Source organism: Parasteatoda tepidariorum, chromosome 2 (genome assembly GCF_982258835.1).
Source record: "Parasteatoda tepidariorum strain Cologne lab strain chromosome 2, Ptep-v5.0, whole genome shotgun sequence".
Lineage (NCBI taxonomy): Eukaryota > Metazoa > Arthropoda > Arachnida > Araneae > Theridiidae > Parasteatoda > Parasteatoda tepidariorum.
This window is the reverse complement of record NC_141756.1, coordinates 14,856,435-14,968,560: the sequence shown is the minus strand read 5'-3', so window position 1 is coordinate 14,968,560 and position 112,126 is coordinate 14,856,435. Positions and strand designations below refer to the sequence as shown.

The 112,126-nt window shown below is 29.2% G+C and overlaps 5 protein-coding genes across 8 annotated transcripts; 4 read left to right on the top strand and 1 right to left on the bottom strand.

Annotated features, from left to right (window-relative positions):
* Positions 1 to 5,793: 5,793 nt before the first annotated feature.
* LOC107456183 (hydroxyproline dehydrogenase) lies at positions 5,794 to 24,050 on the top strand. Its single transcript, XM_016073970.5, has 10 exons — positions 5,794 to 6,158; positions 11,653 to 11,840; positions 13,810 to 13,936; positions 15,348 to 15,437; positions 15,529 to 15,612; positions 16,472 to 16,618; positions 17,126 to 17,301; positions 20,077 to 20,178; positions 20,423 to 20,511; positions 23,816 to 24,050. The coding sequence occupies exons 1-10, from the start codon at positions 5,892 to 5,894 to the stop codon at positions 23,989 to 23,991; spliced, it is 1,446 nt and encodes a 481-aa protein (XP_015929456.2). The 5' UTR covers positions 5,794 to 5,891; the 3' UTR covers positions 23,992 to 24,050.
* Positions 24,051 to 27,467: 3,417 nt separating this feature from the next.
* On the top strand, positions 27,468 to 30,388 carry LOC139424944 (speckle-type POZ protein B). Its single transcript, XM_071177185.2, has one exon. It carries the CDS (start codon positions 27,547 to 27,549, stop codon positions 29,044 to 29,046), a length of 1,500 nt encoding a protein of 499 aa, XP_071033286.2. The 5' UTR covers positions 27,468 to 27,546; the 3' UTR covers positions 29,047 to 30,388.
* A 2,288-nt stretch (positions 30,389 to 32,676) lies between these two features.
* Positions 32,677 to 65,061, bottom strand: LOC107456178 (proline dehydrogenase 1, mitochondrial). 2 transcript variants are annotated; one of them, XM_087156898.1, is made up of 13 exons: positions 64,626 to 65,061; positions 62,356 to 62,564; positions 61,438 to 61,472; positions 59,437 to 59,580; positions 49,937 to 50,001; positions 47,004 to 47,191; positions 46,368 to 46,449; positions 43,964 to 44,056; positions 42,510 to 42,656; positions 41,303 to 41,398; positions 39,657 to 39,853; positions 38,642 to 38,730; positions 32,677 to 34,712 (listed from the first exon to the last, which is right to left on the bottom strand). In XM_087156898.1, exons 1-13 carry the CDS (start codon positions 64,905 to 64,907, stop codon positions 34,507 to 34,509), a joined length of 1,833 nt encoding a protein of 610 aa, XP_087013024.1. In that variant the 5' UTR covers positions 64,908 to 65,061; the 3' UTR covers positions 32,677 to 34,506. The 2 variants fall into 2 exon arrangements, with proteins under 2 accessions (XP_087013024.1, XP_087013025.1); XM_087156899.1 differs by lacking the exon at positions 64,626 to 65,061 and adding an exon at positions 63,749 to 63,876.
* Positions 65,062 to 65,157: 96 nt separating this feature from the next.
* LOC107456177 (golgin-45) lies at positions 65,158 to 79,027 on the top strand. 2 transcript variants are annotated; one of them, XR_011636090.2, is made up of 7 exons: positions 65,158 to 65,342; positions 67,915 to 68,369; positions 70,138 to 70,337; positions 72,396 to 72,524; positions 73,856 to 74,069; positions 76,828 to 77,140; positions 77,393 to 78,760. XR_011636090.2 is itself a non-coding variant. In XM_043049365.3 (6 exons), exons 1-6 carry the CDS (start codon positions 65,336 to 65,338, stop codon positions 76,990 to 76,992), a joined length of 1,170 nt encoding a protein of 389 aa, XP_042905299.2. In that variant the 5' UTR covers positions 65,164 to 65,335; the 3' UTR covers positions 76,993 to 79,027. The 2 variants fall into 2 exon arrangements, 1 of the variants encoding a protein (XP_042905299.2); XM_043049365.3 differs by having other exon boundaries at positions 65,164 to 65,342; positions 76,828 to 79,027.
* Positions 79,028 to 85,708: 6,681 nt separating this feature from the next.
* On the top strand, positions 85,709 to 109,304 carry LOC107456184 (chymotrypsinogen B). Of its 2 annotated transcripts, none has more exons than XM_016073971.4 (6): positions 85,709 to 85,976; positions 99,986 to 100,192; positions 101,155 to 101,443; positions 102,140 to 102,279; positions 105,399 to 105,729; positions 107,107 to 109,304. In XM_016073971.4, the coding sequence occupies exons 1-6, from the start codon at positions 85,890 to 85,892 to the stop codon at positions 107,430 to 107,432; spliced, it is 1,380 nt and encodes a 459-aa protein (XP_015929457.2). In that variant the 5' UTR covers positions 85,709 to 85,889; the 3' UTR covers positions 107,433 to 109,304. The 2 variants fall into 2 exon arrangements, with proteins under 2 accessions (XP_015929457.2, XP_042905300.2); XM_043049366.3 differs by lacking the exon at positions 85,709 to 85,976 and adding an exon at positions 98,729 to 98,868.
* The last annotated feature ends 2,822 nt before the right edge of the window (positions 109,305 to 112,126 follow it).

Sequence of the window (112,126 nt, the reverse complement as noted above, 5' to 3'; positions counted from 1 at the left end):
GATATTCATAAAAAAAACATGTAAAATAATAATTTCTAATTATTTTTTTTGCTCAGACTAATAATTTTTATTTTCGTCCCCCACGAAATTTGTTTTTCTCTTTTGTGTTATTTCTTTTGATACTTGGACAAGCAAAGATCACCGGCTATTGGCCTTGCGAATTAAGTCAGAAAGGAGTGCTTTTCGTATGAAAAGAGAGGACCACTCTGATAGTGTGACTTCGCTCATAACCTCCTGGGTAGATGGCAGTGTCTCTCATCTGTAAGGCCACTTGCTCAATTTTAAAAATCTAGGCATTTATTTGAAACGGAAAGGTTTTTTCTCTTTACCCATGGTCCTGCTCGGCAACTGACCACAGGATGACCGATTTCATAGATTTTACGGGCATCTATTTTGTAAGTACTCGGTTGGTCTTTAGTCATAGCAGCTTTTGAGGATCGAGCGCAGTTTCTCCAGACCGGAGTCCTATGCTCTAACCTCTGGGCAACTCTGACAATTTTTCTCTTCTTTCATATTTTTATCCATTAAAATACATACATCATTATAAAATTTCAGTTTTAAAAATTTCAAAGAAAAATAATTTATAACTGTGTAGAATGTGTGCCTTGAAGGAGAAAAACAAAATTAAAAAAACGCTATCAGCTGCTCTCTACTAAAATAGAGCAATTGTTTTGATTCAACATGTATTGTTCTGTAATTTAGTTTATCATCTTTATTTTATTTAAAACAATTCTCCATCAGACTATATCACAAAATATTTCTGTTTTTCTATAAAATGAGTACACAAGAGCTTTTTACCGGTAATTGAAGAAGCAGCCTATGACCATAAAAATAGTCTTAATGGATGCCATATAATATTTCACTAACGATGCGATGTTTTTAAACAATATTCCATTAATGAAAGAAATCGAAAGTACACACATGCAGGGCTGATTGTGCTCCGGAAAAAATCTGGATTTCCGGAATTTTCGCTAACAGTGATCCGGAAGTTTCCGGAAATCAAATTTTCAAATGTGGAACTTAAAAACAATGTTTATTTTATTTGTTTGTAAGGGAGAGTCAGAGATATACTTTATAAGCTTATATTCATGATTAATATTCATTTTTTATCAGTAAATAGTTGTTATAATCATAAACTCAAGAAAGACATATTTGTAAATTTTAATTACTTCTCCAGGTCATCATAGGTACGTGTAAATGGTGTAGGTATGTTTAAATTTTAAATATATTTTAAGTGAACTAAGAAATATTGAGAAAAAGGGAAAAAAAACTTTAAAAAATTTATTTTTAACTTAAGAAATTTTCCGGAATTTTGACTTTGGCTCACAATCACCCCTGCACATGTTCTTATCCGGAATCTGAGGGAAATTCGAAATGAACACGTATTTCAGAACTAGGATTATCTAAAGCAGAGGTCGCCAAAGTGGTCTATATAGACCCCCAGGGGTCTATTTAACAAAAGCGGGGGTCGATCTGAGACAGGGGGGCGAATGGGGGTCGATCCGAATCAGAAGGGTCGATTGTGGGTCGAAAAAAAAAGCAGTTCTCAATACGCAAATCACACATACCTAATTATGTACAATTTGTGATTTTTTTTTTATAATTGGCTCAATATCAGTTTCTTTATAAAACATAAATTAATAAACATATATTTATTGGGGTGTAACAAATATTTACGTACCACCGCGCGGTGGCACGAACTCAGCGCAGTTTATAAGTCATGCATATGTGCGCTTGTACAAATGTCACGTGTGACGAGCATTAACGTTACAAATGCAAATATCATACGCAGTTTCAGCTATCTTTGCAAACTGTGTTGAATATTTGCAGTGTCATTATTAAAACTTGTATAGTTTTGGATAATTATTGCTTCGATAAAACCATTCGTTTGGTTCAGATATCAATTTTAATTATCAATGCACAAAAAAGAAGGCAAGCATTAATAATATGGATTAGTACAGCCCGCGACAAAACTATAGCACACTTTGTATTTTTTTACGAAAATTACAAAATTGATCAATTTTGACGAAAGTTAAAATTGACCAATTTTGAATCCAATATAGCGAACTTTGCAAAAAAACACCAGGCACACCCATCTCATTGATCAAGAAGCAGTAAATCTTTAGTTACTTTACTTATTATATCTACTTATGCATAATTACTTATTATTTAATAATAAGGTATTTAAATTTCAATATTAATATATTTTTCATAAAACTATTGTTACACAATGTACTATTACTTTAATAAATGTTTAAAATTATAAAATAAATGTACAAATACAGTATCTAATAGAGTTTTATTTTAATTAGCAGAAAATTACTTTTGTTGGGGTCGATGGAGATTTCGAAAAATTATATAGGGGTCGATGATCAAAAAAGTTTGGCGACCCCTGATCTAAAGCATTGAATTCCTATGTGATAAATATTCTTTATACGAAAGTATAGGGCTTTTTTCAGATATGAGAATGAAAATATGGAATTTTATGAACTGAGGGTTCTCTTTTATGTACTCAGAAACGTGAATGCTTAGCGCGCGTCGGGAAAAAAAGCAGAATCTTCCTGAAGAACTTTTGATCTAATGATCTGGTTTTCATGTACTGAAACAATCATAATAATTCAAGGGGGTAACCTCATATATGCTAATGAGCTAAAGCAACACCTCCTAGAAAAGAGTAGGCCTCTGCACGGGTTACCATAAATATCCTTTAGTAGTCCAAATGTAATGACATATTTCGTATTTTCAAACACTGCGCAGCTTAGTACCCCGAACGTAATGACATCTTTCTTATTTTTCATCAACTGCGCAGTTAACTTCGTCACATCGGACTACTAAATTGATCCGTGCTGAGGCCTTCCTTATTCTAGGAGGTGTTGGCTAAAGCCGATGATAGTTTAGGTTATGAAATCAGAATAAAAAACGTAATCTCTGTAAGTAAACATACCCTTTTTTCGACGAATTATGATTTCTGATCCCCAAAATATAGTGGATAATCTCAATTTGGGAAGTAGGATCCTGACTGTTTGATCATTAGAGCGGCCTAAAGTTTGGGCCCCTTAATGCTGGTTTTGCCAGATCTCGAGAAATTCTTTACGAACTGAAACTTTTTTTACACTCAGTTACGAAATTCGTTTATCCAGAGATAAATCCATGTAAAATATAACTTAGTTAATATTTATTATTTTATTTAATAATAATCGAAAAAAAATGAAGTATAAAATATACAATTTCTGGAATTATTTTAAATTTGAGCGAAATCAGTCGAATAATGGCTGATAAATCGAATTTTGAATGAGTCGTATTTTTATTTACTTATCAAAATAATATAATATACATATATAATAATATTACAATAATAATTATTATTATTAATATCACTTCAAAGAAGCGAGTGACCTCAACCAATCAAAAAAAAACAAATTTATAATATTATTTAATAATAGAAGAAAAAGTTTTGAATTGTTAGGTGTGCAAATTTTTTCATTACTTTTAAGAATTTTATGTAGCAAAGTAGACATTTTGGACTAAATCGGTAGAATAGTTTCTGAGAAATCGTATTTTAAATAAGTTCCATATTTAAAATTCGATTTCTCAGTAACTATTCCATCAATTTCGCCATATAAAATTACATTCTTTGAAATGTAACAAATTATACTTTCCTAACAATTTCATTGTTTTTCGATTTTTATTAAATAAAATAATAAATATTTATTAAAAAATATTTATGCATGAAATTATTTTTGGATAAACGAATTTTATGATTGTGTGCAAAACTTTTTGAATTCGCTTTAAAAATTTATAAATTGTGGCGAAATATGCAAAAAGTTAAATTAACTTTAAAGGAAACAAACTTTGCCTCGCTCTCTTGACCAAACTATCGGGACCATATTGCGGCTTCTCCCTATATTTTGTGCTTCAAAAATCATAATTCGTCGGAAAAAGAGTATGTTTACTCAGAGAAAGTACGTTTTTGTGTCTGATTTTGTAACTTAAGTTAGTTCTAAATATAGTCTTTCAACTTGCTTCTAATTCCAGTGGCAATTAAACAGATTTTGACCCGCCTTTCTCAGTAGTGATTCTATAGAGTTTTTGTTTTTCCCCTCTCTGTATTAATTTGCTATCTCTACTATTATAGGAAAAATAAGGAAATTTCGCTACTTTTTCAAAAATTGAAAATATTAATAATTTTTTTTTTTTAAACTTGATATTAATAATTTAAAGCATTTCGTATGAAGCAATTCTCAAAATATGGTAAGCATGACAAGATTCACTTCTAAAATGAAGATAAATTTTTAGAAGAAAGCGTGAAGTAAAGTTATTATCAGAATATTGTAAAAGATTCATAATTCCATATTTATTAAAAAAAATGGGCCGGGATAGCCAGATTGATAGGGCGCTAGACTCATGATCATGAGAACGGGAGTTCGAAGACTCCTCGTATAGTAAATGGTGACTGGTGCCCGTTAAATCTGTAGCGTCACGAAGTCCTCCATGTTCCCGTAACAAATTATGCCTCTAGAGGTAGTGGAGATTGATGGTTCTCTGGTTCAGGTCAAAATTACGATCTGTGGATGTACGAATGGGTCTGCCATATAAACGGATGTGGTAGAAGTCGAAATCTCGACTATAGATGGCGTCACTGGAAAACAAGAACAATGGCACCCCTAGTACCTTAATGGCCTACGACGACAACATTAAAAAGAATAATAATTATAAATTGCACGTGGAGAGCATTTTCGTCGAAAAGGTAGAAACTGGTAAACAATTTTCTAATCACCATTTGTTATATTGAGTCGTCCTGTTGCCGGTGGCTACTGTTAATTTTACCCTGTACGTACAGTTTTGACAGATTCTAAATCTATACATTAAGGGTGATGATTACGAAACACCTTGTAAGTTTCCAAGAAACATATGAATAGATTTATAAAAGTCAAGAAAGTTATCCCACTTGAAACACTACGGATTCAAAATAAAAAAGTTACCTCATTCTCAAAAATTTAAGAATTCCATGTACGAAAAACTAGCAATACATTGTCCCCGCCGATTCTTACAGTATAGTAGAACCTCGATTCACCGACATTTCTGTTAACTCTACTGCCCCCGAAAGTACTCAACTTTGAAGAAATATTGCACCCTGAGAAATCAACAACGCGGAAGAATGCTTTGTTTCCAGTGGCCGTATTACCCTATTAAACTCGAGATGCAATATCTTGTACTTTTTTTATAATGTACTTTTGCAACAAAGGTAGCAGAATATTTTAAGAAATAGTAATAAAATAAGAAATAGTGTAAACTTAACAATTGAATGTATATTAAATTTTAAAAATACTATAAGTTTTTGAGATTTGTGTTATTTTTTTTAATTTAATTTTAAAAATAATTTAAAAAATTTTTTTTTTTTAAATTTAGTTCTCGTTGTTGCCTTTTTAAATTTATTGAGCTGTGAAACATAACTTTATACATGTTTATTTTTATCATTTAAAAAGCGTTCTGTTGTTGTATATTTCAAAAGATGTTGAATTTGCGAGCAAGGCAAGGTTTTTATACACAGTTTCTATTAACCGAGATTTCTAATATCCGAGGTACTAACGGTCCTAACAAGCTCGAATAATCGAGGTTCTACTGTATGTTCAAACGAGAAAACAAAAATATCTCTGATAACGTCATCCCTGTTCTTATGGAATTCTATTAATGCGTTCTTTTCTTTTCTTTTTTTTTTTAATAATTAAAAAACATATGAAAGTATACATATCAGTGATATAATCACAAATAAATACAAACGCATATCAGATCGATGGTGTAAAAAGATGATCTCTTCAATGTCGCAACTCGCATGCCAAAAATCGAACGCGCAATATCAAATCTGGATATAATCTAGTGAAAAAGCAGAAATGAGTGTTTTAGTGGCGAGGTCTCTACAATACTGTAGTACCAGTGTTCGAATACCTTGTACTAGATTGAAGAGCACGGCGAACTGTCAAAGAGCCCATTTACAATCTTCAATCGTAGCAGACGAAGTTACTCCGAGGGCCTTGAAAGGTATTACTTTTGATGATTATAAGGAATGCTTTGGTTACAAATCAACGTGGGAATTACTGCGAGCGATTTCTGTATTGCAATTATGCTCTGTCGAAAAGATTGCAGACAACAGTTTAGAGGTAAGATTATCTGACTGGAAAGATGTCTTTTAAACATATTATTATTGTATAGTGCTCAAAATAAAAAAATGCACCAACCTGAATAACTTTTGATGTAATGATCGGATCTTCAAGTTCGAGGACTCCTTAACGGTTTGAGGCAGAGTTGGCAAGGTTTAGGACAGAATGAATTAATCCGTGTTTTAAACCGTCCTGTCTAAAACTCCTTTGTCTAAAATTATCCAAAACCCTTTTGTTCGAAGTATATCACAATTTTAAAAAAAATAATGTGAAAAATTAAAGGGTTAATTTTTGAACAAGAAATAAATTATATTTTTATTTATTAAAAAATTTTATTATTATTTTTAATATTGCATTATTTATCCTTATGCAAAAACATAACTTATCAGTATTAAAAGCATATTTATTCATATTTAAAGGATAAGGTATTCACTTTTGTTGTTCAATGAATTATAAATCTTTTCCTATTATATATTATTTTCCTGTAATAAGTTAAAGCAAATTGTATAAAAAGTATCAAATATTTATTAATATATGAAATTATTATGTGTATAATGGTTACATATAAAAAATTTTTACCTTTTGTCAATGTTCAAGGTTTTGGACACTTTACGACAGTTTCAGTCAGTTTAAGACAGTAAAATCCACGTGTCCCGTCCAAAACTAGTTTAGGACGTCCAAAATCTCAACCCTGGTTTGAGGGAGTGGCCTTAAATATGCTGCTGGTTTCAGAAATATTGAAATACAGCCAAAATATTGGGGACAGTCCAATTCAGCACCCCCAGAGGAATAATTTGTTATGGAAACGTGGAGGAATTTGTGACCCGGCAGATTTAACGTGCACCAATCACCATTTACTACACGGGGTGTCATCGGCTGGCATGATTCGAACTCACGTTCTCACGAACGTGAGTCCAATGCCCTACCAACCAGGCTATTTCGTGAATTCAAATTATTAGAGATAGTTGAGTCTGCGTACATTCTACAATTTTTATGCTTCAGATAAACCAAAAAATCGGATGCAAGCAAAAGATTTAACGAATAACATGGATTGTTTTCTTCCCATCAGAGATATTTTAATTCGCAGGGTGTATTGTAAATAATAATAAAATTTATATAAAGTAAATTCTTAAATTTCCTAAATTTTTGTTTTATTTCAGCAAGTTTTTACTGTAATTTTAAATTTAAGATCAAATTAAGATCTGGTTTCATAACTATACAGGGTGTTCCGTAAATGCTGCGACAAACTTGAAGGGGAAGTAGGGCACATCATAAGGATTAAGAATTACCTTGCAAACCAAGACCGGAAATGTCATCGTACGCTGCTAGGGACGCTTTCTTTTCATGAACTGTTACATCGCATCCCTTTGAACATCAGGTACTTTAATTTATATAAATTATCTTAATTTCTTGTTTTCCATTAATTACTGTCAAAAACTGCCGTCAAATAGGTATAGTATTAGCTGTTTTATCGTAATGATAAGGTGACTAACTGAACAAGCTCATCTAATCATTAAATTAAAATAACATAAAATTAACATAATTATAATAGTAACATGAAATTAAATATTTTAGAAAAATAAAAGTACAAGTTCAAAGTACAAAGTACAAGTAAAAGTACAAAGGCAACAAACAGTACAAGTCAAGAGTACACGAACAAGTCAAAAAGTACACGAACAGCATGTCTTCAATAGGAAAGCGCCCCTAGCAGCGTAAGATGACATTTCCGGTCATGGTTTCCTGTGTAATTCATAATCCTTATTATGTGCTTTACTTCCCCTACAAGTTCGCCCGCAATATTACGGGAAACCCTGTAGAGTGATCTTCATGTATCATTCAATTTTTGCAATAATTTAAAAGAAATTTTTCTAATAATTTTTTTAACATAAAAAGTACCGATCGGTCTGTGTGGGAGGCTGGAACTGTCCTTGCCTCAGAAAGGTCCTGGGTTCGAAACCCGGGCAAGGTCTGGATGTTTCTTTCTCTCTCTCTCTGTGTTCTATGTCCTTTCTCCTGTGTGTGTGTGAATTTGACCCGCCCTATAAACGGGTTGTGGTTGTGTGAATGGCACAGCAGAAGTTGAATTCCTGGCCATAGATGGCGCCACTGAAAAACAGAAACAATCGCATCCCCACTGCCTAAACAGGCATATGACGACAAAAAAAAACATAAAAAGTTTTTTTTTTTGTTATATGCTCAATAGATTTTGAAGACCTTTTTTTTGTTAAACATGGCTATTTTTTAAAACTTTTGAGCCCTGATTTCTTTAAATTTAACTTAAAATCCCTTTTTTATGGAAAAAATGCTTTTAAATTAAATTAAAATCCGCTCTTTAAGTAGAGTTTAAAATTAAACGTATAAGATTAAACAAATAAATAAATAAAAGGATTCAGTAGAAGTTAGCCATAAACTGTACTAACAACAGGTTCTCCTTAGAGAGCATTAAAATCGAAAAAAATTTTTGTAAACAGTTTTAGAGTGCGATTCGTAACTGCATTTCTATTATTATTATTATACAACTTGACATGACTGATAAATATATTATTCCATAAAAAATGAAAACTGAATGACGTCAATTCAACTTGATACATAAATATTTGGACTCAAGAGTGATATGATAAGACATTTTCTTTTTTAACTCTGTTACAAACATGATTAGACAGTTCTTCTTTCGAAATGTTTTAATAAAATGATTGAACCATTCTAAATTACAGACTCGGAGAAGAAAGAGAGAAAAAAAGTAAATTTCGAATTGTTTATCTATTTTGCTGAAGAAAAATGTAACTTTCGTTTTTGTCCCACCAATGTTATCCGACAATTACTTGGATCATTATTACATATTCAGTAACAATAAAAACTTTATGTTATTCCTTTTTTTAAAAAAAAAAAATTATGTGAATTTTCCGCCTTGATCAGGAATGGAATAAATTAACATTAACACCAGGGCTCAAAAAGCCGCCCGGCCTCCCGTTCTCGGCGGTCAAAAATTCCCCGCGGAACACGAATTTCTCAAACCCGACGTCCGCGCGGACGGCCATTTTCCCGTTAATGTTCGTGATACATTTTAAATTTTTGGTATTAGAATTAATGTTCTTTCTGTCTGGGAGTACTGCAGCGATTGAAAGGGGCTTTTCAGCAATGGATTTACAAAAAAAAAAAGACATTGCTTACTGGTCTTAAACAAGAAGCGTTAAACGCAATTATGAACATCTACCTAAATGAAAATCCCCTTTCAGATTTCTGCGCAGAAACCTCTATAAATCATTGGCTTGATTGTGGAACTGGCAAACGTCATATTTGATTCATTTAAAAAAACGCAGTACCCTCGGATAAATTGACATTCCGAATAACTTGATCTTTGGCATTTAAATTATTTCATAAAAGAAAGAAATTATGTATTTAATAAAAGAAACACTAGGTTACTATTAGTGACCTACTATTTCTTTTACAACTGTATAATGCAATCCTAGTAACTACTAATTCATTGTGCAATTTATATAAATGTTTTTAATAAATAAGAGAAAATTATACTTCTATTTATTTAGAAGCTACGGGTTAGTTTCAAAGGAGGACGGGTACATTGTTGGACAAGCCGTTCTTGGGGACGGGTAAAATTCCTGAGTTTTTTTCGAGCCCTGATTATCACTACGTATTTTATTAACTATATTATTTTAATAACTAATTATATGTTCGCGTTTCAGTGAGGTTTAAAGGTGAAATCTTGTAATCGAAACTTCCATAACTTTCCGACTAGCTAGAGCTCTCAAATCTCTGCTAGAGCACTGTGCTAGATGACAGTATAAGTTTAAATCGTTTTCTGACCAATACATAAAATAATTTATATCCAAATAGTATATTGTTATTGTAATGTTATTATTGTATTGCATTGTAATGTAAATATTGTTAATCTAAATTTTACTCAGTTACCGATTGGTTATAGTTCTAGAATTTCAATTGGAGCTCTGTGCCTGAATGCAAGTTACATTTGTTTCCTAAATGGTGTGAGCATATTTTATAGCCATTTTATTGTCAATCGAAATATAACTACTTTATGACGTAAACAAATTAACAAACACTTAACTAGAAAGAAAAAAAATTAAAATCTTAACAGAAAATAATTTTATTTAATTTCTGAAATTTTTATTTTATTATTCCTTTGAATCCCATTACTGTTAGTAACTTTGGAAACAAAATGTTTGTATTGCTCTAATATTTGGGATGGATATCAATTTCGACATACAGCTATTAAAATTTTAACGTATACAAAAGGTGCTGTTGAAATCTTTTAAATTACTAACTATTATAATTCAAATCGCGTCAAGAATTTCTTTTTCTGACCACATTATCTACGTTATTGTTGCTTATCTTTTTAATCTGGAATAAGAATAATAAGCTCCAGACGCCGCTGACCGCAAGAAAATCCGCAACAAAAAGGGGTAAGATTCGCCTTGGAAAGTCCAAGGCAAATTATAATATGTTCCGACGAAGCTAGTTGAACCAACACCTTCTAGAAAAGAGAAGAGCAATGCACGAGTTACCATAAATGAGAAATTCGATCCTTTAGTTGTCCGAACGCAGTGATATCTTTCGTACTACTCCCCACTGCGCAGTTTATGCTCTTTACATCGGAATGCTAAGTTAATCCATGCATACGCCTTTGTTCTTTTAAAAGGTGTCGGTTGAACACAGTATTTTTTGTAAGTAGGGAAGATTTTCTGCCTTCCTCAAAAGTAAGGAACTTAAGATGGCCACTTGCAAATCTAGCCAAACCAGTCTGGGCTCTTCGGTCACATTTAATGTTCAACAGGGTACCAGGGGATGTCCTATGATACCAGTGGTGTGTAGGGGGCATACGGCTTTTGTTTCGCCAATCTGTCCGCTACCTCATTTCCGGGAATATCCACGTCTGATGGGATCCATTGGAGGTAAACATCGTTATTCTCAGAGATTGTCCTTAGTTTGTACAGAATCGAAACGCTGCCGACCGGCCAGTGTAGGGGGCAGGGAACTGTCCTTGCATCAGAAAGGTCCTGGGTTCGAATCCCGGGCAAAGCATGGATGTTTCTTTCTCTCTCTGTGTGTTCTATGTCCTTTCTCCTTTGTGTGTGAATGTGACCCGCCCTATAAACAGGTAGTGGTTGTGTGAATGACGTGGCAGAAGTCGAATTCCTGGCCATAGATGGCGCCACTGAAAAACAGGAACAATCACACCCCCACTGCCTAAAACAGGCATACGACAAAAAAAAAAAAAAAAAAAAAAAAAAAAAAAACGAAACCCTGGTTGCGTCGCTTGCAGCAGAGAAACCAGCCACTTGGATGTTGTAGTGAGCTGAGGCTGTCCGATAAAATCCATAATTCACTAAAATCACCTTCGTAGGACAAGATAGCATCATATTGGTCGCAATGAACTCACTCCTAAAGACAGAACAATAAGCAGGGTTGCGTTGTTTAAGTCTCAAGGAGAGGGATTCTAATGTAAGTGCATTATTTATAGCTGATGAAAGCAGCAGAGAAATTAGTGGGTGTTCGTGGTCTCCGTCTTCTCTTCAAACCAACTGTCTACAATCAGTTTGTGGGTGGAGAAACAACTGAAGAACTCAGAGCATGTACTCGGAGTTTGGCCCGGACGGGAATGAGAGCGATGTTAGCAGCAACTTTAGAAGAAGATGTGGGAGAAGGAAAGTAAGAATTGTCAAATAATTCCCTACAACACTCCTATTGGGTGTTCCTCAATATCTGCCCTTACTATGTATTTTTAAAACTTTGTTAAAATGAAGTAAAAATCAATGAACATTAGCAGTGTCAAATCAATGTTGAAGCGATTCAGCACCATGCCCTCCTTCTGATAAAGAACTAATAGTGTTTGTTTTTTCTTTTTGCTTTCCGAAGACGATACCAAGCACCGGCTTAATTCGTTTTTTTTTTTTTTTTAAATTTAGACTATGGCAGGGCATAACTCGTTCGTAGCGCTTCCTATCTAGTTTGCGTTGCCTTTGCACTAGATTCTGTAACCGAATATATACCACTGTATTGGTTAAGTTAGAAAAAATTCTTTCATCACTTAATTATTGAGAATAATAAAATCAATGGCGGAATTAAAACTATCAAATATCAATTTATTTGAGGATGAAGCTTAAAGGTGATTCTTTGAGCAAGGCGAATGCATTTAAACTCAAAAGACAATAAAGAGAAAAAAAAACTTATTATTTTTATATCTCTTGTTTTCTTTCCCTAATTTGTAAAATGATTTAGAAACATGTAATCGTTTTTCTTGCGTAACGAATTTTTTCGTTCTATTATTAGCATTTCTGTTTGACTTTATTCTTTACAAGGATTTAAAAAATTAATATTAAGGGCAGTCATTACGTGACATCTTGTATACTGTTTTGCACATACAAAAAAAAGTGCCGAAATGGTGGAAATTCTTAAGAAATAAAATCTAAATCGAATATTTGTTTAATATTTTCCAAATATAATAATAGTAATAAATTATGTTTACTCAGAATCTTCCATAATCACCACCTATATACATTTTAAAATGCTTATTAAAAAGTAGTACTATTTTAAACTAGTTAACTATTAAACTAGCTACTAAACTCTAATATAGTCCACCACGAAAGTTTGTAAAAATCTGTAGACAGTATTTTTACTTATTTTAGTTTCACAATGAAAATTTCATATTTTAAAACTGTGAAAATGTTTTGAATCGAAGATCGAATAAAAACCTGAACATTTTTTTAACCGATAAAAATATTCTATTACACTGTAAATATTTCTGAATAGAATTGACTGACATAATCGGCATTCTAGTCCGACATTGGTGTACTTCAAACGTGATCTGTACACGCCTATCTTGACAGACACGTCCACTTCGATTGAAACGTGCCCACTTCGATAGATGGTCCACACTGAACTGTTGACTTGCAATTTGTGACTGCGACACTGTCATCATCCCACTGTTGCTACTCAGTCTCGATCACATACAACGGCTTCTGTACACACTCGATTGCTAATTGCAACACAGGAGCGATGCTCTCACAACCATGATCTTAATACAGCTTTCCAGGCGACGCACAAAAACCACAATGAATGAACTAGTGATATCCATTTATCGAATTCTATCACAAATAAAACTCTGGAGGGGGAGTAATGTAGTATAACTAACACTACAATAATACAAATCACTAGTTCATAAGAGAACGTTTTGATTCTATCTGGGGATTGATGGAGACATCGTCGACACTCGCCCCACAAAGTATTTATAGTAGGTTTTTTTTCTATTTTTGCATATTTTATTCTAATTCTCGTAAGGCAGGTCGGTTTTGTTTAACTTTGAATTTAAATGTGTTTCTGAATTTGTATTTTACCCATAGCTCACGAGATAAATCTTCCTAAACTTATCAAAACTATCTTAGGCGAGTGTGGTTAATGCAATTTCCCTTGATAACCATTTGATTTTATTTCAACGAGTATTTTGTTGTATTTATACATTTGCATTTATTTTGTTTCTCGTTACTATTTAAGAAAGACTGAGCAGCTATTAACTGTAAGTTTTTACAGTCACAGCGTCTTAAACTGCCAGTAGTATAGTATTGTATATCTATGGTATGTTAAAACAACGAAAAGGCTATAATTGGTTCATTATTTATAGGGATGAGATTGTTTACAACAACAACTGTCAGAGGATATTGAATGCGATTGGTATCGTCACCACTGAAGACATCAAGTCCCCAATGATTCAGTTGAAGCTGTCAGGCCTTCTATCAGCCGATATGCTCGTGAGTTTGTTTTAAAACCATTAAACTCAGCTATAAAAAAATTTATTTTGTCAGAGAGTGCCCACGATCTTTCTTTCTGAACCATTGGGCATATTCAATAATATCAATGCGAATTTTTTTACAGGTCAAATTCCGGCCTCCAAAAGAAGAATCACGTGCATGTACAACAAATGTCCTTTTTTCATTATTTTATTTGCCATTTTGCAACCGTCCCAATTTTGAGTTTACGACTATCAAAGTTCAACTCCGTAGCCTTGTAATTTTGAACTTAATGCAGAAGACAAGGGAACTCCTGGATCAAGTATTGGTAGAAATTTGCTTTCGTGGAAGACTTTTTGATGGAACTCATCCTCATTTGCCTTACATGGAGAGGAAAACCACGAAAACTTCCCTCGGTTAGCGTAGCGGCAAAAGGAGTTTAACCCACGATCCGTCTACCTCTGAGGATAGTTTTCGTCAGCACTGCGGTCGGTGCGAGCCGGGTGCGGAATTCGTTTCAACCAGCCATCGCTCGGATCGAACCCGGGTCACCTCATTGGGAGGCGAGCGCTCTATCCCTTGAGCCACCACGTCTCTATTTTATTTACCTGTAATTTTTTTAATGTTAGAAATTGACATTGTAAAAATTTGAATGTGCTGCATATGTTGCCTACTTTAGCCCCACCCTTTGACCCCCCAAAAAATGCTGGATTGTCAAACACGTTAATTTAGATATAAATTTATTAAAAATAAATGTAAAGAAAAAAAATCAGAATGTTTTTTTTAACCACGTTTATTTAATTTTCGCACCACATTTCTTAAAGCTTCCGCATTGCAATAAAAACAAGACAAAGAATTGTTTTTCAAAGAACTGTTGTAGATAATTTTTATTTTCTGTAGTAAATATTTGAAGTGCTTAGTTTTCTTATCGATTTAACTATTAATAGTCACAAACAGCGTATTTGAATGTCCTTTCCATTAAAATTAGACTCCACCAACGGTAACATTAAAACCTAAATTGATTTTTTTAATTCCTTGAGAATTTCGATTTCTTATGAGTTTGAGTTACGATTACTTTCAGTTTTAAATCAATAATTGTAAAAAAAAAAATAGTCGATACTACCAAGTTTGAGGTTCATCTTCTCTCGTTTCTACAGATGAAACATGCCTCGTTAGTTATGCCTATATCACATCAACTGGTTATAAGACAATGAATGCTTTCATTCAATGAATCTTCTACATAAAATGTAAAAATTAGGTTTGATTGCTTAAGCCCTTGTGCTAGCCACCAAGGACAGATAATGAATGACTCTAGTCAAGCGGAGGACCTTTGCTATATCTAATTATTGTTTATACTCAGTTTTAAAGTTAATTCTTAATTAAAGAACTAATTTAGTTCATTAGAGATATTAAAGAATAGTTTTCATTTCAGCTTACTGTTGGCAATATTTATGCTGGACATAATAATAAACTGTCATTGATAAAAGCGTTGGCGGAAGGAATGTCAGAAGGAAAATTACAAGTATGTAAAAAATGGGATACGATATAGAATTGCTTTCCTTTTTTTAAGAGAATCTATTTAATTACTCAACATGGCTTTATTTTTTTAACAGGATTCTTTGTTAGACGAAGCCCTAGATGAAGCACAGAAAAGATGTTTAGAGCGCGCTCTTGAAAGGTTTAAAAAAATTGGCACCGTAAGTATTATTTCTAATTGGGTTCGAACCCTTCGAGAAGAAGAGGACTATGTATACCCACACGTGTGACGTATGATGTCAGCAACGGCTGATCGTTTATAAGTAAAAGGGCATGTTAAGAGCTAGCTAAGTTCACATAAGTGAGAATGAATACAAAAGGCATATCACACATCGAATTTATTGAAATATAATTCTTTCTCTTCACTGTCCTTTACTTAACTTAGATTTATTATTTGTTTATCTATTTTATTGTAACAGTGATATATTTTGGTTCTGTCTACCTGGCAACTTCGATGCTTAATTAGTTTGTTTATCTTCAACATGGCTTCATATCTGTCTTTGTGTTAACTAAGAAATATATGGTGAAAAAATTGAAATCTTGGTGAAATAATCTTTGTATAAGAATATAGCATGGATCATTTAAGAGAACTGATGGTCGATGCGCTTGGTTACACGAAATAGAATGGAATGAACAGTTGTTAACGTAAACAAATGTCACGTTTCAATAACCAATCAGAATCGAGATAACCACACTACGTTACCTGCAGTTATCTCATTGGTAGCAGAGGGCATTTGTTTTTTAAACTTGATGTTTTTATGGTGGCATTGGTAAATAATAGCGCAGTGATCAGTTAGCAAAAAGTTGAACTAACTGAAGTTTTGTAAAAACAACTGTACGAAATCTCTATTTGGATATGCTAAGGAGAACTACGTTAAATTCGTTCAGTTTTTTTTCCGGTAGAAATTTTAGAATATAAGTTTTTGTTTTTTCAACCTTATAACTTTTAAAATAATTTTTTTGTACTAAAAATCTTTATAATAAGTTCCATTCTATTAAAACTGAATGATGCTTTTTCAGGAAGCAAAAAGAAAAGGCGTCAAAGTTTTGGTGGATGCAGAGATTACTTACCTCAATCCTGGCCTGAGTTGCCTTGCTCTAGCAGCTGTTGCAGTTTTCAACCTAGATGCTTCTGTGATATGGAATACTTACCAGTGTTACTTGAGGGTAAATTGAAAACATCTCTGCTTTCATCTTTATTTACAAAGTGTGTGTGTTTCTTATTTGTTTCATGATACCGTGAACAATTTTTTATGATTAAGTTTTTTTCCATAGAAAACTATTTTACAGTAGTTTGTTTCAGGCTTATATTATTTGGACCCAATTCTAATTGGTTTTGCGGCGCATCTACCGAAAATTACTGTAATCGACTAAAAAATACTGATTTCTTTAGGAAAATTAATTTTGACGTAATTTTGAGGATCAAGTAAAATATATTTCTTTCTTTCCAGTGGAAAAAAATCCTTCACCAAAACACAATTTTATTCTCCAAATTTATGATTTTATCGTATTAGGCGAGGTGGCGAATCCTTAGCGAGGGCCCTGCATATTTAGTTTTGGTACCCATCATAAATTAATTATTTTTCTGACATTTGTAAAATTTCAAGTTAACATCTGTACATTGCACAATGTAACCTAAAATTTAATTTCCTAATCGACCATGTACTTTTATAGGACGCTGAGATACTTCTAAAAGAAGAATTATCGTTAGTAACTGAGCTAGGGTGTCATTTTGGAGCAAAATTGGTCCGAGGTGCATACATGAGCCAAGAAAGAAGTCGTGCACAGAAATTGAAGATTTCTGACCCTGTTTGTGAAAACTATACTGCAACTTGCAACAATTATAATAAGTTAGAAACATTTTTTTTTTCAAAAGAAAATTTTGGTACCTAATTTGGTTTATCGTATTGATGGGCAGCACTATAAGCCCCGCTATTCTTTTTCTATTTATTTACCAAATCCGCAATTTTATATTATTGATTTGTTATATACTAAAACTTTAATTTTGTATTACCGTATAATACTTAATATGAATGGACCCGTTATTTAAAGCTTCATGCGAAAGGTGTTATGAATCTTCATAACACCTTTCAGTTTGCTCTGGATAAGGGGTAGTTAACATTTTCATCATATCGCACACTTTTGTGTTTTTAATGGTAGAAAAAATACTCTTACCACCCCCATCGTTAAACATTAACTTAATCTGGAGCATCTGTAATTTATTTGTAAACTCTTAGTGATGAGAGTTAGTAAAATTACGTAATTAAACTTTTTTTTTAAAACTTATCAATAACTTATGTTTAATTTTTAAGTCTTATTATTGTCTTATCAATTTAACTTAATATACATAATGTGTATTTTTAGAATCTTTGAGGAAATTAAAATCAAAAAAGTGTACACATTAAGAGTAAAGTTAATATTTTAACTAGAGGACTGTTGAAATGTAACCTATCATCACCGAGGAAGATGGGACTTAAATCATATAAAACCTAAATGATTGCCAAAAGAAACAGAGAAGAGTGAAAAGGCAAATATTAGAAAAAGCTTCAATGTTTATCAGGCAATAAAACTGATTTTGCCTAATTTTCATCCCACTTTTCTCACTTGTGATTCAACAGATTTTGTTTTCCCCTTCGTTTCTTCCTGGCATAAATTTTAATTTACGGCACCAATTGTGTATACTTTATTTTATTTCATTTTCGACAAGGATTCTTAAAGCACGTGTACTAAGAATAATGATTGCAAAACCCCTGTATAAGCTTAGAGTGATAGACGAGAAAAAAAAGTCAATGGGACAGTATCATCTGGTTTATTTAATTGAATCATAATTAATATCCGGTTTGAAATGTTTTTTTTTTAAATAATTACATCAGAACACTTAAATTAAGTTGAATTCGAATTTTAAAATGTACAGTGTGCATAAAAAAACAATTAAAAAAAACTAACCTCTCTGAATAATTTTTGATTCAATGATCAAATTTTCACGTTTTAGGACTCAATCTTAATGTTTCAAGGGGATGACCTCAAATATGCTAATTAATATTTGCAGACGATATTTTAAGTTACGAAATCAGACACAAAAACGTACTTTCTCTGAATATGTATTTTTTTCCACCGAAATCGGATTTCTGACCCCCAAAATATAGAGTACCCGCAATCTGGAAAATATGGTCCCAATTGTTTGGTCAGGAGTGCTGTCCAAAGTTTGGATTCCTTAATTTTAATTTTACTTTTTGCGTACTTCGCTATATCTCGAAACCTTTTTAAGCTAATTGAAAAAAATTTTGCTCACATTATAAAATTCAGCTGTCCAAAAGTAATTCCACGCAAAAAAATAATTTTTAGAAAATATTTATTATTATTTAAATTAATAATGGTCAAAAAAATTTTGAATAGTAAGGTATACAATTTTGTGCGCAATTTTAAAGAATATAATTTTAGATTGCAGAATACAAATTTTGAGCAAAATCGGTCGAATAATTCCTGAAAAATCGAATTTTAAATATATGACTTTTTTGAAATTTAATTTCTCATTAACTATTTATTCGATTTTGCTCAAATTTTGCATTTTGCTATGTAAAATTATATTCTTTAAAATTATGCAAAAAATTGTATACCTTAGAATTCAAAATTTTTTCCATTATTGAATAAAATAATAGCAAATATTTACTAAAAATTATTTTTTCCAAACTTTGGACCGCTATCCTGACCAAACTATTGGGACCATATTCAGATTTCGGCTACCCCCTATAGTTTGGGGGTCAGAAACCCGAAACCGTTTAAAAAAAAGATATGTGTCTTCATAGAAAGTACGTTTTTGTGTCTGATTTCTGAACTTAAAATATCGTCTGCACTTATTTTTCAGCATATTTGAGGTCCCCCTTTCGAGCCATTAAGAATGAGTACTAGAACGTGAAGGTCTGATCATTAGATCAAAAGTTATTCAGAGTAGTCCGTTTCTTCTTTTTTTTGGTACACTGTACAGTATTTCATAAAAAGCACTTGATTTAATTTTGTCACGTGCAAATTTTGTCACATGTAAAGGGAAACACAAAACAGAATATTACATAGCTGTGTCTCCTTCAAGTAAAGAAAGTTTAGAACTAAAATAATGTTTTAATAATGTAATGCTCGATACAAAAAAAAGTAAATAAATAAATATTTAATGTGAATTTAATTGAATGAGCTTTCAAATGTTCGGAAAAATGACTTAATTTATTTGTTTTATCTTTTGTAATTGATTTTTTATAAAAATGAAATATGCTTTGAGCATGAGGATGTAGAGCTCAGTCTATAAAGTTTTTTTTTAAAAAAAAAATCTCTTCTAATGTGTTTCTTATTTGTAGGTCAACATAATGAATGACAACTACAGCACTTTTTTAGGCATCGTATTTAATTTATGATTGGTAATTTATTAAAAAAGAGTCGTCAACTTAATTTTTTACCTTTCATAAAAATACACATTTTTTTAAGCAGCAAATACATAGAAATATGAAATTCAGGCTTTAGAAAAATTGTATTATTCTGCCAATGATTCTATTTATGTTTTCTAACATTCTGTTTTATTTAAATTAGCTAGATAAATGATAGATTTAATGCTTTGTACTATTTTTTTTCTCCTTCAGAATTCTATCGTTTCTACTAGACAAACATTACACAATGGGTCCACAGTGTCAATTTATAATTGCTAGTCATAATGTAGAAAGTATAAAATTTGCTGTGAAAAAGTAAGTATAGATTGTATTTTTTCTTTCTTTATATCTTAGCAACAAAACTACTAGAGTTTCAATAAACATAAGATTAGTTTTTTAATTTATTTACCATCTCCTATTTAACTTATTCTTAAAAAATGTAAATTTGTTACCAAATAAAAAATAAATAAAAGACAAGAGCGAAAAGAAAGAATGAAACTCTAAAAACATTCATATATTACTCAGTTACTTCAGGAATTAGATTTTTCTTTTTTTGCAGAATAGAAGACATGAACATGGATAAGGATCTACAAAGTGTCTGTTTTGGTCAATTGTATGGAATGTGTGATCAAGTGTCCAATCCCTTAAGTAATATTATATCACCATTTCCTCCCACCTTTCATTTCTGTTATTAACATATTACATATTCATATCCTGTTATAAGACTAAAGGGTTTTTGATTACAAACTCAGCTGGATCAGAAATTCAGCAATTTTACTTGACTGGTTTCTCATTCAGGCAGTTGAATCTGAGAGCAATTGAATCACATTTTCTGGAAATTGAATCGAATTAAGGTTTATGATTAGCCTTCTTTTATCGAACGTCAAAACCTTTTGAGATTTTGTGCGATCTAAAAAGAAACACGTTTGGATAAAAATTTAAATTTCATGGAAAAAATTAAGCTGTAGGTATTACAACAACATACATAACAACGGCCTTATTTCGTCATTTAATTAAAAGCAAATTAAAAGTAATTTAACAGAATTCAAAGTAAACTAGCGTAACACATTAAATATTTTTCAAATTAATAAATTTGAAATTTCTACGCTTGAATAAGAGGATTTAATTCCTATTTGAACTTAGTTCCTTTATTTTTTTTTATTATTTTAAATATTTCATACGTTATAGTAAATTTCCAGATAGAAAAAAAAATAATTAAAAGAAAAAATCGTAAACATTTAAGTTATTTTTAAGAATATGAAATTATTAATCAATGAAAAGTCGCAGTCACGTTTAAGAATAGAAACTCAGTATTTCTACATTGAAAGTTTCAGGTCAGTTGTTGTTCATTCACGTCGCACTAGAGCTGCACAATGGGCTATTGGCGACGGTCTGGGAAACATCCCTGAGGATGATCCGAAGACATGCCGTGACAATTTTGATCCTCTGCGGAGGGGATGGCACCCCCGCTTCGGTAGCCCAACGACCTGCACGCGAACTCGAGCACTTTACGGTAGAACAGTTTAACGAGGACCAATACCGCACACCCTCGGTCCCTATGCAGACTAATCCAAGTGATCACCCACCCGCACACTGACCGCAGCCAGTGATGCTTGACTTCGGTGATCTGCTGGGAACCGTGTCTTAACGATCAGTCCACTGTGGGACACATTGAAAGTTTCAGTCACAAGAGAGTTGCAGTTACCAAGATGCCGGTTTGTAGCTACTTTATCTAAGCATCCGTCCCGCAGTGGACTGATCGTTAAGACACGGTTCCCAGCAGATCACCGAAGTCAAGCATCACTGACTGCGGTCAGTGCGCGGGTGGGAGACACTTGGATCAGTCTGCGTAGGGACCGAGGGTGTGCGGTATTGTTCCTCGCTAAACTATGCTACCGTAAAGTGCTCGACTTCGCGTGCAGGTCGTTCGGCTACCAAAGCGGGGGTGCCATCCCCTCTGCAGAGGATCAAAATTGTGATGGCATGTCTTCGGATCATCCTCAGGGATGTTTCCCAGACCGTCGCCAATAGCCTATTGTGCAGCTCTAGTGCGACGTAAATGAACAACAACAACAAAATTATCTAAGCATCCAGGGCTTTAACTATACATGCTTCTTGCCATCACACTCGTGTATTAGTGCTCATTATTTAAAAAACTCTTCCATAATTGAAGGGATTTTATTTTTAGAGAAGCCTTAGCAACCTATAAAGAGCTGCCAAAGTTAGGGTAACGATCACAGACAAACTCGCCTAGGAAAAATAAAAATAAATAAAGAGCTAGAGTTTAAGTGCTTTACAGTTTCGGATCAAAACTATAATTTTAAATTATAAATACCATCTTGCAGTAAAAAATTATCTAGGCTTAAGAACGAACTTTAAACTTAAATATTTTATCATTTATTAAACTTTTCGAAAGATTTATTTTCCAATGCCCACATGGATTGACATTCGTCAATTCAGGCGTATTAGGACAGATGTGTTGGTCACTCTTTTAGTCCACCATATTAGGTGGATCAACGTTGCTCCCACATTAGAACGGAGAATGAAAGAACATCCATGACTTTGTCCGGGATTCGAACACAGAACCTTTCTGATGCAAGGCCAGCTCCCTGACCCCTACACAGTCCTGTCCAGGGCCGGATTAACCTATAGGCAAACTAGGCACGTGCCTAGGGCTTACGAAATTCAGGGACCTACGAAAAACTTGGGAGAAAAAAATTTGTTGACAAAAATAATTTAACTTTAAAAACAAGTGTATTTTGCACAAAATTATGAAGATACAAATAAAAATGTAATATTTTTCGGTAATAAATTATTTTGCAGAATCTTCTGATCTAATATATTACTTTTTTGGATTCAACGAAATCTTGTATTATGCTGTCGAATTCCAAACTACGCAAAATGTCGCAAATTTTACCATATATTTTGAAAAGAGGGGAGGAGTGGGGAAAGGAGGGGAGGGCCCAAAAACGGCTATGCCTAGGGCCTACGAAAGGTATAATCCGGCTCTGGTCCTGTTGGAACTCCTTGAAAGAAAACCTTAACAATTTGCCAAGATTTTTTTTCATCTAGATAAAAATTAACAAAACTTATGTAAATTTTTTCATTTTCTGCAAATTTTATGTACCTAGTAAATGCAGCGATGGAGAAACTTTTCAAATATTAAAAAATTACATTACGAACGCTTCATTTCTACAAGACTGTAATGGATTTTCTTCATATCGACATTTTGCGCCATTTTCAGAATTAGCATAGCGAACGTTGACTAAAAAGAAAATAGGCTAAACTTGACCTACCAGTCATAAATAAATGTTGCCAACTCATGACAATTATAGGATTCAAAATCTGATACGGGTTTGGGGAATGAGCTTTCGTCAAGCATCTATTTTTTTATGAGCATCTATCAAGAGGTATCTCAAGAATGAATCGAGTTAGCATGTCTTATATATTGGTGGATTGATGTTTAAGAATCATAGTAGTAGTTACGACATAATACTCCTTCACCAGAATTTTATTAGGGATAGAATTCAATCGAAGGGATACCACTAGTTGCTGTATTTGCGAATAACCGGGAGAGCTGTGTTAAGTTGATAAGATTTTGAACACTTGTTGTGAGAGCTGTATTAAGTTCACGGTTGCTCCTGTATTGCTATTAAAAGTCAAGTGTGTGCAGGATCCCGTTGTGTGTAAATGAGACTGAGAAGCAACAATGAGAGGAGGTGGGCAATGTGGCAAGTCAATTGTTAAATGTCAACTATCTATCGAAATAGGTGTTCGGTCTGGAGGGTCACCTATGTGGTAAGAGTAGTTATCGACCATGCTAACCTTCATCTAACAGAAGGTACCCTAAGATTAAAACGGGTTAGCATGTTTTATATACTATAAAAAAATATACACAGAATAAAAAAGAAATGTTTCAAATATTTCATGATAAATTATTTATTTTATGCAGTGAGAGTTGGTCTACCAGTCTACAAATCCATTCCGTATGGTAAGATAGACGAAGTGCTACCTTACTTGGCAAGAAGAGCGGTGGAAAATAAGAGTGTCTTAGAAGGAGCGAGAAATGAACTGATTTTACTCAAGAAAGAACTCAGAAGAAGAGTACAAAGCACACTTCACATGTAAATCTTAATGTAATTTAATAAAAAGAAAATATTAATGATAAAATGATTTTTTATAGATAACCGTGAGATTTTATTATTTGCTTCTGTTTATTTTCCTGTTTGTGAGAAAAAAAATGAACATAGAAATAATTAACTTTTAAAGTAAAGCTATTTATTTTAAAATAACATCTTAAAATTAATTACAGTAAATGTCACTCATAACTGCAATTTGTATTAACAAATGAAATTATCCATATAGTGACATTTTATTTTATTTTTTAATTGTCGCTGAGCAGCCGACAGAATTTTCAGTTTGCGACTGCCAATGTTCAAACACGTATTCTTGTAATTTTGAATCCAATCCAGAAGACAAGAGAACTCCTGGATCACGTATTGCGAGAAATTTGCCTTCGTGGGAGCATTTTTGATGGAACTAACCCGCACTTGCGTTGTATAGAGAGGAAAACCACGAAAATCTCCCATGGTTAGCTTGACAGCTAGGGGTCTCTAACCAATGATTCGCTTACCACTGAGGATATTTTACGTCAGCACTGTGGTCGGTGTGAGCCGGGAGCGGAATTTGAATCAACCAGCCATTGCTGGGATTCAAACCCGGTTCACCTCATTGAGAGGCAAGCGTTCTATCCTCTGAGCCACCATTGCTCGATATAGTGACATTTTTTTAATATTTTATTTATATCACCGTCGTTGAACAGTCAAATTAATTTAGGGTTTACGACTATTAATGTTCAATTAATTAGCCTTGTAATTTTGAATCCAATCCAGAAGGTAAGGCTCTTGGATCAAGTATTGGGAGAAATTAGCCTTCGTGAAGGACTTTTTAAGGGAACTAACCGCATTTGCGTTGCATGGAGAGGAAAATCATGAAACGAATTTTAAAAAAATATTTTCCCCACTTTACATGTGATTTTTCATTAAAGATTAATTTCGACTGCAAGAAATTATTAAATGAAAAGAAAAATTAAATTTAAGTATTTTATACGGAACTATGCATCGTACCATTACATATTTTGTATTACAATATTAACTATTTATATGATATAATTGTACATTAGTTGTTTCATTATAACTTTAGTTATTTTTCAACCTTAGTTATTAGTACTAAACCTTTATTAACTGCTATATTTGTAAATAATTGTTACTTTGGTTTTTAAAATGATAATAATTTATGTTTCACATTAATTAAAATATGGTCCATAAAACTATTACAATTTTTGACGACTCTGCAAAAATCAGATACAAAATATTTCACTTTTTAAAAAAAATGACTATTTGTAGAAAGCTGATTTAGTCTCTCTCGAGATCTTTATTTTGTAAGCTCGCGTTCGATTTGTTATATACAGGGTGATTCTAAAAAGATGGGCAAAATTTTAGGAAGTGATAGTACACACCCAAGCAAGCAATTTTTATCAAAGAATGCATGATCGAAAACAAAACGCAAAACCGCTAGAGGGTGTCAAAGTTTATGTTCTTATATGAGGCAAACACACACAAAGAACGATGAAGTTAAGTTATAAAAGCAAATTTAATGGCATGTGATTACAATAAGTGTTCAAAACAGTGGCCGGCAGCGGCTATGCTTGCAGTACAACGGCAAAGAAAAGATAGGGCATATCACGAACTTTCCCTGCAGCGGCCGAAAGCTTGTCAAGTGACGCAGCGCAGTAACTCGCAACAGGAATGGAGCTTTCACGTTTGCATCAAACAACTTTCCAAATGCGCCAGATTTTTTGATAAAAATTGGTTGCTTGTGTGTGTACTATCACTTTCTAAAACTTTGCCCATCTTTTTAGAATCACCCTGTATATATATAAAATGGTGTTCCTTAGTGAGAAACTGCGTTAAAAAATGCAAAATAAAATATAGAGTAAAAGTATCTTTACATTAATAAGAGCGCAAATCATGAAATGAGTTTAAAAGACAAACGTTTTCAAACCCTGACGAATTAATAACAACGAAAGTGTGCATCAAAACTAGTTTGATTGCCTTTAGAAATTTAAAAGTGTGTTTCTACAGATCGTCCTTCGCCTGTGCTCCCACTTTCCTTCCAGAATTAAACGGTTTTTGATGTCTTTAATCTCGCACTTCTCAATAATGATTCATCATACTTTGATAAAGTTTTCATTTTTTTTCTTCTCCTTATTGGATAATTGATTTTTTGCTTTTAAAGTTATTTAGTTTATTTCTGAAAACGATAAGGAAGGATAAGTAAATATTTAAAAAAAATAATTCAGTTATTTTAGATTACGCACGATTTCAACTAATAATAATAAAAAGTTAATTTGGAGTTAAGTTAAATAAATGGAAGGTAAACAAAATGAACAGAAATGAAAACAGTTATGCGTAGTTAAAGTTTTTTATTAATTTGAATTCAAAAAGATATGTGATAAAAAAAACACTTTCATAATTAAAATTTCGCTAAGAAAACCGTAATTTAAATTGTCTAAATTCCGCGAATTTTTTTTAAAGAAAAAAAGCTAAATAGCTAGTTAAAGTAGCAAACGTAGACACATCAACCTATAACATCATAGTTGAATTTCAACCTATCTCAGGTCTAAATACATTAATTCGAATGTGCATTTTTGAATCTAATAGCTTTCAAAGGAAAAGGTAATTTGATCATTGTTTCATAAAATTAAAATACTACTAGCCATAATTTATTTTAAATGAAAGTCAGAATCATGTTCTCTAATGTAATCAATCTTTTTTTTTCCACTTTTACTTTTAAAGTGAAGAATTCTAGAAAAGAAAATACAGTGCCTACATTAAATAAAATAAATTGTTTGAGTGTAACATTAGTCTTAAAATATTCAATAAATAGACTAACTGGAAAAATTAACTTTAGTTTCAATTAATTTATGTAGCAGTAGGTACTATTAACATAATGAAAATATAAAAAAATCATGTTTCTAAAACAAAATTATTTTCTAGTAAAAGTTTAATTACGCATGCATAGTAAAACAATTCATTAGTACTGTAAGACAATTCTTCAGTGTTAAAAATATTTGCTCAAAGTTACTGCTTTCAAAATATCATAACACGCTCAGTTTAAGGCTACTATACAATGATGTCTAATTCAGGGGCTCTAGCTCAGTTTTCCATCCGTGTGACGTCATTGCGCCAAGTCGCCAAAGAGGTCTGATTTCGCATGATGATTTCAATTTACGCATTCCGTACGTGGAATTGCACTTTTTTTATTAACTCCTAGAAAAGAAAACACAACAAGAAATCTTTTCTTAAAAAAAAAAACTTTTATCAAGTGGTAAAATATATAAATAAAATCAGTATCCTTTGTAATTACCCTTATAAAGTATTTATAAATCAAGAATTACTAAATGATACTTTATTTCCCACTAAAGATAACTCAGTTATAAGCAAAATGAATGTAAACATTATCAGAGGAAGAATAATTCATAAGATAAACTTCCTGTTTCATTTTATCTGAGTTTCTAAGATATGATAATGTAGAATCGTTGAGTTATCAGATTCATTCAAACAATTGAGGGGAAAATAACTGACGTTGTTATTCGCTGTGGAAAAAAAAAAGAATTATAGAATGTCTGCAGAAAACAGGGATGAATATTTATATACGTGGAAAATTGAAAACTTCTCTTTATTTCACATGAAAAATGGTGAAGAGCTTAAAAGTCCGTTGTTTAACGCCGAAACTTTGAATGGAACTAAGTGGTTCGTAAGTCTGTATCCGTCAGGTTACAACAGAGAAAGCGAAGGTTATGCATCTTGTTTCGTATGCAGATTAGATGAAGATACCAGTGTTGATGAAATCACCATCGATTTCAGCATCGAAATGATCGGCGCAAATGGCAAGATTTTAAGGTGTTATGAAAGAGAAAATAGAATTTTCAAGAGAATAGGAAATCTGGGACAGTATAAGTTCATAAGTATTGATCAACTACGCACCAACATGAAGGACAAAGCAGATGACACTTTGACAATACGCTGTCGTTTGACAATGAACCAGAATAAGAAAGAGAAAATGGCCACTGGAAGCGAAGCCCTTACCAAGATTGGAATAAGTCGAAGCTCTTTCAAATGGAATGTGAAAATTCCAGATTCTTTAGAATGGTCTCAGAATCTAACATTCTCATCTCAAGATATATCCCAATTTGAAGTTTCGGTACTAGCTCCAGAAGAGCACGTCCAAATCAAAATTTGCAAAATTGTAGATGAAAATGTTCCTCTTTCTCGACTTGCGACATTTAGAATAACTTTTTTGAATGATAAGGGTATGGTTATAGATTCAAAAAGCGATACACATTTATTTGTGACTACAGACGACAAAAGCACTTGGGATTTTCCAACATTTATCACAAAAGAACAAGTGGAAATTAGAATGGGTTCTTCCATCTGGTATGTTTTTACATTAATGTGCGAAATTTCAATGTCTAATGGTAATGTTTTGTCAGCAATTGAGAATTACACTTTCGGTCAACCTCTTTCGGTGGATTTAATTCCTCGGACAAGTGTTAGTCCACTATTCGCTCTACAAGAGGATTTGCGAAATATATATGCTGACAAAAAACACTGTGACGTGAGATTGAGAGCAGAGAATGAGACAATATCAGCACACAAGTTTGTATTGGTAGCTCGATCACCCGTATTCTCGGCTATGTTTGAACAAGATATGATTGAAAACCAGACAGGTGAAGTCGATATTCTTGATATGGATGGCACGACTCTGAAGTCCTTTTTAGAATTTATGTACACCGGAATAGTGGATGAAATGGATTACGGAATAGCTACGAAACTGCTGATAGCTGCCGATAAATATCAAGTACAATCTTTGAAGAATATGTGTTCGGCGTTTTTGATGTCCGTTTTGTGCTTGAAAAATGTGTGCGAAATTACTACGATTGCTGATTTGGTCAACGATGAAAACTTGAAGTCTGTAGTTTTTAATTACATAAAAGCTAACGCGTCGTGCATATTAGCTTCACCAGAATGGGCCGAGTGGATTGGAAAGAATTTTAAACTAGCTAGTGAAATTTTTTCAAAATTATCTGTAGATTTAGGATCGACATCAAATAAAATCTAGTTTAATAATAATAAGAAAAAAGCGAGATTTTAAATTTTTATAATTAGAAATTTTATTTTATTCGCGCTGTATAAAATTTTTTTAACTACCATCGGAAATTAAAGGATAATTTGCTTGTTTTATATATAAAAAACTAGCTATTCCCAGCTAATTTTCAAATAATAATAATAAATAAATAGAAAAATAGCACAAACTTCTACCCTGAAGAGTTCGTTTCAAACATTTATTATCCCCTCTGCAGAGGATCAAAATTGCGATGGCATGTTTTCGGATAATCCTGTGGGATGTTTCCAGACCGTCGCCAATACCCAATTGTGCAGCTCTAGTGTGACGTAAAGAAAGTGCCTACCAAACATTCTAACTAGCAAAGCAACAGAATAAAGTAGGTTAAAATTGCAAACATTCGTTTTACCTCAAAATTCACAAAAGTAATTTTGTTAGAAAAAAAGCTGGTTTTCAATTTAAAATTGAGAATTTTCTGTGATTCATAAATTATATACAAAATACATATAACATCATATCGGATAAGGGAATAAAGCATTGATATCACACATGCACTGTTTTCCTAAATAGCCGTTTTGCACATATACTGCAGAATTTTATTGATGCGGTATGCAGTTTCGTCATTCAAAGCGTCGATGATCGAGGGCTTGATGGCATAAATCTTATGCTTTAAAAGTATCAAAGAAAATGAATACCACAGTTAAATCGCATGATCTGGGCGTCCAATTCTAATCATCGAATTGGGAAACTATGCGATAAAAAAGGACTCAAACGCACATATTGCTCAATAATCGAAAAACTTTGTTCTTTAGTGTTAAGCTACATTTTTTATTACCCTAAACATCAAGTTGCTATTTTATTTTTTTCTTTTGCGGATTTTATAGCACAAATAACGCAAAGTTTAAATCTTGTGTGAATTTCAGGAACTTGTAACTTATAGTAAAATAAATGTTGCAAATTAAAGCTTGAAATAGATATAACTGACAAAAAACATTTTTAATCTAAAGCACTTGGTTTTAAACACAAGTTTTGATTACCTATCTTGATCATTCAATTAAGTACTAAACTGATACCAATTACATTGAAGAATAATGTACAGGAGCTGTTATAATGATCATCGTCACAGTTTCTTACACAACTGTAAATATGAATTTTCTGGGGGCAAATTAGTCATCAAGCAGGATTTCATGTACTGTCCATTTTTCTCAAGCATTATTGCAATTAATATAGAAATAAAATAATTTAGAAAGTTGAGTTCATAGATTTGGTAGTTGGAGTGATTGTAAAAAAAAGGTAATTTTTAAACATTATAATAATTAATAAAAATGATAAATTTTCGTTTTTCCTTTCTTAAGTAAAAGCTCTATTTGTACAACTAAATATAAACGTGGGACAGTCTGAAAAGAAATTCAATCACCTCCTACAGGAGTCCTCTAGGTTTGAATCTAAACTTTATAAAAGAATGAAAGTTTATCATTGCATTCAAAATTTACTTACCACAATTACAAATAGCAGAAGTGTAAAACATAGTGTTTTCACACATTCATAAAAACATAGCTACAACATTTAATGACAAAAAATTAGAGCACGATGCAACACATGAAGTAAAAGAAATTACAATATTCCCCTATAAGACCAGATTTGCTTGATTTCAATATAGAATTTTAGGAAGCAAAGCTCCTCAAAGAAAGCAAAAAATAAACAATTTAATAACTTTAAGAGTGATTCGAAGTTTAAACTAAGCGTTGCATATCTTCAGATATAAGACTACGATGGAAGCAAAAAATTATCAATTTATTGCTAAACAGAAATAAGAGTCATTAAAAAAACAAACCCCAACAAATGTAAGATTTCTTTTTTCTTACGGCAATCACTCGTTCATCACCTCGAAAAGTGGTGGAAGTGTTGTTCATTTAACGGAACTGGGTGGGCACACATGAATTTAAGTCATGGAGGTGAGCAACATCACCCTCGCCACAGATTACACAGTTCACAGGGTGAGCCACATGACACAACAGAGTACAACACATAGAGAAACATCCATTTCTGAACGGGATTCAAACCCTCAACCATTGGCTTCACAGTCAGGCTGGCTAACCCTTAGCCACCTGGCTGGCATCAAATTTAACATAAAATAATTTTAAAACAAATCTCCGTATCAATAACATTTGTGTTTTAGACTGTTCTTTAGACATTTTTTCTAACAATAAGCTAAATTTCCTTTTTTTTTTCATTCAATACTATTTGGGCTATGATAAAAAGAAGCGTGTAATGGTGTAAATTTTCTGGAAAGCAGCAGCGATGGTAGCGGTAATAACTTAAAAGGGAAAAATAATTTAAAAATAAATTTCATCAAATTTTAATTGTATTATATTTTGTAAATAATATAAACATGTTTGCTAAATTTTGTAGCCTTTATTAAATTCTCAAAAAATAAAACACAGCAAATAACAAAAGTATAAAATAGGTATCAACAATTTAGAGATTTATAAATTATCCTAAAATCACAGTAAAAATGGCTCAAAATATCAGATCAGATCACAGAAAAACAAAAGTAGCATCATATAGTCAATTGAATATAATACTGATAATATATTTAAAAATCATAACAATATCAAATAATACCATTTCCATTTTAGAAAAAATATAATTGCACACAAAATTGAGGCAACTTAAAATAAATAAAATAACAAAATAGCTTCAAAATTAAGAATTTTGCAATGCTTTTCTTACACTTACAACAGTTTAGGCATTTATTTTGGAATGAAACCTATAAGTAATGATAGTTTTTAATAACACCAAATTTTATAACAGAATTTTTAAGCAGCAAATTGTTGAAATATAGCAATTAAATTTTAAAAAAAATTATAATGAGCCTATTTTATTGAAGTAGTTTAAGTAAGATTAACTAGAAATATTTTACAAGATAAAATAAAGAAAATGCTATGTTCTACAACATAAATTGCAGGGAGTTTTTGAAAACTAAGATTATTTCTGTAACTTATAATTTTGATTTGGTCAAACGTAAAAGTTAATGTCTAAATCAGAGAATTATTAGTTCCATAATATGGGTCCTGACCCATAATATGATCTATAATGGGTTTAGCTCAGGTTCATTGTTCTTTATAACAATACTAAATAAATATTGACTGCAAGTGGTTTAAGTTCTGAACATATTTCAGCAAGTAAATTTAATCTGATAAAAAAGTAAAATTGTTTATAGAAAATTTTAACACTTCAATAACCTACAAAAGGATGCGTAGGATTATTAAATTGCTGTAATTTTAATTTAAATATAAAGACCATAATTAAATTATTTATATATTTTTAAACTTATGGAATTGTTTGAATCATTTTTACCATTTAATAGCATAAGCTCTGAAAATTGAAGATAATGGTTCATTATTTATAGCTGTGAAATTCGAAATTGAATTGCGAGATTTTTTTTTGAAAACTAAAATAGCTTTAGCAAAGAGAGCAGTTGAAATAGGGTTGATTGATTGAATGTACAATTTAAGAAATAATAATAATAACAAAAAAAAAACTTATGACACACTTAAGGTAGCAAAACCAAACAGTTAGAAACTATATTTGACACAAAAACAAAAGTGAAAATCGCAGAAAAAAGGGTTATTAAGAGTATCTCATGTTAGTAGAATCTGAATTCATCTAAAGAAAATAAAACTCCATAATCAAGAAGGTTTTTAATAAGGCTTATATATCGGAAATTTGCAGTCTCAGATATTTAAAACTTATAGTTAGTATATATAGAATTGGCTGAACAATATAAAATGAACAAACCTGATATATAATAGAAAAAAAAATAATTTTAAACCTATGCTAACAAGAGTATGGGAGGTTTTCTCCCTTTATTACAATTTCTAAATTTATATAAATCGCTAATGTAATAATAACAGAGAAAAGTTCAATATTATACATACATGAAACTGAACATAAAACCAATGAGATTCATAAAATGAAACTAAACGACCATTCTCACTGCATGCAATTTATGCACCTCTAATTGCTGTTGAGGATGAATAAGAAATTGATTGGTGAAAAATATTCTCCGGCGAAAAGCTCAGCAATCAGGTTCCTCTTTTTGCTCGGCGGCAATCGGAACTGCGTGAATTGCATACAGTGTGGATGGTATTTAACAATATTTTAGTTAAGTTTGGTTTCAATTTCATACAAATAAAATTTTTTTATTATTGAACTTATAAAGAATGTATTAATGAAATTCTTAACACAATGAGACTTCACAGTAAATAAAAGGAATTAACCTGAGTAAAGAGAAATTAATTCATAGTCTTATAATGTGTTAAGTAGTTTTAAATAAACATTCATAATAAAAATCACATTGTTGCTCAATAAACTAAGTCTGAATCAACAGAAACAATAATGTTTCCTTGGAAACTTGATGGCTTTGCTTCTAACATAAATCACAACACTTATTTTTTATTATAAGGACATCACACTATCATTTGCATAGAGAATCTTGATTATTCAAAAGTTTACATTTATCTATAAATACATAGAAAATCAAATATGTTCTTCTATTTTCTGGGATAAAATGATATTATAAGAACTTAAAATATTTGATGGTTAAATTTAACAAAATATAAGAAATAATTATAAAAACATCACACATATTAACTATAAGTTTGAAAAATCAAACGAATATTTAATTATAGTTTGAGGGAAAAAAGAAATTTGGAATTCTTCAGTTAGTTTAAAACATGTATACTATGTTTTATTAAAAAATGTAAAAAAAAAAAAATTAGCTATCCTTTAACAGTAACAACATTAAATAAATGCAAAAAAATATTCAACAAATAAATGCAACTTTTAAGCAACAAAAAATATAAATAAAAAATGAAATACAAATTTTGCATACATGCATTTTTTAGTGCTTAAATTAGTGCAATTATTGAAAAAGGTGTATAACTATAATTATGAATAAAATTAAATAAATCAAAATAAGTTTAAACAACATTAGTCTTTGAATAAATTATTTCCAAATCTTGTAATTTTCAATAAACAATTAAAATTCAAGTGACTAAATCCCAATAAAAACTCACTTATGTTCAACAGCATTAAAAATTTTGAAAAACAAATAGTGCCTATATTAATAAATACAGGGATACTTTTTGAAAAAAAACCCCAGATAAACACAATAAAATTTAATATTCGATTTGAACTTAAAAAATAAATAAATCATAGTAATACTGATATCATACTGCAAATTAAGAACACAGGAGGAGTAAAAATGAGATTCACTGCATTATAAACAATATCTTTCACAAATATACAATAAATAAAATCTATATTTTGAATATTTTTTTTTCTAAAAAAATAAGATCTTTTGTCTACGTGTGTAGCACAATATAGCTGGACAGAATTGTATTAATTTACATTTAACACTGATATTAACTAGGACGAAGCAAAAATGTGAGATCATGCAGGTAAGTAGTTTCCCTTGGGTGTATAGAATATTTGACCGCGCAATGTACGCCTTCCAAGCTCCGTCCTCATTAATCTCAATTCTTTTTCAACTTTCTTTAAAAGGCAATGATTCTCAAGAGCTCGACGAGATAGGTAAGGCAAAACTTTATCAATTGGACCATACGGGACATATTTGTAAACAGAATAACCAGCCTGACCTGAAATAAAATTACAATTTTAAAAATAAATAAATCAGGGGTGTCAAAGTACGCGCAGGGTACCACAAAACACCCATAATCTACATTTTAGATAAAATTTTTAATATAAAAAAATAATGTTCATTTTAAAAGCAAGAGCTTAGCATGTTTTTAATCTCTTGGGAAATTCATATTTATAAGAAGTGTTTTTTCAGCAAATGCAGTTATAGAGCACAAATATTGTCCAAATATTTAACAGAGTGTCTAGCAAAGTTCTTAATGAAATCTCCTTAATTTTTGCATGTTTCCAGATTTTTATTAAATGTTCAAATTTACAGAATAACTTTTTTTCACAAAATTTTCTAAAATGTATAAGTATTTAAGGTATTAAAGTTAATACAAAATCAATCATATGAACTTAAACTATCCTTTAAGACATCATCTATAACCAATATTAGACTTTTTTTAATATTTGAAAAGAATAAACTTAAAAAATAAAAAAAGATTTACATTTATAAAAATGTGATTAGGTTTGCCATATCTACCATAAAATAAATCAGCTAAATAGTGCAATGAATCCTAAAATAAAGTTGTAGACTAATTTATATATGCATGCATTTAAATAGTGTTTTTCTATTAACTATTTTCTCTTTATCATGAACATTTATTAATATTTAATACATAAATACTAATTTTTAATTAATAAGCAAAAATTAAAGGAACAATTTTTAGTAAATGTGATTTCTTTATCGCACACCAATTTAGGAAGAAAATTGTGGCAAGGAAAGATTAGAGTAAACAAAGTTACTGAAGAGAGTGAAAAACAATTTTTTCCAGTTGTTGTTGTCATAGGTCATTAAAGAGAGGGGTGCGATTGTTCTTGTTTTCCAGTGCCACCATCTTATGGTCAAGAACTCAACTTCTGCCACACCCGTTTCACCAGCGGATCCATTCATTCATTCAGAGATCGTAATTTTGACCTCAGACAGACAAGATCAATCTTCAATTTAGCACCACCAGAGATATAATTTGTTATGGAAATATGGGGAACTTTGTGACCCGACAGATTTAACGTGTACCAGTCACCATTTACTACACGGGGGGACTCTTCCACCTGCAGGATTCAAACTCCAGTTCTTACAGCATTTTCATTGGATATTAAAAATTGTAAGATAAAAAGTGCATTGAGAAAATCAATCTTTCCCCCACATATTTCAAATATGTTTAAATATGAAATAAAAAATTCTATTCAAGATTTTTTTCTGATTGTCAAGTTTGCTAGAAACCCCATATGGTTGAAAAAGAAACCTTAGTGGTTCCTTCAAGCGTCATTTGTGATTTGAGTCAGTAGGCTCACTCAAATATTGAGCACACCAAATGAGTAGTATACATAATAGTTAGCTTAAACTATTTAGATATTTGTTTTATTTGTAATTTTACTCACACACGTTCTTTTATTGAAAAATTTTAACGACATATGAACACTAAAAAATTCTTAATTCACAAACATCTTTTTAATAGTCCTATAAATATATTAAACAAACTGTTTATATTGCATGTTTAATACAAGAAAATTTACATAGGTATTATGTTTCATACAGGGAAAAATTTAAAATTACATAGATAAAGTAAAGAGACTATAATTTATACGTTAAAAAAAATGGAAACCCGACAGTCTTACGATGGATGGTTGACTGTGTAAAGCTAAGCACAGATGGCGCTAGTGGTTAAAATTCTTCGTAAGACTCCCGGATTACTATTTTCGATTGATTTTTACACTCTAGCTTGAAAAGGTGTGCCATCCAATATTTTTGTACCTGTAGTGAATACATTATAACGTGTTCTTTCCACTTAAATTTCAACGAAACAAATAACAAATGAATTTGGAATAATTCACAAGCATGCTAGGATTCTATCCAAAAATAACGAACAGCAATATTGTACACTAATATAGCCAGATAAGGGATAACATTCAAAACATGGCAAACCTTACACTTTATTTATGTTGTGATGTTAATTTTCTTAAATTTGTTTTGGTGTCACAACCTGTTAGAATTTATAAATTACAGAAAACTATTATGAATGGTAATATTACGAGTAAATTTAAACACAAATCACAATAATAAAACTTCTTAGAATATTAAGCCTGTTAACATGTTACATCGTAAGCATAAAATAAGCGGAGGATTACACTAGAAGTTTTCTAAATTTCTTCCGGTTTCCAGAAGTTAGTGAATGTTTACATTCAGTCAACCATCCACGGTTTATCTTTTGTTTTAAGCTACCTATTTCATAAAAATTATTCTCGAAAGCAGTGGTTCCCAAGAAGAGGGGGTTTCACACTTTCAACGGGTAGTTAGATTATTCTAATAGCACTTGGTTTCTACTAGAAATAACCTTGTATCTTCAGAAAATGAATTTAGGAACAGCTTTTCTAAACCCTTTGAGTAAATATCAAATTCAATTCTAAATCTATTTAGTTTCTTCGCTGATAAAGTTTTTCGTATTTTGGAAGATGAATTTCTTGAACTGGAAAACTATCCCAGAACAAAAAATATATTTTAAGAGAAATCAGTTGCAAAATATATTTAAAGATAAATCAGTCATGTAATTATGCAAGTTAGATATATAAGTGTCAGTAAGAGTTTTCATGGCATTGTTTTACATTTGTGTCAGCTTATCGTTACAAAAAAGGCTTTTCATTAAGGTTACTAATGAAAATGACTTTAAGAAATAGATAGGGAGTTTAAAGTGGCTTGTATTCTGCTCTTTTGCAAATGCTATGTCAATTAACAAAAAATGAGCACAAAAAAATTATGAGCATTTTAATTAACAATAAGTGATTAATTGTTGTTGTTGTTAATTTACGTCGCACTAGAGCTGCACAATGGGCTATTGGCGACGGTCTGGGAAACATCCCGGAGGATGATCCGAAGACATGCCATCACAATTTTGATCCTCTGCGGAGGGGATGGCACCCCCGCTTCGGTAGCCCGACGACCTGCGTGCGAAGTCGAGCACTTTACGGTAGCACAGTTTAACGAGGACCAATACCGCACATCCTCGGTCCCTACGCAGATTGATCCAAGTGGTCACCCACCCGCACACTGACCGCAGCCAGTGATGCTTGACTTCGGTGATCTGCTGGGAACCGTGTCTTAACGATCAGTCCACTGCGGGACATATAAGTGATTAATAACACACTGGTTAGCAATAATTGCACTTTTCCTAATAGTAATGGAAATATTTTATCACACACTAAAATGATTAATTTAATTTAAAAAAAATGAAAGCATTGGTAGATTAAAATTTTCCATTGTTTATGTAATTAAATTTTTAAAACATGTTATGAAGTAATAAATTTTGAATAAATATTGTGTATTTTTGAAGGGAGTATGAAATTTATCAATATTGGAAACTAGGAAATGGATGAAAATAGATCGGAAAACGCTGCTCTATAATATGTCAATTTAAACAAACTAATTTACTTTTTTTTGAAAATACTAAATAAATCAATCGTTTTGTAACTGTAAATTTTTGTATGTTTCTTCAGATAACTTACACAACCTGTAAAAGATTCTAATTTTAAAGAAATATAGATTCTTGGAGTTTAATTGAAATAATGAATTAGTCTTTGCATGTTTCTACATTATTTAATACTTTCTAAATTTTAAATTAATTAATTACATAAAAACATCAACATATTGATATTATTATAAGCATAATATAATAATAATGTGAAAATAAGTGCATGTAATTAATAAATCCAAATCTTGCAAGATATGTTAAAAGTATCATAATATTAAAAAAAGAAGAAAAGTCTAGCTATATTTAACTTTCATATCTTAGACTTTACAATGCATGACAGTATTGCACATGTTCGTACATTCCAATTTCCATGGTATTAAAACAAAACATTGAATTGAAAGTTATATTAAAAGTAAACTCACCAAGTAAGAAGCTAACTTGATCACACATTCCAAGAAGTTGTCCAAAACAGACTACTTTGTGCTCAGGTCTTATACCTAATTCTTCCATTCTAATAAACAGAATTAAAATAAATAAATCAAAATTAAACTAAACAGAATTAAACAAACAAGAATAAAAAATTAAATAATATATAAATAAGAGTCATGATGAATTCATAGTTAAAGACATTGAGAATGTCTATAAGTGGTTCAGTGCATTGAAGTGTTACGAAACCAGCATCCATATGGGTACTAGCTTGCTAAGTAAAGACAGCTTGTGCACAATGCTAACCACGCCCCAGTCACGTCGTTGGTTACAAAATTCTGGAGCATGAAATTCCATGAACTCATAGCCCACAAAGGCTGGATCAGGAAATATAAATAATATTATTTGACATAAAATAGTGTTTTACACCAAGATTAATTAAGTTAGATGGTATTGTAAAATATATGCTTTTATACCAAAGTTAATTTTCCTATATGTTTTTTTCTTCTTCTTCTATTTTTTGAACAGATACTAATAGTTTTCTAATTTCGACAAACTAAAAAAAAAAAATTAAATCAATTTCAGTTCTAAGTACCCTAGAAATTCTAAACATTACTAACTGATATTTCTCCCCCCCCCCCCCCAAAAAAAAACAACCTTTTAGCAAGATAACACTATTTTATTTACATATTATTACCAATTGCAACTATAACCAATTTTTAAGTACTGCAAATAAAAAACTTTTCACAATCTTATTAAAAAAATCAATAATAATTTTTTTTTGTTTTATATTTTAAACTATAATTTTTTAAAATCATTAAATTATAAGAAAAGTCAGCTTAGCACAAATTAAGTATTTGGTTAACTAATACGAAATTTCTGTTTAGAGCCTGCATTTACTTAAATTTGTATTTTTCATCAAAAAAAATATGAGAATTTTCCTTCTATTAATTAAATATATATTTAAATTTTAGTATTAAATGCATAAAAGATAAAAAAAATAATACACACTTTTGCACAGTATATCTAACAGTATCTTCATTATGAGATGCCACCATGACACCAATTTTCTTTTCATCATTATTTTGAATATCTTCAAGAATTTGTCTCAGTACTTCATTCAATGTCTTGTGATACATTTCTGTAGTAGCTTCATAAGTTTCATTAATGGGGTCTTCATAACCGACCTCTTTGGCTCTAACTCGTTCCTAAATTTATTTATTTTTTCATTTTATGAAAGAAAAGGAAAATTTCTTAAAATATAATAAAAATTCAAAATAAAATTACATTATGCGCAATAAAAGGTCTAACTTTAAAATGGGGATAAAACTAACTACATAAGTACGATGTTTGAAAAAATATATAAAAATAATTTTTAAACTAGTACAGTGAAACCTCAAGGAGAAATCACCTCTATGTACCGAACACCTATATTTAAGACCACTTCAGGGAGGCACAGAATTTTATTCATAGACTTTGTGTTGAAGAAAATCCTTAGGAGAGACCATTAAAACCTCTCCCAGCGATCAGGCAAACAGCTGCGCGAAATGTGGAAAAGGTCAAATTAACATGAAAAAATATCAAAAGAAAAAATTTAACAAAACAAATAAGTAGATTTAAACTTATTCAAAATATTTGTATGAGAGTCTTATTTAGAGAGCTCTTTTTGACGATACAACCTCATGTTGCAATCAGAGTGCACTAAAGACAATGCTGCCAATGATTTACCTTTAGAGTTGAAAGCAAAATTAGAAAAAAAGTTATTTTAGAAAAAACAAGCATGTCACACAAACAAACCTCTTCTTCTCTTTTAAAGCTAACTAATTTTTATGATATAAAATTAAATGCAAACTTAAACAAAAACATTATTATTTATTTATTTAAAATAGCTTTATCATTCATAATTGGTTAATTTGTTTTTACACATAGTTATATCAGTTGGGATCATTAATAGATGCTAAATTTTATTGATAGATTCATCTTTTCATGACACCAATGGAAGTGGAATTTACACACCAAGAAAATGACAGCGACTAAAATTAAAATCATTTGCGAAAAATCATGTACCTTTGATAACAATTTTGAAGTCACTGGAGGTAACCTCTAAGAATGACCAACCTCCACCAACGACCATTTTACTGTGGAATGGAGAGTGGTCGCGCCCAAAAGGTTTTACTATATAAAGCTGTTTTTAGTTAACTAGGTACCAAGCAAAAATTTTTAAGTCAAAATTGTGGCCATTTTTTAAAATATAAAGAATGATAGTTACAACTAAACTTAACTATTTTTTTGATAACTATGTGCTACAATCTTTCAAGAGTTTTTTTTTTAAAAATAAGTTTATTTTTAGAAAAACTAACAATACACAAGATGTACTAAATAATCATCAACCAGTCCAGCCATATCAAACAAATAACAGGTTGATGCATAGATGTTGAAGTTTCATGATTTTGCTAATGCCAAGCCAATGGCTGGATATTGGTTAACCATTAGCTGGGCATCAGCCAACTTTGCCCGATATTCAGCTAATGGTTAGGTAACAGCCTTTCTTTCCTTAATTTAAGAAGTTTAAAAATTGCAATATCCCAGAAGTATTTTATTTTACTGGTCAATCATAAAAATAATTAAAAAAGAAATGAAAGATTTTATCTATTTACTTGTTCCATATAGGCTCCACGAACTAGTTTTGCACCAAAATAAAACCCCTGTCTTCGAGCTAGTTGCAGATCAAGTACAACATTATCATATGCCTCCTACAAAAATAAACTAATATTTTAATAAATAACAATTGTCATTTTTTTCTTTATATGAACAAACGCATTTACAATAATTTCTGTCAAAAATTCTGCACCGTAACAGCAATGAAAATTTCCATAATCATCATATAGGCTGCATCATTGCTAATGCCACAATTCTATTTTTTGTTACAATAGCTTTTAGACACTATTAAAGAAAATTAAGGATTTTCAAGCACAATAAATAAAATTTCAGTAACACCGTACTCCAGCATTTTCTTGATTTATAGCACACTTATTTAATTCTGGAGCGCATTTTTATGCAAATATTTTTTTAATCAGGACTTGAAAGTCAAGGAAAGTTTTTAGCCAAAAGTGAGAGAGAGTCTCTTAAACCAAGCTTGAAATGAATTCTGCTTTTAGACTTTTCTTGTTTGTCCTTACAAAGCTGATGACAAATTATATTGGACATTGATCATTGGATCAATGTATGAAACGAAAATAGGTTATTTCGTGATTTCGCAACAATTTGAAAATAAAATGTTTAGAAAGAAAATATTAATAAGGGAAACAGAGAAACATATATACCACTCTGATTCAATTATTTGCAAGATACAAACTGTAATTTATTTCAAATTGGTAGATGGACAGATGTGCAGACGTCTTAAGTGATGTTTTAAAGACATCATTAATCAAAGGGTTTCTTTATCTCACCATATTTTACTAAAATAATATTAGTTAAAAATTAGAAAAAAAAATATTATTTTCAGAGCAAACAGTATGATATTGGTTGCCATTCCAGATAATATTTTGTAAAAGTTTACTTTTGCATAAATCGATGGTGATCACAAAATCTTTGGGTGAAGCTCGTAGAGAAAAAAAATATCACGCAGGCCTTGCTGGCTTGAAAATTTATCTTTTAAATAATGATAGCAATGGCCTATCTATCAGTAATTATTGTAATAAACTTGATATAAATATTTAAAATAAAGTATTAACTTGATATAAATATTTAAAATAAAATATAGTATAAAATAAAGTAAAACTCATTTTTTAAGCCTTTAAGATATTTTTTAAAGCAATATGCCCACAAAAACACTAATAAAGTATTGATATAAAAAAATCATACTTTTAAATAGCACTGATAAGTATTGAATATAATTGCTTTCTTTTTGTTGTACTTTCGCATCAATTCCATTGTTATCCTATTTATTGCTGGTTGAAAATAAGATTGTTCAGCATCGATCATAACACGAACATCTTTTTCTCTTGCGATCTATAATTTGGAAAAAGTACATTTTAAATATATGTGTAATATGAAATATTAAACAGAAGAAATTTAAAAGACATGTGAAAGTAGAAATTATTTCAACTTTCAGTCAATAATAATTTCAAAATTAAGAATAATTTGAAAAATGAATAATTAACAATAATTTGAAAAATGAATAATTAACAATAATTTGAAAAATGAATAATTAATGTTAATTCTAATACAACTTAGAATCACAATAATATTAAGACTTTTCTTATAGGACATAATAAAAAACTTCACACGCGTTCCTCTTGATTAAATATATTAGTTTTATGGTTTATTTTTTAATTTTCTTGGGCATGAGCACAATAAAAAAAACACACTGATATATAAACACATGTAACTTACACTACATTATGTAATCTGCATAAATGAAGAATGCTATTTAAAATTTCAAAATAGCTCTATTTGTTTATTTAAATAAGAGTCAGCAACAATTCTGCCCAGCTTATAGTTTAGCTTGTTTCAGCTATTCTTTGTAAACTCCCCAAAAGAAGTTTCATTGATAGCGTGACATCAAAAGCATTTTAGATTAAAACTAATGAATGAATAAAATATAATTTCAAAAAAGCATCTTTTAGTTTAATTAATACTTTGCACATTATACATATTTAGTTTGAAATTTCAACTCTGAACTGTGAAATTGACTTAAAAATTGTGAAACTTTTCATTTTGACAGACCAAATTCTTCATTATAAATGTATATAATAAAGTGAATTATATTTTATTACAGAGAAAGGATCAGCATAAGAAATAATTTATATACTTGAAAATTAAACAATATAAATCTCAGTAACGTTTTCTATAAAAAAATATTTACATAAAGTGTGACACTTATTTAAAGGTGTGTTCACCTTCTTGAAATTTTATAGATACAAATGATCACTTTATATTTGAGAATGCTTTATTTTTATTTGGAAAATGGTTAAAAACTTGCAATTAAAATTTATTATTGTGATAGATAAAAAAAAAACTTTCACAATTTATTATCAAGCACTTCACACAAGGAAAATTCTTTTCATTTAGCAAAAACTTAGTACTAACCTAAAACTACACTCATACAGCTAAAACGGATACAATAATTTTTAACTAAAAAGTAAAAAAAAAAGTAATAATAATAGTGCACAACTTTATGTATCTCAATATCAAACGTTTTCAATAAAATTATTTATATAATCATGTAAAAATTAAAATAATTTTATTTTACAGAATAAACAAAATAAAAATATAAAATAAATTACATTAAAAAAGAACAAAACAATAAATAATACCCGGGCAATATTGTGCATTCTCCTCATCATATTTTTAAACATTTCTTCTTCATCAGGACAAAGGGCAGCAATTATTGGTTCCATTTGCCCACTCTAAAGTACGAAAAGAAGAAAGAAAAATTAAATCACTAAAACTCATTAAATGCCGGTTACTTGCTAACAGGTAGGTATAAATTTTCCATGGGGATGTTCGGAAATTTAAAATTGACAAATTGATGTGAGGTTGAATTTAAAGTTGGGTGCTATTACTTATGTTTTATAGATATCTTATAAATATGCATAAATATTCAAAACTTAGTAATGTATTAATAATTTTAAAACGAAATTTCATTTTCCACCTGAAATAGAAAATCTATTAAACTTGGAAGAAAATAATAAGAATGTGATTTTCTTATAACATCTCTTCATAGTCCAGTAAAGTTAGACTTTTTCAGTTTTTTACATTTCTTCTTGCAGAATTGCATTTCTTCTTGACAGGCAAGCGAAGTTCACTATTTGAATGAATTTTGGAATTGCCACATTAACACTGAATTGAATGAGGCTAATCTGGAGACGATCGGACTTATAGAAGTTATAAGGGTTTAATGTACAAAACGTATATATTTGTACTAATACATATTTATACATCTGATATTAATATTTAAACAAGTAATAATTTCTTCCCATGTATTCTTATATGGTAAATGAATTGAGACTACATACGAGTTAATAGAACAAATGGTTTTTAAGTTTTAAGAGTTTTGAAGTATTAACATGTATTTATAAATGCAATTAAGATTGATATCCAGGAATTATCTGAACACGTTATGTAAGTATTTTTTAACAATGTTTTACAAGGGCTTTAATCTCTGCTCTTTTTTTATATTTCTCATAATATGATTACCTTATATATTAGAAATAAATAATAAAAAAAAAACTGATCAATTATACCAAATAAATTTTTTTTTCTCATTATCATTACATATTTTTTTTCCAAATCAAAACTTTTAAGCCATTTCCAATAATAAAGTTCAAACTTAAAATGTTGGGCTGCATTTTTATAAGAAAAAACACTTCACTTTTAAACTTTATCTTAATGCAAAATTTCTTTACAACCAAATTTTAATAAAAATGATACTGACTTAAGAATTACTTATTTCATTTTATTTATTTCTTAACATAATTTGAACTTCTTTTTTTTAAAGCATTCATATATTTGAATCATATATATTTAATGTAAAAGTATTTAAATCAGTGCAAATTTTCAGTTGTAACCTGCTGAAACTTTGTTAACTGTTTTGTTGAATCAAAACAAATTTGTTTCATTTTCTTTATCTTATGTCTAGAGTCACTGCTTTTAAAATTTAGTATTTTTTAATTTTTAATAATACTGTTTTTGTAATAAATATAACAATATAATAGTTATAAAGAATCATAGGGAGAACGAATTTATGAAATAAATTGGCATCTAAAATCAAATTCAATTTTAGCCTTTGCATGCATAATTGAATAAAATATAAACTTACCTTTAAATGAATAAAATTCCTAGGGGGTATTTTTGAATTGATTAAAAATCTCCATTTAAAATAAATAAATAAATCATTTTCATGACAAAATGTCACAATTCAAATGTAGTATGGAAATTTCGAATAAAGATTTAATAAAATGTTAATAAAAAAATTAAAACAATAAATGAAAAAAGAAAAGAAATATTCCACAAATTAAAGCAAAAAGGCATTTAAATAATATATTAAAGGCTCTGAAGACAACCAGAAAGTTTAAACAAAATTTGAACATATCTTGGTAAAAGTTTCCTGACTGAATGTCGAGAAAGAGTTTGATTTGAGAATTAAAGTTTGATTTAAACTAAACTATAAATTATGAGTACTCTTTGTATATATAGTGGCTAACAGGCAGCAGATGAATAACAAATTATAAACAAGGTTTTCTAAACAAAACACTCCAAATAAATTATAAAAAAATAGCGATTTTTACAAAGTATTCATAATTTTCTTTCTTTAAATCTGAGATTATATACTAAGGAAAGAAATGCTACTTTATTGAATTGTCTGTAGGCTATTTTGAGTTTATTAACACTGAACTGTTTGAAAATCCTAATCAATAGTCTGAAATAATTTGCTTATTTAATATTTCGATTCTAATAAAAAAGTTTTTAAAAATTATTTATTTTTTTCTTTCATATTATAGTTTAAGACATTAGTAAGAATACTGTTTTTCATTTTATTAAAATTATTTTACTGTTAAAAAAATTTATATAAACTTATTTGTATCAAAAAAATTGCATGTGGATCATCCAGAGTTGATCACCTTTGATGCTAATTAAAGATTGATAATAATTTAAATTTTAAACTAACTTTTACAATCTGAACAAACTTTATAAAAGATGTGATTTAAAAAAACTTACTTGGAGGTTAGGTACTTTAAAAAGGTCAGACATTACATAATTCAAATCTACAAGACCACTCCATGAAAACATGTTCATTAAACTATAAATATTAAAGAAACATTTTATGAATGAAAAAAAAATATTCAGTAACATAATAATTGATAAATTTATACCATGCATCACCCCATGTGACTTATGGGTACTCATGGATGACAATGCAAGATATTTTATAGTTGAATTTTGAAATATTTATGTTTATTGAAAAAATATATTTAAAAAAATCAATCGATTCAGTACTTTGAATTTTTTTTTCGCATTTTTCTATTTCTAAATAAAGAATGATTAAATTTAAACCTTAGTTTTGATACAGATACATATTTTTTATTATTATTGATAGTGAGGCGCATTTCAGAAGTCAACTTCCAGAAAAATAAATAATTGAGTCAGCCAATAAGAATGCAGTGTTCATTTTTAATTAAAAAAATTGTGATAGTTAAGAGAAAGAATTGAAGATAAAAATTACATTAGGAAATATTGATAATAAAATATAATTAATAACATTAACACGAGGAACTAAAATTCAACATATAAACATTATAAATAATAGTTATCTGATTAGAAAATAAATAAGAATTATGATAAGAATTATCATACCCTTTTTTATCATAATCCATATTAGCCAGCCATTTTTTTACTTCTTCGTTATCTGTCTTAATATTGTGATACTCTAATTTATGAGCAATCGCTGTGGGAGAGACAGCTTCAGCAACAATATGTTCACTTGCACCAGTGACTTCTTTAAAATATTTTCTTGTGCGTGCAATTACTTCTGATAACTGCATCTACAGAATTCATATAATAAAATATTTTCATTACTTATGAAATAATGATGATAAATAAAAAATTATGCAATGAAATAACAGTAAAAGAAAATAACATTTTAAATCGATGAAAATGCATAAAAAATATAACACATGCTAAAATATTTCATACATTATATCAAGTCTACAAACCATTTTAAAGTTATTTTGCACAAATCAAACTGTTCATATAAAACAAAACAGCTAATATAATAAAAGGCATTTTTTAACTTTCAATAATCCAAAAATCTTAATTTTTCCATTTTATAAGTTATTATAACAAAATTTAATATATAATATAATTGAAAATCTGAGTGGATGAAGGATTCATGAGATATTTAAGTGAATTGAGGTAAATGAGTTTTAAAGTTTATATGTTTACAGTGGCAAATGAAAACTATGTCGAGTCTTCTGTTCTTGCTTTCAATTGGCAAAATCTATGAAAATCAAACAGTCATTCAAGGTGCTTGCGTTATAGCATTCACATTCTTGGATTTTAATTTGCAGTGAAAATTCAAGGTTATTAAGGCTAACCACAGACTGTTTATTGCCAAAAATACTCTGATCAATCTTCCATTCCAAAAAGTGTTGCAAGACTCGCGCTAAGTATTCAACATCTGAAAAATCAACTGCAAAGAAAAATGCAAATTCTCCTCGATTCAAAAAAAAAGGACAAAAAGAATTTTTCTGAACAAATCTTGTGCTTTTTATTTGATTGCAGTTACTTCCATTAGATAAGCCTCATAACCAATTAGAATTATATTAAGTCTAGAATATAGACTACAAGCCATTCTCTAGATAATGTAAGCAACAAGAGAGATTATGTAAGCATGAAACTAACTATGGTAAAGGTAAAATAGTAAAATACACATCACCACGTTCATTTGCCAATCACGCGATTTCGCGTGATAAAGTTTTTCTTATCATTTGTGTCAATAAAACAGATTAAGCGGTAGTAAGATGCATACTATTATCCAAATATTTTTTCAGAAAATATGTTTTCCATAACAATAACATATACAATAATGGGACAATAACATAATTTTGCTTCAGGTTTATCCTTATATTACTGCTCTAGTTCTCAAAAATTAACCCCAACCTACTCCAATTTCTTTTCCTTAAAGATAATAAAACAACATCTACATTTTTCGTCCTCTCTCCCATTCATTGCTCATTTACTTAGCCTTAAAGGCAAACTGATTCTTAATTTAAATTTTCATTTTATAAAACATTTCAATTTTTTGTAAATTTGTATTTAGATTTGAAATTTACTATAGGGAAAAATCAATCAAAAAATTCTTAAGATTCACCTTTGACTAAGAATTTTGACATTTGGCTAATGTACTGGCTAATAATTTGAAGTCCTTAGTACCGGCTCTGAGTTGAATACTTTATCCGCTAATATCTTAATTGAAAGATTTTAAAAAATAAACGAATGTTTTATAGTTAAATAAGATTAAAAATGTTTTTCTTCAAAAATAGCACTTAAACCATTTACTACTAAAGTCTTCAATTATGGGAAAAAAAAGATTTACACTTAATTTTATCAAACAGTAAAATAAAAATAGATTATAAAAATATAGATATTTCTTTTATTATCAACATTTTCTCTATTATTTTTTAAATGTGAACATTTAAAGTTAAAAAAAAAATGATTAATGAGAATGAATTTTGCAAATGTAGTTACATTATTAAAATAACACTCAAACGAATTTTCTGAAAAGTGATACTTTTTACAATCAATAAATTATTCTGCACATTAAATAGTGATTTGTTTAAAAATTTTCATATTTTACTTTCCTCATTTATTTAAAAACTAAAAAAATTCCGAAACTGAAATCACAAAAAAACATAGGTCACGTTTGGATATATGTTTGAAATAAAATGTAAACATAAAAATAGTTTAAAGAAGGAGAAAGAAAGCAAGAAACAAAAAAAAAAAATTATAGAGAACTAAATATATTTTATTCATACCAAATTTATATTACCAAAATTATTATATTATTACTAGTGGGCTGCGCCCCCTGCTCGCTAACGCTCGCCAATCCCCGAAAATTGCTACGCAATCTTACAAAGTTTGCTTCGCTCGCTACTAACTTAGATACATTGCAAATGCACAAAATTCTAAGAATTCAAAACAGTCATTCAAATCCATATAACAACTTTTTTTTAAAAAAAAAATTACATCTTTTTAGTAAATACTAAGTCATTAAATTGCAAAGTCAGTGAATTGCAATGGAAAAACCTGCATAAACAAATAAATTCTAGTAAAACAAATAAATTCTTGATATAAATCAAAAATCGTCAAATAAATTCATAATATGTAAATTCGTGAAAAAAAGCGTTCGACAAAATACTAAAATAGAGATCTATCGACAAAGACTACACACTTCTGCCTAGCTTATGCTCTTTCTGGTTATTTCAGTTTCCGTTTTTAAAAGCGCTGTATGTTGAGCCATCTCAGATAGATTTGGCATGTGACATTTTTATCGGCAATCATTGGTCGATTTTCTAGCGTTGCCATTCGGGGAGTTGTAATGAGGCTTTTTTTTGTCGCCGTGTAAGAGAAATATATATATAGATTACCAAAAAAAAAAAAAAAAAAAAACTAGTTGATCAAAAAAGAATTTGGCAACTAAAGTGTTAAGTAAGTATGAAGTCACCAGCAAAACATAGTACTAGTTAACTCATGGTACACAATGAGAGTAAGGAAAAAAAATTCCATACCAGCAGCTGAGGTCGACCTAAAGCAGTTAGTTTTATAGCTGCAAATCCTGTTGCTTTAGTATTTCCTGAAAAAAAAATACAAAATGCATTATTATAACAGTGTAATATCTCCCTAACCACAGCTGGGCAGAGGCGGACTGCGCATGCGTGGTAGGCAGTCAGTCAGTAAATTTTGAGCGAGTAAGTCGTGGGAGATCCTCTCCTCTCTTCTGTTGAATCATGATTGGAAATTTGTGTGTTTTTTTGTTTTTGTTGTGTTTTAATAAATTGTTTTTGTTTATAATCATATTTGTCTGTGAGTTTGTTGAAAGATACGTTACAGACAAATAAATTGGAGGCACCTGACGAGATACGAAAGTCGTGGCTGAACCGTTGTGGTTCGGTGATTAAAAATCAAATAAGTGCTATTATTTGATGATGGAAATAAATAAAAATCCTGGCAAAAAGATAATCTCAATCCTTGAGATCGTTTAAAATTGAAAATCTTCTCCGAAGATTAAGGAATGTGCTATTGTGTGTGTTATTTGTGCTCCGATTTCGATTTAATTACAAAGCAGTATTCATCCTGAATACAAGTGTTCCAATTTGTGAAAGAGGTACCCTTCCTTGTTATATTTGAGATAATTCAATGGTTGTCCTATACCAGTATTATCTTTTCGATTTGTTTACAAAGCAATATTCATCCTGAATGCAAGTGTTCCGATTTGTTAAAAAAAGGTACCCTTCCTTATTATATCTGAAATAATCTCATGGTTAACATATACCAATATTATCTTGATATAATACCGTCCAGATATAGAATGTGAAAATATATCATCCAGATATATAATGCGAAAATATATCGTCCAGATATAAAAAGTGAAAATCGTCTAAATATTAAAAGTGATAATCCTGATCGTAAAATTTAGTTTTGTTTTCCGGGTACAAACTGGTTACTGTTTAAAATGTTTTGACAATTTTTTTATGTGAATAGAACAGTAAGTATATTGATTTTGAGTGCTAGTATATAATAGAAGTGTCGAAAAATATTTTGAAACAGTGTAAAATAATTACTTTGTATATCTAATCATTTTTTGATAATAATATTGAAGAAAGTTATTTGTTTTTCTCTTAGAAAAGTGCAAATATTTATTTATATAGTTTTCTATGTATTGAGTGTATTAAATTAAGTGATTTCTGTAAGTAAAATCATTATAAAATTAATAACGAAGCATGAGAAACATTTCTGTTTTAAACAGGAAGTAGGGGGAAATTAGCTTACTCATCATTGCGGTTTCGAAAGAAATGGAATACTTTTTTTTTTCTTCTTTCTTGCTTTGATGTATTTATTGCTTTTGAAAGAGCTGTTATTTAATCCGTTCATAGATCTTTTTTCTACAGATACTGATTGCTTATATATTTTTTTCTTTCAAATTTGTGTTTGAGTTTATGAAGGTAAAGAATAGAAGCATTTATATTTTGTTTTGATTTTCACGTCTATCTTTAGACATTTCTTTTAGCTTAATTAAGGATTTAAATGACGATTTATATTTTGATATAATATTTTTATGAGATACATTATTCATTATAATTGGATTTAGTCATGAAAATTTTTGTTTCTCGGGTGAATAATATTTTTCTTATTATTTATTGTTTTTGGGTTGGTTCTCATCATTGCTGTTCCTTGTTATTAAATAACCTATTTAAAAAAATATAAAATTACAGTGTCATAAAATTTACAGTTTTGTTTCAATTTAAATTTTATGATTATTTTATTGTTTAGCTAAGTACTTAATTGAGGTAAATATATTTATTTACTTTGAGTTAGCAAGGGTATAATTTTTTCCTTGGTAAAATATCTACACATTTAAGTAAAAATTCGTTGGCTTAAATTTTTGATTTATCATTCAATCTTAACCATGGCATTCTTGGGCAAGGGATTAAAGGAAGATTTATTAGCGTTAGCATCAGAGTTAGAGATAGATGTTAATCCAACTATGACAATAATTTCACTGAAAAAAGCCATAACAGAAGATGATATGTATGAAGAGGAGTTCGCTAAAGAATTATTTTTTACCCTTATCGAGGAAAGAAAACAACGAAAGGAAGAGGAGAAGAAGGTTCAGTTGAAGGAGGAAGCTGAAGCAGAGGCGTTGAAATTAAAAGAAGCAGCTGAAGCAGAGGCAATGCGGCGAAAAGAAGAGAGAGAATTTGAGTGGGAGCGAATGAAACTTGAAGTTAAATTAAAGATGGCTGGTACTCCTCAAGTAGAAGGTGCGCAAAATTCAAAAGATATACACTCGTTAATTCATAAATATGACATTAAAGAAGATATTAGTTTGTATTTGGTGTTATTTGAGCGCCAAGCACGGAGGGCGGAAATAGGAAAAGAGCTGTGGATAACACATTTGTTGGGTTTACTTCCTTATGAAATAACACAAATTATTGCCCGTGAACCTGATGATAAAGCCCAAGATTATGAACACGTTAAAGGACTTTTACTGAAGAGGTTCAAGCTTACACCTGAAAAATTTCGTCAACTTTTTATGAAGCATCTAAAATCAACTGAAGGAACTTGGCCAGACTTCTATCACGAACTTTCTAATTATTTTGATGGGTGGATAACGGGATTAAAAGTAGATACTTTTGAAAAGTTAAAAGATTTGATTATAACTGACCAGATGAAGAAACGAGTTCCTCAAGAATTTAAAGAGTACTATTTGGATGAATGGAGTAACATTACATCTCCAGTAGAACTTGCTGGAAAGTTAGAAGAATTTGATGACGTACGAAAAACGATAAAATCAAAAGACTCTAGAAGTATTCCTACAAAGCCAAAAGTGTTACCAAGTCCGCCAGCATATGGCACTGATTTTACGAAATATGATAATTATAGAACTGATAGAGTTTTGTCTGAAAGATATAAGAACTTTAAGAAAGATAATGTGTATGATAGAAGAGAAGAATTTATAGACAGTAGAAACAAGGATGTCCACTGCATAAATGATCGTAGGGAAACAGGGATAGATAAAACATTTGATCAACGAAGGACTCCGAAGTGCTATGAATGTGGATCCAGCAACCATCTTCGTCCTCAGTGTCCAACACTAAGGAATCCAAAAGGTGTTGTAAATATCAACAGAATCGTGGAAGGAATAGAAGATGAATATTTAGCTCCATATACCGTTGTGGGTAAAGTGAATGGCCACTTAATGCCTATATTAAGAGATACTGGTGCTAGTATCGATGTCATATGTAGAAAATATACATCTCCAAATAAGTTTACAGGTGAGACAATTTGGGTGCAACAACCTCTTGATGAAGGCCCTGTGTGTTTGCCTCTTGCACAAGTTACAATTTCATTTCCAAGTGGAGACCTAAGTACAAAGGCCGCTGTTGTTCGTCATGAACTAGATAAAGGACGCTATATAATGGGTAATCGTACAGCGTCACTACTTACTGATTCCCAATTAAGAGAAATGTCTGCACCCCTAGCAATAAATACTGTTGAAACAAGAGCACAAACATTACGAAAACAGAGGAGAGAGAACAATTGTCAAGAAGAAATAATCGTCACAGAAAAAGGAACTTTTAAGGATACTACGTCTGCAATGGAGCCAGAAAAAGTTGAACATGCTGAAAACTTCGAATCTACTTCTGAATCAATGATCGAGAATGATTTCCAATTTCCTCCTCCTGATGAAAGTGGAGATTCACTGCTAGAAATAAATACAGATCAGCTTGCCAATTTACAGGTAAAAGACCCGGATTTGCAACCTCTCTTCGAAATTGCCAATCAAAATAAAGAAGTTGAAGATCGAAGTAAAAGGTTTTCCATCAAAAATAAACTATTAATGAAAATTCAAGAAGATCATAATGGGAAAATAAAGGAATTAATAGTGATACCAAAAAAGTTCAGAGCCAAGATTATGACTTTATGCCACGAAGATACTTCTGGTCATCTGGGAGTCACAAAAACGAAGGATAGGCTAAACCGTCACTTCTTTTGGCCTAAATGTTATAAAGATATTGAAGATTATGTGAGATCTTGTGACAGTTGTCAAAGGGCTGGCAAACCGAATGAGAAAAAGAAAGCTCCCTTAAAGCTTGTGCCTATAATTCAGGAAGTATTTTCTAAATTGAATATTGACGCTTGTGGTCCACTTCCCATCACACCAACTGGGAAGCGTTACATCATCACTTCCATTTGTTTATCTTCTAAGTATCCTGATGCGATACCGGTTACTGATTTAACTTCCATATCAGTAACAGATGCATTACTTAATATTTTCAGTAGATCAGGCTTTCCTGTTGAAATCCAGTGTGATCAAGGGACATCATTTGTTAGCAATTTAACCAGCGAATTTTTTGATCGTTTCGGTATAAAGGTATGCCATAGTTCTGTACATCATCCGCAATCCAATCCTGTCGAGAGATTTCACAGAACAATAAAACGTATTTTGAGAGTTTTATGTTTGGAAGCAGGAAATGATTGGGAAAAACATCTACCCTCAGCACTCTTCGCCCTTCGAACAGTGACTCACGAAAGCACCGGATTCTCACCCGCAGAATTAGTGCATGGAAAACAACTTAGAACACCAGAAACTTTGCTTTATGAAAAATGGACAGGATTAGACATAGAATCCAACCCAGTTACAGATTATGTTTTTCAGTTAATTAATCGCTTGAAAAGATGTCAAGAACTAGCTATAGAGAAAATGGAAGAAGTACAGATAAAAAGAAAATTATGGTATGACAAAAATGCTGTCAAGCGTGAGTTTCTCGAAGGAGATTTGGTTTTAGTTTTAGCAACGTCAAGACCAAATAAATTATCTGTTCAGTGGCTAGGACCTGGAACTGTAAAAAAGAAGATATCTGAAACAAATTACGTCATAAACTTACCAGGGAGAAAGGACGGATCCCAAGTTTACCATATTAATATGCTGAAGCCTTATTATAAACGAAGTGAATATGTCAACTTAGTATCGATGAAAATTGAGGAAAGTGAAGTGGATAGTGATATAGACTTTCCTCATATTGAACCAAGTCCCAACGTTTATAATTTTAATGACATTGTATGCAACAGTAGTCTTCAAGAAAGACTGACTTCACAACAAATTGATCAACTGCAACAATTGTTAAACAAGTTTGCAAAGAACTTTTCAAACATACCAGGAAAAACCACTTCGATTGAACATGATATTATACTGACTTCTGATACCCCTATCCTCTCTAAGCCTTATAAAATGTCTCTTAGGCAAACTGATATATTGAAGTCTGAAATCGATAAAATGCTAAAGTGTGGTATTATTGAAATCGGTGAATCAGACTACACTTCACCTATGATAGTCGTTGAAATCCCAGGCCGTGATCCAAGACCGTGTGTGGACTATCGCAAATTAAATGCAGTGACAAGAACACAATTTTATCCTTTACCGAATACTGAGGAATTAATTGAAAGGGTGTCCTCAGCAAAATACATTACTCTAGTAGATTTAACTAGAGGTTATTGGCAAATCCCATTAACGCCGAATGCTCAGAGATTAGCAGCCTTCAGTACTAGTTTTGGGACTTATAGACCTCTTAGGATGCCATTTGGACTCAAGAATGCTCCATTCTCTTTCAGCAAAATGATGGCACAATTGTTGAGAGGCTGTGAAAAATATGCTGTTCCATATCTTGATGATGTAGCAGTTTTTTCAGATAGTTGGGAGGAACATTTAGAGCACCTCAAGGAAGTTTTTCTCCGAATTCAAAGAGCTGATTTAACAATTAAACCAATAAAGTGCCAGTTTGCTCAAAGTGAAGTTAAATATCTTGGCCATATTGTAGGAAACGGAAAACGTTCACCTGGAGAAGTGAAAATAAAGGCTATTAAGGAGTTTCCTAAACCAACAACTAAGACAGAAGTCCGAGCCTTTTTAGGATTAGCCGGGTATTACAGACAATATATACCCATGTTTTCATCAATCGTTGCCCCTCTGACAGAAACTTTAAAGGGTAAAGTTCGAAAAGGACTCATTCAATGGAATAATGACTGCGAAAATGCTTTTCAGGAACTTAAGAGAAAACTCTCAAGTGAGCCTATTCTGTATGCTCCTAACTTTGATAACGAATTCATCATTCAAACTGATGCTAGCGACTTAGGTATGGGGGTTGTTTTGACACAGTATGATAAAAAGGGGAAGGAACATCCTATATTATACTTAAGTAAAAAGTTTTCTCCCACTGAAAAAAAGTATAGCACAACAGAAAAAGAGTGTGCTTGCATTATTTTTGCTGTAAAAAAATTGTATTATTATATTGATGGACGATCTTTCACTATTCAAACTGATCATAATCCTTTAACTTGGTTAAATAAAAATGTAAGTACAAATCCGCGCTTAATGCGTTGGTCTTTATTCCTTCAAACTTATGATTTTAAAATTATTCATAAAGCTGGGAAATTGAATAATAACGCGGATAGTTTAAGTAGAGCTCCTTTAGATTAAAAAAAAAAAAAATGATGATAACGATTGCAAATAATTTGCATAAAAGTGAAGGTTAAAATCACAATAATCATAACATTTAAAATTTATTCATTTTTCATTTGTGTTTATTTTATGTGCTATATTTCATATATCTCTTTATTTTATAAAGATAATGATTAATATTTTCTTTTTAATGTGTTTATCTGAAATTCTGTAAAAATAATGTTTGAATATTTGTATTTGTATAGTGTGTTTTTTATATATGTAATTGATATGTGCTGTGTTTTCATATATGATATTGATATTATTTTATATATTTGATACGTTAAAGTAATGTAAAATTTTTGAAAGTTTAACTTTTTCATTTATTTACCTGAAAAAGTTCTTGGGAAGGGAGGAGTCTGTAATATCTCCCTAACCACAGCTGGGCAGAGGCGGACTGCGCATGCGTGGTAGGCAGTCAGTCAGTAAATTTTGAGCGAGTAAGTCGTGGGAGATCCTCTCCTCTCTTCTGTTGAATCATGATTGGAAATTTGTGTGTTTTTTTGTTTTTGTTGTGTTTTAATAAATTGTTTTTGTTTATAATCATATTTGTCTGTGAGTTTGTTGAAAGATACGTTACAACAGTAACAATATATTTTTAAAGATTTATCTATCAGTAAAAAGCGAATAATAAAAAAGAAAAAAGTTATTAAATTTTTAAATTTCCTCAAAAATTGCTGGAAATTGATTTTTTTTAAATAAAAATAAATTTTTTGAAACTTTTGAGAAAAAACAAAGTGTCACTTTAAATTAAATTCTTCTTACATTAAAAATTGTATTAAAAAATGGGTTACACAATGTTAAAATCTCGTGGTAATTTTTTATTCTTTTCCACCTTTTTATTTTTTAATGACACATATTAGTTTCAAACGCTATATGATTTTGTTATCTTGAGTATGAAGTATTTTTTTCAAAATTTATTTTTAGCTTAACAAAGAAATAATACAGTTAATTCTTATTCTATTACATCATTATATATTTAATTCAATTCAATTATTATGAAACTTAGAAAATTTGAAGCAATAAGGTGCATCAGATAAAAAACTGAGTAAAAGTTTTTTACAATAACAATATAAAAGTATTATATAGCTTATTAAAATAATATAAGTATAATATTGTATATTTATGTATAGGAGAGAGAGAGGCTAGGGTGGATAATTTTTATAAATTGAGTTTAGTTAACTGCCTTTTTATCAAATTTAGTAATTTTTTTAAAATTTAACATTTATTTTCATTTGTATGATAAATTGTCTAATTTGGTTAAATACATTTTAATTATATTATTTTTAATACCAGTTATTTTTGTTTACACTACCTTCGTGATATGGGGTTATGGTGAACTAGTTAAAAAATTGATTAATTAATCTAGTCTTACCTCTAAACAAGCATGTAAAATCAAAATGAAGCTAATTGAAACCTAAAAGTACAGTTTTGAAAAAGTAATCTACCGTAAAATGCTAATTAAGTGTTTCCTCAAATTTAGATGAAAAACATGTATTTTTGCGTGGAGAGGCGGTTAAATTGCACTAATTGTAAAATACTAAATACAACCAGCAAAAATATATATATATATATATATACAGTTGATAAAATTGGTATGAAACACTTCAAATCATATTTTTTGAATCATAATCATAGTTATATGAAATACAAACAATGTATAAAAACCAAATAATTCAATAAGATAAATTTCAAAGACCTAATTAAAAATTCTATTTCTGACATTTATTTCTTTAGAAAACATTTAGTAATTGTACTTGTTATGTATTTGATTTTATAAAAAAATATTGGTATAATTGCATGCATCGTAGCACATGCAGTCAATGAAAAATAAACAAATTAAATTAAGAAACGAGGAAGTGAATCATAAAATTAAAATAATAATCAAACAAAATAGTAATCAACATTTTAAATAAAAATATTTAAAATGTGTTAAGCCTTGTTTTATTTAAAAATCAAGCAAATTTAATAAATAAAAGCATAAAATGTGGAAAGAAATTACAAGTAAATTTTATACATTTCAGAGGCTTTAATCTAATTTAGCAAATCAAATATTGGTATTAGTATATAATTCTTATAGTTAGCAAATAATATATTTAAGTAGTATACTCTAAAAATAAAATAAAAAATTTACTTTTGCCTATAAAAACTTTGTGGCCGCAATACATTTTGTTTTTATGCGTAATAATTACTTAATTATTCATTAGGGTAATAAGAAAATATATCAATTGGTCTTAAGAATTCCAAAACAACGTTTACATCATAAATGCCTATTTTTCTGGATTTTCCGAAAGAATTTATTTTCATAATTAAAGTGATAGCAAAATTTAAGATCTTCCATTTCAATAATTTAGAAGATTTTTAATCACCACTACATATGAAAAAAATAAATATGAATCTGAGTCTTTGATTATTGCAAGATGATGTGCAAGCTTAGCAAAATATATAAAAATGTTTTTCACAACAATTGATTTTTTATTTTTAATTTCACTGCCACTTAATTATTCTCTGATAGAGCAAAAGTTCGCAGGTATGATATATGATACTTATGAATTAAATAAAAATTAAAGTTTTGCATGCTTTGTTTTCTTCAATAAAATGCATAAATGCAGGTTTTTAAATTTCTCTATAATTCTTTACACTGCATAATTTTAATGTATAAGTTACTTAAGTCTTTAATATTAAAATAAATCCTTAAACTACACAAATTATATACATAATGAACATAATAGAAATAAAAAACATCAAAGAAAAAAAAATTTAAGATATTTAAATCATAAAACATCATGAATTAGTACATTTGTATTTTAAAATAATGTGTATACAAAATTTATTGAAATTATTTTGAAAAATAGTTGCAAATTTTCTTACATTATGTAGTATTTTCTAGTTATGTAGTTTTTCAAATTAATGTTTGTTTTGAGGACAAAAGAGAACATATTTTAAATTCAAAAGCTATACATAACTCCTCTAATATTGGAGAAGATTAAAACAGAAGGAAATATATACCTGCCACAGCATCAATAGATTTTAAGAAAATTTCCATATTTTTTTCACATTGTGCTTCACTTAAATAAAAATATGTCCTCGCTTTTGCAGCATATTTTCTTCTATCAGCAAACTCTTCATAGGGTTGATATTTTTTCATCTCTCCTAAAACACAAAATGTAAATCTAATTTTCAAAATTACATTTTTACAATTTTTAGTACATTTAGGTACATTTCTAATCATAACATTGTAAAAAAGCACATGTAATCAATGAAGTGCTAATGGAAGTTGACTCAATACTTCAATATGAATTTGTCATAAATTTTTTTTCTTCTTCCTTTTACCCTATTAGCATTACTCCTGGCTTTTATCGAACTTTCATGTGCAGGCTTTCCTGTATGAAAAAAAAAAACAAAACAATTTCTCCATAAAAGGAAAATAGTACATAGCACGAAAATTTCTGGACAATTTTACCCAGAGGTTCAACACTTGGAGGGTTAAAAGTTAATATTATTGAAATCAGAAATAATATAATAGAGTTATTAACCCACAAGAAGGTGCTGATGCATCTTTCTGTGGGTAAATAACTCTATTACAATAATATATAATAACCTTTATATTAACCCTCTCCCTACTGCAAGTTTTCATGATTAAAGACTTGCATTTTAAGCCCTTAATTGAAATTAACTAATCTATTTCAAAGTACTTCATAGTATTTAACTATTACTAATTAATGTTTTCAATAATAAACAATTCAAAAATATCCACTTTTCTTCCGTAATTATGCAAACATAATAAAGAAAATGAACACTTTAAATATACTTTTATATTACTTTACAACTCCACTTAACATGCAAAATAAACACTCAACATTTAAAATTTATTTCAGTAATATGAGTGGTTGATTGAGTGATATGAGTGGTTGCTCACCCCACCCCTTGCTTGCAATATTAAATTGTTATAGTTCATTATTATTAAATTAATATTATTATTTAACTGTCTACAAATTATAATAATACTATTAAGTTAATGGAATATACATTTCTTATTGTTTTTTAATCCTTTGAATATCAAGCCATTGATTACTTGTGTTTTTTTAATCCCCTAAATGTATTATTTGAATTTATACAAATATTAATTCATAATTAACAAAGTTAATAATAAGGCAAATATAATATATTTTATATTAATAATAATTAACAAATACTTGAAAATAATGTAATGGGGAAAGGGTAAAAATATGACATGGGTGGCATATAAAATAGCAAAAGTAAGTTTTAGTATTAAGAGTTTAATAATAAATAAAAAAAATTTCATTCATTTTATCATAATAGAGCTATAAATTTAATATCAGAGTTTGAAGTTGCCTTATTTGTCTTTTATTTTCAGCTTTCGTCCTTATATTTCTAATTTCTGTGTGTTCAGAACCTCCCATTTTTTATGAATTCTAATGCAGTTCTTAAAACCTATGGTTTGAATAATTGAAAGATACAGGATTTCCATCTAATATTATTTTAATTAAAAATTCACCCAGAAAATTTTTTTGAACACAAATGCTAAGATGCATCTTCACAGTGTTTCCATTTCAAAATTATTGAAACTCTACCTTAAAATATTTCATTAAAGAAGTCATGAACTTGATTGCAAATTTTAAATAAATATTTCTATGAAGGAATATTAATTAATTGATACTGATTATTTTTTCATTTGCTACAGTACCTAATTTAAATTGCCTAAATATTGAACTCAAATTATTATGAGTTGCCTAGTGTTGCATTTATAGAATTATATTGGAAATACTGTTAAAACATTTTTTTCAAAATAAAGTAACTCAGGAATTAAAAATAGTATATGCCCTTATGTACACAGGGAGAATAAATTATACTGAGTAATTGAAAGTATAAAAGTAATTAAACCAGTGATAAATATTTTTTAAATATCTTTTGATATTAATAACAGATTGACTTATAAACATGATTAATAAAATAAAAATTTTTTAGTGCAAAACTAAAGTTTCTTACCGCTTTGAGGCTTTCCCCGACTTGAAAGCTTTGCTCTGTAAGAGAAAGAAATTAAATTCCAATAAGAATTTAAAATTTTATTTCATTTGTACAATAAAATTTAGCAAAATAAAAATTATTCTGAATTTTAGTAGGTAATGCTAAAACACTATGTATAAGAGATTTCTATATAATATGCAATTTCCGCTAATTAACTATTAGATGAGTGTAAACACTTTTTAAAAAAAACATTTTTGAAATATCATGAATGTAAAATAGAAGTGAACAATAGAAGCTTAAATATATCAACAATAAAGTGTTAACAATAAAAATTATAAGCTTTAGTCTCATTTTTATAAGTTCAAGCTTAAAGATCGTTTGTTTTATTGTTACTGAGTCTGGATTATCTTGCTCGGAACTAATCTGCACTTGATTAAATCTTTTTTTAAAAAAAAAGTTTTAAAAAAATATATAATTTCTCAATTTATTTAATATTTTTGATTAATGAAAATATTCTAATAATTGCTCAGAATTGAAATTATTTTTACAATAAAACCACATGAATATATCACAGCAAAATACAGTTTTATTTTTGTTATTCTTTCACTAATTAGCATATTTGATATTAAAATTTTATTTGTGAATAAAGTATTTCAGACATTAAATATTTCATGGATTTAAATGCTTTTATGTAACACATTAAGCCTTTAAAAAGCCAAACAAATTTTATTAAAATGTTTTAAATGCAATAAAGGAAATTCATAAATAGAAAAAAAGAAAATCTGAGATTATTTGTGATTAAATATTAATTTAATAACAGTTTTAATAAAACTAAATTAAAAAGAAAAATTCTTATTAACTAGGAGACTTTTTAGTTATTAAAACTTTTGAAACTAATGCATAAAGACATGTTTTGAAATAAAGGAAAGAAACTTATACTTTTTCATAGCCTCCTTTGCCTGTGCTTCACTGATATCTTCCTCTGCACTGTAATCCAGGATACTCTTTACACCAAATGACTGCATTCTTTCTAACACAGGTCTAATAGTTTTCGTATCTTCACCAGCTACAAAATGTCCATAAAATGTGTGCTTCATTACAAATTTAAATAATGCTGGTCCAAGGACCTTTTTCCCAGTTGCAACCAGCTAGAAATAAACACATTCTATATTAATATAAACTAAAATACTATAGAAATTAATTCAAAATTTCAGTCTAAACATTTGTTATTCACAATCGCAATGCTCAAATGCGCCATCTGGGGGAGAAGATCGGTTTCATGTCTTGACCCTCCCCTCTTCTCAGTTGTATAGGAATGTACTACAATATTTACCCCTTTCTTAATATTTTTCACATTTAACTGTCAAAAATATTTTTAAAAAATTTTCTACTAGGCTTTCTCTTAGAACTACGTTCAATGTAGTTTTCAGTTCCATATAATTTTGTAACTTAAAAGTTTTTAATCTATTTGAAAATCAAGACAGAATCTAACATACTTCCTTCTCTTATGACTCTCCACATGCTAATGATGAAAGCATAGGAAGTATTGCCATAGGTAGAGAGTTCTGCTCTACGCCACCTATAGCCCATTTCGATAGCCAATAATCAACAAATTAGTTTTCCTTCTATACAGTAAACTCTGATTGTTATTGCAGCAAATAATGAGCAAATTTTCAGTGCATAGTTAGTGAAAGATTTTAAGCAGAAATGTTTTGATGTGTATGATATCGTGTAGTCTTTGATTCACATTTTTGTGATGAAAAACTATCACTTTCTTACAATGACAAAATGTAAAACAACATTCGAACAAAGAGGTATTTTAACACATATAAATAAATAAATGGAAGCAATAAATGATCAAAGATGGTACAAAGAGGTATTTTAACACATATAAATAAATAAATGGAAGCAATAAATGATCAAAGATGGTACCATCTTTGATCATTTCATCAACTATTCACAAGATACAACATCATGTTTCAAGAAACAAAAGGATCAGATTGTGCAGATGAAATAGCAATAATTGTTAAATTTTAAACTTATTTAGCAGTTATCCAGTTATAGTAAAGACATTTGAAACGGTCAGTGTTAAATAGGAGTATGTTATAAATCTGCACTTTCAAGAAAAACCAAAAAAAAAAAAAATAAATAAATAAATAATAATAATAATAATAACTGTGTCAATTGTGGAAAGATTGTTTTAATTGCTTCCAAACTATTGGATTCTCTTCTTTAAGCAGTCTAGAAAATTACTCGGTATTTGATAATCGGTGATTGATATTCCAGAACCCACAAAAAAACTTATAATAATAATCATAAAAATGTTACATACCCCTTTTAACATTGACTGCTTCAATTTAGAATGTACAGATTTTAATTTCACATAAAGTACATTCAACATACTCTGTCCATATGCTAAATGTTGTTGATCAATCATGCTATAAAATATCTTCACAGCTATTTAATTAAAAATCTACAAATAAAAATTTTAAAATATAAATTTCAATACTATATTTCTCAAGTACTAAAATTTGAAGAGAATTGGATGGAACTTTCCTACATAATTTGAAAATATCAGAATAAAAAATAGTAAGTAAGTATAAAAAAATAGTTGTCATCATCACAGTGATTCTGACTTTCTGATTTCACGACCTTAACTCTTGCAGGTCATCATCACAGTGCTTTCTGTTTATGTCTAATAACATGTCAAATACGCTAAAAATCGTAGAGAGAAGCAAAATATAAGTTATAGTTAGCATAATTGTACAGCGTAGAAAATAAAAGTGCGCCAGTTGATTTATGTAGCCAAAAAAATCAAACTTTGTTTCGTCTATAAATAGATAAACAATATTCTAAGAGTGAATATCAATAGAATGATAAAGAGCTCGCAAATTCTTACTTTTAACAGGGATCCGTTTTCAGTAAAAAGGGTCTAAGAAACATGGACTTGTAATTTACGAAGTCTAGAGGAAATACTGTAATGGGGAAGCAAACTCATATATTTAAAAGATTTAAAGGTATATAGAATTTGCAATGAAAAAATACAGCAATTAATTCAATTAAACTTTGTCGCTTTATAATATTTTAACAACGAGGATTTTATTCAATTCACTTCCGTATAAGATTCATATTTGGTATATCAACATGAGGTAAATAATGGAAAAAAAATTAACAAAGATAAAATTCCATAAAAATACTCTGTCACTTGCCTTCTCATGATTTTCCACCAAATAGTCATAAGTGCTTAATTTCAGAACACAAATAGCTCGGATTAATTCCCAAGTAGTTTTGCTTTTGAATGCTTTTTTTGTATCTTCAAAAGTTAAATCTAATTCATCTCGATCATGAGAAGGCTTGGTGTTGTTTAATGAGTCGTGGAATGTTGCACTTAAGGATTTTGCATTGGAAATAAACCTTTTAGAGGATGATAATGTGTTAAGAAAATATAATTTGTTGCCTGTGAAGCGACGAAGAATCAATCGAAGTACCATAACTAATTTCTTTTTAGTGATTTTATATAATCAGCATGATCTTTTGAAGTATAATATTAAATGTTAAAGAGCAACAAACTTTGTATAAGATTATTTGAAAACCGGAACTATCACAAGTTTGTTTACAAACTGAGATTTCATCAGACGTTGCCATATTTAATAGCTAATCTCTAATTCGATTACTAAAATCTTTAAATTTTAATCGATTAATTTTATAATATAATCGATTAAATAATCGATTAATCTTTATCCCTTTATCCATGATATTTTCCCGAGATCTCTAGTGGTTTTTCCCTCTCTTGATCTGGTTCAAAAATTTTGTCAACAAAAATGTTTACAATTTTTGTGTTGCATATTTCTGATTGTCTAATTTTGATTAAATAAAGCTACTTCAATTTCCATTTTGTGGTAATTCAATTGCAGTTGACATGTCAAGTAATTTTCTTTTTATTCATTGGTTTTATTTTCTATTTTCTTAAGTATCAACACGTAATGCTGAAATCATATTGATTTCAGATTTCAATGATATTTGCATATTTAGAAATTTCAGTTTTATTGTTTAAAATATAACAAAATAAATTTTTTGTTTCAAATATGGGATTTACGGAGGTAAAACTTATTTTACTGCATTACGTGTAATTTGCTGATACGTGTAATAAGACACATCTTCCTCGTATTCTCCTGTAAATAACAGATGTTACCGATCAAAGCATCTTATTCATATTTAAAATATATGAGAGTTAGTCTGTAACCCAATATTATGAAATGCAATAGAGAAGGATGAATGTTCTGTATGAGAACTTTTATTTATTTATGTTTTAAGAAAATTAAAACTGCTAATTTGCATTAATAAATAAAATTTGAAGTTCTGTGTTTATCTAACCGGATATAAATATAATGTAACAATGTAAACGACTTTGAATTATCGTTTTTTTAATGAAAGTATTGTTTTATAAATAAAAACAAATTTGTACTTAAATTTTTAAACTGGAACATTAAGGTCAACTTGGTGTCAAAATTTTGTGAAACAAGTCTCCAAGATCATTTAAGAATAATGAAAGCTATTAGTATTTAAAGTTTAGCATGGAATTTTAAATTTAGCCAAATCATTTGAATTTAAAATCATTCACTGTGAAATGATTTGTCTTAGACTTTTTTCTTTCCCAAGGTTATTATTATTTATAATTGTCATACAAAACTGCTTATATGAAGCTATAATGTTGTTGATATTCAATCAGCATATGTTTTTGAAATTTTAGAGAGTTGTAATACTGCTTGATTTTGTGACAAATTAGATTTTTAAATGTAATTTTTTTAAATTTACAATGGGGCACAATTTTACTGGAACAATGGAAACAAAATTGCTTAGATTAATTAGAATTCAAATTTTTTTTAATAACCTAGTTTTAGTCTCTGTGTATCATCTTTAATGTGAAAATATTTTTTTTTACTATTCGGAATTGTGTATACAACTGTAATCATTGCTCGAAATTAACGGTGGTCCGTTGGTCCGTGACCACTAAAATCGGAGTGAGACCAGCATAAAATAATAAACAGTGGTCCGCTGGACCACCTTCCGCCGCAGCCGATCTATTCTCGATCGTACGAAACTTAAACAATCTTACTTAAAACTATTTTAGAGCTTATTTACACTTTTTTTAAAAATTTTTTATGCAAAATTAATATTAATAAAAAAATGCGATTTAAATCAAAAATGTATGATTTTTAAAAAAAAATCATGATTTTTTTCAATGAAAAATTTTAGTTTTTTTTTTATTTGCAGATAATAGGAACGCATAGACGGACCAGTAAAGTTTTGTGCGGACTAGTAAAATGTTTTAGTTACTGGTCCTATGGACCAGTAATTTTTTTAAAAAATTTCTACTCCTGGTAATTTTTCTAATGTTATGTAGACAACTATAAACTTTAATAGTATGCATCCAGATTAACAAATTCACCAACAATAAGTTTTTCAAGGAGATAGAAGTTTAAGGATATTTCTTTTTAGAAAATTATGATATTGTAGTATCACAGAAACTTAGGAACGTTTTCTACTGCTTCTTATTTGTATAGTCTAGGGGTGCATAATCTTTTTGAGTGAAGGGCCTCTTGCACAGTAGGTTGACTAACCTACGCAAGGGCCATACGCATGTTTAGTCATGTTGGCAGCAAATAAGATCATTTTTGTTTAAACCTTAGAGTTCAAAGCACTAAATTCCATAATAAATGCAATCGTAATACCATAATAAGTGCATCAGAATTTTAAAAACCACTTGAAAGCTGGTAATTATGAATGACAAAAATAAGGTGAATCAAAAAGTGATTGCCCAAATTCTAAATTCGCACATCGTAATATATCGTAATTAAAAATATCGGATTTTTTTAAAACAGTGCAGAACTTCATAGCAATAATTGTTGAAAAGCTATCTATAAACAGCATAGATTTACAATAGAATCTGTGCATATCAACCACATAAAAACGTGATAACTCAAAAGTACAATTCAAAAATTTCCAGTTTTTTATTTTTTCAAAGAAAAAGGAAAGAAAAATCACTGAGTTCAGAAGCTTCCACGGACCGCACATCAACAGTTGGTCGTAGGTCTGTATACTAATTAAAAGTATCTACTGTAAATGCAGCATAAACATGACTTTTATAATAATTTCCTTTACAACAACAAAAAAGAACTATTATTCTACTTAATGATAAATTATTTATTTATAGAAGGAAAAAAAAAGAGGGAGTGCAATAGCAGTGTACGATAGCAATTTTTATATTTCCAAAGATCTAGATTATTGGTTCTAGATTATAAAAAAGCAGGGTTGAACTAATTCAACCTTTTAAATTATTTATGTACAATAGCAATTGTAATATTGTCAAAAATTATCCATTAATCTTAGATTATAAAAAACCCTGTCTTTTATAACTGTTAATTTAATATATCATGGTTTTTATTAATTAAATAACAGGAATTTAATTGCTTTTTTTTCCTTTGTTTGCACTGACAGATATAAAGAAAATCCCAGTACCAGGTCGTTCTGCCGGAGATGGCATGGAAAATTGTTCTCCTAATTCTGAGTTTAAGACTAAGAACTGGGCTAATAATCACAAACAAGTTTCTTTTATCAGTTCCATCCCTTCTCCTGGAAAGTTAAAAGAGCCTAAATTTATTCCTTATGAACCATATAAAGCAGCTGTTTTACCTATCGTTCCCTCTTCCACTATGAAAGATAACCACAATGCCTCAAAATTAGTGATAGACTCTCAAAAAGTTAGTGCTCTTGCATCTAGCATTATAGAATTATATTCTAATGTAGAAAACAAAGACATTTCATCCAACCTTTCAGAAAATCAAAAATGTACTATGGATTGCCATGTTAAGCTAAAAGCTCTTGAAGAAAAGATCAAATTGTTGGAAAAAGAAAACAAAGAGCTAAATGCCCAATACCAAGTCCAAATTGAGGTAAGTATCTGTGATGCCCCAATAGGCATTACATATTTTCTACCTTTTGAAATTTTTGTAATTTCTTAAATTTGTCATTTTTTTTAAATTCTTTTTTGGGTACTTACGCATTAATGCCACCACAGCTACAGATTTGGCGGTTTTTAAGTGCCGCCAATCTACACCTAAAATTTTTGCAACAAATCAGAAAATAAATCACTTTATTTAAAATCAAAACACTTTCAAAATTAAAAGCACTTTATTTAAAATCAAAGCAATCAATCGGATTTCGGTGGAAAATGGGCGTATATTGAGTTTAATTTAAAACGGTCTCTATCTTCTTTCACCTGATGCTGTCTCCATATAAATTCTGATAAATGAGATTTCAAATGATGTCCCGCTGTCTCCCTATGTCTCTTGTTCCTCCATTTAGCACTGCCCTACATTCTCTCAACTGTTTGTGTATGAACTCCTGTATCAGGATCAATAAAATTGTATATATGATTAACTTTAGCATGTGGGAATCCTTCTCTTTGTTTGGTAACCTTTTCAACTGTCAGAATAAATTGTGCTACAATCTGCAATGTTTTCAATAATTTTATCATGAAGGGTAGAGCCAGTTCTATTAAGAACAACAAACAAATCTTTTGTTTCTTTACATATACCGCGAAATACCCACTGTTTGGGTAATACACAACCAATGTATTTTTACATTTAGTAAACAAACTTTCATAAATTTCCACAATGCAATCTGGTCTACCTACCGTCTTGTTTCGTTTGTTCTCCATATCCAAAACACATAGTTCACGCATGTAATTGTTCCAATCTATTACAGTTTTATCCGATAAATCAAGTTGCTTTTCACAAAATTTAATCAACGCTGCAAAAAAGCTGAACAAAATGGAATTTTGCTTCCCTCAAACCAGTTGTCTTTTCTAAGTCCCAATTGTTGCTAATACCGTCTTAAATTTCATTTCCAAAACGTACGTTTACCAAAATTAAGTTTCATGTCATGTAAATTGGTACATTTTGTCTTTGACTACCTAGATGTTGTCTGTGGAAACAAGGAGAGTTGCATAAAAAATCTGTAATGCATGTATAGAAAATGTTGAAATTCCTTCTAAATTCTGTGTAAATTTTATCGATAAATTCTTTTTCATTAAATAGTTACAACTGTTTGTAATTGCTATATTCACTTTGAATTACCCGGTATTTGAATTGACCGCCATTTGCAGAAACAAAGTTGAGGATTAAATTAGCAAATGCTTGTGTAGATATTTTTTTTTAATTGTCTAATGTGCAGCAGAAAACATTATAGTAGTTTGTAGTTTTTTCACTCAGTAGTGCTATCTTTTTATGAGCTTTCAACTGTAACTTGTTTTGAAATTTAGTGGGAATAATTTATCTAATTTTCTAAAAAGGATGTAACTAACTGTAAGAGGTTTATGCTGACTCTTTTACTCAAAACAAAAATATATCTCTTGGATCACTCACCCAATGTGACATTTTTCACAGCATTTGAGCTCATTAACATCCCACCCCCTAAACAGAAAACATAAAAATGTCATTCCCGTTCTGATATCTTGCTTTGGCTTCTTGTTTCCCCTTATCCCACAAAAGAGTCGTTTATGTCATATCATTTTTGTTTTTACTTATTTTGAATATAATATATATATTTAAAAAAAAAAAAACATCTTAAAAATTAATACTCCCAAAGTATACATTGTGATTGAGTATTTCACTTTGACTAAAATTAAATGAATATTGAAATTACTTGTGGTCAATTTAGGTTAATGCTGATTTGAAAAAAATGTTAGTAGCATCACTTGGTGAAGATGTTCAGTGTAAAGTTCAGTACATGACACAAGACAAAGTTCACTTAGGCAAAGAAGTTCTTCAGCTTTCTGATGAATTGGAACAAAGCAAAGAGGAAGTCGAAAAACTATCTGTGCTATGCAATGTGTGGGAAAGTAAATTCAAGGCTAGTAGGTGAGTTGATTTTTTAAATTTATTTTTTAGTTTTTAAAAATATTTTTTTCTTAATCGAATTTTAATTTAAACTGAAATTTGAAGCTTGGCAAAAGATTCTGAAATTTTTTTTAAACATTTAAAGACTGATAAATTGTGATGATTATGTCTTTTGATAAATAAAATACAATTATGTCTTGTTCCTTGTCATTGATATTGATAAATTCGATAAAGTTATGACCAGTGGTCAGAAGTAGAGCGCTACAAGTAGCGAAACTACTATAATGGTTAAATTTTTTTTGTAGTGTATGTTGGGTTAAAAATTAGAGTATGGCAGCCAGGTGTCAATGGCAACTAAATATTTTTTCTTAGATAATAATAGATAGATAGTTCTGCTTGGTAACTATAATAAATATAGTTCTGTATAGTTCTGCATAATAGTTCTGTAAAAAATAGTTCTGCTTGGCTTAACTTTAAAATTATAATTTTACTAAAAATTTTACAACATTCATTCGAGACCCTAAATATTCAGGGAAATAATCAGTTGAAAACAAAATAAACAAAGCTTTTAGTTTTATCACTAGAAAAAAGTCTTTTTCTTTCAAAGTGAAATAGTTTAACTTTAAAATAATTCCTCAGTTAAATTTGCACATTTTTTAAACTGGTTTTTAACTTATTATAATTCCTAAATTTTAAAATCTTATATGTTGTAAAAATGATATATTAAAAATATCAGGTTTTTAAAAATCGTGTCGAAATGTCTGAAAAAATGGAAAATAACTGCAATAGCAGTTGAAAAGATGATCAGAAATTAATGTTAATTTACGATGCAATTGTTGCGAGTTGAAAACATAAAAAATTATTGCTATAATACAAAATTCGTTAGCTATAACATTGTTTTAAAATTATTGGAATAGAAAAAAAAACATATGGAAATAGCTAAGAAACAGCAAATAAATGTCAAGAAAAGGAAAAAAGAACCATAGAAGATGTTGATTTACAATAGAATCGATTGTTAAAAAGTTACTCTTTAAATTCGAAATACTCCCTTATTGTAATGACATCATATAAAGACTATCAAAATAAGAAAAAAATGTGTCGAAATGCACAAGAAAACAATTGAGTGTAAATGCTTGAGATATCAAGTAAAATGAAATTGTGAAAAAATTTATTTGAATTGTAATTGAAAGAAGGAAAAAAAAAAACTTACTTAAATATGCATTGCGAATCCTTATTTTTTTTCAAACTTTGGCTATTGGATAACAATGAGGATGTTGAAATAATTTTTTTTGTTAATTTAAATTACTTATTTATTTTCACGAAAATGAATATCATTATATCTTTCAAAACGGAATTGTAATGTTTCTATCAGATTCACAACCTGCCATTTAGAAACACCCAAAGAGTGTTAGTTTCAGTTAGTATTTTTATCCAATGATAATTGGAAAATTTAAGATCATTGCAAAATAATTCAATTTTATAATACATTATTAAGACTAAATTAATTAAAAATAAAATCCTTTTGTATCTCTCAATTTTCTTACTAACAGTGATTCCTCTAGACTTTGGGAAACTGTGGATCCTTAGCAAGTCGGACATCCAAATTTCTGAGTTCCTTTTTACTAAAAGCAGGTCCCTTTTTAAAATATATACTACTTCGTCATCTATCTACTAATCTGCATATTTGTACGAGGCATAACTTAGTTTTCGCCTCACCCTTTATGACTTTTTTTGTATTGGTTGTTTTATAGTTCAAAAGTGGAAGTGCTAAATAATATATAACTTAAAATCTTTTTTAACTAAACTCTATTCGTAGAATTTCTTGTGGGCTCAAATTAAAGTGCTATAACTTCTTCTGTACATTTAGGTTGCAAAAGGCCTACATGAAAATAATGAAAACCTTTTTATTTACCTTGTTCAAATTAGATTAATTAAAAAATTGAATTCCTTGTTATCTTATTGCTATAAAATTAAATTGAAAGATATAAATATAATTTTAATTGTTATAAAATTTATATTTTTAACCTGCAGTGGTTGTCTGTTTGCTCTTGTTAACTTATGATATCTACTCAATTTCAGTTTGATGGTTAAAGAGCTTGCTCAGTGGAAGGCTTCATTATCCCATAAACTGAATGATTCAATAGCAGCTCTTGACTCAATGCTGCGGGAACATGATATTTTGTTTAAGCAGCTACACACCACTCACATGTAAGTTTTTATTTACATTATGTTACTTAACAAATGAAAATTTTTTGCTGAAGTTTAAATGAGCAAACACTTTTATCTCTTCAAGTCTTTTGACTTAGAAGAGTAAATGTTAGTTAAAAAATTCAAATAGTTGTGAATTAATTTTGGTTTCTAATAAAATTATTTTTCCTAACTGCTTGTTATGTAATAACTTTGAATAACTCAGTGGAAAAAAAATCAAGCCTTTTAATATATTTTTAACCGTTTAGCATTGTAATATATTTTAATAAAAATAACCTTTTTAATATATTTTCATATTTGATTTTATTTTTAATGTTCATGTTCATGCATGTAGTGAAAAACCTTTTTATGTCAGATTTAGTAATTTTTATTATAATATTTTTGAAAATATACTAATTTTTTTTCCTAACATAAATTTGATAGAAAATCGTGGTGTTTACTATTTAGTTTTGTCATTGTTTGCTTTCAGCAAAATTTTCTTAATAAAATATTTTGTTGTTGAGACTTAGTTTTGAATGTAAGTAATATAAATCCATAGTATGTGTTACCTTCATAAAAAAATGGAGAAATGAAACAATTTATAGAATCTAAAAATAAATTTTCTTCGAGGTTGATTTTATATTAAGTTTATAACCTTTCTAATATCAGGTTATTGCAAAATTTGTGCCTGATTTGGATCCACATGAAATCTTACAATACATTGTTTTTAAACATATTAGTATTTATTCATTGATAATATATTTTCTATTGTTGTCTCTAAATATTTTGCATTTTCTAAAATTCTTGATCTTTTTATTATGTATTTTTACACTTAAATTTTTTTTGTTTTTATTGTTATTATTTGATAAATTTAACGTGTTTAGAATGTTTATTTTGGAAATTGCTTTTTATTACGATGGTGCCGAAGGGTTTTCGCAAACATTGACATGTGGCAACGATTTTATTTATTTTTCTGGGATAAATATCCCTTCTTCATATCTTAATTAAAGTGTATCTGAAATGCCATAATTTGCCTAATACTACAATGGACTAACCATCCTCATTATAATTTGTTATATCTTTTTTAATTTTTTTATTTTTAATAAAATAATGTTAAAAATTGTTCGTCTGGATTTTTTTGTTGCACCCTGTATCTACTTTGTTATGTCAAATAATTCTTATTAATGGTCAACTGCTCCTAGTTGTGATGGAATTTGGAACTTAGTTGATAGACTACAAACTTGATCAAAAGATTAATCAGGTTTGATTAGAAATAAGATCATAATTGTTGTTTCTTTGGTATTAAATGTATTCAAATACATCATTTAAATATGTGCATTTTGATGTTTCAGCATATTGGAACAAACTCTTGATGCTTTTGATCCTAGTGCCAAACAAACTTATAAAAATCATGATCAATCACTAAGTGTCTTAGAATTAGCTGTAGAGCTAAAGAGCTTATCCTCTAAAATTCAAGAAAGGCTCATTGGCAAACAAATTTTTGACAATAAATCTACAGTTAGTGGACTGCGGCAGTTTACTAATGCTGAACTATTAGTTTATGATGTAAGTGTAATTTAAATAATTGATTATTATTGTTAAAAATCTTTTTCTATGAATTAAAACAGGATTTTATTTTCTGATAATATTTGGAATAGGAATTTTTATTCTATGGATCTTGACTTAAATTTTGGTTGCTGAGTTTATTATCTAAGCATTGTCTGAGTTTCTCAGAAAACAAAGAATTAAATTAATTTTTCTTTAAACTTTTTACATTTTTAAAGCTTTTTATATCATAAAACATTTCAAAAAAGAGAAATGCAGAATTTTATTCATCCTGTTCTTATTTGCATAGTTATTATTTTTTTTAGGAAATTCTTCTTTTTAACATTTTACTTATCCCCTGGCTTTCTTGATTAAAAAATTAAAAGTTTTGTAGCATTTTTAAATTATTCATAAATTTAAAAGAGTTTTTTTTTTCAGTTAAAATTTAGATCAGGAATTTCCAACTTGAGCTTGAGATTTAAGATGTTTGAAAGTTGACTTAATTTAAACTACTGTAAAAATAAAATATATTAAAAATTTTTTATAAACCTTATAACTCATTACAAAACAGAAAAGATTTGGTCTAGTTTATCCTGTCATTATTTTCATGGTTAAAATAGAGAAAACTCTCATTCCTTTGCAATTTGTATATTCTCTGGTTTGCATATTTTAAAAATGAACTACTGTATATTTTATATAATAGTATTTTTTTAAAAATTAGTTTGAAATATATTCATAGATATTATAAATAAACTACATTGTTTTGGGTTATGACTAAAAAGTGTTTAGAATGCTTTGATTTTCGATAATGTATTTTTAGGTAGATAATATGTGTATCTAAAGTATTTTTCCTGAAATTCAATATAATCTCTTATTTTTTTAACTTAATAAATTTGTACGTTAAACCCTAGTTTTGGAAGTTATCTAATTTATTCTTATAACAAAATGCTTGCTTATTTTTTTTATGTACAAATTGAAAAAAATTTAATGCATTGCTACTCAAAATTCTCACTCAGTTTAGTTTTTTTTTTTTTTTTTTTTTTTTTGAACTGGCTTCTTAGATATAATAGTTCAAATATCAATTTAATTTTGTTCAAAAAAAAGCTAAATCAAAAATTTAGTTATATCCTTTCAAGCAAAATGTACTCAAACCTATAATGTATAGCACGCAACATTCAAAGCCCTTACAGAACAACTTATGTTTGGGAAATAACTGCATATGCTCTTGTCCCTGCATTTGTGTTCATCTTTATGAAATTGTATACGCTGTAACTAAGTATTTTCTGAGGTTTTTTTCCTCAAAAGTATATGAGTCAGAAGACCTGTGAGCAGTTAGTGTACAGCTCTCAAAACTTTTTTTCTTGTCCGATATGTTGTAGTTCAAGTATATTTTATTTATCATTTTAATTCCCTTTTACAATCTTTTCTAATATTTTGAATTGCTAGCTGAACTTTAAAAAAAAGTGTAACAATGCTTTAACAGAGCATTATACAAAGAACTGCATTAACAAAGCCTATGGTATTTCAAATTCATTCTAAAAGGGCAAATTTCAGCAATATTTCAATTTAGAAGTTTTGAGATTTTTCATTCTTTTGATAGGATAGGTAGAAAATGGTTCAAAGTTAATCGCAGGCAAAGTAATACTTTCAGTTTGTTTGCAAAGTTACAGCTAGCAGTATTAATCATTGCTCACAGAGATGCGACCTTTAAGAAAATATTTAGCCTCAAAACAAAAAGCCAGATTTAATTCTGTTCTTGTCAGCATGCATAGCATTTTTAAAAAGTGCTTAAAAGTGCTTATTTTCTATTTTAAAAGCCCTTAAAAGTTCTTTTTTCATTTGGTGTTTTTAAAAAATGCTTCATTTTCCCCTTTCCAAAATAAGATTTTTTTTCTTTACCTTATCTATTTTTATTACACAAAAACCTATTTTTATTACACAAAAATTATTCGAATTGCACAAAAAGCGTGGTATTCACATTATTACATTCAACATTTTTACAATTCATTCAGCCACAATCTATCTTGTACTGTCGGTCCATTACGTATGAAAGGAATCTAGCACTGCTGCATTTTATAAGAGATGCACTATTTCGGGCTTCATTTTTCACCCTCTGAAATTGAATCTAAAAATCTCAAATTTTTGCTAATCACGAGGACAAACTAAACATTGCCTAATTTTTTTTCCAATGGCAAATATTTTTTTCATTTCTGTTGTTCTATTTATAAATCTGCACCATAACCCTTGAACTTGACTTGGGGATCATTCTCTAATTGCATATTTTCATTGCATTGAGATGAATGCATTAAATTTGATTGATTAATTTGAAATGTTTGAATATTTAAATCTTTATCTCATTTTTCACAATTGTGCAGAAATGCAACAGTCACTGTTTTGTCATTTTGCATAATCAACAAACCATTTTTTTTTCAATAAATTTTTAATTTTTTTATTTATTATTTTTTATGTGCTTAAAATGACATATTCTAATGTATTAGCAATTTTTTTTATTTATTTTGGAAATGTTGAGATGTAAAGGATTGATCAACTTTTTCCAAATATAGGTGGCAAAATGTCATTTAAAAATTGTAATTATTAAATGAGTGAGACTTGTTTATTTTTGATAATATTTACAGAACATTTGTAATTATCAAAAGTTTTGTTGCAGAGTAGTCAATATATTTCTGTTCTTAGGGTATTATCTATTTAATAAAAATTTTCAATTGTTGCATGTATTTTTTCATAAAAGCAGCTGTTTATGTTTGTTTATTTTTTCTAGTTATTCAGCAATTTTGAAAGACTGTCTTCTAAAGATGTACCTTTTAACAAAAATACAATTAAAGATGCTGGATTGACAGCATGTCATGTCTTACCTCATCAATGTGCAAATGATGCAAATGTTAGATATTGCAAGCATTGTAGTGGTGAAGTAGAAATAATATAAAACTCTTTTTGTATTTTAAAAAAAAACTTAATTGGAAATATGTGGCTCCAAATATGTGGCCCAAGAGGAGCAATCTATAACTTTAAGCTTGATTATAATTTTTAGCTCATAATATTACATCCATTTTAAATAATATATTATATTTTCTATGGTCTTGCTGAACAAGACTAATCTGAAGAAATAAAATTTGCTATTCTAAAATTTTGGAAATTCTTCATTATCTGATGTTTAAAAAATTTTATTTGTTTGTATACATATTTCTTACCTTGTTCTATCATCTTTTATAAAAACTTGTGTAGAAAGGTGAAATTGTCAACCACCTTCCTAATGTCATCAACCTATTTCCCTTTTTTTTTATTTGGACAATATGGCAGTAGTTAATCTGATTTATTTTATGAACTTTTATTTCTATCTCCTTATTTAAAATCTGCCTTATGTGTCATTTGTCAATTTTCTTGTTTTTAATTTGCAAAATGTTCAATTTATTTCTTCAAATTTGAATGCAGTAGTATTTATAAAACTGTGCAATAATTTTCATTTGTGTAGAATCGTTAGTATTTTTTTAGTTATTTAGAATTTTTTTCTAAGTATTAAAATTTATCTTGCTCTTTTGTAATATTTCAGTATGCCTATAATGCTTATACTTTAGTATTTGGTTGTATTTTATTTGACAATAATACTATAGATACGTTAAATATACTACTGAGGCTATGTTGAAATATGTGTATATTTGTAATTTTGTTTTGTGCATTAATTTTTTCTCTTGATTTACGTATTTAATTTTATTTATCGAACAAATGTTTAGCTAAGTGATTTTTATATTTAGCTGAGTTTTGTAAATGGATTTCTTTTCTGTTCCATCAATACAATGAAGTTATATAAGAGTGGTTAAATAATATTTTACTGCTAATTAGTTGTCAAAAATAAAAAAAACTTTCTTCACAATTATGATAATAATTAATTGTTCAACTTGTGTTATATAGTTGATGTAAACATATTTCTTTTAAATTTATTTTTTTCTCTAGTTTGGAAAATAGAAAATTGATTTTAGAAGCACTCATACAAAATAATTATTAAATATACTCTGCTGGGCTGCCTCCCTGGCTCTCGAAAAATCTTTTAAGAAGTAATAAAACGGGAGGAAAATGTAGGTGTTTTGATTAAAAGAAAATCTATATTGATAACCAACTCTACTGGATTTTGCCAGTTTATCCTGGTCTAATGGTTTAGTTAAAGTTCTCCTGGTTTTTGTACATTTTTGAAAATTCCCAAAATTGAGTAAGTTTCCTAAAAAAAATCCTATTGAAATAGAATTTTTACAGATTATTGCTTGAAAATTTAAATAAGTATTGCTAATACATAATGAAGCAAATCTCATTTATAGAAATCAGTTCAAAACTTTTTTTTGTTCTAAATGTTCAGCTTATTTTTATTCAGAGCTCTCTTCTTAAATTAATTAAAAAAATCTTAACTATCCTTGATGAATTAAATGCCTATTAATATTTGAAATTATGAGTAAGCATAATACATAACATTTCAAGTATGTTTAATGTCAATCATAACTGGAAAATATTGTAGTTTTTCTATTTTGATAACTATTAAATTCCCTGTGTGTAAAATATTTGTTATGCGACAATTGACATGGAATTGATATTATTTCATTAAATTTGCTGGATTTTTTCCTATCCATGTTGGCAGTTATGTTGAGTAAAAATTCCTGCAAATCTGTATTATGAAAAACAATGTGGACAAATTAGACTTTTAAAAATGGCCCTATTTAATTAATTAAAAGTAGAAATCAGAAATTAAAATTCATCTTAAAATGTCTTATCTTACTTCAAAATTACTCAAATAAATCAGCGATAAATTCTCTTTCATTTGGTATTAATAAGCATGTGAAGCCGTTTTGACACAGATATTTGGACCCGTATATTTACCAAATTTTCCTTTAATTCTTTAACTGTCTTCTTTCTTGATTTTTCAAGTATATTATTCCCCACAAATTCTCTGAGATCAGCAGATGAAGCAGGCCACTTTAAAGTATTTATTCCATTATCTTCATACCATTTTGTGGTTTGTTTTGAAATGTGTGGACTAGGATTGTTTTAATATAACGAAAAGCTATCAGAGTAAAGTGTTTCTATAGTGGGACTTTTAATAATTATTCAGAACTCCAACGATCATTCTGCGCTTTATCATTTTCTGAGAAAATGAGAGGTCCTTCTGGTAATCTTTAAGTCCCTTTCTAGGCTATTTTCTCGTTGGAAAAATTGTAACTCTGTTCTTTTAAGTCATTTCTACTAGTTTTTGGACATCATGAATACCCACACTAATCAAAGTTTCAAGTTTCTTTCTATCTTTTTCTGGCTTGGACGCAATTTTTCATTCCAATCAAATTTTGAAAATGAGATATGAATTTTTTTTAAAAAAAATGTGACAAGAATCACTGAAATTGCAAAACTTTAAATGTTTAAATTTTTTCTCTCCATATTGTATTCTTCTTTTTGTCATCAGCAACGAAGAATTGAAATATCAAACAAGTAAAAAGTCATAAGAATGTAGATGAAAACATCCTATATGTCTTTTATATCCCATCATTTGAATTCACATGTTCGTGTGACGTTTCACATGTTTCTCAATGATTACAAGACGTTGAAACAAATGAGATATAATTTGGTCAAAAATAAAAGGTTCAAAGCAAACAGTTTATGTGAAGAATTTAGTGGTATATTTAGAGCGATATGATCTAGAGCTTTATATTTATTACATTGCTTAAAATTTTATATGTTTGCTTCTGAAACCATTTCATATGTTGCGAGTTAAAATAAGGCTAAACAATTTGTAATTTTTTTATAATATTGTGCTTTGTATGCATTAGAACGTGTTAATGATAACATCAGTTTTGTACATTTTTTCTTTAAAAGTTTTCAGTCATTTTTTTCCACATTATTTACACATATAGAATTTACCTCTTTAATTAAAATATGTGCAATGAAATTTTTTGTTTCAAACTTATAATATTACTGGCTAGTCCTTAATTTCCGTAGCTAGAAAAATGACTTTTTAAATTTAAAAGTGAAGTTTTATTTAGATTATTTTAGAGCAAAATTATTACTAAGGTGCATCCATGGAAGGGTTTTTTACTCATAAACAGAAACCATGTGTTGAAATTTGATGTGTAGAAATTGTAACTATTCCTATTTTTCTAAGGTAAATGCATCCGTAGTAAGCATTGAATTGCATTCATGATGTAAATTTAAATTATATTTTATAATATACAATGCATAATAAAATATTTTCTTATATTCTTGAGTGTTTTTAATATAAAGAATAATTATCATTTCAACGAATCATTTTATCATTATCAATTTATTTTGTTGGAAAGAATCTTTGTAATTGAAACTCTTTGTCTACAACTAAGAATTTTCATTATAAATGAAGGTTTTTGGCTTTAAAATTAATATGTTAAATTGTTATATTAACTTGATTATTTGTTGATATATAATAACAAATTCCATAGCTTTTTATGTATATTTTTTTCTTCCTATTTTTTTATGTTTCCTGGAATCAAATTCTGCTTCCTAAAGCTCCCATTTTAAAGAAGAGAAAATAATATATTTATGAAAACAATTATTTAACTATTTATTCATTAAGTTATTTATTTATTAAATTATTTATTTGTTAAGACAATAAATAATGTTATTCATGTATTTATTATTTATTTACAAACCTAATATTTTGGAATATTTTCACTTGAAACTGAGTCGTATTCTCTGTTCTTATAAGCTTTATAGCTATCATTTTTAGTTATGAGACTTATCATTTGAATTTTATGGGGAAATCAATGTAACAATTTCTTTTCCTTCAAATATAATCCTTTAAAAAAAAAAAATCCAAATCTATCTTTAATTTGCCTTTTTCTTTGACTTCCCATTCCGCTGAATGACTTTATTATTTCATAATGAAAACAAATATATTAATTATTCTGCATAATTACTAAAGTGCTATTTGATGCAATGATTTTAATTTATTTATATAGGAAATTAATAGACCAAACGAAATAAGATATAACATTCTGATGATAAAAATTTGTTTGTATTTCATTGCTTATATTGCATAATATTTGTTTAATTTTTTTTATAATTAACTTTGAATATTTACAAACAAGAACAAATTTTGTGCTGAAAATGCTCATATATATATATATATATATATATATATATATATATATATATATATATATATATATATATATATATATATATATATATATATATATAAGTTTAAAATGTATAGAAAACATGGAAAAAATTACAGAACAATGAAAAGGGGGAAAAAGATCAATTATAAAAATCCGGAAATAAAAAGATATAATCTCTTCATCAGCTCACACGATTATATCCTCAAAAAGGGGTGCTTTCTAATATTGGATCAATATAGCCAAAGCAAAATATATCAATACAATAGTGTGAGGAGCACTCCAAAAAATTGCAACAAATAAAATAAACAAATTAATTTTATTAAACGTTTTTATAAACATTTAATTTAACATTTTCTTCAATGGTCTGATCGTAAAGAAACAGTTCCTAGTAAATCACCGAAAACGAGCATCACAGGCTTTGGTCAGTAAGTGGGTGTGTAATCACTTTGATCTGCCTGTGTAGAGGCTATGGGTGTGCGGTATCGATCCTCGTTAAACTGTTCTGTCGTAAAGTGCTCGACCTCGCACGCAGGTGGTCGGTCTACCAAAGTGAAGGATCCATCCCTTCTGCAGAGGATCAAAATTGTAATGACTTTTCTTTGGATCATTCTTAGAGATGTTTCTCAGACCATCGCCGATAGCCCATTGTGTAGCTTTAGCATGACATAAATAAAGCGCCTACCTACTTTTAAATTTCAATCACAAATGCCCAATGTTGACGATTAGCATTAGTTTACACATGAAAAAATTATTAATATTTGCAAGTTAAATCGCCAAGTAAGGCTATTTCAGAATTTTCAATCGAAATAAATGACTCAAATTGAAGTATGAACAGATTTAGGATTACTTATTCACAATTATACCGTGTGGTAGTTTGCAAAATTTTGCGAGAAGATACTAAAATTTAAAAGTTGGCTTCAAACGTAAATAAATAAATTGTAAAAATGGCTTCTTTTGAGCCATATTTTTTTTCAAAAACATTTTACATTGTTGATGGTCTTGTGAGATTGGATACATTAACTGGCCCGAAATCACATAAAAAAGCGAGAATAAATTGAATTCGCAAATACGTGTCACACGCAGATAAATAGATTTTTGATATGCTGTTAAGTGATTAAAAAAAAAGTGGAATTTAGTGGAGACTTACAGCTGCTAGCATGAACTAAGAAAGAGAAAGGGATGAATTTATAATATGGATTCTATGTCCACACCAGTCGTCAAGACTATGAAGGTTAATTCCAGAGTCATTTATTACTTTTTAGAGATATATTAGAAGGGCTGAAGTTATTTCTCCAATGTTTTGCATACGTAAATCTATGTTTACAAGCTTTTTAAATGTTAAGCCCAAAGCTGTTTGAGGTTGAAAGGACGAGGACCAATCGCATAGCCACCATGATCATTAAATTTGTCACAAATAACGTTTTTCTTTTCTTTTTCTGTGCGATATTCACTCGATTCGTTTATATTCTCAATTCCTTTGCTATATACACTCGATATGTTTGAGAAAGTGCGTGAGCCATTCCACTTCTAAAATTCCGGCTGGGATAGCCTGAATCGTGGGTTCGATCCCCGTTGGCCGAAGACTTCTTTGTAGTAAAATGGTAGCTAATGCACGTTAAATCTGTCGAGTCACAAAATCATCCATGATCCCATAACAAATCATATTGATCCAGGAGTTTCCTTGTCTTCTGGATTGGTTCAAAACTACAAGGCTACAGAGATGAACATTAGTAGTCGTGAACCCAAAATTGGGTCGGCTGTTCAACGACGGTTATGAAATATAAAATAAAATTAGTATTGTGTTGGTCGATACTGTGTGTGCGTGGGGGGGGGGGAATCGTGGTTTTCCTCTCTATGTAATGCTAATTGCAGGTTAGTTCCATCAAAAAGTTCCATTAGCAGGTTAGTTTCATCAACAAGTACATTAGTTCCATCCTCCACGAAGATAAATTTCTCCCGAAACTTGATCCAGGGGTTCCCTTGTTTTCTGGATTGGGTTCAAAGTTACAAGGTTGCGGAGTTGAACATAAGTGGTCGTAAATCCAATTACCTGGGTCGGCTGCTCAACGACGGTTATAAAATAAAATGCAACATTTCGTACAGGCGCCTGTCTAAAATTTAGAATATCGTCTGTAGTAAATGCGAAATTTGTGTGAAATTAGAGTAAATAAAACGGTGTAATAATAATAAATAAAATAGTGTTGATTGATTTTGTTTATTGCTCTTGAGTATTACGTATAATTTGCAACCTCTTCCTGCTTGTCTTTTTGCTTACTAATTACAGTTTAGAACAAGAGCAAAACAACTTTGTAAGGGGTATCGCATTTTCTAAAAGCTTCATTCTAGGAATTCTGCTAAATAATATGCATTTTAGTTGTAACTTTTACTTCGTATATAGGAATCTGTAGAAAATTATTATTAAAATTAATTTTCCACCATTCTTAGCATTTAACACGAATATATAAATCATTAATTTCTTTAATTTTAAACAGGAAACACGTTTTATTTTCGGGAAATAATATTTAATTAGTTTCTAAAATTGTTTTTAAAATGCATCTGTTTCGTATGTAGAAAACTATATAAAATTATTAATTTTTTTTTTAAACCATACTAAACTTATAACACAAATATCAAAATCGTTAATTTTTATTTATTTTTTCGAACAAAAACGCATTTTGTTTTAGTGAAAGAAAATTAATTACCTTTAAAAATCATTTTTTAAATACAACTGTTTCGTGTATAGGAATCTATAGAAAATTGTTATTAAAACCATTATTTTTTTCCACCATATTTAACTTATGCCACAAACATCAAAAGTCATTAATACAGTATACTATCGATATCCCAAAGTTGTAGGGACGCCTAAACGATTTCGAGATAACAAGTTCAGAATTAAATATGCGTTCTAAAAAGTAGAGAAAAATATATTGTAAAATATTACTCAATGCAACAATTATAATTTTATTTCTAAAAATAAGACAAAAACAACTATACATTAAATAAGAACGAATTGGTTAAAAATAATTTTGCGTAGTGATTTTTCCGAAAAAATTCTATTTCTATCTCGAAAAAAATTCGACATAACGAGGTTTTGAGAAGAAATTTTTTGACATAGGAATTAAAATTAACAGCTGAATATATAATGCCAAGGGGGGAAATATTTTTCTGACATAACAAGGTTTTCGAGATCGAGAGTATACTGTATTTATTATTTTGAACTGAAAACGAGTTCTTTTTCTGTAAAAAAATTTAATTAGCCCCCCCTTTTTTTTTTAGTTAAATGCTACTGCTTTGCGTATCGAAATTTGTGAACAATTATTATTTGAGAAACAATATGGTGAGTGAACGATTAATTTTTAAAATCGATTTATAGATTTGTTCGATTTAAAAATTCAACAAAGAATTTTCGTTTATAGAAATCTGTCGAAAATTGATATAAAAACTATAATTCTTTTCCACCGTACTTATACAAAAATATTAAAGTCATTAATTTTTATTATTTTGAACTGAAAACGCGATCTTTTTCTTTAAAAATAAATTAATCAGCTTTTTTATTTATTTATTTTTTAAATTCAATTGCATTACGTATAGGAATTCGTGAATGTGTGAAAACAATTATTATTTATTTAAAAAAAATATGGTAATAGAACGATTGATTTTTGAAATGCTCTTATTGATTTGTTCGATTTAAAATTTCAACCGAGAATTTTCGTTTTTCCAAGAATTTCCGATTCCAAGAATTTTTTTCCACCGTACTTACACCACAAATATCAGTCATTAATTTTTATTATTTTGAACTGAAAACACGTTCTTTCTCCGTAAAAAAAGTTAATTAGCTTTTTTTTAATACAATTGCTTTGCATATAGGAATTTATGAACAATTATAATTTTTAAAAAATAATATGGTACAGGAACGATTAATTTTTAAAATTTATTTATTGATTTGTTCGATTTAAAAATTCAACAGAGAATTTCCGTGCATGGAAATTTGTAGAAAATTGTCGTAAAAACTGTTATTTTTTCTTACCATACTTAATTTATACCACAAATATCAAAGTCATTAATTTTTATTATTTTGAACTGAAAACGCTTTCTTTTTCCGTGAAAAATTTTTTTATTACCTTTTCCTTTAAAAAATATTTTTTGAATGCAACTGCTTTGCATACAGAAATTTGTGAGCAATTATTATTTTAAAAAAAAATGGTGAAGAAACGATTAATTTTTAAAATCCATTTATTGATTTGTTCGATTTAAAAATTCAACATAGAATTCGTATTTAACTTTACTCACCTGATACGACATTCCTAAAGAGTAAATAAATGACAAAATATGCACAAGTGTGAAAGTTATTCCGTCAAATCTTGTCCCATAATCTGACCAACCTAATAATGCGCAAGTACACCTGAAGGTTTATTTTATTAGTTTTCACACACCCCACTAAGGAATCCCCCCTCCCCCAAAGAGTCAAAAGCGGAATTGCCGATTGCAGCTGCATGACCAGCGAGTGATGGTTTCAGTATTGAGACGGATTGTTGTCCGATTCAGTACGCATCTTGCCTTGTGGTTGTTCTAGAATTTTGGAGTTGCGGAAAAGATCAAAACAAGACTATAATTTTCCCCTCCCAGTATTTTACGTAAATTGGGTTTATATTAATTGAATCTGTTATAATAATAATCGGGTTAATTTGTGATTGCGATGGATATACGGACCTTTTTATGGATTTCGTTTTTGTTTTATTTGGTATGTCACGCTGATTGCAAAAGACATTCTAGAAGGAAACAGGTAGGTAATTTACATTGGTCTTTTGCTTAAATTTATTGTGCAAAATAGAAAAATAAACAAAAGAATGGACTTCAATAAATTGATTTTAATAATTTAAAAGTGATAAAACATTTTCCAGACTTAAAATTTTAATTGCTTTAATGTTTTGCATTAATATATATTAATTATGTTCGTTAGATATTTTTTTTTCATTTAAAATGCTTTTTATCTATTATTTTCGTGAACTTTTGACCTAGCTTATAAATGCAGTTAAGAATATCAAAATGCGTCGTTGAATTTTTTTTTTTATTTTTTAAATTTTTGTTTGTTTTTAGAATTTTAAAAGCAAAAATATATGAAAAAAAAATCGTAAACATAATATTACTCTGAAAGATACTAAAAAAGTCATTACATCCTGCATTTTAAATCACTAAACAGCCTTAAAATGATATTTGAAACATTCGGAAGATGAAAGTGTGATAATGCTGTAAAATAATATTTACTTTCTATTATTATTATAAATTTGAAATACTATTATTTTTGTTTTTTTTTTTTAACCAATCAATAATTTGAAAAGGTATATTGAAAGGTTTGAAACAGACTATTTGGTTTTTAATAAAAGAAATTAATTTAATTTAATGTTAATAAGTTACAACAATATAAATGTGTTACTATATAGATTTTATTCTAATAAAAAAGCTTCATTTCAAATTTAAAAAAAAAAAAATTTTTTTTGGAACAAATTTTGATAAATGACATGTTTGCATCTAAATGCAACCTAAATGATAAATATCAAAAATGAAGAAAATTGCCAAGATTTCAAAATTTCTCTATTGTTTATTCTATAAAATTGACTTTTACAATGCATCTTGTAAAACATCTTGAAAGAATCTTACTTTCTACCAGAATATATTTCATGCTTCGATCACTAAGGAATCCAATGAATCACTTAAAATGCATCAATTGCCATTGATAGATAAGCTGCTTTAATATTTATTAGCCAAAAAAATAATAGAAATTTTTGATGTTATCACTGAAGAAGTTAACATGATAATTAAATGTGTTCTGTTGGATTAAATATGTTAACCAGATATAATGTTCTAATAGGTTAATAATATTTCTAAAATTAGTCTATCTTTTTGATATGAATTTATTTAATAAATATTGATATTAAATTTATAAATTTGATTCATAAAGTATTAATGAATTTAGTTTATTTTTAATATTAAAATTTTAGTTATGAATACGTTTATGATTAAGCTTATATTTATCTCTATGAAATCATTATGAAATCCGTTTTAACACAATCGAATTTGCATGATTAATCCTAGTTTTTATCTAAAGAAATAAGAACTTGGTAATTTAAGATTTTACTAACTTTAAGTTTATATAATATGCTTGGGGCAATATAATGATAAGCCACCAGTTAAAATTGCTTAGGTGAAAAATATAACCGTGTTCTCGTAGGCAATAGGATATTTCTATGGATGCTGTGCTGTTATAAAGTGATGAAGGAACCCTCAAAATATCTATCTAGAAACAATACCAAAGAAAATTTTATCTTGGAAAAAGTGTGATTTATTATTATATTGCCCTCAAGTTCTTCATATATCTTAATGCGCAAATGAATTTTGCGAGCTTTACTTGTCTTAAGCTCGAAATTCGTGATTAAACACTTAAACTGTTTTATAATTAAAATTTTGAATGAGAGAAATTAATCATGATTAAAATTTTTGTATTTTGTACACGCTGTTACATGACTAAATGTTAAAAATGCATAAATTTATATAAAGATTCGATAATGCAGTGCTTGTATGCAACATCGGTAAAAGATAATGTAGTTAAATAGTTTTAAGATGGTGTTAAAATTCCCCGGAAGTGTTATAATAGTTAAATGCTACTTGTTCATGGATTTGAGTTATTTTGTTTCAATTTAAAATTTCAAGTACATGATAATTTAATTAGATTATCATTTACTGTGTTTGAATCATTAAACTTAAAAAAATATATATTTTATGTGTTAAAATATAATTTGTTTAACTCGTCATTGTTCAAAAGTGTGGTAGTCAGGACTAGGTTCAGAGATTGAACATAGATCGAGAGAGGCTCAGAAGCTTAATTCGTTACTTTGCTCCTTATTTCGAAATAAATGGTCAATCAATATGTTTAAAGAAGTAAATCAGCTCTAATTCTGCAAATTGCACCGTTTATAATTTTTCTCTGTAAAATACTAATGTGTATATTAGATCTATTTATTTTTTTTTATAATTGATTTTATACATTAGAATACTCAGCATAGTACTCGATTTTATACTTAGCATAGTATACTTATTATAGTACTTGATTTTATACTTAGTAGAGTATACTTAGTATGGTATGATTAAATTGTTTACAACATATACGTGTTTCGATAAGTCAACAATTGATGCCAATTCTTATCTGAATCAAATAAACATCCTTTACCGCTGATACAATAGTATATTAAAAGTGATTAATTTTCCAATGATTACAATTATCCTTGACAACACACGTCTTCAAGTGATGACTTGCTTAGATTTTTATTGTCATGAATAATGTTGGTTTGAAACATTCAAAAATTGATCTGGTTCTATTTACTTGATGCTAAGTGTTAATTTACTTTTCCCTGCCCCTTTTAATAGATAAATAAAGAAAGTTTCTGTTATTAATTCACTTACTGGTCAAAGAATTAGAAACCTGTGAGAAGACGATTAGAAACCTGAGAGATATTCCATTAAATGCTCGCTAGCGGTGAAATATGCAAAAAAAAAAAAAAAAAAAAAAAAAAAAAAAAAAAAAACCATCATCAGAATACTAATACAAGTAAGCCAAGTTACTATAAATGCAACAGAATGGGAAAAGACAGATCAGTTACCATTTGAAATAGTGCTTACATTTGGCGATCGTTTAGCAGGAGCCATGATTGTGAGGACAGCAAAACTCAGTGGGTTCTCAAACGCAGACGTCAGTTTTTAAAAGCTGGAAACAGAGCCGTGATGGATTAGGGGATAGAGCGTTCGCTTTCCAATGAGGTGAACCAGGTTCGAATACCAGCGATGACAGGTCGATAGGAATTCCGTACTCGGCTCGCACCGACCACAGTTCTGGCGTAAAATATCCTCAGTGGTAGACGGGTCTTGGGTTAGACTCCCTTTGATGTCAGGCTAACGGTGGGAGGTTTGCTGAGTTTTCCTCTCCATGTAACGGAAATGCGGGTTAGTTCCATCAAAAAGTCCTCCTCGAAGGCAAAGTTCTCCTAGTACTTGATCCAGGAATTCCCTTGTCTTCTGCATTGGGTTCAAAATTACAAGGTTACAAAGTTGAACATTAGTAGTCGTAAACCCAAAAAATTGGGTCGGCTGTTTAATTACGGTTTATAAAATAAAATAAAAAGCTGGAAACAGAACCCTTAGCTATTGTCTAGAACAAATTTATTAATCTAAGGTCTCTAATTCTTTGGCCAGTGTGTTTAAAATAAGTACTACTATTCTTTCAAAAAGATTGTACCTGAATGTTTACTTGAAGATTTACAACTTGATACTTATTCATTCGAAATCATTCGTACTAATTTGCTTTATAAATTTAAACTTTTATGGAATCATTGCTGCAAAATTTTTAGTGCCTCTTTTGTGTATAAGTAAACACGCCACAAATGTAAAATGTTTCCTATTTTTCAACGTTAATAGCTGAAATTCGTTGAATAATATATCGTTATTTTTTTTAAAAATACGAATCACAACGATGGCTGGTTGATGCGGATCTTGCTCCCGGCTCGCACTGACCACAGTGCTGACGTAAAAGATATTCTCAGTGTTAACCATAGGCTTGCTATTAGACAAACCGTGAGAAGTTTCGTGGTTACCCTATCCATGTTACGCAAATCCCATCAATAAGTCCTCCACGAAGGGCAGTTTGTTCCAATGTTTGATCCAGAAGTTCCCTTGTCTTCTGGGTCCGTTCGAAGTGGTAACGCTACGGAGTTGAACTTTGATAGTCATGCACCCAATAATGGGTCAGCTATTCAGCACCGTTTATAAAATAAAATACTACATCTTAGTTCAACTGGAGACAATCTCGCTGTTGCTCTATTAATGAGATTGTGGTGTAATCAGCGTACGAGGTTCAAGTACCGTACTAAGTTAATCAGCGTACTAGGTTAAGTTCATGCTTTGGCGAACCTGTGAACTTCAAAGTACCATCAATGTATTTTTGTAATCTTCTTTCTGAAGTATAATGAACTGAACTGAATTTCAAGTGAATGAAATGAATTCATAACATCGTAAAATTTAGTTCTCTCTCTCTGTTGCTTTGCTTTACTTTTATCCTTCGGTTCTACGAATCTACGTGCTTGATTATATTCCTTAATATAATTCTTAGTTATAATCCTTGATTATAATCCTTAATTTAGTTGTTAAAATATTATTAAAGTTATGTTTAAATATTGCATTTCTCCTCTTTTTCATCTTTGGCGATTGACTTATCTAAAAATGCAGAATTTAATACACGCAACCTATTTCGCCAAAGATAAGTGGTGACCCGAACGTGATCTTCTTTCTGAAGTATAATGAAGAGAACTAAATTTTACGATGGTATGTATTCATTTCATTCACTCGAAATTCAGTTCAGTTCATTATACTTCAGAAAGAAGATTACAAAAATGCATTGATGGTACTTAGATGTTTGCAGGTTCGCCAGAGCATGAACTTAGGTACTTGAACCTAGTACGCTGATTACACCACAATATAAGAGGTTCTGCTCACTTCTTGACAGAATATTCCTGTTATCCTGTATTCTGTTTTGATTTTGACCTATTTTTTAGTAATACACAACATTTGAGAACCTGCAGATAGCAAAACTAGACTATATTTTGCTGCAACACTTGACATTGTCTTAAGACATAGTTTCCTTTTAATGCTGTATTTTGATTATTAGTTTCCTGTTTTTTCTTAAGACCTTAGCGAAAAAAAGATATTTTTCTTTAAAATATGCATACATTGATTTATTTTTATATCAACACTAATTCAAATTTAGGTCGTTTTATATTATCTGAGATATGTTTTCAAATTTAACTTTAAAAAAAAAAGAAAGAAAGAAACATGAAAATAGCATTGTCAGAATGTTAATTTTCGACTGTCTCAAATCTAAAGACTGCCTTTCACTATCAACTTTAATGCGTGACTAGATCATTTATTTTTTTAAAAAACAATAAATATTTTTAAAAACTATTTTATCCTGAGTAGAGGAAAAATTACTTGAGTAAAGTTAAACTGGGCGAAGAGAGCTGAAATAATGCCATTTAAATACATACCATAGTTTCGGTTCTATGAGAAGGACAGAAACTGTTTTTGCGGCATTATTAGTACACTTTGTTCAATGTTTAGTTTTATGCATGCATTATCCTCTAAAGATTTTTTTTATTATCTTGAATATATTTCTTTCAGGTTAAAAAAAAAAAAATCAGTTAAATTTCTTAAACTTTCAGAAAAATTGGTTCAAAATTGAACTATATTATCGGTAAGTTGACCCATAATATGATGCGAATTTTCTTCAGTCTTAATAAGGTGTTGAAATGAACTATCTGTGTGTTTCAAATATATTAATTGTCCGTAGAAAGTATAAGTGTTTGATATTGCATCCTTCAGACTGTGTTAGGGAAATAGTAGATGTTTGCAAACAGAGGTGGGGCACGTGCCATCTTACCCCCTTCTCCAGGGTGTTTGCTGAGTGGAAGGGGGGGGATTGGATTAGCTCAGCAAGATTTCTTTAATCTGTCCATCAGTGGAAGTGGGGGTCGTGACAAGGGAGGTTGTAGAAGCACGTTTCCCCTTGCAACACGTGTATAAAAATCTGTACATTTGCTATCACTTTACATTTTACAGGTGCTATTTAAATATCCATTTACAGGTGTGTCCGTAAAAATTATCCGTTACAATTTTTACTGTAGGAAATAAATAGAAAAAAAGTGTCAAATAAAATATTTTAATTCCCATTTTTCAATTTTTCACTTAACTGTTACTTACCGGATACCAGCGATCCAAAATAATATTTATAATTGACGTTGTTTAATTTCGAAGTTAAAGATGTTAATGACTGCTTTCACGTTTCGAAAATAATATTATTTATCTCGAAATCAACATTTTCAATTTATATATAAAATGGAATGAAAGTTTGAAAAATATAAAATGAGAAAACCAATGGGTTATTTTACGTAGGTGGGTAATTCAATAAAATAATAACAAGCAAATAATAGGAGACATTAGTAATATTGGATTAATAAACAGAATTCTTGCCGGATTGAATAATTTTCAAGTAGGTGTTTTATGAATAAATAAAACCACGCGAATAATATTATGAGACATAAAAGGATTAATGAACAAAATTCAAGTCGGATTGAATAATTAAACCCAGTTTTGCAACACAGAAAATATTCAAAGTAAAAAAAAAAAAAATTATGAAGTAAAAAATCATAAATGAAGAAATTCAAGTTCTCACATTAAATAGAATCAAGTGAATTATAATGGGAAAACTACATAGAAATATATTATAAATAATATATAGTTTGATAAACTAAATAATATTAAGATTGGCTAATTAAATTAACAAGGCACGTATAGGAAATTGAATCTTGGTGCCACATGTGGTGCAGGCCATATGGTTATTGCTTATTTCAACCGAACGAAAAGGAAAAAAGCTCGAAAATATGGTTGCTTTTGTCCAAAAACAGCTGCAAAATAAGAAATGAAATAGTAAAAAAAAAGGAAAGGAGAATTACGATTAATTATAAATAAGAGAACATTGAGAACGCACTTATGATTGTGAAAATTGTCACTGGTTACCAATTGTACAATTTCTTTTTCTGGATAGACTTTTATAAACGCCACATCATTTCAAGTCATCATGTCATGGATTGCAAAAATTGCATCAATTGATGTTTGTCGTCCAATGGGCTGGTTTGGTTTTCAGTTTCAGTTTAAAATCACCGATCAAGAAAGTAGTTATGTATGAGTTAATCATAGAAAGAACACAATACTTGAAATTAATATGATGTAAAAACATTAAAAATGCTCTCTGGTGAGAATAATAATAATAATAAACTCTATCTAGAAAATAATCAACTCCAAGAAATTCCAAAATTTTTATCTGTTTTATTAATTTTATTATTTGATGTTGTGCTGCCTTTTATTGATGTTTATGTTGGCCTGATTCTTTATTGCTCGTACAACTCTTTATCTGTGATTATGAAGATCTAGATGTGGTTGATCTAGCCGATGAATTTGATCGAATCGAAAAGTGGGCTGACATGAAAAACCTAGAGCAACATTTATTTTCCCATTGGGTAAAAGGGCTTTAAAATAGAGCCAATTTTATCTAAAAACACCAGTAACATTTTTTTGCTATAAAGTTTCAGTTTTGCAGTAGTGCAAAACTTATTTAAATTAACTTAATTTAAAATAAATAAGAATATGTATTAACTAAAATATAATTTCTATCTTGCTGAATCTTTGCTTCATAGATAACACAGGTGAAAAGTCCGTGAAAAATGGATGATGCATAGATGGTCAAGGTTACTTCATCTCTTTCTCTAAAGTCACATCTTTATTCTCATTTGTTCTCCGAGCACTTCATTCCCCGCGCTTTTGATGCATGTGAGAAAGAAAACACTTCAGGGGTAGAAATGAGTCATTCTTTTTTCTATGGCAGCCGCTTAACTATTTGTAACTTCAAAGAAACAAACAGTGGATAATAAAATCAATATAGTTCAAAAGTTCCGCCCATAGGTGAGCGGTAAATTTCAAAAGAGCTAGAGAAGAAAAGGATTTATATAAATGGGACAGCATAAAGAATACAAAGTAGTTTAAGCTTTAATATTTTTTTCCTGCGCGTGTCTTAAAACGGAGGATTGAAAAAATATGAAGAGTACTTAATAAATTTTTACCTAATTCATATTTTATCTAGTAATTTAATTAGTTTCATTTCGTTAAAAATGAGTTAGGTTATTTTTTTCATAAAAAAAAACTAAGAAAATAATTGCAATATTTCAAAAAATAAGCTAGCTTTGTTATTTTGATAAAGAAAAATATGTTAAAAAGCCGTTCTTGTAATTAATATAAGCGTAATTAATATTATTTTTCTGAAGAATCAGTTTTAAAAGATATATTTTTATAAGATAAATAGAAAAATATACTTTTATAAATTAACCAGAAAGATCTAATAAGATAAGTTAATATAAAATCGGATATAACAAATATTTCGGACATTCACCAAAGCGACTATGTGATTGTTGACATTCACCGGTGAAAGTCGACATTCTCATTTATAGTTAAAAAGGTCATTTTTCTTAGATATATGTTACCATGAATAGCCTAAATCAAGAGAATGTCGACTTTCACCGGTGAATGTCAACAATCACTTAGTCGCTTTGGTGAATGTCCGAAATATTTGTTATATCCGATTTTATATTAATTTATTCGTTGATATTATTATATTTATTCGATATTTTAATATCTGTCGACAATAAATTAGGAGAAACATCAGTGTTCGGAGTACCGGTTAAATGCATACTGGGCAGTGGATTTGAACCTTAAAAAAACATTGATGTAGGGCATACCGGGCAGTGGTACTTAACTGGAACTGGTATATATTTTGGACATTTACCAAAGCGACTATGTGATTGTCAACATTCACCGGTAGAAGTCAACAACCACCAATTTCAGTCATTCACAGTAACATATACAAGGGATAATTCGATTGAAATGTGAAAATTTTAGTCATTAAAATGCACTCTAAATTACTGGGAGGTCATTTTCAAACATTAGTACCTCTGTACTCGATCTATAACCTATTTGAATGATTTTTAATTTTTTTTACATTTTAACTTATAACTTACTGCAAATAGACGGACAAAAACTCTTTGTTTTTATTCTCACGACCTAGTGTATATTATATGCGTGAAAAATATCTAAATGCATTGTATATTTTCATGCTGTCTCTTTCGAAGAAGTAAATATAAAATAAATATTTATTTTTATTTAAAACGATTTTTTATCTTGATCAAAATTAATTATGAATTAATTAATTTTAATTATTACGATTAGCTTTTTTGAGTTGTCCGATTCTGTTTTGCTTTCTTTCATTTGTCATTCAATTCGTTTATTTGTGAGCATTATTTAATTACTTTAAAGGACAATTTTCCTTTTTTAAAATAATTCTATTTTAGTTTTTTGTCAAAAAAATTTTGAATGTTGTGCGGCAATCGGGTGATCCGGGTGAGGGGGTCGCGAGTATTTTCTAAAACAACCGGATCCTCTGGATGACTGGATGTAGGAGTGTTCCAATGCACCAGAGTATCCGGATGTTTGCTTCTTTCAAGAAAAAGGATGCTATTTCGAATGACGTCTTCCCCTTATTAATTCATTAAAATTGTTCCTTGATGTCACGTGATTATATTCATTAAATCTGTGCATTTGAAATTGTTGAAGGGAAAAAAATGACATTATTGTAAATTATGAGAAGAACAAGATTAGCAAAAAAAAAGTTTACTTTTTTTTTTTTCGTTTAACAGGAAAGCAATTTTCAGGGCTATTTTGTAGATAAAACTTATGCTTTATATTTGGTAATCAGAAAGTAAGTTTATGGGGATCTGAAAACCAAAATTAAGAAATCTGAAAGCTAGAAGGTTTCTTAAAATAAAGTATAATAATTTTTTCCATCTTTAAAAACTGAAAATATTTCAATACCACAGTCCTACAACAATTCAAATATAAATTAATTATAAAAAAAATATATATATATACGCCGAAAAAATATTATAATAATTTGTTTTTTTATTATTTCAAACCTAAATGATATTATGCTTTTGGAAAAATCAGTTTATCGTTGAATCATGATAACAAAACCGAAATACAGAGTAAGGAAGAATATTTCAGTTTAGTACTTTTCTACGATTGGTACGATCAATATATTTCTTCAGATTTAATTATGGATACTAAGCTTATCAATCATAATTAATTAGATTAGATCAATATGTAGGCTATTGACTAAAGAAATTTATTGTTAAAATATCGGGTTTGATGTTAAACTATAATATCGTCACTTTGAAACCTAAATATCACGAGAATTAGCTGCAACCTTAACAAAGAGCATGTTAGATTTCATCTCAAATTGAGTCAGGGTATCGGGAAATCAAGTTTAAGAAAGATTAATTAGAAATATAATATATTTCAATATGGTACCTTTTTACGATTGGAATGAATTTTCAGGATTTATGTTTTAAAAAGCTTCAATAATTAAATTTTAAATTTGAATTTTTGAAATTCAGTTATGAGTACTAAACTCTTCAATCATAATAAATTATTTTATATCAATAAATAGGCTTATGATTGTCAAAATATCGGGTTTGACGCTGAACCACAATATCGTTTTAATTTAATCCTAAATATCGTGAGAATTTTCTGCAACCTACACAAAAAATATGTTAAGTTTCCGTTCAAACTAAATCAAGCTTAATAAAGATTAGTGAGCAGAACCTAATGTTTCAATTTAGTACCTCATATATGTTATGAATATGTTCCAATTTATAACCTCAATAGGGTTGCATTGAATACACACGATTTTATGGAAAATGTTAAAACATTTTTAACAATGTGAAATTGAAATGAACAAAATTAAAGGCGATGATTGTAAAATCGTTAGGTAAAATATTTGAATTATGCAGTTTGATGGGCATGAAACATTTGTGCTCATGTAATTGTAATAATAAAAAATAATAAAATTGTGATGCTCCTCCCCCGCGTCCTCCGGGATCGTGGCCCGACCTTAAAGGGTGCAAGGACGTGTCCTTCCAAGAGAGGAAGGTGCGCCAACCGGCCTACCATAAGGGTGCGTCCACTATTAAATGTTGATAGTGATGAAAGAGTTGCTTTGTGCTCGAATAGTCGAAATATTTAGAAAATTTCATAAACAATGAAAGCAGGAGTATGATTACCTTCTAGAATTTTTTAAAAAAACTATTTTTTTGCTTGTTTTGAATTGAAAAGATGTTGCTTCAAATTGTTTAAGAGCATATTACAAGACAAATGAGAGAATGGGTTGTGGTTGATTTTATTTATGTTAATAGTATTTAAAGCTTTAGATAAAGGCATATATTAGTCTCAACAAGGAAATTTAAATTTTAAAATCTAATTTTTCTTTCATAAATAATCTAGTCTCGAAATATAACTAATCAAAGCATTAAGAAAGAAATTAATAATTTATTTTTTAGTGATCAAGTTCGAAAATGCTTAAAACGGTATTAAAAATATTTTAACTTAAATGCTATTAATTGTTTTTTTTTTTTTAGAATTGAGGTTAATTAAAAATTGTGACGCAAGTATTTTACAATTTAAAGAAATATGAATTGCCTTTAAATAATATATTATTTAAATTTAAATTGGACGATTAACTTTAAGTTTTATAAGTTATGTTAACATATTAATTAAACATTCTATTCAATATGTGTTTATAAGTACAATATTTCTTTAATTTATTTTTGAAAAATAACTTAAAAATAAAAATTTAAAATAATTTTTTTATATTAAATATCATTAGATTTTTTTTTTTTTTTTTTTAAATAAGATGCTTTATGCTATTTTATCTGTACCCAAATATTATACCATCCTCGAAGGAATCAATCAAATAAATTTTGAGAAATCATAGTTTTTTTTTAAAGTTTAGGTTTTAAACTTAAAGTTAAGTTTTAAGTTAAGTTTAAGAAAAGTTTAAATTAGAGTTATAGTTTTAGAAGTTTTTATTCAATGAAATAAAAATTTGCGTTTCTCATTATTTTACCATTTAAACAATTATTGTAAGGACAACAATAATAAACTTTCGTCGAATTTTTTTTAATAAAAATAATTATAAAAAAATAAATCTTCAATAAAAATAATTCTTCAATTCAAAAGCTTAATAACAATTATATAATAAAATAAAAATGCATTGTTGACTTTTTCACCATTTAAATCCAAGGTTATGGATACTGTTAAAGGAAACTGTTTTAGATTCCTAAAAGAAATTTAAATCTGTTATATTGTTAAAAAAAAAAAAAAAAAAAACATTTTTGAATTTTCTATGTAAGTTTGAGATATTTGAAACCTAAATCGTTAATTTAAATTTCTCTGAGACGATTATATAACACGAGTAAAAGAATATTCCAGAAAAGACAATTATCAGAAAAATGCATTCTTGAATTTTCTTTTGGATTCATCATTTAAATTTAGGATTAAGGATCGTATTTGATTCTAAATCCTAAATTTAAATGGTCAATAAAATGAGGCTTTAAGACGAGGAAGAGATTATAGCGTGACCTTCCCAAGATCGATTCTGCCAGACTGCCTGGTGCCAGTAAAAACGTAAATCATTCCTGCGACAATCCCCACCCCCACTTTAAAGCGTGAAAGTCTTTGTCAAAAGGGGGGTCCGCGCATTCACATGTGTTAAACAAAAAAGATCAGTACCATTCACCGGCATTCCCTGGCCTCTATGGTTTATTTACGGGAAAGTTGAGAACAAACAAAGGCACGTTTTACTTTTCAAATGCACCTGAACATCTTCTCATTCCCAAGAACATTCCTTTTTTTCCCTTTCCCTCGCTTTTTGCACGTGGAACACCTGAGGAAGTGTGACTAAAGCACCTGATCCGACACAGAATATCCCAAACGATTTCCCCAAAGTTTGTTTTAATTGTTACTAAATTTGTTGATTAAACAGTGAACAAATACAATGCGTTGTTTAAAATTCATGTTTCTTTGATACATTGTTTATATTTGTCGATGGTCGATTGAAAAGATACACCTCTAAGAACGATCCGGAAAAAAGGCTTCAGTGAAAGAATTTCCGGTAAAAAAGGAAACCCTAGAAGGTACCAGGATTATGTTTCAATAATTTCTTCGGTTAATTATTTAAATAACTTTTTTGATTAAGCACTTTTTAAAATTTAATTTAGTAAGTATTTATGAAACATTTATGACATATTTCAAGAGTTATGATTTTGATTGGCTAATTGATTGGAGCGGGAAACTTTTCCTTTCATTTTTTTCTCCAGCATTTTAAATGTCATCTGCGAAATGTTTTTTGATTTAAAAAATCTTTTTGAAGAAGGGATTAAGATTTCATTTCCTTTTACAATGAGAAAAAAAAATATGTTTTTAATTATTATTATTATTTACCAGAAATATCATTACAGTGCGGTAATTTTACCATAAATTTTTCTCCATGTAAATTATTTTTTATGAAACATATGTCAGAATGTTCTTGTTGCTAAAAACTATTTTAATTAAGTCATTTTAGTTAGTAACGTTTTTAAGGTATACATTTTATTGTGAAGAATGCATAATACATAATTATAAAGAATAAAATATTAAACAGTGGAAAAGACATTTAATCCCCTGCAGCTGCATCTTTTTTCTGTAACTTTTTTTTTTCGGGAATTTTTTCTTCTCCCTTTTGACTGTGACCGATTTTACTTCATTTTAGCCAACTTATACTCTCCCGTGAATGATTTTCTGAAATGTTTCCGAAATTAATTATTTAAAAACTATGTTTAGAAAAAAAATATTATCGACGTGAAACTTAAACTCTTTTTGTGTATCATAGAATTGTTTTTATTTTAATAAAAATACAAAATTTGTTTACATTGTTTGAAAAGTAAGGACTATAAAAATATAATGGAACTTGAATTCTGAATAACAAATAAGAGAAAAAAAAATTTACTATCCTGTAATGCCTTCAATTATTCTTCCAAATTAAATAGTGATTAAATAATTTTACTTAATATGGATTTATTTTCTTCAATTTCAAATTTTTAAATTAATTATAAAATAAATGCAACGTTTGATTGAGTTAAGAATCGGACGCGGCCCCCAAACTTGAACAATACTGCTGGATCGAGTTGACGAATTTAACTTTGTTGAAAATTCCGGCCAAAATGAAATGTTGATAAATTTATTTATATATTAATTATTTTTATTTTATTTTAGAAAGGAAAGCGGAACACTACTTTGACAGCACTTCCGGAAAGACCAAGTGGGAGTACATCTGCTTATTCTTCCTGGTCACCATGGTCAAGATGCATGCGAAAGTGCAAAAAACACCGAACTCGACAATGTATAAAACCATCAGTTTGTGGTACGAAAATTGTAACTGAACTCAAACCATGTATGGAAGGAAAGTGTTTGAAATTAAAAGTAAGTTTTACACCATTTCCATTTCTAAGGTAATCAAAACCAATGAAAAAATTTTATATCTAAAAAAAATTTTTTTAATGCTGTTTTTAAAAAAAATATATAACTGATATGTTGTTGTTGTCGTAGGCCTTTAAGGCATTTGGTGCGATTGTTCATGATGTTTCAGTGGAGCCATCTATTGGCAAGAATTCGACTTCTGTTCCTACGTCACACCCGTTTATAGAGCGGACCCATTCATACATCCATTCATTCAGCCACAGATCGTAGTTTTGATCTAAACCAGAGAACTATCAATCTCCAATTAAGTACCCCAGAGGTATTGATTTGTTATGGGGACATAGGGGACTTTGTGACCCGTCAGATTTAACGTGCAACCAGGCTATCCCGGCTCTATAGCTAATATAAAACTATATTTCCTGGACATATTTTCTCCTGTTCTGCTATTTTGGCCATTTTACAACAGATTAGCGACTGTCCACACGAAGATCTTTATTCGGACATTAGCCTTGATGTAGCTGAAGCTGTGTATAGGACCTTCGATCCTATTTAGTGTTTTATTGATTTATTATTGTCTTATTTTCCATGTCCATAATACGACTACTAACCAACCATTTATAAATCATAAAATAACTTCCATTTCATTAAAATTATTACTTAAAAGACTAACATTTTTATTAATATTATCGAAAAAAACAAAAATTTTATTTAAAATATTTTATGTAAGCATTAAAATGATTTCGTTTACATACTTATATCTCTTAGAGTCATTGACCTTTGTCTAAAATATTAATAGAATTTTTTTTCAATATTTTGCAAAATGTTCTTTGCAAATTATAAGTTTACAACATGCGCAGTAAAAAAAAAAACCTTTAAAAAAAATGCTACCATTTCTAACATAAGTAATTATTTTACGAATTTTTGTCTGATTAATAATTTATCAATAAAATTTTTTTCTTTTTCAGAATCGTGAAGAGAAAGTAGACATATTTGAAGAGATTGTGAACCTTCGAAATGAATCTTCATCAGATGATTTTAAGATTCTTTTCCATATGCCACAATTATTATCTGAATGGTCATCTTGGACACCTTGCTCTAAAGACTGCATGACAACACGCAGACAAAGTTGTCTCATACCTGAGGCGTGTGGTCAAAAAAAGTATTCTGAAACGGCTATCTGTTATACAGAGGGCTCAGAATGTCAGGAAAAGTATGGATCAAAGAAATGGAAAAAATATGGTACTGGTGCTGTTGGTAAGTAAATCGTAATTCAAACCGCTCTGATAAACTTTTTTCCCTTCATGAATTGAAAAATTGAAGGGCTTTAGGCAATATAGTGATAAGCCAAGGGGGGAGACATGTTATACATCAGCATCTTCCTTATTGTTTCCAGATAGGTACTTTACAAGTTTATGGAATTCCAATAAATAACGGCACAATTTACAGAAAGATCTTATTTATATGAATATTTTCCCCCAAAAGGTGTTCTCTTAAATATTTTGAAAACATAGTTTATCATTACTTTGAGGCTAAATATTTGAATGAAATATTTAAAAATATTGTAATAAACTTTTCCCTGTTTTAAAATATAATAGTTTTACTAAAAAAGTTTCTTGGCCTTAGGTTAGTTTTAACATAATACTTTAAAAAAAATATTTACAAGATTCTTTTCACTGAGAAGTTTTTTTTGTTATGTCTAAATGATTTTTGATGCGAAATAGATTCAGTATTTACGAATTTTCAGTATTTACAAATTTTATACAAGTGTAAAACCTCGATGTAGTTTTTAAAATATTCAGATGTGACGTAGTCTAAATGGTACTCTGAGTTCAATTAATTTAAAAAAAATGGTTCCTATCATTTAAATCATTTAAATTGCTTATTATTCGAGTTGTAATAATGTTTTTAAGTGATGTTTTTACTAAATGTCTAATGTTTTGTACATTTTAGGCATGGATGTGTTAAAATTGCACCCATTTAATGGCTTTGATTGTGGAGTAGCCCCCAAAGCATCCCACTCTATTGATTTCAGTAACAAACTACGCATCATTGGGGGTCGTGAAGCCCTGCACGGGATGTGGCCTTGGCAGGTAAATATAAGACCAGTATTCATCTGTAGTATCTAGTAGCATCGTAGTATTTATTCATAAAAAAATTTATCATAGGCATTTAAAAATATTTAAAGGATTATACTCTTAAATTTTTGCTTGTTTATTATAAAAATTCGACTACCTTTCTTATCTTCTTGATTATTATATCGTTTTATAAACGATATATTTTTGATGAAATAACGAGCTTGATTAAAAGTTTAACTACATTTCAAATCATTTTAAGTAATTTTGCATTTAATAATTAACATTTCGTTACTCTTGTTCATGATTTATTTAAATTTTATGAGATAAATGAGATACTTAAGAATTCTACTTTGCACGTTAACCACTTTTCCGTTAGATATAAAAATCCAATTTCTGAAAAAATCATTGCTTTTAAAACAATCTAAATATTTCTCTTTAATAATACCTAAAGAATTACTTGATTATAAATTATAAATAAAATATTTTCCCTTATGCTCCAATATTTGAAGCGAAGTATGTTTTCTATACCGGGGAAATAGGTATAGTCAAAACTACCAATATATCGTAAAGTTTACCATATTTTTGACCGAAAAGCTGAATAATTTTTACCCAAACGCTTTGGTTATAATTTTGGTATAATTAACAAAAAATATGTTTTCATAATCTGAGGTAAAATTTGGTAATTTTATCAGAATACCTCACAGAATAGCATAAAAACTGTTTATTAGGTTTAATTAACTTTTCAGTTTTGTATTTTTTACAAAACGTGTGGTCCTAAGAACTATAATTTGGAAAACCAGAATTTCTGGTTTACAGTTAACATATGAACGGAAAAATTATTAGATGAATGGTTTAAATACAGTAACACAAAAATGTATTATTACAGTAAGATATGATATACATAAGAATCGTCAAAGTTACTTTTACGATACAATAAAAAGCAAGGAATATTAATTTAAGATACACATATACAATATTTCTTAAAATAAAACAAAAAAATTTCGTGTATCTGACCCCAAAAACGACGGTAACTAGTTTACACCAAAGAAGTGTTCCACTAAATCAAAGCAAAGGATTCAGTTCCTAGAGTGAAACACCTAGTAGGTTCTTTTTACACTACTTGGTGTAAAATAGCCATGTTTATTATTCAGTAACGCAAAAATGTATTATTACAGTAAGATTCTATTTTAATTTTATAACCGTAGTTAAACAGCCGACCCAATTTTTGGGTTTTGCGACTACTAATATTCAACTCCGTTGCCTTGTCATTTTGAACCCAATCCAAAAGACAAGGGAACTCGTGGGTCAAGTATTGGGAGAAATCTGCCTTCATGGAGGACTTTTTGATAGAACAAAACCGTATTTGCGTTACATGGACAGGAAAACCTCCCACGGCAGCTCGACTGGAAGGGGACTCTAACTCATGATCCATCTACCACTAAGGATATTTTACGTGAGCACTGTGGTCGGTGCGAGTAGAGAGCCTAGAGTAAAAGAGAGTGGACAAGGGAGAAACGATTCCTGATTGGTGGACAGAAAAACTTTACCGCCAGAGGCGAGAGTAGAAAATTCGCCATTGGAATTACATGGAGTGAAAATTATCTGACTCAAAAAAATTATGTTCTGTATTAATAAATGCATGTAATAAGTTCATTACTTACTTTTTTTCAATAAGAAACTTCACAGTTACAGTAAATGTTAAAATTATGGCTGAAAATTTGGATAGTTGTTAGTTATTAGAATTTATCCTTATTATCACTTACTTGCGTGCATATAAAGTTATGTTTATCTCATTGTAAAGAGAACAAGGTGATGAAATAACTAATGGTTAGATAAGAATAAATGTATTTACTTTTAATGCACATAATTTCTATCTAAATTACTTATAAATTTTAAGATTTGAGCATCTTTTTATCAAAACTTCAGAAGTGCAGAGTTTGGCGATATTACTTTGACATGTTGGCGCTTTACAATGTTCGCGTTACAATGTTACAATGCGCGTTACAAAGTAGCATTTGTTTACTTTTCGTTACCAACTGTATAAAATGCTAGTTTGTTTTAAATTTCAACTAATTATGGAAATTTTTGTTGAAATAAACAATACCTTTTCAGGTGAATATGCGATAATTTTTTCCTGAAAAAGTAATAAATAATAATAAATTATATAATTTGTGTTATTAATTATTATTTCTGAAATAAATGGCATAATCATTATTAATTTTATATTTTATTTAAGGCATTTATTAAAAGCTGAAGTCTTTTCATTAGTCTTTTTTTTTTTTTTTTCATTGACGTTAATTTTTTAACAATTTCAGATGCTAGACAACGTTTCTTAAAAAATCTGTAATATCATGTGCTTTCCAATCTTAAAGTTTATATTATTGATACTTTAGTATATACTCTTAGAATAACAGAACCTTCAGAATAACACCAAATGAGCGAGTGGCGCCAATTTCGGTGTATCATCTGGCAACCCCCTTGGACAAAAATCTGACGGCAGCGCATGCGCTCTTGGATATTGTCATCACTCTTTTCAATACAGGCACTCTAGGTGCGAGCTAAGTGCGGAATTCATATCGACCAGCCATTGCTGGGATTCGAACTCGGTTCACCTCATTGAAAGGCGAACGCTCTATCCCATGAGCCACCACGATTCAGTAAAGAGGATTGAAACTTACTTGGTATTGAGTCTGATGTCTGATTTTAAGAAATATTTTATGTATGCATCCTAAATTAATTATTCGCTGAATGTACGAAGCTCCGAAATACTCGACCATCTTCACCAACGAGCTGCAGAGCGGTATAAGCTTTATCAATGAAGACTTAACTACACTCGTTGAAGCATGTTAAAACGCTCCATTCGGTATTAAATAGGGAAAAAAGACCATCGTTCACACAATTTTTAAAGTTTTTCAACACTAAATTGGAATAAGCGTTATAAGACAGTTTTCAGTAAATCCATAATTGGGCCATAATTTGTGATTTATTCATGTTGTTCATGTCATGTTGTATTCGCGTGTTTATCTTCATTAGGCTTCATTTTTCTACAGACTTAACATTTGAAAATTAAAGAGCATGTCGATAATGTTTGAAAAAGTAAAAAAATATTTTATTGTTTTATTTCTCCCTCCCAGGTGGCGATTCTCAACAGACACCGAGAGCCTTTTTGTGGTGGTACCATCATATCGCATAACTGGATTCTAACTGCAGCACATTGTGAACGAAGACGTCTTATTGTCCGTTCAGGAGAGCACAACTTGCTGAACCTCGAGAATACTGAACAGGAGAGTCCAGTTTCAAGAGTGTTTCTTCATCCTGAGTATAACATGAACACTGTCAGCAACGATATCGCCCTCCTCAAACTTCGGAGGCCATTTCGGTTTAATAATTACACGCAAGCAGCCTGTCTTCCAGAAGGCGATGAAAAACTTGAGGCTGACATAAAGGCAATTATACTTGGCTGGGGTAAGTGACTTCAGTTAAAAAACGCTCTGTTTCATAACTTTAAAAATATTTGCAAAAAATTGCAAATTTATTAATTGAAGAGCGTAATCAGACTCTCTGTGGCGTTTTTGAGCTTTTTGGAAATACCAGCTTTTAAAAAAAAATACAGTGGCAGCAGGGAGCCTTATACGAAACACATTTTCTCATTAATAATCGTCATCAAAAATTTGATTAAGCAGAAAAAAAATAAGTTCTATAATCTATATTAATGCACTCTTTAAAGTTGAAATATTATAAAAGTGTCTTATGTTTTTATTCAAAATAGAAGCTATAGTTTAAGAGGGAAAAAAATTCATCATTTATCGGATCGTTACCATAGTAAAAGGAATAAAGAAACATTTCTCACCTTAAAATATTATTTATTCTTAAAATGGTCAAAAAACATTTCGGGTATAAATATTCGATAATTCATTAGTTGTGGAAAATTTCCGTATTTTATCATTACAATAAAGCATGGATGAAATAGAAAAATAAGTAATAAGCATGCTTATCAATGAAAAACCTTTAATTGTTTCAAAAGAATTGAAGGGTTGGAAAAGTTCGCATGTTTTGAGCACTCAAAACAAGGTGCGTATTTTCAAGACCCACAAGATTTGAATGATGAAAACTGAACATCATTCCACTTTTTTTTGCCATGCAATGTATATTTAATTACATTGTGAAATCAAACATGTCTTAAAATTTAGATTAAGGATTTATGACTGATATTGTATATCATCAAAAATTCGATGAACCTGTTAGTGAGGCACGTTGTTTTGACCTTAGACACAAAATTAACTTTGATGACTCTGAAATTGTTTTTGACAATGTTATATCAGTACTATCGGCTTATATCAGTATATCAGCTTATCTTGATGCTCTATAGGCTTTAGTTCCTTTCAGACGAATTCCTATTCCCTAGTTAATAACATTAAGTAGGGAATAAATTCCTTACCCTTCTTACTTTCGCCTTGTAATATATCCTGCCCTGATGTGTCTATTTCGGCTACCATTGTTCCTCTCGGCTACTGCAGTTTTATTTTTTTTAATTTTTCTCACCTTTTTTTCTATTCCTTTTTTATGTTTGTATTATCAAGTTTTCTTCCTTTCAAATCTGTTTTATTTTCTTCATTCAATTCCAATTAGTTTTGAGAATAAGGGCACAAACTTTTAATAATTTGCAAGCAATATTTTTGCTTTGAAAAATGCACCTTATTGCATCAGTTCCGTAGAATTATTCATTTTAGGCTTAACTGTTTTTATCTGTTTCACTGCAATTGATAAACGTTTTGTCAATTGCGTTAAAAGTGAATATGAAACATTTAAATTCTAATAAAAATTTTGTTTTAATTTTCTTAGGAAAAAAGAAAAGCTCTGCTATATACGGAACTGATCAGCTGCATCAAGCGGAAGTACCAGTTGTCGGCTTGGACGAATGTCGACAGAGTTACGCAAATTACAATATAAGTGACAAAATGCTTTGTGCAGGTTATAAACAAGGTCGGATAGATTCTTGCGCTGGAGATAGCGGTGGACCTCTACTGATAGAAAAGAACAATAAATGGACAGTCTATGGCGTGACTAGTTTTGGCGATGGCTGTGGCGAAAAAGGCAAATTCGGAATTTACAGTGATGTCAGTAAATTCGTCAATTGGATTAAGAGAACTATTGCTAGGAATTCTTAAAGGAATTTTATTCTGTGAGTAAAATCTGGATAAACAACGACAGACTAGTTGAGCTAGTTTCTGTCAATGCTGGATTTAAGCAGGATCATTGAATTTGAATAGAAAACCTTTAAGGTTTTGATCGAACTATGCTTTTGCAATTTGACATTATTAGTAGTTTGTAATGTCTTACGAACAAAAACTAACAAAACTTTGAACGGCAAAACGATAATTAAGAAAACATATTGATTATGTATTTTGAGACTTTATATAGAGGGCATTTACATAGTACCACATTTTTGAATTTTTTTTTTTACTTATTGGTTAATTTATTGTGTTATGTACTCGTGTTTGATTAGAAAAATAATTTGAATTTGTTCAAATTGTACGAATTTACGGATTTCTTCAAGTAAAATGTATTTGCTTACAAAAAAAATGGGGAACAGCACTAAGAAAATTTACTTTATCAAGAATATAACTAAGTAAACAATAATTACGAAGTTAAACAAAATGTATCTCAATTTCTTCATGAAAAATTGCATTAAATTTATTTTGCATTAAATTTATTTAAATGTTTACAACATATTATTATGTTTGTTTTCTCGTGCATGTTGAAGATGTATTGTAAGAGGATTAGTGTACTTAAATGTTTATTAGTTTATTTTAATTTTTTGTTTCAGATTAAGTGCAAGAATTAAAAATGAAATTCATATTTATGCAAGTAAAAAACTAGTTTAAACATTGCGAAACTTCGAAAAAATAATGCTTTAAGCTATAATATTTTTATTTATTTGATGCAATCTCATTAATAAAATTAGTAAGTTGATGGCAAATGAGTTATAGTTTTTGAAATTGATTTTTTGAATCTTGAATTGACATTTCTTTCAATTCAATTATATTTTCATTAAATGCAAAGTGTTAGTTTTAAATTAAGTGGTTATTATTTATCGAATGCGATTCATTTGCTCATAGTAATACAATAAACCAAATAATTTTCTTGAAAATATTTTTAAATATGTTTACTTTTTTTTTTAGATAAATGTCTTCTGTCATCTAATTTTCCCTTTGGAAATAAATACATAAAAATACAAAATGAAGCAAAGATATAAAAATAGATTCCTTATTTTATTAATCTGATTTTATTTCTTTCAGGTAGTAAATGTTTCATAAATTTTCAAAAGCTATCAAAAGCACAAATTAGCTTATATTTAATTTTTCCTTACCTTCATTTCTTTTTACTTAAGATTTACTTCATTTTAATAAAGTTTTTGACCTAGTCAAACTTCACATTATTGATTATATATAAAATATCAATTATGCGAAATTTTTAACTTGATGTTATGTATATTTTATTGTTTACTCTTATAGATATTATTATGTGAATTATTAGTTTTGCTTGATTTTTGGAGTAAAAGTCAAATTTCTATGATTCCAAAACATACTGAAATTCATCTCTATAAATACTTGCTTATTCTTATTTATTTTTATAGTAACAAATTGTTATCATTCAAAAAATTAAATAACAGTTTAAAATAATTTTTAACTGTAGTTTTGTTTTAATTTTAATTGTAATTTATAATTATAACCTAAATTTAAAAAAAAAAAAACGTATTTCTGGCGTTTTTATACAACATCTAAACACGAAATCTAAACACAATGCATGTCTGGAAACAAAGTAATTCTTTAATTATTGAGTAAGCTAAAATGTTAGGAAAAATTGCATGTTAAAAACATAAACTATAACGCATGTTTTGTTTTGTGATAAATTTTAATGTTTGAAAAAGCAAACTTTTATATGTGGATCATTTATGCAATCATGTTTATTTTGTTGAACTTATAAAAATTTTATGTCTTTAGACTGTGTTAGAAAAATAAAGTTTTTGAATTCTTGTACTTCATTTTTTAAATTACTTGACTTATGAGTAATTTTTTAGTTTAGGTAGTTGAAGGATTTATTGTGAAACAATGTACATTCGAAATTTGTTTGTTAAAATTGTAAAGCTAGTTTAGCAATAATAAGAGCCCCTCCACCATTTTTAACTATAAATGGTGTTTTTAGATTGGCTTAGGTTTTGATTCAATTCTATTAGAAAACAATATTACAAGCAGAAAAAATACTAAAATGTGAAGAATATGTACCGGGTTTTACAAAATATTTCAATTGTTGGAAATTATTTTTTATGTTTGTAGATTATCATTGTTTTACAATAAGTTTTCAATTACAAATTGCATGAACTGAACTAAGTGAATATACTAATAGCTTCTTTTCTTGTTGGGCACAGTATTGGATAAAGTAAATAATTGAACATACAAATAAATTCCTTTTGTGTTGGACACAGTAACTAATTGAATTTATTGATCAATTCTTTTTGCATTAGACACAGTATTGAACAAAGTAAATAATCGAATATACTAATAAACTCTTTTTGTGTTGGCCACAGTAACTAATTTAATATACTAATAGCTTTTTTTTTGTTGGTCACAGTATTGGACAAAGTAAGTATTTGAATAAACTAATAAATTCTTTTTGTGTTGGACATAGTATTGGACGCAATAATTAAATGAATATTCTAATAGCTTTCTTGTGTTGTAGATAAATAAATTATTTTAAGCTTGTGCAGAAAAAGAAAAATGCCTAAATTATCAACCATTGTTATTTATCCACTATTATAACTTATAATTATGAATACTGTATTAGAAATTTTGGAGTGAGTTGCACCTTAATATCGTTAAATTTTTCGTAACCTTAATATAGCGCTAAAGCAAACCTTAATTACAGTATTTTTTAAACTTATTAAACGTTACTGTGGTCTGACTGAAATGGAAACATGGTTCAATTTAGCACTTTATTAAAATTGTGGCAAATTTTCCCCCGCATGGCTAAATGTGTTAATTTTATAAGGTTAAATTGATTTTCCTAAGAGTGTAAAATAGATTAAACGGCAAATCTGTTTCTTCCGTCTTTAAAAAAAGTGAACTATTTTGAAAATATTATTTATGAAAAAAATATCTGACTGTGTGTGGTGCGTCCTTTTTTAGATCTCGTATTAATAATACTTTCTTTCAATTAATCTCATAAATTCTTAATTCATCATCTTGTATTCTTTTCAATTTAATTTTTATCGTAATGTCTTTGAAATTTGATAGAACTTTTTTTTCAAAACTTTAGTAATCGAATTATGAGTACATACATTTTCTAAAATAATTTTATATATTTTTAGAGCTATATTCTGTTGTTTTTATATTTCATGAATTTTCTTAATTTTACACTGTAAAACAATATCTAAAGTTTTCAAGTTCTAGCGTTAGTTTTGTATTATTTAGCCCTTAAGTTTAGCCTTTTTGTGTTATTAAAGTTTTGAAAGTTTTCTTCTTTCATTCGCGAGAATCAAATAAATTTTTTATTTATAACTTTTTCTGGTTGAAAAATAATTTATTTTACATGAATGTTCAAATTTGGAGTGAGCAAACGTTGATCCCTATCGATTGAACAAATTACTTATAAATATAATAATTAATTATTTTTTTACGGTTTCTTTTCTTCTATAGTAGCTAATTCAGTAAAATACAAAAAAAATATTATTGAAATATTTAATAAACTAATACATCCTTTGGTAAAATTTGGATGATCTGTGTTGAAATTTAAAAACTAATTCTTTCGCAAATCATATACACGAATAGGGGAAATAAATGAAATTAATATTGAATATTTTCTTTGGCTCTTATTTGAAAGCCTAAAGTTTTAGCCAACAAGATTAATACATGTTTAAAGGAAGGAATTGAGGTCTGTGTTCCCGATATTAAGATACACCCATGCGAAGAAGGTTATGGGACCTTTCAATAAAAGAGAGAGCATGTTACAGCTAAAGCTCGAAAGCAAATGATATGCACATTACCTAGCTTACCTGGCTGCACATTAACTAGGATGATTTTGTGCAGAAAGACAATTAGACAATGCCAACCTTCATGTATTAAAAGATACCTCAAGATTGAATCAAGTTAGCATGTCTTATATACTAGTGAATTGATATTTAATAATCTTAGTGGTAGTTACGTCACAATACTCCCCCCACCAGAATTTTATCAGGGATAGAATTCAATTAGCGGATACCACTAAATGCTGCATTTGTGAAGGACCAGGAGAGCTGGATTGAGGTCACCGGGTTTTGAGCTTTAGCCTTGAGAGCTATATTAAGTTCATGATTATGCGTGTGATCACTCATGTGTTGCTATTAGCAGTCGAGTGTGTGCAGAAACCAGTTGTGTGTAAATGAGACTGAGAAGCAACAGCGTGAGGAGGACAATGGCGCAGTTACAATTAGCAAGTCTACTATTCAATGTGGACCATCCAACGAAGTAGGCGAAGAAAGACAATTAGACAATGCCAACCTTCACCTATGAAAAGGTACCTCAAGATTGAATCAAGTGAGCATGTCTTATATACTCTTAAATTGATGTTTAATAATCATAGTGGTAGTTACGCCACAATATGTTAAGGAGCGGAATCAAATGCTTTCCGTATTTACTTATATGATGTCTGCTTTATCAGTCTTCGTATCGTCGAAGCTCAAAATTTTCCTTTTCTCATTCTTTAAGCTAATTTGTTGATTTTTTGATTGATTCTTGTAAAAATATATAAATGACAATTTGAAGGTTGGTTAGAAAATTTAAGAAATTAAACAATTTTTTGGCACCTTAACGGATCCCCCCCTCCC

Bases quoted from the DNA above. Each gene is read 5' to 3' on its own strand.
- LOC107456183 (XM_016073970.5), top strand. From the start codon at position 5,892: ATGAGTGTTTTAGTGGCGAGGTCTCTACAATACTGTAGTACCAGTGTT. The intron at 11,841-13,809 runs GTAAGAATTGTC...CATTATTTATAG, and splicing joins GAAGATGTGGGAGAAGGAAA to GGATGAGATTGTTTACAACA. The intron at 20,179-20,422 runs GTAAGTATAGAT...CTTTTTTTGCAG, and splicing joins ATAAAATTTGCTGTGAAAAA to AATAGAAGACATGAACATGG.
- LOC107456184 (XM_016073971.4), top strand. From the start codon at position 85,890: ATGGATATACGGACCTTTTTATGGATTTCGTTTTTGTTTTATTTGGTA. The intron at 101,444-102,139 runs GTAAGTAAATCG...TGTACATTTTAG, and splicing joins ATATGGTACTGGTGCTGTTG to GCATGGATGTGTTAAAATTG. The intron at 102,280-105,398 runs GTAAATATAAGA...TCTCCCTCCCAG, and splicing joins ACGGGATGTGGCCTTGGCAG to GTGGCGATTCTCAACAGACA.
- LOC107456178 (XM_087156898.1), bottom strand. From the start codon at position 64,907: ATGGTACTTCGATTGATTCTTCGTCGCTTCACAGGCAACAAATTATAT. The intron at 61,473-62,355 runs GTATAAGTTTCT...TTTCTCTTACAG, and splicing joins GCAAAGGAGGCTATGAAAAA to AGCAAAGCTTTCAAGTCGGG. The intron at 44,057-46,367 runs GTAAGTTTTTTT...TTCGTACTTTAG, and splicing joins TTAAAGTACCTAACCTCCAA to AGTGGGCAAATGGAACCAAT.
- LOC107456177 (XM_043049365.3), top strand. The intron at 72,525-73,855 runs GTAAGTTTTTAT...TTGATGTTTCAG, and splicing joins CAGCTACACACCACTCACAT to CATATTGGAACAAACTCTTG. The intron at 74,070-76,827 runs GTAAGTGTAATT...TATTTTTTCTAG, and splicing joins CTGAACTATTAGTTTATGAT to TTATTCAGCAATTTTGAAAG.
- LOC139424944 (XM_071177185.2), top strand. From the start codon at position 27,547: ATGTCTGCAGAAAACAGGGATGAATATTTATATACGTGGAAAATTGAA.